A 113,300-nucleotide genomic window follows, 5' to 3' on the forward strand; every position below is an offset into this window, starting at 1 on the left:
AATATTGAATGTATGCGTAAAAAAGGGGCTAATAAAAGACACAAAAAGTGCGTTCAAAAAAGGGTCATCGCCATCCACTAACAAGCTGAAAGGGTAAAGGATCATTTTGTAACCACATACGAACGATAGGAAGGACAGTGTGAAAGCAACACGAAGAAAAGTATCGCCCTCGAATGGTCACCTGTCCCAGGACCCTTAAGAAAACTTTTGGTTCCCATACCATCGCCACACCGCACGATTATCCTTGCTTTTTTATATGAAACAAAAGAATTCATCACTTTTTTACAAAGTTACCAAAGTTTGTAGCCCTGAACGGGAGTTTGCTTCATGGTGGATATCTTAAGGAATGTAAAATAAAAACTTCCGTTGCGCGAAATACAGGATTATTCAACGAAGCATAGAAAATTGAATGAATTTTGAACTATTGTTGAACCGTTTAACAAATTGCGCTTCCAGGTGCTTGAGTTAAACGGATATTTGGGATTATCTTTGGGCAGTTAATTCATGAGATTTGAGGTTCAAAATCTTACCAACTGAAAAAATCATCTGCAATAGTCCCAAGGTAAACAAGTTTGGGATCGGTTTAAAAGCTGCGCATTAGGAATCATTTATTTATTTTTCTTTAAATCAATTCGGATGCCCAGACCACCCTTTAGGGAATTTTGAACCTCATACCACTAAACAAATTTAATGAGGTTAAAGTGACCAAAACAAAATCGCAGTGAAAGAATATCAAACAAACGGTCTTTATCCGTACAAATGTGTTGACATTAAATTAATTTGTTTTGAAGATAAGCTAGGAATCATCGTTTAGGTCATTATGGCAGTTTATTTGCCTTATTAGTACTACTGCTATTAACTGTTAGAAATTGTTCTTTTAATGTTTTGAAATCCACTTGTTCATCCACGAAATACGTAACGAAATTTACGGATTATCTATAGAAAAGTTGAAACAAAATTGTTTATTGTATTATGTTTGTTATTTTTTACATTAATATTTCGTCTACTTATGCAGCTTTTATGAATCAAGACAACAAATAAATGATACGAATTATACATAACACATAACTACAAATACGATTGACCTTCATAACATAAAACATAACATAAAACATTGACGATAACATAAAAATTGAATTCAATTCATGTGTCAAATCTTTGAATATCTTTAGTATGTGAATAACTCTTGCAAGTTATTGCAATAACGTTATCTTTGTACTTCTTCTTTTTGGCATAATGATATTTCTGATATATTTCTGATCTGAATATTTCTGATTTACTAGACTTATTTTCCCACGTAGCTGAAAAGTCAGTACCGGCGATTGGTCTGGATGGGATTTTGGAACGGTCCTGTCGTGTGAAGACTGGTCCAAAACCGGCCGCTACCGATACACCACCGGGCCGCCCCCAACTTTGTACTTATTTGCGTTGAAGTTGTTTGACAAGCAACATGTAGCTTTCTGGCAACAAAAAAACTCTCCTATGCAACAGTTTCTGTTAGTGTTTGCTGAAAGAGGTGATGACACAGTTGTCGCTCTGAACTGTGTGAGCTTTCATTTGAACCCGAAGCGTACTGGTTCCGTTTTGCGAGAAAACATCGTGAGCGCCTGGAAGAAAAATATTTAACCCTCGGCGAGAACAGCACAGACACTCACTGGAATTTCCAGAACAAATTTTACCCTGAGTGGTATTTATTTTGTTCCGTTCGGTACCAGCCTCTTACCCATGACACGAGCGGAAATTGGAAGAGAACTCATTTTATGTACGGTTTTTGCTTGCGTGGGAGAGGTGTAGTAGGTTGTGGGTACCCCCAGAGCTCCTTCCACCGGACGCTTCAACGGAGCATCGTACGTGCACCTTCCGTTTGGGCGAAGGTTTTGGCTGCCAACAACTGGTAACCTACTAGCTGCTCAGTAAGGACCGAGTTGTTCAATGGTTTAGATCGTAACGCCCGTATCCGAGCAAGCACCCTGTCGCAGAAGTGGTCGAAGCAACCGTAGTAGCACCTACCAGCAGCGGCTGCACCCGATCGAATTTGATCAAGGGCATTCGTTATCGTTGCATACGACTTTCAAACACATCGAACCTGCTCCTGGTTTGGGGACAGGTCCCCTCCCCTACCAGCTAATCCCATCCTGCACCAGATCATCGGCAAAGTGAGTGTGCAGCATATCTGAACATGCAGAAATAATCGAGCTGCATGCGAGCTCGTGCAAAAGATTAAATCAAGCTAGTTTTGGGCTTTCTTAAAAGCCTTAGTGGATAGCCAGTGTGATAAAATACAACAATTTGCGCGTGTTTGTGTGTATTTCCAACGTTCGGTTACTATCTATTCCAAACCTGGTGATCGTATAGGTTCCACAAGTGATATACGACGCAAAGAAACGAAGTTCAAGTCGTCCATCAAATAGGTCGACGATCATCACCAACTTTCGGAATGTTCTTACATTTATGTTTTTTTTCGCAATATTTAAAACAGTTATCATTTATAATTTTCCCTTTTTAAGTGCATTTTAAGTGAAATAGTTAAAACTACAGTCAAAAACCACTGCTGGGTATTGGATAGTTTGGTGTTTTATTCATATCAGTTGTCGACACGGCCAGGCCGTTCTTACGAAAAAAAAATTCACATCAGTGATGTGAAGAACAACTTCAACATTTGTAATTTATTTAATTATTTTGTTTGTAACCACTTTACTTGGCCACCAATCTATGTAATACGTAGAAAGCATGAATTAGTTCTTTTTATTTTTTGTGCTTTCCTTACTTCAATGTGTTTAGCTGGTTATGCATAGTTCTACATGTACTTACAAAACACTTACATACAAAAAAAACAATGCACAGTAGTTTTTATAATTAGTAGTAGCTATAATTAAAGTTGCCATAGTAACGATCGTCAGTTTCGACACTTGCAAGTGTTATTCCAATGCAAGTGCTATAATATAAAGTTAGTAAACTTTGCAAAATTGAATTGTTACGCATTTACTAGTTTCACAACCGAGTTTAAAATCGAAAATGTCGATCCAAGCTTCACCAGTTTCGAAAGTTTCAAGGCATGGTATAACTAAAAGTTAGCCATAAACAGTCAGCGGTATTTTGCCCAAGCGGAGGAAAAAACTTCTTAAATACTTTGAGTAGCAGGAAAAAAATCAAGAGCAGCATACACGCAAGTGTAGAAGCATTATGACGTGGCACCATTGATGGACGTAGTGTACGCGAACTATTCGCTTAATGGCTCCGCATGGAACAGTGTGCTAAAGATTGTTTTTAAGGCAAGAGGTCGTTGGGGCAATTTCACAAAAAAACATTCTCATTTGGCCTTTAATTATCAGAACCGTCCAAAAACCAAGCCATCATAACCTTACCTTGGCCTCGGCCAAGAACTAAAACAGGACGTGGTTCAAAGAAAACGTTTAACATTGCATGAGAGAAGCATGGGCACGGTTCGGAACGTTCATTACTAAGACTCAAGAAAATTTCTGAAGGAATCTAACGATTGCGCTTACACGATTACACTTTACATTTGCTGTGATGTGTAATAGGATGTCAAGATAGAAAAATCCTTTACAACAGCTAGCGTTTCTCAAACTAGATGTAGAATTTTTAGCATGAAAGATTTTTTTTGTTTTAAATTCATTCAATTGTGTTCTGCCACTTACACGCGTCTTTCAATCTTTCTGGTACAACAGTTGCTGCTGCACCAGCTGATAACAAATGTCCATTTTGAATAGTGTATCAACGACTGTACATTTTTTTCTGGTGACAAATCAATACATGAGTTAAAACTTTTTTGTTTGCATTAATGTACCGTTTTGAGTGAAAATCCGTTAAAAAAGTGAATAGTAGTGTAAAAGTGCGTGAGTGCATGTGTGTGTAACAAGCAAGTGTCTGTTCGGAAGTGTGCTTTGCATCGAGATCTGCCAAGATGCTATGTTCCCTGGACAATTGATCATCTTGTCGCAGAAACCTTAGTGTGATTTTAAGTTGCGCTACATTGTGTTGCCGCTGTCACTTCTACCTAAGACACAAGATACAAGGAACAGGCACAATCATCCTCAACTAACTCTTCTATCAAACGTCCAACTATCATACAGATATTGTGTTACTGAGTCGGTGAGATAAGTTTCTCTGCGCTAGAATAATTTTGTACCAATGCTAAGGGTAGGATGGTCTTCATGCATCAATTGTTTGTGTCAAAACCCCTAACGTTCACACTTGTTGTCGTCAATCAGTAGGATCAGTTTTTTCCCTTCCGAATTACAGTGAAACATTTGTGTAAAAAGTGCATGTGTACGCGCGCGTGTGTGTGTGTGTGTTTGTGTAAGTGCAAAATCTCCTACGGTATTTAAGTAGCAACCTTGCTGTGTAGTTCCTTTTGGAAGTACATCTACCAAAAGGGATCGAGAAAGGGTAACGCTTGCAGGTAGCAGCGTAACCGAGTACGTAACGCTTGCTAACTACCAACATTCAGGTCGCATAATAATGGATAGAATTTGGATAACATTTTTGCTATTGATTATCGCCATCATTTACGGGCAAACGAGTAAGTACATCAGCAAAACAAAAAATAAAATAAAGAGATCTGCGTTGAGCAAAAGCACACCGCTTATCCGTTATGTGTTTTCCCAACGTGCTGCCCTGTCCGCTCACCACCAGTCCGGTCCACCCTGGACATCCAAGAATAAAATGGAGGATGGGGAAATAAATAACCGAAGATGGAGGTTTCGGGACCGGGTGCAAAGTTTACCTTTCCCCAAAAGTCCCTCGAGGTTATTTCGATTCTGTGGTGAGCGGTCAGCATGCCAGTGGTGAGACTCATCACACATACAAAACACACACACACACATACATACACATTCTAACAAATACATACACGAACATACGTGAGAATAGCATCCTTCTGTGTGTTATCTTTCTTTCGCTCGCGCCTTCGTCCCGAACGGGTCCCTGCAATCATTTTACCCGTTTTCAACAGTTGAACTCACAGCAAAGAGTCTTTTCTTGAGTGGTGTCCTGACGATACAGTGGTACGTCTTATCGTTCTTCCGTTTTTTCCCTCGGTCGCTACGGTCGCTAGCTTGCATTTTTTCTTTTGTTTGCTCCCCCACCTCTTGGAAACCCGTAGGAGTCAACTTTCATTTTCTCTTCCTCAATAGCAACATAGAAGCTTCTGGTTTTTGCGCTTCACGGTGAGTTGTGAGTGTGTATGTATTTTTTTGTTATTTTCTTCTTGTTTTTCTTTGGTCGACTTCTAAACGAGTGATAAAAATGCCTTCAACCTGGAGACAGCAACACCGTACGGCACCGTGTACGCATATGGTAAGGGTAAAGACAACCGTAAACCGATGATCGCTTGAAGGGTTAGAGTATGATAAGCGCGGAGCGGTGGGCAGAACAGAGTGACGCGGGTGACGTATGTGAGTGTCTGACTGACGTTGCCCCTTCGTTAGACAATCGATTGTACCTTGTATAATATAATGGTGGTTAAGGCGTCGCGCTACAGTTCATGTCCTTATCAGCGGTTCGTCGTACTTATCTTAGCTTCGTTTTCTTTGGCACTGTCGAACCGATGGATTCTCCCATTGCCATATCCACCGCGCACAGGACAGCTGAGAGGTGCGACGTGTTTTCTTCCATTAGTTTATCTTGCGGTTCAGGTGTTCCGCAAGTTCCGCAAGTCGTTCCCTGCCAGCGCGAAGGTGTGTTCGCTAGTTCCACTAGAGCCCAGCAGGCGTAGGCTCAAGCACAATGAAGGAAGCGGTTAGGTGCTTCCCGTATCCCACTGCTCGTTAGACATGCCATTGTTACCTTTGACGGGGTGGAATATTTTGTTGATCATCAGTCCGTTCGTTCGTGCAGTTGGTGAGAGTACGGGTAGTTTAGTGACGTGCACCTACACTCGACAACGCTTCTCCCACTGAAATCCACCCAAGAAGAATGTCAATACTGTTAACATAATTTTTATCCTTTTCTAATGGTTGCCTCAACCAACGCACCAACGCCGAGGGTGGTGATGCTTCAACTGCAAACAGCCGCTCGAGTGTTACCTGGAAGAGGATTAAGATTAGCGTTTGTAAATTAAATATTGTATCGCTTAGTGCAATTGTTTGCTTTCGAAAATTTGCTTTCAACAGCTAAACAAGTTACCCCAAAAAAAGAAACAAATGCGCGTCATTTTCTTGAGAACAGGAAACTTTTGAGCTAGAAATCACTGTAATCAACTAGCTGATGCTGTTTCCAAACGCTAGCTTTAATGTCGCGGCAGATTGAACCGTGGCCGTGACAGGATTTCCCGGATTTTCCAAAAAAAAAAAAGCTTTACATGGCACAAACAAAGCAAACAAACCAAACAAAAAAAAAGAAAAAACAGAAACTCGTCACGGTTGGAATTCGTATTTACTTGTGCCGTGTTGATGCCACTGTCCTCTGGGGATGATCGTTATCACCACCACCATTTTGCTAACGATTGTCACTACTGGACCACCGTACCCACCCCATCCCGCTCGTCTACGTACTGTCAAGCACCACATTGTTGTCAACATTGATGGTTGCTGCAGGAGGTTTATTTTAAAACTGAAGCTACAAACGCAGCAATGTCGTTCGGCTCGATGCTGTACTCGCCGGTAAAGGTGGTAGGTTGAAGGTGAATACGGTGTACGGAACGGCAAGAAAGTTTGCTTGTTAATCATACTCATTTTTCATCCAGTGCCTATCAATCAGTGGTGCTTGTCGCGCAGACTGTTATGATTATCGCGATTTTAGTAATGAGGAACAAACAGTCGGTATGAGGGGAAGGAGGAGTTGAAGTTAAGCTGCGGAACGGGTTTAACGAAGGTATCGTAAATGAGATGATGTGATAACCGGAGCAAGAAACGGCAGAAGCAAGGATGGTGCTCCGGAACAGTGGAAGACGTTGCTTTTGCATTCTTCCACAATTTCCACAATTTCCACAGTTGTTCTTAGCCCACATTCTTGGAGTCGATGTGCTGAGTAATGTAGTGATGGCAGAAGCGAACGATTGTAACTTTTCCGATTCCGGCAAAGCAACATTTTCCCTTCCCTACACCCTTTCCCCCCGCTCCATGATTTCCGCCTTGCTGCCTGCAACAACGCTCCTGGGCACAGTACTGTTGTCGAGATGTCCTACGAGCAACAGTGGGAGTTATTTTTTTGTTGGTGCTCATCCTCCAAGTGGAAAATGGAATTGTTACGCGTAGCACACACACACACACACACACACACACACACACACACTCATATACCGACACACAAACATACGCGCGCGCACGCGCTTCAAATATGGTTTGCGAAAAAAAAAATTTACCAACGTTACCCAATTTCTATCATATTGTTCTCCGTGCCAGAAAGAATCGGTTTCTTTCCATTTGCTGTAACAATTCCATCGTCCGATTTTTGTCTTTTTTTGCTGTTGCAGCTGTCTGCGAAAATCATGGAGCATATCGCTACCTCTAATGGTGGTGATAATGGTAAGGAAAGAAGAATTTTTCCCCACAAATATCAGATTTTCTTTTTCTACGCTGTTTTTCTCGCTTCTCGTTTATCCCGCTTCATCACGTGTTAGCGTTACGAGGAAGCTTTTACATTTATTCTTCTACGGGTGTTTGATCATACCACACATTTGTTTCGCTGGTTCAATCTCGTTGCCCTACATCAAATGTTTTCTACATCGGTTATGATATATGTTGCTGTAGAAAATATGTAACACATATACTGCGTTCAATGAGCTATTGATTCTCAAATGAGTTCGAACGCTTATTCGTTTTGTGCTGGTGGTGTTGTACCTTGTCGCCTAAACATGTTATTTATATATTATACATATTTTAACACTTTGAACTACCTAAAAACGCATAAAAAAGTAACACATACAATATTCCTCATAATATGTTGAACCATATATGAATAGGAACGATGTGAATTAATAGCAATAATCAATGTTTGCTCACGACATCTATTACTAATACTGCGAATGTCAAACTTAAAAGTCATTGTATGGATGTTTTTAAAATGTATTATTATGATTTGATCAACTAATATTGGGTAATGTTGTTATATTTTGGACAGTGTATCGAATTGACCAGGTAAGTGTTTCACTATGCTTCAAATCATATGGAAGTTAGCAAAAAAGCTCATCAAAGCAAAGTACAAAGCACATTTGTTTACAGGTTCAGTTGAACGCATCAACATTATTCTGATTATCAACTTGCACTGTGATCATGTCTATCCGACACTAAACATCAATCAACTACTTCAATCAAGAATAAACGAGTCTTGTGACAATCAATGTGAACAATGTGAAATTATGAGTGTCGTTCGTTTACCTAAATTTTTAAAAGATCATTTGTTTACGTTTTCTAGAGCTGTTTAGTGAATGATATGTGTTTTAAATAGTATTCTGGCCTAAATTAAGTGAAATATTAGTGCGATCGTGTCAAGTTGTGTGTTTATTGAAAAATGGTGTATTAGTGTGTTATGTGTTAAATAACACGTTATATTTCAGGACAAATTTTCAATGATTCTAGTATTTACTGATATCTGAAATTGTTCTACATTCGTTTGAATACCAAATTAATTGATAAATTATAAGCACCGAAAAATCTAAAAATTGTTTACCCTTCATTACTCCTCCATTCATTAATGCAGCTACTATTTGTAGCTTCAATTTAAAGTACGGAGAATAGTGCAATACCTTGTGCATTGATGGAACTGTCAGTGCTAAAAGGCATTGAAATTTCATTTAAACTTTTGCTCAATTGTCAATGTGATTCAGACCGGTGAACGTTGATACCCTGATTAATAAGGAAAAGAAAAAAGATTATAATAGGGCGAAAATTCCTGCCATTTGCAGCGTAAATCGTGCAGAACGGTGCATTATGCGAATGCGAGATGAGCAAGTATACATAAGCTTTTCCGGGTGCAAAAAAATTGTTGCTCGTTGATTGTTGGCTGCTGTTTACGGTGTGGAAATATATATATACACTTTTTCATACCATCGGTGTACGGCATTTGTGAGTGACGGTAAATGCTTGCACGGGTATAGTACTGGATGCTTTTGAAAAGTTGGACCATAGCCCAGTCAGGTCATTCGCTAGACGATACGGGTTGGTACGACAGCTCTAACCTGTTGCGAGAGTAAGTGCAGGATTGGTCCTAACAAACTGAACGAGCTACAGCGCGTTAACGACAATTGCAAAGCGAGAGTGCTGTCCATTTGCGGCATAAAAACCAGCAAGAGTTGAATGAAACAAAGTGACGATAAAATTATCTATTTGACTTGATAAGCTCTCTCTCCTAGAAGTGTTTTTTAGCGTGAGTATAACACCGAGACTGGTTGGAGACTTGTCAGTTGCCATGACACATAGTTGATGGTGGCTCAAAGGTAATAACGGAAAAATAAGATCGTATTTCCCGAAGCAATACATATGAACTGTATTAATGTTGAGGTAATAAAGTTGTTTAAAAGGGATTTTTTCATATAGTATTATATTGGCACGAAATGATGCAATTGATATAGTATCGTATAGTTATGGAAATAAAATTAGGCAATAATTTAGTATGCTAATTTGCGTCGTTTAGCATATTTCGATTTAGTTAAAAAACGTGTGAAACGAAACGGATTTATAAATTGCAATTTTGCATTATCCCATAAAGATTACTTAAATGTTATGACTTTCTCTACGTTGCATTCGATATGCATGTAGACACATTTATTTAATTTGTTCTGATTTATTCTGAAAAATGGTTGAACTTCTCAGACATATTATAATACGACTAGATCGGTACCATATCATAACTATTTCGTATCCCTGTACTCGCAATTGACTGTCCAACAGTCAATAAAGGTCAAAGAAGGCCAGAAAATGCAGAAAACGTCCTGTGAGGGTACAGTGCCGTGCAGAAAAAGAAGTTCCAGTAATCGCCAGGTGATCCAATTCATGTTAAATGGCAAGATAATTAATCCTTCCATTTACATTAGCAGACGCACTCTGTGAGGAAGGTTCGTTTGCACAGTTGAAACGATTATTGAAGGGCTTTTGAAGCGATTCTTGAAAGGCTGCTGTATAGCTGTCTCTGTAGTCCCCATGAGAAGAAAAATAAAGCAACCATAACATTCCTTCATCATTACCGTACATTATCTGATTTTACACTTTTCCGTATATGGAATAGTTATCGTTCTGTTTCTTCTTTTTTATCAGCACCAACAACGTTAAGCGATATAAACTTGCCCACCGAGTCGATATCGTTCATAACTAGGTTATTGACGAAATTTACGCTCCAAAACTATAACTTATCACTTATATATCGCCTTGGGTTTTTGGTATATAATTCAACGCTTCTGAACCTGCACATTAAGCTTTGCACTTTGCAAGAACGAATTACCAATTGCTGACCTGTTAGTCCTACGCGAAGAGAATTGTACCGTAGTTCTGCTGAGTTAGAATTGAACTCAGACCAAATGGTTTATAAAGCTCTGTTTTTAATTTTCTTTACTTCATGGAAACCAAAACCTAAACCGTAACCGTTACTTTACTGGTAAAAATAAAAAAAATCAGCACTCCTGGACAACAAAACAAAATGGTTATCAGCAAAGCGAATGGTCAAGAATAAAAAGTGCATCTAAATTGTTTTATAAGGAACGGCCTGGCCGTGACACAGGTATATCAATTGCCCAAATAGACATTTTGAAGACCAAGAGTTCAAATAGACAAATAGACATTTCGTGACCAAGAGTCACGGTAGAGTTTTCATTAAGCATATTATTAAGTTATGCACGTTATCGTTTTGCATTTAGTTAGCATTTAGTGCGCATTTTCGATCGCGTATATAGAATTTTTAGTCGACAAAAACATATTACATTAAGGAAATTGTCCGCAACGCAATGTCAGGAGTTTCCATGTTGGAAGTTTCATAATATTGGAAAAACCACTACGAACGTTAGTATTTTTTTAACACCCAATATGTTACATAGTGATCAACTAGTAGTCATTAAAATAAAAAAAAGTATTACTTTTGAATCATGTTGAAAAAATTGTGACTATTCCATGTTAATAAAACTGAAATGTAAAAAACCGTATGACATTTCGAATATATTTTTAAATAGATGCCTCAACTTTTATGTTTCCTGAGTGGTGCGTGTAATTGGCCGGGTTAAGTGTTATGCAAGAAAACGTCCGGAGAAAGCACGGTGCACAAAATGCTTGGAAAATATTACTTTCTTTCTGTGAAGAAAGCAGTAATGGCTGACTAAAAAGTTTTACGATAGGGATGTGTGCGAGGGATTTTTCGATCGCAAATCGACCGTTTCTGGGCTGAAAGCAATTCACCAATGCTTTAGGTGAACCCTTTTCTCCGTCAATGCTTGCAACGATGACAAACTGTTGGGCAAACCCCTTTCCTTCTCACCTACAACGTTACCCCCCGCCCATCGTCTACTTCCCCAGTAGCTTCCAAATTTTGAAAGTGTCAGAAATTTAATTAAAAGAATTTTTTTACCCCTTAGCGAATCTTCCCCTTTCCCCAAGCGTACTTACTTGACTTAAGTCAACCCACAACTCTGTCATTGGGTGAAAGATTTTTCCCTTGTGGATCGGATGTTTATTCCAGGCTGACACCCTTTATGGTTCGGCATACGTATGTCGAGAAACGGTCTTAATCTTTAATAGCATCCAAAAGCATCTTTAACATCGTTAAACAACTGATACAACATGCGCACCAATGAGAACGATGGGAGTTGCGATAATAATTCATTATAGGAAAATTAATTTCCGTGTTGGTTTTGTTCTTCACCTGCTACGACAGGTGGGTCCATGTAAGGCTCATAAATTTATTGAAGAAATTTATTGAAAATGTTACTAACGGAAAATGAGCCTGAAGCTAACATCATTAATCACACAATTTATTTTAAATTATGATTTGATTTTTTAAAATAGTTAACGTTCTTGATAAATACGTTTGAAAACAGAAAATGTTTTTAAAGTTGTTCAGATTTCGTCAGTTAAAAAACAAACTTACATATCAAATTTTGCGAATGCTTTCCGTACAAATGTATGTTATGAAGATAAAGGTGCTTTAATTAAGACATTCCGAAGCAATACTCAATTTTATCTTTGGTTTTAGAATTATTCATACTTATCGTGTCAAAACATTAGCTTAAGTGCTAAACCACCAGACATCAATTGTGCGAGCACTGGGCGCAATGCAGAATTTTTCGATGATCGTTATCATCTAGACAGAGCACAGGGCGGTGAATAGAAGGGGCCAATAAAATGAAGTAATTCGCAGAAACCTGCAAAACTGGCCCAAATATTTTCTTTCCCACCGCCTACCACCCAACAACTCTCAGCTGCTAGATTTCAAAGAATCCGCAGAATCGAAAATTTCCCCTACTGAGAGTTCATGTTTGGCTACCAAAACAGGTAACCTTTTTTTGTTGGTGGTGTTTGGCACGCATTTCGTCGGACACGTCCGGTGTAGGATAGCAGTAATTAGAACAGCACGCGCGACTCGAGAAGCCGCACAAAAACCAACCAGCTCAAGTGCGGGCTTGCCAAAAAATACTCCAGATTGAAGAACCGTTCGAAGAGCCGTTCGAAGGCAGGCGGAAAATGGGGATCTGACTGGTTGGATGTGTTTCCAACCACTTCGGTGTATGTTGTTTCCGTTTGCACAGGGTAAAGCCTTACACTGTTGGTAGCCGGATTTGGGTTAATCCATGGGATTCGGGCAGCCTAAAAGTAAGACCGTACAGCGATGCAATACATTCCTATCCATCTTCATACCCCGATCGGAACGCAATCCCGGGTTTCGCTTCACATTCTGCTGCGGAATGAAAACGAAGGCATGGAACACATCAAAGCAGATCTGGACGGGGGTTAGTAAAATGACTATCAAAACGTTGAATAGCTGCGACTTAGCGATTGTGATGTTGGATAACCTCACGGCTTTTGCTGACCAAATGACCGTTGGAGTTTGACTCTTTTAGATACATTGCTTCTAAAATTCAATTCAAACCTGTCTGCCGTCGTTTGACGACTCGCTGGGACAGTTCTGATTCTTCTTATCGTTTATTTGCGTAAATGTTAGCAACAGGAAGATCCTATACAATAATAGGCGACACTAAAGTGGCTGCCATTAGTTTAAATGCGTACAGAAAACCGTTGTCCGATGATTCAAGTTTATGCCTCCCTGGGACTATTTTTCGGTTCACTTGGTTTGTTATTTCTTTGCCGAGGCCGGAGCGTGATTTTATGTATACATAAACATATACACAGCAGCAGAACGAAAGCAAAAATTCAAAATTTCGGTAGCAAACGGAACTATAACCACTGGACCGGTGCGGTCTTTATCGGTCACGTTCGGTTGAATTAGATTACGCATCGGGTGAACTGCACGGGCATGTTGCGAGATGCCGTTAGATCAACCGTCCGCCCGTGTGGGGGTTGAAAAGTTTGCAAAGCCTAGAGGATCAACCATCGGTTGGAAAACGGAGCTTAAAGAACGACTTAAGCCTGGAAGAAGTTTGCGAGCACAGGGGCGAAGCAAAGCGAAAGCTCGGTAGAAATGTTATTCGACTCACGGCGGGCACGTTCCAATGCGTTCATGCGTCAGTGCGTGCCTTCTCCGGCATTGTTATTGCATTCAAGCAGTACCCATCACGATGGTAGCCTTACCCATTGGCCACTAGTATCAATGCGGGCGCGTGTCAGCGTTTTACTCCAGTTTCGTTTAGATTCCATTTGCCGGTGTTTTTCTATTTGTTCCCATCACACGTTTGGTGTATTTTTATTCCTTTTTTGCGTAGTCCCAAAGATGCTCCGGTCCTGTAATGAACAGATGTGAAACTCATAAAAATGTACGAAAAATTTGTCTCAAAAGTAATAGTAAATGTATGTGGTATTTTTACCAGCTGTTGAAACACTCAATCTCTTATATTGAAAGCAAAGGCAGTGTGGTACAGTTATGTACAAATTAAACTCGTTATTTTTTAACGATATTGTTCGTATATACTCCAACATATTCTATTCAATGGTATTTGAATAAAAGTGAATCATTTTCATTCTATTTTATTCTATTTTATTCTATTCTATTCTATTCTACTCTATTCTACTCTATTCTATTCTATTCTATTCTATTCTATTCTATTCTATTCTATTCTATTCTATTCTATTCTATTCTATTCTATTCTATTCTATTCTATTCTATTCTATTCTATTCTATTCTATTCTATTCTATTCTATTCTATTCTATTCTATTCTATTCTATTCTATTCTATTCTATTCTATTCTATTCTATTCTATTCTATTCTATTCTATTCTATTCTATTCTATTCTATTCTATTCTATTCTATTCTATTCTATTCTATTCTATTCTATTCTATTCTATTCTATTCTATTCTATTCTATTCTATTCTATTCTATTCTATTCTATTCTATTCTATTCTATTCTATTCTATTCTATTCTATTCTATTCTATTCTATTCTATTCTATTCTATTCTATTCTATTCTATTCTATTCTATTCTATTCTATTCTATTCTATTCTATTCCATTCTATTCTTTCTATTCTATTCTATTCTATTCTATCCTATTCTTTTCCACTGTATTCTATTCTATTATTTTCTATTTTATTCTTTTCCATTCTATTCTATTCTATCCTATTCTTTTCCATTGTATTTTATTCTATTATTTTCTATTTTATTTTTTATTTTATTTAACTTTCAAAAAGAAACGCTTCCTATCCAACATACTAGGTAGTTTTTTTTTAAATTCCTGAGTTTAGAATTTTTGAGTGCCTATTCACCTTTAATTCGATAAAGTCAAAAAATAAAGCTTTGCATAAAGTATAAGAGCCTCATGTGCAATGACATATATCTGATACATGATATCGTAATTATTTAAATATTATAAATAATTAGAACATATCGTTAGATTATTGAAGTATTTTAAAAGTACTTTAATTAAAATTATCGTATTACACAAATATTATAACAAGTGTTGAATTGTTAGGCGAAGCCTCATAAGCATTTAATGACAAAACAAAACGCACATGAAAAGTACATAATTTTCCCCTACTGGTTGCAGCAACAGCGAAAAATCTCTCCCACGGCTAGAAAAAACTCCATTGGCCAACCTTTTTTTTCGTTAGATCGTGAGTTCCAAGAGCGCTGGTTAAAAAAAACGGCACGAATAAAAACAATTACAACTTTTACACTGATTGTTCATTCCTTCCTCGCGCCATATCCACTTCGTTTTCAGGCAGCAAACGCAGGGCATTGTTTGCTGATGCTGCAAAAATTTGTACGCATCGAAACTTACGTGTGAAAATAAGTTGGCAATGTTTGTTCGTTTTCGTTTGTCCGTTGTTACTTTTTTTGTTGTTTCATTCACCATTGGGAATATTCATGGTTATACTGTCACGGAAATTGTTTCAACTTGTTGGTCTTGTTTTTGTTTCAGTTCGAGTTAATTTTAATTTTACACTCTTGTGCTTTTTATCAATAGGACTAACTGTTGCTGTCTCGCCACATATGAGCAGCCTTTGTTGCATTAAGAATAGCAGAAACACACTCTAGCAATAAGTAAATGGAAATCCCCTTCAGCATGAAATACGAAAAAGCAATCATCAAACACGGTTAGTAATAGTAATTGGGATATTTAATCGATGATTGGTTTTATAGGAAGTAAAAACCGTACGCATACGTCCGGAAACCCGAAAAGGCAGGCGTGTAAAAACAAGCGCTAAAGGAGCGTTAGACAAATCAATATAAATCATTGTCAATAAGAACCTACGGCAAGCAACAAGTATCCATTTTGGAAGTTGATGTTTTAATTCACTTATTGATTTAATTCTATTACGAACCGAATGTATCGGAATCACACCATCTATCTGTGTGGGACTTGGATGGAATTTAGATGGGTCCGTTTTTTGTTTGTTTTGGTTTTTTTTGTGTGTTCGAATCTTCCTTTAGACATGGCAAGGGTTTGGTATCGTTACGCGCACAATAGCCGTTCCGATTGTTACTATTTTAAGCGATTTCATCGCCTTTCGTGTTCGTGGATCATTTATTGCCGTATTTCGTAAACGATGTTACTCGAACCGTACCATATTGAATGGTTCTCCATTTGGTGCGATGATGGGGTTGTTTGCGTATGCCAGCACATGACGGGACGAACGAATCCAAGTTGATTAACAGTGCCGATGAATAAATAAAAACAATAAAAATCGAAAAGGGTTAATCGTCGCGATGTACAACGGGAGCAGTGTAGGCACATACGCTTGAGAGTTTGTTAGGCTCGTGCCTGCTCACGAAAAGTTGGAAGGTGAGCTTGTTTGAAACAAAACAAAAAATAAAGAAAAAAAGAAATACACAAGCAGCGTAATGCATAAAAGTATAAACCGATTTTTAAATCAAACAAAAAAAAGGTTTCATTTCGACGGCAAAAGCGCCTACGGGTATATGTGTATGAGTGTGTAAAAGAATTTTTAACGGCTCGTTTCCCATTGTTCATGTGCCATTCGTATCCTGTGTGAGTGATTCCAGATGAAACAAATCAAATAACATTAAGTTTCGTATTTATGAAAAATTTGCACATGATTGGCAGTGGTTTTTTGAAATGTGTTTAAAATTTGCTATGGAAATATGTTACGAATATGATTTTGCTCTGTGCTTGATTTCTTCTCCACTTAATAAAATTGCTTATCTTGTCCATAATACCAGGGGCGGATCTATCTATAAACGAAATGTGCGGCCGCGGGAGGCCCCAACCTTCAGGGGGCCCCGAGGTGTAGGTGAAACACTTGCTTCCAAAAAGCATTACATTTCGATTTTTCGTTTTCGAAAAGTAATTTTTATGTTTTGTTTCTGTACCTACTAATAGTGCACAAAAATATCAACTTATTTGAGGGAAATTTAGAAGAGTATGGGTAATACAAAGAGTCAATAAAATACAGCCTGCGATGAGACGTGGCTGGAGAAATGTGGATCTTACAAAAACGAATGATATTTTCATATGTATTTGTTGTGAATTAATATGGACACGAAATGTGTTCTATACATTATTGGTGGCCCGTTTAGTAACATCCGTTAATTGAGGCTTTTGCAAAAAAGAATATTTAAACGCACTCCAGACCTAACCCATAACCAGGCTGCACATCGAATATTCTTTTCATATGCCGCAAACATTCTAGTGGTTTAAATGGGAAGCAATTACGCGCAGTTTGTACAACCACAACTGAGATGTGGGATAACATAATTTCATATAGCTATATTAAAACATTATTAGTATTATACGTTAGTATTGGACCTAATGCAAAATTATGCCGATGCTGCTGGGAGTATGAGTGTTTAGACAATAGGTCTATAATATCTTCTATATCGGCACAACAACCTCAACAGGTATAGGCCTGCTATTGCTGGCTATCTTCAATTTTATTTAACCCGTAGCTGAATAGTCAGTCCTTGGTGAAGACCGGCTCAAGTCCTTTGGATATGTCATAATCGGCTAACAATTTTTGTTAGCATAACATATTGACAAATTGAGAGAGCTTTTTTGCACACCTAATATAATGTTTGTAACCATACTCCAGAATCCAAAAAATTTGATGAGATTGTAAAACAGTGCTAATACACTTTTTTTTCTTACTCGTTATTTCATTTTGTAATATAACACATCTATTCAACAATCGCTTATTTAACAAGAATACTTGGAATCTGGATAAATATTTAAAAGATTTCCTGAGTGGAAAGAGCATTCAAATGCGGTATAATCAACAAAGTTTTATGTACCAAAGCCATAGGATTGTGCACAAAAACGAAGTATAATTTGGAAACATTTACCGTTGTGCTTACACATATGACTTGCGTAAAGGCGTAGGCGTATTTTAAAAGCAATCTGTTGTTTGATGTTTCATTAAAAATAAAATGTGCATTTTAACCGCGAGAAACAAAGGAGAAGCAATCAGACAGCTAACTCATGAACAGTTGATGTATTTTGAATAGGCTTCGAAATGACGGAAAACCTATAGGGACTCCCTGTATTTTCTTTTTACCGAAGACAAATAATTCCCTATTTGTACCGGGGCAAGAAATTTAATCGTCCTGCAACTGCTTGGCGTCCAACTGTTGAGGATGCTCCGCGGGGTTGGCGCGGAAAGTGGCGACGAAGTTAAAGGGCTAGAAGGGGTTAAATAAAAGCCGCAATTGATTAAGTTCGCGGAGTGTGAGTAAACATTATACCATTCCTTCCACTTTCTCGATTTAAGAAGCACTTTTCGCTGTTTTTCGTTTTCCTTATGCTGTTTGAGTGGCTGCGGCGTTGCTCTTTGTGGCCCCTTGACATGGTTGAGAGGGCTCATGAAGGCTTCTGGAATCGTGTTGGTTGGTTGGTTTATTCTTTTTACATTATCATTTCAACCAAGCGTTCGCAGTGTTTGTGAACGTCATACGGAACTAGCGTGAAAGATCTAGCTTGGAAAGTAAAAACATAAGTAAGCTTTTAACTCAGAAGATTGTTGCTCTCTTTTGTTGTTTCTGCATAGGGAAATCAATTATCCTATGCATGCTAAATTGATTTGTAAAGCATAAGCTTATTTCTGTAATATTTAAAATATTCAAAATATACCTCGTAGAAGGTATAGCCATAGCCGAAAATGCTGTAAATATATCCAAGGAAAACAAACTACCAATTATTACACACAATAAAAATGAGGCCTTTAAACACCCCAAATCAACGTAACTGATTCATCATTTAACGCATGTTGTGGGTGTTTTAATCAAATTGTTTATCTAGTCACACTTGCGAAAGCGAACAGCAAGCGTTTATGTTTCGCATTACCCATACCCTTGTCGTTTTCTGGCGCCGTTCATAGTCTGCGGTTTTATGGGCAATAATATGTACGTACGGCTTCTCTAGCATCAGTGAATGTGAAAGATAAAAATTGAAACGAAAAATACATTCAATGTTCACGTTGTCGTAAAAAAAGATGAAACACAAAATGGTTCCACAAAATGGCTAACGAAATCAAGGATATTAAAATTTTAAGCACCGTTAAGCACCATTTTCAAAAGAACCGTTCAAAAAATATTCTGTTTTTGTATAAAGTAAAAAAACTTTATTGATTGTATTGTAATGTGTGAAGCTTAAGTGCTCCAAGATGTATCCAACATATATAATAAAAAATAATCTTAGGGCAGCTGATTGCTTCAATCACCAGTGATAAAGAATGAATTAGTAATAGCTTCATAACTTTATAAAATAACTTTATTACTATAATACTTACTTAAAAATACTAAAATACAGTCATATTTTATGGTAACATTTTAAAAATATATTCATTTGTAATGAATTTGGTGTTTGAAATCAAGTTATTTTATCACATTTTCACAAAAATATGGAACTTATTATCTTGTGAATTCTTGGTGCAGGTTGTAGTTGTTTACGAAGCGAAAGGCAATGGTGTTGTTTGTTGTGTAAAAATATTTATAAAACAAAGTATTAGCTTTGAAAACAAATCGAAACCTGATCGTTCCCTTGACAGTGGAACCCGTAAGCATTCCTTCAAATGGGTTATAAAAATTGTACGCTGTTAAATCAGCTTTTTGAAATGATACAATCGTTTATTCGTTTGAAACGAAGAGCAGACAATTTCATTTGTAGCACGATCTTTATTGATTTTGCATAGTAAGAGGGAAAACAAAAAGGGATAATGATGCTAGGAAGATTATGTGGGATCCAGAGCCTGTTTCCCATCCAGAAATCCCCTTGTCGACCGTATTTTGCTGCCCCTGAGCTTCACAAACCATAAGAAGCTAGGCCTCTGTTTTGTTTTTGAACGTTATTCTTTTCAGAATAGTATGAGGTTTATCATTACGCAGTACCAATAACGTTGAAATGCAAAAGAAATATCGTTGTATGTATTTTTTTTTTCTTCCAGCAGTATCATGACGGAGTATCGGGTTGTCTACGTTCCGGAAAATGCTCACCGTTGCCCTAAAATACTCGCTTAATATTTTTTTTTTCACTTAGAACTTGATGAGCTTGGGTGTTGTTGTTTCTCCATTCCAAACAAGTTTCATTACTGCGTATTTGTTCGAGAATCAACAGCAACAATCCATCTTCGTGATAGCTGTTGCAACTTCATTTATCCGCTATTCATTTACGCGATCGCCGCTCAACTTGCCATAATGTTTGCTCACGAGCTTCACGAGCTCACGAGCATATCTCGCACCATTCGAACTTCGTTGTGTATGTGTGTATATCTTTTAAGGAGTGTACGTGTGAAGACTACCATTTTTGACATGTGCTGGGCGAAACAACACCGCTACGCGTTTTCGCTAGCTCTTTAGTTCGCTAGAAAATTGAATCTGGTTGAAATTATTTATAAAATCTGCTCAAATGTATGAATTTTCACCCTGATGGAACGGATATGGATCGTAGCAATTGGGTGGGATGTTTGAAAATTGGCTTTAGCAATGGTTTTCACAGAACGACATCGAGACCGGTGTTTATATGAACATTTTTTTACCGTCCAATTTGATATTTGGAAATGGCTGAGATGGGGAAGACAAATGGCGTAAATTCAAGGCATAATATAACTAAATTAAAGTGACGTTTGAACGGTGTTTTATTTTAACACATAAAAAAAATCCAGCAATATGTTTCTCAAATATTTCAACGCATTTCAGCTGTGTCAGCAGTTGGTAGATAAGAGTAAAATACTTTTGAAAATCGCTTAGATAAAGTTTTCTGCTGGTTAAAGGGGGCTGCAGACGTTTCTTTTCATGCAATGTTAAATAACAATAAGACAATAAAGCGAAGCAATAAATGGGAAGGCGTTGCTACGAATTTTGCAACGGCAACGGGGTTTGTTAAATTTTATAAACTTGATTGAAAATGTTCAACCACCCGGCTGGTTGCGCTTAACCTGCACGTTCAGATACATCTTAAAAGAAAGTATTTTCAACTTCCTCGATTCACTTTACATCTTTTGTTTTTTTTTTGTTTACATTGGTAAGGTAAGGTAAGGTAAGAGTTTTTTTCTAAGAGCTGATTCATGCTCTTTAACAAGATATCGCGAGCGTATAATCTAATTATTTTAAATAAAAACAGAAAATCTTGTAACAAATATTGCGCTTTCCACACAAATTAAATAGCATATAATGTCAAGTGAAAAAAATCATTTCACAATGGAACTGAATTAAAATAAATTAAATATTCGTTCATAGTTTAAAAACATTGACATTATTGATCCAAAATAAGATCTAGCACTTTCGATTAACTCTTAAAGCCAATGGTGAAGTTCAATTTCATCTCATTTATTTTATTTATTTATTATTCATTTATTTATATTTCTTTTATTTTTATTTTTATATCTTAATTTATAAAATTATTACACAAATACTTGAAAGAATATAAAAAAATCATAGCTTTAATGTTTTAAGTTAATTACATCCAATGATTACATAAGTGAATTTCCTACGAAACAACAAACTGCTTTTACCTTTAAATTATTTAAGTCTCAAAAACTGGATTAAATTTATTGTTTCATCTTCATGCTGTACACAAGACTTCACGCAACAAATTAAAGCTGCTCATTTTATTGGTGGTGTACATGATGATTCAACAAGTTTAAACTTTTACGGTGTTCCAAAGCGTGAAGAAATTCGCTTTTCGCTCTATAAAGAATCACATATATATGGGTTTCCATCCTTACCTGCACTGGTGCACAACGATGCATCGAGTTCATTCGAGCGCTTGGAACATACGAGGTAATTAATAATTCTGCCGAGTTGAGGCCCGGATCTTTTGGGCCTTGCAGTTTTCCGCTTTCTACTACTCTCTCCAAAAGACATGAGCGTATCCGATTTAGGCATTTCGTTATAACCGCAATCTCACAATCGTTCCCCAAATCCTCGTTCCTATCCGTATCCGGAAGAGAAGGGACAGTGAAGCAGAGAAAGTCCATTAGGCTCAAACGATGCTTCTTGAACCTCCCCATCGTTATGCCGAGTGTATGTTGGTTGCTTAATTTAGCTTACAAATGTCTACAAATGGCGCTTAATGCCTGCCGAGTGTTTGGAATGTTTTCAGTAGAATAGTACAGGAAAGGAAAGAGAAACGAGCGTGAAGGTGTGAGAGGTACAGACATACGCAGGAATTAGATGGATAAATTTAAAGTTTGCTGGAGCGCTTTGACCTTCTTGTAGGGTATTTCAGTTGAAATTCTTCCACTCTACACAAGGTGAACAGTTCTCGTGGGAATCTATTTCCCAGCACCCCGCACATCTATTAAAACGGTGGGATAAATCGGTAATGGTAATATTCACTCAGCCTAGTTCATTCCATCCTGAAACCGTGCAATACAGCCAGCACCACACATCACGTACCATAAATTAAAGTCAGAAAGTGAACACAGGTTTCTGGTCGTAATTCTTTATCAGCTCGCATTGACCAGTTTTTCCATGTTTGTTGCTAATGCTTCTAGCCACAATGCTACAAGATGGCAGTTTTGGTTGTAAGTTGCGAGTTGAAATGACAGCAGTAAAATCCGTGCGTGCGACCATGCAATCAAGATTGAGTTCAAACAGAAAATACTTAATATTCTGCACGGTTCTGGAGCAATGGGAGACAATCGATGGGAATTTGACATTGAGCCGAGAATGAGAACGAATTGTTTTCCACTTGGTAATAATGATATTACGAAAGAAAAACAAAACAAAACAATGAATGACGAAATGAAGTATTTGTTTCGTTATATTTATCATCCATTTTTATATATGATGTTTTGACAGACTAAGTTGCAATTATTGGTTGAAACTTAAAGAAGCATATGCTATTTTAATACTAAGAAATGCGTAAACTATTTTATAATGAGTCGTAACATATACCAAATATGAAACACGTTTATTCTCAAACGTCAAATTAAAGCGCAGTTTGTTTGTCTAAAATATTGCTATTGATAAAATTATTTATCTATAAAATGTTCACAAAAACTTTAGTGCACGTTAATGTCAGCAAAAGGTTTTCAAGCTAATGATTATCTCTACGATTTTGGTCACTTCCTCCCCATTCCCATAAATCAAAATCACTCCTGGTATCACCCGACGACTAGATAAAACACTGGTTTACCCTTGATTAGGACGCCAGGATGGGATGCGCAATTAGACTGGCAGGCTTACGGCAATTTTTATCACCTTCTCCTCACCAGATTGAATGAATGAAGGAATGAAACCAGGAATGAATGAAGTTTTTACGACCGCACCCGAAACCCGATGGTTGGTCAAGATTGTGTCTAGAAATGATAGCGTTTCCGAGGGTTTTGACGCTGAGTTGAAGAAGAAGTGAGTTGAAGAAGGGTTGTAAACCGGATGTGATGGTATTAATCCAAATCGCTGGCAAAAAAGTGAGCGAATTACCCAACCACTGGATAGTGCCAGAACTGGCGTGATTGCTAAAGAATATTTTGCTCATCAACAACAAAGAACATTGAGAAATCAGCTATATTTTCAGGAGTATTTTTGAACGCTTCCTGGCAATGTTCTTCTTAAGGTCGATTATCTGAACCAAATCGTTTTGATAAGTTATCAAAAACGGAATTTTCGTATTATGATTTCTGTTTGAAATGTCTCTTTGAATTGGCTTTTGTTCCTTTTGCTTTTACTGGCGGATACTTTGGCTAAATTTCTTTGCACTGCATCTGCTACAACTTACTTTCTCTATCGGTCCTTTTCTTTTATTTGATGAGTTTTTAATTTAAAATTCAATTCACTTAAGTCGCAATGTTTCAATTAATATCGCAAGAATCTTATGTGGAATAAATACATGGTCAGAATCAGTGCAACCCACGGCTATGCAATTAAACATTCTATGCAGTGGTTTTACTATTGCCCCATGGGAATGTTCGAGTTTTCCTTTGCTAGAAAAATCTTTGCTGTAATGTAGAAAAAAATATCAACAAATACCATTCTAAAACATATAAACATGAAATAAATTGAATAACATTCAGTGTTGTTTACAGTGGCGCAACGGTCTTATTTTTAAAATAAAGCGCTAATCTTTTAAGCAAAATAAGCTTTTAATAATAATAGCTATTAAGCTTAAGCTATTAATTAGCTTTTTTAATAAGCTAATCTTTTACACATAAAGCCCTTAAAGTTTTGTCTAAAGTCAACGAAGCCAAAAACTTGACGACTCAAACATAATATCATAATAGCAATCTTTCCATTTGTCTTGTAAAATTTTCTCTTAAACTATCTTGTTTGTAATAGATAATTGGCCTTAAAGATGGATGGAGGTGACCAATTAGAAGGTGTTGGGTAAAATTAAAAAATCAGCAACAATTTAAACATTTTCGGTGAACCTATGAGTGTTTTCTCAGCCTGATTCTCCTTCTGGTGTTAATGTGGTCATCATTAACAATGTTTTCGTAACTAAAACAAAATAAAAATGAAAAATGAAATTGTTGTGGAAACAATGGGTAGAGTAAAGAAAAGTAACTTCTCAATGAGAATGGTTCGAAAAATCACGAACAATCAAAATGTTTTTATTGCTGATTCGTAGATTTTAGAAATTTGCCATTGATGGATAAGAACGACGTTTTTGGTTTGTGTACTTTGACGTCAACGAGCGTAACGTTTGATGAATGGTTGTCGTGTTTGTGGTCTTATAGTGTGGAAAAAGGCTTAAATCGAATTTCCAAGCAAACCAACGGTTTGAGCTACGTTTTTGCTCTACGCTTTTGTTTCTTCATCTCTACACCTTGTGAATTGGCTTCAGAACGAATCAGAACTTATCTTAGCGCTGGCAACTTCTAACTATTTATTACTTAATGAGTTACATAAATTCCAACCGTTTACTCAAGCTCTTGAGTTATCGAGAATTATAAATATAGGTATTGTGAGGCTCAAACCATTGAATTGTACCGCTTCGTTTTCCGGAAGGTTATTTAAATGCCTATATAGTCGTCAGCACTGTCATCGATCCAAACTGTCATGTCAAATAGATCGCTGAAAAATCACTGCAACGTCAATCGTTGCTTGCCATATTGCATACTTAACCGAATTGTCAAACATCAATCAAAAACATATTGAAAAGGATGCGAATGAATGGAACCGAAAGAAACGTATAGTTCACCAATGACACTCACCTCAATCAAATGGATGAGGGTGGAAAGTTGAAATTGACGATAACGGTTTCCTTGCAATATTTAAATAAGGCAGAGTAGCACCTTGTGAAAAAACATATACATCGTAGCCATAAACTTTCGCCAACATTAGCTTGATGCGTTATTTTGATTTAACATTTCAAAACTGGTAACGACCGTTTCGCTTTCTTGATTTAGGTAATGACATAGCTAATCATTTACAGTCGTGATACAAAGCAGTTGGTGGTTCGTTACATGTTTATGATAACAAAAAAACAAATAAAAAGGTTACTGTTAAAATATGGCTTTAGCGTCTCTTATGTATTCAAAGCAAAGAGAAGTAATTGAATGTTGTGAGAAATATTATCCCCCAATTGATGTCTTGGTCGCCGAATCATGAAAAAAATATGATAAGCTCTTTTTTTTTTAGGTCATACAACATTGCAACTAGGATCATTTGTATGGAATCAGGGGGAACCAGTGGAGGATCAATCCCCTTGGAGGCCCAGGGTGGAATTATAGTTGGGGCCTCTAATTTAAAAAAACGATGCAGGAGGGAAGGGGAACATTGAGGGGACTTGAAATGAGACAAGGCGAAAAGCGCAGTAAGAAAGGGCCTACTCCGCCTACCGTTTTATTCGCCGCTGGGCCACCCCTAATCATCTTCTTCAAATGGTCCGCCAAGGCCATCACCATCTTCGAATACAATAACGGAACCGGCTATAATACCACCAACACCAGTTACCACTATATCTGTACTCTTCTAAATGGAGCTACAATCATACGTGCGCCAATTTCGAGAAGCAGCACGTGGTGGAATTTACAACTACAGCATCCAAGGAGCACTTTGCCATCGAATTGGTTCGCTCGCTGTTCTTCCGGGATATTCGCCATGCAATACTCAGTTATACTTCTTCGATCGTAACTTAACTTTACAAAACATTCAAGCACCAGTAGTTGGTGGTGGACATAATCGATATTGTCTGTCCTGCAGCGAGTATTTATCACTCGCAATCTCCTAACTCGGATGTTCAGTCATACATATGAACGCATGTCTTTTCGCGATGAGCTGCGCCTTTGTCTCCTTTCACGTATACCAGGTATTGACCAGTGCCGGAACAACGCACCGACTGCAGGTGAGATAGGTCATGTGCAGTGGAGGATCAATCCCCTTAGAGGCCCAGGGCGGAATTTTTCAAGGGGGGTCCATAATTTTGCTACGGCATTATCGGTGTTAGGGAGATGTACTTCAAACATGATGTAACAATACCAGCAAAGTCTCGGAAAGAAAGCTCCCTTGCGTACATCTCAGAGTTCTGTTGCGTAGCCCTGTAAACGGGCCTAGTAAGCTAGTCTCTATATATAAACGTTTGTATGCGCTAAGGAGAACGATAACGCCACTACTTGGATCGCCATTAGCTGGTACGAAATTCCATACAAAACCAGCTGTTTTCAGATTGCCGATACCAGGAGAGCATCCACGGAAGAGCTTTGAAACAAATGATTTTCTGTTAAATAATATGGTCCATAAGCTTTATTTAATAGCTTTAAATATAATAATAGCTTTATTTATAAGTATTTTATTGAGCACAAAGTAGAGATGTATTGATGTATACCACAGAAACTTAAATCTACACATCGATTCCGTTTATTAGTAGATGTTCGTCAGCCTCGATAAAGTTGCCACTGACACACTCACAAATCAAGCGATTAGACGATTTCGCTTTGGATGGTATAGTTGAAAATATCAGTTTTAAGAAATGGGAATGAGAATCGGAATGAGCGAATCTATTTTGCAATGTTGGATGACATAATAATCGAAAGGTATATTTCGAACCGCACCGAAATGCGTAAAAATCAAACATAGTAATGTAAAAAGAAACAAAAAAATCCCCCTCTCGATTTCAATTCCAAATGAAAATCATCATTACAGCTGCCATTCCATTCTTGCTACTTGAAGATTGTATGTTCGTCGCACACAATCTAGACGTCTTGGGCAGTGTTGGTAATCACATCACCTTTCACAAATCGACACATCGATTTAAAAGGGTTGATTTGAAATTGGCATTGTGGAATTGAGCACCAGCAGTAGCAAAATGGTGGAATGACAAAAAAGGATCGAGGACGAACGACCGACTATCGTAATTCTTTCGACGTTTAGAAAAACATTTCTCACTCAAAGACGAGTGAATCAAGCGGTAACCGGAAGTGTCGGAAAGGATAAAAACGACAACCGTGTAACGACCGTGCGACCGTTGAGGACTGATTCGATAGACCACAAATTTCCCTTCCTTTTTTTAAATCCGGAGTCCAGAGCACTGGTGCGAAAGGAAGTCAATTTGCTCGAAGAACCGAAACTGACCTCGTTGTTACCTATCTCCCAAAGGGTTACCAGTCACCAGTTTACTTTCACTGACCTGGATCGGTGGGATAGAATGAACAAGTTCGATGCTTTTTGCACAGGAAATCTAAATCCTGGATCGGTCCATTTTATTTTTGAGTGGACAAGTGTATAGGAAAAGTCTCTCCGGTGACTGCTAATGCCAAAACCCTGTTCGGATAAAACCTTTTGTTGCTGTTACTGTTTTCCATTAGGCTGTAAAAAACCAGTCGCTGTTTTCCTCATAGGTTTTGTTTTTCGTTGGAATGGTTCCTTTTTTATTGATAGATAAACAGACAGAAGTTGATATTCAGAAAGGACATGTGAGAATATAGCACATGAAGAGACGGATATCCAGCGCCTTCAAGGACTAATTGTACAGCATTGTTAAATAATTATCAACTTTTTAATGCTTTGAAGTATACATAAAATCATTTTTAAATAACAAGAAAATACAATTGACAAATAACAATAACAATCAAATCTGGTTAATGTGTAAAATATAAAGGAGCATGAAAGAGCACATTCAACACAAAGACTGGCAGCAGCAATCAAGAGCTCAAGTGAAAATCTAAAATCAATACCTTTAGATAAAATGGCCTTTTCCAAATGTTGGTTGTCTAATCATCTGATTCAAGAAAGCTTCGACTTTCGTGAGGTAGGATTCAGTACAGGTAGAAATGCAAAGGACTAGGGCTCTGGGCTCACTGTCACAAGCAATCTCTTTTCAAATTGTGTGTTGAATCATGATTGTCCTTTCCTAGGCCTGGCATCGAAGAATTAATGCGGATGACGAGAGGAGAGTAGAATGTGGATGGAAAGCGTGAAAAGAGATAGAATGAAATTTTCCGATAGGTTGCCGTGCCGGGCAAAACAGTAGCAAATCCTTAATTTTTTATCAACCATCCACTTACCACCACCATCATCCATACGTGAGTCATGTTTCTCCGGAACTGGCGAAACCATTCCATTGGTTTTTCCTTTCCAGAAACATTTTCTTCCACAATTCTTCACTTGCAACCACCTGTGTCATGGTCAATTTGCTCCGCAACCAAACCCACGGGTTCCCTTGTTACGCCACCTGCTCTTTTTTCCGATATGGTACACATACATGCATGCATACATACATGCCGTCCTTTTGTAAGCCTCGGTTACCAGTTTCCTTTCTTCTTCTCCGATATATCTGTGTATTTCTTTTCAACCTTCTGACCAAATTCTATTCAATCCATCCGGTGGATTTTGTTGGGGAACTCTGTCGGACCTTTCCCTAATTTCGCCAATGTATTCCTGGTATATACGAATTTCAGAATTTGTTTCTGAGGTGGAAACGAAGATCAAATCGAGGGGTTTTCCGCTCAAACAACTTTCTCAGATTCCTACTACCGAACCAAGAAGCATTTTGTCGTGGTTGAATAATTTTTCATATTCTTTTTTTTTCCATTCGTGATACTTTTTTTCTATTCGTGATAATTGTCTTACAAACTATTTTCTTCATCGTACATATCTATACAGACAGAATAGTTCGTTCGTTTTTGTAAACGTTTGTTAAATGCCTTATTATTTCGGTGTAGCCTCATGAGACGGTGATGCTTGGTAGTAAATTGTTCTGATTAAAAGCGGGTTTTTATTAAGGAATTATATTAAATAGGGCATAGTACTCAACATTCAGCAAGATATGCTTAGATATGCTAAATGCTTTAGAATAAACAAAGTAAATGCTTAGATACTGATCGGGGTATGGTATAAAAAAGCACATGCTACAAATTGAAATATGTTTTTACTTTGTTCAAAACTTGCAAAACGACGTGCAACAAACTTCAACATATTTGTAAAGGCATCGGCTATTAGTTCAGCACGCTAAACGATGCACTATATTAATTAATCAATAAATCATAACCATAAAAATATTAAAGTGTTTCCTGTTGGGCAACATTCTTGTTTATAGCTACTCTATAAAAAAAAGATGAATAAGTACAAAACAAAATTTACAGCCACACGCATAGATGGCTTACCGTGACAGAAAGAAATAGAGTTACGCCACTAGAAAACAGTTTAATTAATGGAGTTCACTAGAGAATGCGTTAATACTAAGAGCCCCCAAAGGACCTACTGTTGGGTTCAATGCGCACGCCTCTCTTGGTAAACTAAAAGAGAGTGATAAACTATGTAGAGAAAGAGAAACATTTCTAGCATCCGATTGCTCCATGGAACATGAAGCCACTCGCTGAACGTGAAGCGTGGAAGACGTTCTAGCGGAGGTCTTTAGTTTGTCAGGTTTGTGCTGAAACTGAACGCACTCAGGCCAGTTTTACGACTTGCTCACGTGATTGCCAGACGCTTTGAGTGTACCTTTTTGCGAACGCTGGGTTTTGCAAGTCTTTTTTATTGTTGATTCGTCTTGCGCAGTGCCGTCCGCCACATAATTTTAATCTAAAACCAAAATTTTATTGCTGATCGTAAAAAACGTCGCACGGCGGTGATACGGAACATGCTGCTAAGATCATAGAATTACTAGTATTTTTCCGAGAAATCTCTAGCGTGGATACAATGAAATAAAACGAAGCACTAAACGTCCAGGAGTATTGTGGTGTTTTCTACCCTACACTCACTCACCTCAAGAGCCGTACACTCATACAAACTCTTCTAGTCCAAGAGCTTTCAAGTGGCTCAATACCCTTTCATCTAGGTACTCCATAAAGGCATCTATCATCGAGGGTTCTTCAACAGGTAGGAAGCGCCGGTAGGAAGAAAATTCATTTTCCCTCACCAGATGCACTCCAGGCAGCTTCCATCGATCAATCAACTTGATGGCCTATGTAGGGACTGAAGATGTCATCTTGCCCCAGGGGGAACAGCTCGTTCGTCCTGGTGGACACACACAGTGACTCTATCAATTAGTGTCAAATAACTGACCATTTAGTGCTGTTTAAGAAAGCTCCCATTTTAGGGCACACACTGGAAACCTTAACCCGCATTGTGGTAAATGAGTGGGTGGGTAACGAATCGAGCAACAAGAGCCTTTACTTTCTGTCATCATTTCGGTATTATTTATCCGATGTCAGACACCAGCGGTACAGGCGACCAGCAGCACCGATGTTTCTGACAGCAGTGACTCACATTCTTTGCAAATCTGTGTTTATGCGAGGTATTTTTGGAGGAAAATGCGGAAAAAAGCTGATAGAATCGGACAACAGGCTTTCACCCTCCGGAGCTTCTCGCATCTCGTACGTCACACGTCATGAAAAGTAATTCGGACGCTTGTCAAGAGCTCGACATAGGATAAGTTCGTCTGCAACCCAAAAACATACGAACAAATTGAATCGACCATCCATTAATGGTTCAGCGTGTTGCTTAATGAGCACATCCGCCAGCCATTTTTTTTTTTGTAGCTGAGCATGTCAACATATCAACGCCTGATTTGTACGTACGTGATGAGGCTAGTTACTTATCTTTCAAGACACGCATCTAGAAAGCGTTTTGAAAACAGACTGTTAACGTGCATATCAAAGTACCTGAAATTAAGGGGGAAAACCTTGTTCCAGCCCTAGCTGTGCTAGCTGTGAATAACTTTTATTATTTTATATTAAGAACATTTTTGTTGATTATCACTTCAATCAAACAGTCTTCTAAACACTTTCCGAAATATTGCAATGAACTGAGAGTTGAGCCGTGGAACATTATCACTTAATCTGGGAACTAGCAATATGTCGAACAGCATATTAGTAATCAACTGGTTCAGGGTCGACGAGTAATCAACGAGGGTCGCGGAACGGGAATTGATTATCGTGCCACCGGCAAATCGATTACGTCAGTGTATTTGTGAAGCGGAATCAGGAATTATCTGAAAATTACACAGCATTCCTCTAAGCAACAACGCGCGTAGGGAAAATTCTTCGCAATATGTAGTGAAGATAGGACGCCTTGCCGCACATCATCTTTATTAACATACCGCAATTAGGCTTATGAAGGTAGAGCTACAGCCACAGGGCAGGAAGTCAGTAGTATCGTAGGGAGGAAGAGCACAAACAGGCGGGCAATTACGACCGCTTACAGGCATCGGCCTACTCGCCGGTCCGATTGATCCCAGGGCAGTTAATTTAGCTAAATTTAAATTTATTTCTCAGCCCATTTCGTGTCCGTTAACTAAATTCAGCAGGTAAATGCGAAAGAGGACGTAAAGAAGGAAAGGCGAGTTAAGCTCTTTCACCTTCATGGTTTCCGTTCTCTCCTCTGCATTAGCGCGAATGGTCATTTGGACCAGAGAGCACTCACTTACGCACACATGCTACCCGGCGAAGCTGCACCGTGCACCGTAAATAACTGCAATAAATAACGGCTACACCGTTCGCTACATTCCGGGAGTTTGGTGGAATCTCCACTTTTCGGTGGTTATACTAAAGCGGTTAAAGTGAGGAGGGCGTAAGTACTGTAGTAAAAGGATATGCATAAACTAACCGCACATTCGCATGGACCTTCGAACGAAAAAGCACGTTGATTGTAAAGCTGACCTTGGAGTGCGGAATGATGTCCATAAGTTGAAATATGTTACCGGTACCCAGCAATGGTTAGAAAGCCCTCATGTAATCTTCCGATCCACTTCAAACCACCAAGTATGCGCATTGTTCAAACTCCCGTAGTGCATACCGTGAGTGGTTTAAATTTAATTTGCAACTCGTGTCTATGCTAGCTACAAAACCTCAACTAAGGACGATTGATTCAGGTGGAATCGCGAATCGCGAGTTTGGTGAAATTGTATTATTAGAATTATTATTATTATTGAAGCAACTGTGGAAGAATGGTTTGGTTCAAGTATGCTTTATACAACAATTGTTCTGATTTGATGAGCATCATGCAAAGAGATATCTAAAAAAGCTCTCCAGTGATTTAGAAAAACAATTAATATTTTATCCCTTATGAGGATGAATACCATGTTATTATAAATATAGCGGTTTCATGAGTGTAATAATTGCGTGTAACCGTATTGGCTTACAAAACAATACAAAAACAAAAATTAGAAAACTACAGTTAATTGTAAATGCGAAGTTGCTGGAACAGTTTAGCAAGAAGCGATATTATTTATAGCAACATTGGTGATTCTATTTTCTGCATACGCCATATTGATATTTCATTTACCAATCGAGATTATTGTATATTAAACGCGCTTCGGAATCGTGCTCAACTATAACCATCATTCCAATGGGTTGTCACCAATGATTACGGCGTACCTACTTGTATTCTGCTGGTAACTGTTCCGGTCTAGTCTGAGGGCACTGTTGCAGAATTATTTTGTTTTCCTTAGAGACCACTGTTAATTACCTCGAACAACCTAACACCCACGTCCAATGGGACACTTTCTGTACGTGTTACGCTCGGTTATTTATCGCATCCCAGCCACCAGCATGGTCGATGCCCGCCTCTAGTCCGGATTAGATAATTATTTTATTTGCTAACATTTTCGGGAAATTAACCTCCCACTCAAAAACACGGACGCGTTTCGTCTTACCAGTAAGTCGGTGCCTAGATCCTGTTTTGAGATGGAGTAGAGATGGTCCCGTAGAGCACTTGGGAATAGTAGTATTTATGGTTCTTTTTACTTGCTTTTATCCTACTTCCGCTCGCATGCGGCAGACGAAATTGTTTCTTTTCAAGGAATTAGTGTCTGATCCCCCAAATATTCGGGAACAACATTAGCCTTGGCAATTTCCAACTTTATAAATTGCGTTACATCGCATGCCGTAAGTGGCAAGTCAGGCAGTTGTTTTCGCGCAATGGATTCGCGCGATGGCTTTTTGAAAAACTAGACAATCTAACTTCTACAATACTTATGCGATCTTAGATCTTGGATCATCTTAGATGCGATATTAGATCTTGCATTTCTGTGATAATTTGCAATAGGATAATAACACACAAAGATACAGATAATTCATCTGTTGAATGAATATTCAAACACAAATTAGTCTGCAATTCTTTTACAGCTTAATTTATTATAGTACAGTTGTCATACTGAATTTGCATCTTGAAATAACGACTTTAGGCTGGTTCACCGTGTACAAGTTACATACAGGAAGCCGCAACTTAGCGAAGGAAATGTTTAAAAATTACCTATTGTTGTAACTAGCTATAAGATCCTTTCTTTCTTTTCAATGGTCTTGTCAATTGTCAATGATTTGTCAATTTCTCTCTTTTTACTTTCAAAACAACGAGTCTTTCTTGAATTTCCCTAATTTCCATACGTTTCTGCACGTATGCTGCTGTCAAGAGGTGTGTTTTTTTTTACAAAGATATAAAAAAACTTCAAGATATTCTGAAAAATATTTGCTTACTGCAATGAGTTCCAGAAACAACTACAAATTACTGGCAATCTAATTAGCGGTAAATTAACGAGGCATGATATCAGCTTCGCAATGAGACTTCAAGACGTGCAAAGATAATTTCCTTTTTTTTTTGGAAACGTGTGACAACGGCTGACAACATCAAAGGCAGCTTCGGTTTACGGTTCCCCCCGAAAAAGCACTCATTCAGCCCATTCACGTACATGCCGGTTTACCAGTTATTATCAGCGACCTCGCCTCTACATACGATCTTCGTGGACATTAATTTCATTCTTGTCTTGGTTATGATATTTTTCACCTCGCCAAACTTCAGAAGAACGGGTACTGCAAGGCTACAAGCGTAAAAGACAAAATAAAAGAAAAACACTGGTAAGTGTGGCTGGAATCTTAGCGTAGAGCATTCGCACTTGTATGAACTTGTCGTTGAGCTAAACATATTAAGAAAACCACTTCCTTCCGTGACTTGACGCCGAAATGGCCTAATGAATAAACCAATATGTCGTGGGAAATTGTGAATGGCACCAGGTTCAGTTTGAAAAATTCCAAAAGACTCTACAAGTTTGAGTCGAAAAATAGGACGTTAGGTAGTATTTAAGTGGCACGTGCACAGACTCGTGCACAGACACCTGAGGAAGTACTCTTGGGGAACACAACGCAGCGTTCATTATGCTTCATGGCAAACATAGCCGTACATTAACGTTCAAGTATGCTGTACACTCATTTTTCTCATTAGCTCAAGAAAATTGTACTTGGCTGAATCCGAACGAAGTGTTTCCACATAGAATTTTGCAACATTATGGTTTGTTGAATAATCATAAAAGTATACAAAAAAAATGTTTCGATCCTTTGTTTTGTGTGTGATTTTTCATTTATTTATTTCTTCCAGTATGACGGCTTTTGCTGTATTATATGTTGTGTGGTTTTCTTGGTTATACACGTTTAACTTCTTAAAGGAAATAGAATTATCGTACAGCGGAATTAAAAAAGCAGTACGGATAACCTGTTCGCATTGAAATGAAGGTAGTTTAAAATATAATTATCATTTGTATATACCATTTATATGTACCTACCAGATCATTCAACAGATAAAATATAATATGTGTTAAGTAAATGTTGAATATTTATATATGCAAGATGCGATGAACTACAACAATATTTCCTCATTTTATATCGCAAAACATAACTTTGTTTGCATAGTTAGGCTTTTCAAAAAAACTGTTTACTTTTTTTCAAAAACGCAGTACTTTCGACCTTTTCAAAGAACCGCACAAAGATCACGATTCTTTTTGTTTTGTATAACTCTACCTTCAAAATTATTGTAACAGAAACGCATTAAAAGACAATCCGCCCGGTGAAAGTTTTTCGAAACCAGAAGGCTTTATACAGCCCGGTGTCTTGAAAATCCGACTAGTTTTTATGATACGTTCACTGTCATATCATGGTGATACCATATCGTGCGTAGTGTCGATCGCTCCACTCGCCTGCCTTGTGCAAAATTTCGTTCTTCAATATTTCCTTGCTCTTGCGGTCCATCTGCCCTGCCGTAGTGCCGACACAGGACAATCGGAATCAACCTCGCCCTCGTGAAGGAGGTGCAAACATGCGGTCGATCCCCGAATCGTCACATACCCCAGCATGCTTGTTCGGACGCATTGGTTTCGACGGATTCGAATAGGATATTTGCGTGGGAGGGTAGGAAAGGAGCATAAGGAAGGCAAAATTAATTTTCATCAAAATGAAATCACATTACCGGACGCTGTTGAATCGTGGGAGACATACGAACGTGTGCGTGCATGTATTGGAAAATCTACCCAAAGCAGCAGCTTGTACGGTTCAGCTCGGCAGGCCATGCGTTCCAATGGTTCCCGGCTGTGCTTTCGGAGGCGATGGCAGAAACACGAACAGAATGCAAACAAACAAACAAAAAGACGCCAGAAACACGAACACAGCCACAGCTAACACGGGTGAGCAGACATGAATGGGAAAATCATATCTAGTTCCTGGAGCGTTGCGAACTACACAAAAAAATGTATATGAAAGCGAAAAACATACCCCGTACTAAAACAACCGCGCTGCGGCCATGTATCACCTTCGGTTTTGAACGATGTTATGTTTTTTTTTTTACTTGGGGGATTCAGGATTGTAGGTCCCGGCAATCGTAATCGAAAAATCGATGGCACGTTTTGGTTGTTTTTTTTTTCTTTCCTGAGCAAAAGAGTGAGAGTAATTTCGCAGCAAGCTGGCACTAGAACTGATTGAATTTCAATATTTATACCTTGGAGGAATCGAAACCCCTGGAAGCCGTTCGAACGGAGGATGAAATCGACGAGTGAACAATATTGGTACCAGTGCGTCAAATATGAAGATGCATGCGATTGACGAGCTTCGGAGCTACTCACCAATCCCTTGCATAACGCATGCATTCCGAGTTAGCAAATACGATACTATATCCAGAGGTGGAAGAAGACGTTACTTCTCTTTCTGAACAAAATATTTTGAAACTTGCAAAGTAGTTCGTTAACTGGTAGAGAAACTGCTTACAACAGGCAATGCAGAAAGAGTTCGTTTTAGAATGTGATACCAAACCTACCTACCTACGGTAAAATTGTAAAAAAATATATGCGAAAATTTATTGTGTTCATTATTGGAAAATATATACCCACATGCATGTCCTTAACATATTAAAAACATGGTTGAACACCAACTCACCGTATGGCAAATATCAGTTGTTACTAGTAACCTTTAATTCCACAACCACGTCGCTTCGTTCACTTTTCAGGGCAATTATACTATCAGATACAGGCGGCGTCGTGTACTACGTATTCTGAGTAATTGCTACAAATAACACGATTAAATAACTGCACCAAGCCTGACAGCTTTGTGTCGGACGCCGATATAGCTCGGACGCCGATAACAAATGAAGCCATTCCAATGCCATGGTAGGTAATGGTCCATTTAACCGTGCAATCTTAACCGTGTGCTGCAGTTTACCTTTCCGTGGCGGTCTCAAGTGGGTCAAAGATTCAGATTTCAGCAAAACTCAGAGTAACTGCTTCTGTCACTTCAATGTGCTTTTATTTTTTTTCATTTATTTCTTGTTTTTTTTTTGCAGCCATCTTACCCGATGTTGGCAAGCTTACGTTTATCGAAACGATCGTAAAAATATGATGACGTACCTTTTGGAGGGTGATTTGGTGGCAAAAGCCATAGCAGTCGGGCATATGTCCTCCATCCAGAACCGACTACAAACCTTAGGTTATGACATCTTGGGCAGTTGTGAGCAGAGACTGGTTAAACGATACCATTTGATACGCTCACTCTGACACCCGGAACATGATCCATTACGAAAATTATGGACACGGCCATCACGCAGGAAACGGTTTTATAACCGCAGGCAAATTGTTGAATCGTCCAACAAGTATATTGGAACGACATCTTCTTGCGCGATTTAATGACGTGATCTATCAAATGATTTCCAACACGTTTGTCATTAGATGCGCCGTATATTTTTATCGATAAGTTTATAGTTTACTTTTGTTTGTAGAACTGTTGAGAAAAGGTAAGTCATTGCAATAACTGCCTTCCATGGCAACGTATTCTCGGTGGTTATATTTTAACTCGTTTTACGATAGCGAAAATATGAAGACGCTGGGCAGTCAATCATATCCCTTTTTTGCCTTGACTGATTGAAAATTCAGAAAAATATGTTACTGACCAAGGCAAAAGCATCACACATTTTTACCGTACAGTTGATTGGAAACCGACATCTCGACCGCTAAAATGTGGGCTTCAAATGACACTAGAATGCTCACGGCAACCAAACACCGGGAAGCATCAAACGCTACCTCTTCAGCATCGTTCATCATCGTTTCTCGCTTGATAGCTTTTGCGAAACCTTTTCAACCACCGTTCCGGGGCCTATTTATTTGCCATGTTTATGCTCAATCACCTCATCCATCATTTTTATGCGCTCACTAGGCACTAAAAGCACGCTTGGAAAACAGGTCACCTGTGTGGTAAAGGTGCCTTTTGCTGTTATCGTTCATTGTGTCTAGTGTGCAACTGACAATGAAAACAATTACGATGTGTGACCTTCATCGGACCGCTGAGATTATTTTTCGTGATAAGTCGAATTTTTGCATCTTCAGGTCAATCATTCTATTTTGGTCATGCATAGCGGAATTTGGGACAAGTGGTCCACAGGGACACGTGAGCCACCTAACATTTTTTCAGTATAAATTAATTAAACCATCAAATGAGCGGTCTAAAATTAAAAAACCATAAAATTAATCAGGTGAACATAGGGTGATAACTGAATACAATGCAATTAAAAAAAAGCTATTTCTTCAAACAGTAAATCATTAATATGTAATACGCACTTGATGCCTGTTCTAATTAATTTACTCTTAGTGATGCTAAACCAAACATAGGTAAACGTAAAAACTGCACACCTGTTCATTTCTTCAAGATCTGTTTCGGCACCACATCCCGATAAACGTGATTTAACTTGAAGTATCGAAAAACGTAATCAGTACCCAGCATAAAGGATTATTTATTTTCATATTGCAAGTCACGGACACCTTCCCGACCTACCCATTTGGGAGATTTGAAAAGTTGCTATCAGGCAGTGATATTCGGTTGTCATTTGCGAGACAATGAGTTTTACATAACAACGACCGTGTTGCTCACAGTGTGCGCATCCATTTTGGTTTAACAATGTTGTAGTTTGTTGTTGGGTTTTGTAAAAGAATCCCAGTAGTCACTACTACTGTCATTTCTTTCGCTATATTTCATCGTCATCATCGCTTGTGCATGGCTGGGAACTAACTGCTGTGGGTTTTTCCACAACCATTATGCCACTGAGGAATGTGAGAAAAGAAAAGAAATGACGGCAAGAAAGGGCTTAAAAAGAAAGGGCCAACAAGTTTTGGGAGTGGTTAAGGTAGTAAGGATGGAAACGCGTTACGGTGAAAGGTTGCGAAGAAAAAGTTTTTCTTTTTATGGACGAAAACATTTTTCCAGGCGACGTTTAGAGGTTGTTGAGGTTTAGCTGAGCTCTCAAGTTGCCACCTTGCGCCTGGGTTTCTATTTACCATTTATTCAACGCTCTCTCGCATCCCAGCGGGTTGCTTCTACCGGGTTCGACGTTCAACAGTCAGGGCTCGGGCGGCTGCGTTGTGCAAACGTTGTTTTACAAGGCACCTTCCGGTCAGCTTTTAAATGCTCGGGCCTGAGCACTCCCATGCCCCAATAAATTACCCTTCTTTGAATGTATCTTATTCGCACGCGCTGGTGTTAGTGCTGGCAGTAGTGGTGGGTGTAGCCGTTCGTGTATGTGGGTGCACGAATATTTGCTCAAGTTTCTCCAGAAGTTGGCGAGTAATTTCCAGACCAAAGTTTTCCTAGCGCTTGTTTGAGTCTTGCGGGATAGGAAACGTTCTCTGTTTTTGTACCGTATAGCGTTTCTTTGCATTTTCATTTGTGCTGGCTTCTAGTGCCTTTCCCCCTTAAACACGCTGCTATAGCACATTAGCTTTACTATCATAGAAAGTGGTCGAATATTTGCTCAACTGATCTTAACCCTTCGCCTTTCACTTTGCAAATCCTACGCGATACACCCATCCGGTTTGTCCACACATACAGCGTTCTTGTACGATTTCTACTATGATTTTTTTTCCATAGAGTTGCACAATCTAGCCCCTCGTCCGGCAACTTTCGCTCGTCTGGGGTCGAGAAATTTTCTCAAACCTAACTTTTATCACAAATATTCGCTTCTGCTTTGGATTGAAAAACATCCCTGCCCGGTACCGCATTCCTTTTTTCCTGTGGTTGTTTTTACTTAAGCCAAGTACTTTGCTCGCCGCGCGATAGAGGAAGCGATTCACGCGGAGTTAGGCATTGGGGGCACTGTGATGTTTTGATGTGAAATTCGAAGAAAGTTCAGAAAAGTTGAAAAGTAAGACACCATAGTCCATTCCGATTTTTATCCTTCTGATTCCATTGGGTTTTATTCTATTTTTCTCCCGCTATCTGGCCCGTACTATCTGTTCTTGGTATATTTTCCGTTAACGCAGCTCTCAATTGTATCAGTCTGACCTTGTCTTGTAGTGAAGACTTACGCGAAGAACCCACGGCACAGGACATCGAGCGAACAGGTCAAGGATTTAGATAGAGTTAAAAGTATTTTACATGCCATACCACGTCAGTCTCATTTCGCCTTTCTTCTAGATCCCTGTCCGAACCATTACAGCGTTTCCAGGAGCTTTACCCACCGCATGATTGTAACATAAAATAGGAAAGCAACGATAGCAATAGTGGATGGTTGCTTGGGTCGAAAGTGATTCGCAATTTTCCGAAAAGCTCTATCCAATATAATAAACCCTATCTGGGCGAAACTTGGAGCAGCGCGGCAAAGCGGTTTGTGAAAGGATTTTGCAACCGAAATCTTTTTCAAACAGTCAGCATCTTCAACTTTTGTCGGGGTTGTTAGGAAAACTAGTGTGTCCATATTCAAAATTTCCACCACATTGGTTGCGAATCAGAAAGTAAATGTGACAGAAAATTTGTACCTTCAAACACCGTAGAACTTAAATTTTCTATGCACAAAACGACTTTCTCTTATATGCTTAAAATTTATTATTTTATATGAAAACTGGATAGTGTTGTGAAAATGGAAGTAACGCAAATGCAAAAACTGCTGAAACACTGCTGTTTCAAGTAATGTAATGAAATACGATACGAAACAGCCACTTCTATACGTTTTCTTCTCGGCTGCTCACCGCATCGATGTGTGTGGCGTGAAAAACAATTAGCCGCTCCCTGTAAAAGAATACCCTCCAATACACGGTCGACATGGTGTCGTCAGCATTGAAGATCGGTTTCAACTGTTGCATTGTTGGCATACTGAAGCAAGCAACACAGTGAGAATCTATTTTTAGCCCAACTCAATATGAGGGCTTAGCACAACAAGAGCGCTATGGTGGCAAACGAGTTGTAAGGACATTGTTCTGTTGCTACCTCGATCGATGCCGGACGAATTTTGCTTTTGGTCAACAAATACATCGTTATGGTAGGCAACAGTTACGGCAGGGGAAGCTAACCCTTAGATGACGCGGCAATGGTTAGACACATTAAGGCGTATTACGAGCTGAACGGTTTCATGGTTTCCGCAAAACCATAATCCTGCGGCTATGCAGCTGGATAGATAAATCCACCAGGCGCCTCCACCAACAGCACCAGGCGCCCTGGTTACCAGGAAATGTTTGATTATTGTCACCTTCGGGTTCGGGTGTGGTTAGCAGCACAACAGAAAAACAAACATGGAAATGAAAAGACGCCACATTAAAGCAGTTATGCATGAAGGTGCATTTGCGTTGGTAGATTGTAAAACGCGAGAAATTGCGCTTCGTTCAAGGTACATTATTTTATTTTTTTTTTGTTGAACATTTTTATTATGATCATCAAGATTTGTTCAAGGTATTAAAACAACCTTAGAATTTGCGTTATAAAATAATTACAATATTTTTGGAATCATCCATTTGGTAACATTTAAAGAAACATTTAGGTGGAGATCCGTACACACTACCACACGGACAAACCACCTTAAAGCCCAAATTATTCAGACAACACTGTCAACCATTTCTCTGCCCACGCTTCTTACTTTCATCTAGCATTCACTAGCAGTGAAATTATATTTCTATTCTTGTATAAGCATCGGTGACAACAACCAATTTGTAATATATGGGAAATCAAATTAGTAGTTTCTAATTTCAGCCAACAATCGGCGACCCACGCTCGATGCAAATCATTCTTGTTGCCCTTACCATACTCCGCCCTAATGAGCAAAGTCAACGGTTGACATTAGCAAAAATGCCAAAAGAAACCCACGTCACTCTACTGACGTGATCTTAACTACGGTTTCTCACCCATTGCTGGTACAACTAGCTGGCAGTTTGTCGAATAAACATGGGGCTGCGAAATGTTGAAACATCATCGCACGATGCTTTACCATTTGCTATGTTCGCTACACCTTTGTTGTTCGGCGGCCAGGAAATTCGAGACTGAGATCAATTTGACTTAATTACTGCTCGAAAGTTTTTCCTTTGGCACAGTAAATCTTTCCATTCCGTGCCAGTACAATCAAACCCTTTTTCTGTCACGGGTCTGTCGTCTTTACCTACCTATTTCAGTCCTATTTACCTATGTTTTCAAAGAGTTGTACCCTTAACTTTTGGTGCCAAATGAGATTTTACGTTTTTTTACGCTTTGAAACACCTGGAACGGACCATTGACAGGAACAGGACCAGAGCCATTCCAATGAACGAGGGGTGGTGAAATAAAATCAGATTTTCGAATGTCATAAAGTATTATTTCATGGACCAAACAAAAACGCGTAAAGTTGAATAATACGTCCAAGCCTGTAAAACTATATTTACAGCAGGATTAAACGGCCCTAAAATTGAACTGGACAATGCTATCGCCATGTTTAAAACGAACTATTCAGAGGCGGAGGGAGCTGTCCGATGTTGTATTTGATAGCGGCGCCGGTTTTTACTTGACAGGACTGGGACAAAATCCCATCCCGACCAATCCGTCGTACGCAGGACCGATTATTTTGCTTCGGGTAAATTAAGTCATAGAAAGCCATAAATGGCAGACCTCGACCGCTTGAGACAAGACAAGTACCAATAACAACAAGAAGAATTCAGGTTTGGGTTAATTTTTCGTCACTGAAGACCAACCAATGAGCAAGGTAGGGCAAGATACATGATGAATGTTTAAATTTCCTTAAATTCAATGCAAGGTTTTCTCTGCTTAGGAGTTCGCTCTTATATTAATGGCTTACCTATCGGTGACTGTTAATTTAATTTGACAATATTTTCTCTTTTTTCAACTTCTCATTTAAATTGTTTTATGTCGTATTTTGTTCTGATGGGAGTTCTTTATTGCTTCAAATTAGCCTTTCACAAACGGCTATTGCCCAATATTTCTTCTTGACAATGAAATTTGTCACAGCAACTGGAAAATTTTCAGCTCACCGAGCCAAAGGTTAATCACCGCTAAAACATCTCTGTTTCTGCTCGTAAATTCGGCCGCCATTATTTCCCTACCAAGGTATTGCGTTTATTGTACGGATCAGTCCATTTTCCGGCAGTCCATAATCTGCGGCAGTGGAGAGCTGCTTAAGCAAACACAAACCAATTTCGCTTAATTTACGCACGCGTTCCTTGTTTACTTCTCTGGACACTTTGAACCAATTTGGTTTATCATAACTCACAGTTTACGATTTCGGTTAATTCTGAATTGTTATGAATTAAAGAGAGATAGATTGCAAAGGAATAAGCTTTTATTTAATTTCTGGCAGATTTTCTTTTCCGAGAAGCAATCAACTCATCAGCTTCTCTCTCAAAAAATCTACTCTTGTGAAGTTTCATATCCTTAGCTAATTTTGTGTTTAGGTTTGGGTCAATTTAATGTTCGCGATGAACAAACAGATACCTAATAGCCATTTATATCGTTTTATGTCGATGTTTGAAGTCATGGATGTATTAAAAGCACTTATACAAATGGGGCACTCATCTCAATGGTATATGATGTCCGGTCGAAAATACTAAGATGCTTCTGGTAAATTTGATGCTCAATTTAAAGCCTAGAATACTTAAGAATATTTATAGAGTTTAATTATTCATAAATTTCAATAACAATTACACTTCACAAGTCATCCATTCTTCGCCGAAAGACGAACAAACATCATTCTACTTTCAAATTAGAAGTAGGGGTTAGTTAGGAAGTTAGAATACCCTTAGGAGTATTCAGTTTCAGTTAACGCAGTTCAGATTCTGCGTTAATGGAAAAGTTTTAGTTTTATTCAAACATTATGTAAGTATTTAGTGCACACTGTAAGAACCCATATATGTTATACTCGCATATTAAAACCAAACATTTGCCTGTTTCAACTGTGCCTTTTTTTCAAAATTGTTCAAAAATTCAAGAACTTTCAAAATATGTTCTTTCTGAATATCATTGGCCATCAGGTGAATTTCATGGAAGCAGCGTAAACTGGAATACAAATTTCCGGATAAAACCGTAGATGAAGATGTTATGATGATGTTATGAAGTATTTTGATTAGTTATGATATATATAATGGTTTACTTTCTAAAAGAGTATAGATCATAGCACTATGCACGAAGAGGGAGCATAGATTACTGTTAATAAGTTTAACAAATTTAAAAAGACTATAATGCTAATCTGTTTTTTTTCTTCGGGATGTATTGATAGCAGTGTTGGTCTTCATAAAAGCACAGGTGCAAAATCCCATTAGAAACAATACCCCGTAAGCAGGACTTACTATCCAGTTACGGATAAAACAAATAAAGTAGCAGAGTATTTGTGAGACAAGATTCTGATTTGTTATTAGTTACAGGTAAAATCAGTCACGTTTCACGTTTAAAATTATATACATAAGCTTGTATTGCTTGAAAAACATTATGGTATACCAAGGTAATGTTTTAAGAGAGTTACTAACGGTCGGTTGGATTACATCAATTCATTAAAAATAAGAAATAAGAAACATTTTTTGTTGCTATGGCAATTAAATTCTACGTAAGTATGCGATTTCAAGATACAATTGTTAAAATTGGTCAATATAAAAGCAAATTTTTAAATACAGTATTACTACGAGTACCGATATCTGAGGAAGAAAAAGTTAACCTCCGTTTACGGCCATTGTGCAACGACGTAACGATCGGCGATCAAGTACAAAATCGCTCATGCACAGCCACAAACACGTATTAGAAGTATTGCATCTATACAAACATAACAATATAAAATGCTCTACGACTAACTCTACTTATACTATTTGGCCATGTGCTTTGTTTACAACGAAGAGTGTTAACATTGAAGTACTGATTAACTCGAACGCAGAGAAATATCCATGAAAGCTTCCTTTTATCATAAAATACTAATTAACTTTTTTCACCTAATGCCCTTATTATCGATCAAATCTTCCGCTACCGTTCGTTCCAATTTTGCGGTTTTCTCAACAAACTGAAAGCCAACAAAATTGGCTTAAGTCGAGAAGTGGTTTTGCATTGAGTATGGGAGGAACTTTTTTTTTTGTTTTTGTTCATCAAAGATTGTCACCTCCTTCTCTCTCTCTCCAGTGATCCGTGTTTTCTGACTTCTTTGCGTTCTTTCGCTTTTTTATCAATGAGGTTCAGTTTTTCCTCTTATCTTCTTACTATTCAGACACGTGTTTTATCTCCGAATGACAGCCGAAGCGCGCCCACTTGCTCTTTGAATATAAATTGCTTTTTTTATTTTTACCTATTGCGTGGTTCCGAACAGTCTACACTTCATCTTCATCCACTTTTGGATAGCATTTTTTTTAGCTTAGCACGTAAGATCAATGCTCGCCATTTTGCTTCGACTGGGAAACTACGCGCTTGCTGCCACCGAGACGAATTGGTTGTCTGTTTTCTTTAATGTCGATTTTTTTTTCTCTTGCCGCTCTGATCGCTGAATTTATCTTCGTTAAGCGGCTAAAGACCAAGTATACACATTCAGGTTTTCGAGAGATTTATGATGCGTCTTTCATCAAGGAACGCCATAAACTAAATGGAAAAATTAAAGTTCTTCCAATTTTGAACGTAGTGGTGAAATCAACATCAAATCCGTCAAAATGACGAACCCTGATGGTTTTAGGATTGTGAAACCCAATGACAAAATCGGAAAAATGTGTTTTTTTTGCGAAGGATAAATGATCACCCATGAAGATTGAACTCAAATATTGAAGTGGTTCATTAACGGAAAGCAATTTAATGGCATTATTTTTCATTGTGATTTACTAAGTTACCTATAATACATAGTGATTTGCGATTCAGAAGCAGGTATAAATAGCATGACGATTTCGTTTATGATTATCCAATCCAATCCAATGGTTATCCAATTGAAATATTATGCAAATTTCATAACTGTTGCAATAACGATTTTTGATCCTGGAGCAAATCGAAGCACAAATCGCATTGGAGGCTTCAATAAAACTTTATTAATAGCAGCACACACTGAGCTAAGATTGCATGAATAAAGATGACAAGTGAACCTCTCACCCGTCATGTGTACACATCTTCATAAAAGCAGAAACAAACAACATCCATGCATAAATCACTAAACTATTAAGAGCCTTGAACAATGGTCTACCGCAGGTTTCATTCGCATCGAGTGTCGCAATCGTTTTCCTCATGGTCCGGGCGCGGGGAAAACGTTCGACGCAACAGTGTGCAGTTTAGTTTCGGCATTACGTTCAGTCGCGCAGTTTCGCCATCATAACAGGCGCAAGTAGCAACACCGACTCGCTTAGTAAGCACGATGTAAATTTATGGCAGCTTTTTACGGCTTGACGTGTGCGGTAAAAGGCTTTGTTATTACCAACTTCACATCGCCGATGGTGGTGTGGGCAATCGTTTTGTCGCTGTAACGTTATGCATATTTACCTTTAAGGGAATCGGCCTCCGTTCGTTTCGTGAATAATTCGCGCTAGCAAAAATATTGACCTTTCGCCTCTCGTTCAACCCAACTCCACCCCGCAACAATGATTGTTTTCCAATAGTTCCTTTTTTAGATGGAAATGCGCAAGTAATGAACACAGCTGCTCCTGAATTTAGGACGCGATGTTCTCCAAACGTGCTCTCTGGCGTTTGAAAAGCGAAACTGAAACTGTTTTTCCGCAATATTTCCACAATATTTCATTCAATTGCTCATATGGTGACGACGCATGATGGAAATAAGTATAACATTTTTTTTTATTCGTCTTGAGAGAGAGTGAGAAAGAGAGTGAGAGAGAGATAGCGAGAAAGAGAGAAAAAGAGGGAGTGAGAGTCATGCGGCCAAAAGAGTGATAGAGTATAGGCACAAAAACGGAACGAAAATTACAGATTTCATTTCGTCAGATGGCAACCCACATTTGCTTATTATATATAACACGCTCGATGCTAAAAATAGAAGTTGTGCGAAATATCAAACAGCAGGGGATGCTGACATTCGTTTACCTTGCAGGCTGCCAGCCGCGTGATTGGTTTATGGGGTACTAATTCTTTGAACACTCTGTAGTGGACGCATATTACAGTTACGCATACACAACTTGAAACCAGGCAACTCTTGCGTTTTATACTATTGCTCTACGATTCTTTTTATGAATTCTCCAAGCATATTAAAGTACTTTGATGCACATTTTAGGTTTGAGGAAAAATGCATTATTTTTACGTAAAATTCATATAAAATTTCCGGATTACTCGGTTTGCATTAAATAATTAATTGTAATGTCAGAAACAGGTGATAATCACTTGGTAGTTTGGAGTATATGCTGGATGCATTAGAGCTGGAAAAGTTTCTGCCGAGTGACTATGGTCTATTAGATGCTGATGGAAATAGACAAAAACAAATATTGAAATAATAAGCTCAACAAAAAAAGAGATCGTCCAACAAAGAAAATTCCACACATATTTACATTACTATTAACGCATGTTTTGTTCCTACTCATAGTTGGGGAATACGTGTGCCATAATAAAACTTGCCTGTTGAGTCTAAAGCTAGTCTTTGGCTCCCAGCGTGGTAGATGTATTGATTTAGAGGAGTAAAATGATGTACAGTATATATGAAGAGAAAGAGAATGACATTAACGGCCGAGAAATCATTCGACCGCTCTATTCAACGCCGACCCAATTCTAGAACATTGGTTTGGCGTCATCAGTGATGACGACAATTGGGCGTATAATCGACAGCGTAAACTATCTTACCAATGAAACAAAAAAACACGAGAACACACTATCGATGGCTGTCACTGCTGGTCAACTGGACGGTATTTTAAGAGCGCGTGTGGATCGGTTTGCCCTGTTTGAGTTCTACGCTTGACAGATTACGTTCCGGCTTATACAACATATCTTTTGGGAGTAATAGCGTTCGAACCTGTTCACCGTTGCCTAGTCGAATTTTGTGTTCGGGTTGCTGTACGTGCGTTAGTTTTTGGCCTTTTGCTCTTTGGGCATTTGGAGCATATAATTTTCATTACATCATTCTCCGAATCCAACCACCGAGGTTAGATCAGGTCTGCCTCGCCCTGAGCGTGGGTGTAAGGAAAATGAATCCTAGGAAAAACAACAATTGTCATCATCATCATCATCATCATCATCATCTTCACCATTTCTATCCTACGGCGCAGTCTACAACGGGTAGTATCATATTGGTTTTGTGTGTCCGTTGCTATGCCTACTTAACGTAAACTGTTGCTTGCACATACCATCTCGCCCACACGTGTAACTACGCACAAAATGCTATTATATTTAGCTTGCAAAGAAAAAAAATCAAGGAACCATGCACAATAGCAATGGAGCATGCAACGATGCGCACGATCGCAGGAAACAAGCAATTTCTGGAACAACCAAAGAAAAAAAGAAAAGTTTGAAACAGAGCATTTCCACATGGCTTCACTTATAGAAAGCTTTTCGTATATTTTTCAAATCATATATGAATTTACTATCCATCATCTGGAAGAAAAGTTCTTGTTATAGTGTGTCTTGTGGATATATATATATTATATACTCATATACATCATATACATACTGATACACAAAACGCTATTCATTGTAACATCATCGTAAATGACAATTCAAAGCATTTTTCGATCGGCTGGATGCCATGAGTTCAACATAAACTTAGCAATAACAAGTTTCGCAATACTTGTTATTACTTACCTTGTTTAACTTTACAAATACTACTTACCCAAAATAATGCATTGTAGTAGCAGAATTACATTATTTTTAATATTCCATCAAATGCAAAGTTAGTTTTTTCTCCTTGTATTGTAAAGAGACAAGCTTTGTAATGCTTGAATTCCTAATACTGCTAATTATCGACAGCATGTACGATACATTTCTTCACTGTATCCATCTCAGCTAATTGTTTGTTGTTGCAAGGAAGCCTGGAAGGGGCAGCAGAAAAGCCGATATGAGCTCACAATGGATATGTTTTTGGTGTGCGGCTTCCATAAAACCCACTAAGCCACAAGGTGGAAAACGGAGACATACATTAACATTGATCCAGAAGGCGGAGGGCTCCGTCCTAGCACTCCTGGCGGGATCATCAAATATTTACCTAGCCAAGTTAGTAATTTATTAATCAGAAAATTTGATACTAATAAAAGCACTAATAATCCGATCGACGGGCCACGGGTGGGTGTCGTTCGTTTTGCGCAAGCATCCTAGGCACAGTGTTTCCACTTGCTACCCTACAATAAATCGCACTGGAAAAGGTATCCTGTCATCGTTCACGGAAGGGTTCAGTCGTGCATTCATCAGAGCAATGGTGTGAGCTTTACTTTACCGTTTTGACTTGCTGGGAGCAATGTGCCTTATGCTGATCGACCCAGAACGTGAAGGGAAAAGAAGAGAACAATTTTCAGCGGAAGTTTGCGTTTGCTCTATCATCTGTGGTAGCTGTTACTGACTGTGCCACAACACTTATGACGCAGGCACGGCAGTGTTTGTTTTTCTTCGAGCTTCTGCGATGGTATGAGCTCATTTCCTGCAGGGTGGAAACAGTGGTCACCGATCGCAATTTGCTAATGGAACCGGACAGGGCCGTTGAGACAACATGCGAGCGAGTAGACTTTTGGACAAGCGCTGTTTCCCCAGAATGTTTCGTTGTTTTGTGACACCCTCTGGTATTGTGATGATGCGAACGTTCTAGCCAGAAAAAAGTTCAAGAAAGAGTTCAAGAACTAGAGTTCACAAAAATATCAACCAGCAACTAAGGTCAAAGATGTCTCAAGACTGTTTTTTATATGGCAGAAACGTGAATCTGTCAAATTGGAACTTTATTGATTTGTTATTGAAGCTCATGTGATTGCGATGCGTTATTATTTTCACAGTGTTGCCAGAACTATTTTAAATGGTATACTACTATTACTTGATAGTAGTTGATAAATAGTATCAACTTCAGCTTTATTTGCAGCGACATGCCCATAGAAGATAAATTCTTCTTGTATTTTTGTCCTTGCATTGGACATTCGAATAAACAGAGAATAGTAAAAATTTAAAAAGATGTACAGACAGTCCCTGAGATACGCGGTATCTCCTTTACGCAGATTTGGAGATATGCGGTTTTTGGGAAATTTAACATATGAGTAAGTTTATAGCACAAAATCTAAGCAAAAAAGGTGAAAATTGGTCTCAAATCCATTTTTTGTCACTTAAAACATTTCTTTCTAACTTACTTCGAATCGCTATAAATTCGCTAATTCGCTGAATAAATAAAGTTCAGAGAAGGAAGTCGACTCTGTGACTTTGAAGTATAAACGAAATTGCACCAGGATTCGACTCGCGCGGAAATTCAAGATACGCGGATTTTTCCCGGGTTATAGCGGTCCGTTATAATAGCGCATCTCGGGGACTGCTGGCATTAAATTTCTTGCAAAAACTACCTCCTCCAATCATTACCTCATTTTCATTACCCTATTGTCTACGACCGCCATACCTATGCATCCCGTATGGCGAATCTTCGAACTTTATTAATTTATTATTAACTACCAGGTATAGTTAACGTCACAAGATAATACGGCAAAAGCCGTCATACTGGAGTAATAAATAAAATTGAATGCGAAAAAGGTAACATTAACATACAAATTAACAGATTACAACATTATTTGAATAGTTATTTTTTATAATTCTTATTATGGGAGTATTAGCAAACATATTTTTTTCGTTAGCACGGCCTGGCCGTATCGACTTATTTGACCACGTAGCTAGATAGTCAGTCAGATGGGATTTTGGTCCAATCCATTCGTGTAAAGACCGGCTCCGCTACCATCATGCCACCGAGACGCCCCAAGTGTAAGCAATATATTTAAAAGAAAATTTCAAGATCAATATCAGCTCATGTTACACAAAACAGCATAAGAAAACAAATAAAAAATAACAAATGAAATTTTAAATTATAACTTCAACTCGATTAGAAACAAAACTAATATCCGCTATTATGATTTAAAATTCAAATTTATTCCCCAGTACAACCGAAGCTATGAAAATTTTAAGTTGATACAGTGTTCCTTTTACCAAATTGTAAGATAGTCGTGTATACCAGTCGTAGAGATGAAGATGTATGTTTGGTTTGGTGGCTTAATAGGTCAACTCCTTCATTTTATATTAAAAAGGAATACATATTTCTGCTAAACTTACGCATTGTTTTCTTGCTTTGGTATACTACATTAAATCTTTAATACATACAGTATCACACTAATACAGTAACTTAAATTTAAGTTAAAATGAACAAATTTTCAAGAAAATTACTTTCAATATGACGATGATTTACATAAATATATATGTATATAAATATGATTTTAATAGATGATTGCGCGATAAGAAATTAGAATAAGTTGTGCCACATTCACGAAACATGTTGCACTTGTTTGCTGCTCCTAATAGCAAAAGTTGTCCTGTCATGAATGGTTGAGTATGCTGAAAGTATTATTTTTATTCTCATGTTTTCAGCCTTCTTTTGCTTCCGGCCACTTTCCGTCTTAGATTGAACGGCTTTACGACGCATATAATTCAGCGTGTAAAACATCGACAGTCGCGCTGGTACTTTGGTTTAATTTTGTCGAAAAGCGCTACGCTCAAGAAAGATTTAAAGCAACCCAAGGGTAAAAATACTTATTTGTGTGGTGGGACAGAAAAAAAGGCGAGTAGAAGTTACATTGAACACCCAGGCATTTAGGACAACATCATGCATGGGATAGTGAACCGGACTGGGCGCACAGCGCGTTTTACTTGTTGGATTTTTATTTCTCCAAAGTCACCAAAGCATGGTGCCGTTCATTTTCTCCTCCCCGCAATAAACGCTCCCTTTTTGCCATTTTGCACCAAAAACCGTAGCCAAAACAGTAGCACCATTAATCAAAAGGACCAACCGCACACAAGCGTCAAAGACATCGTTGTCTTTGCCTGGTTCACGCTCCACGGCGAAGCTAATTTCCCGTTCCCAGCATCATGATGAGATTTGAGTTTATTCTTTCGCCTGTGTGTTTTGCGTTCCTGGCTATGCCTTCCTGTTTCCTTTATATTTCGTTTTATTTCGCCAAACTGGTTTATTATGCCACTTTTTCCAAGTTCAAACATACCCTCTCAACGAACGTGAGCGGCGCTGAAATGAAGGCTGTCCAGCACACGCCGCATACTGAGTAGGGCACAAAACAAAACTCTAAATAAGCTAGCCGGAAATCAAACCAACAAATACAAGGGCAGAGCGGCACACCATATCTTGTCGAGTTTGAGTAGAAAGAAAAAAGTTTCCTGCCGGTCGGCCCGCTTTTGCTGCCGATGCGAATCGCGTGATCGCAGCTGAATAGAATTATACAGCTACTCAAGCTTTAGATGCCCGAATATCCGTGCCATGCTGACGCTTTACGATGACATTATCAAATACAGGCATGTGTCTAGAGAGTGTGTAAAAGATGAATCCTGAATAAACTCGCCGTAAGCTAAGGAGGTGACGGAACGTAGCGATGGCAGATTTAGGCGATAGGAAAATAATGTAAGAGTGAGATATAAGCAACGGCGACATATATCAAGCCGTTTTGCTCGAGAGCTTAGCAAACCAGGAGGCAGGAGCACACAACATGATGGAGGCAACCGGTGCTGGAAAAACTCAGGCATTCGTGAAAATCGTGATACTTCGATCAAGAAACATGATGCAGAGGCGGCACTCTCTAACTCTACTATGCTACTGACGGTGGCGAAACGGCGGCCGGTGGTGTGTGAAGGATAAAATCGATTTCCTTGGCGTCAACTTGTTTGACAGATAATATTAGCATTATTTATTACACATCTTGTTCCATGGTCTCCGAGCTGGCACTCTCCCGTGGGCATAAGGTTGGTTTTTCCCAAAGAATAGCACCTCTTGATCTCTCGCTCCTCTGCTGTTGAAGGAAATGCTATCGGATTACGAAGTGTATCAATCTAAGCCTAATGAAAAGGCAGCTAAATTACATTTCCCACGAGAAGAACTGCGTCTCCCTTTTCATACCAAACTTCCATACATCGAACTATGCTGTACGGCACTAAATCTTACTTTCTCTTTGTCGTTAAAGGATGGTCTCAACAGGCGGATTATTCCATGTTAGGAACATTTAGTAAAAACAACAAACCATAGTACATGGTATTATCAACCATTTCCTTTTGCTTGCAAGCTTTCCTATATATGGAAAGCTTGTTGTGTTTATTTTATGCAAATCAGCTTTTCAGCTCACATTTTTTTAATTGTCTTCTGTCAATACAACAGTTTTGTATATTTCGGTATTTTCCATATACGCACCATGTAGCTTAAATAAATCTGCCTTTCAATTCATAATATTATTTATTACATACTTGCATTTTTTCCTGTTCCTTAAAATGTTTAAGGAAAGTTTTACACTTAGAACCTCAAATATAAGTGATTTATGGAATTACTATGCGTTTATGAAAAAAACTAACTGACATGTCGAAAAACTAACTGAATGTTGAATTCCCATGCTCAAACTTTAAAGAAAAATTTGTCTACATATGTTTCAACAGCCCGAAATCAAAGATATAACCTACTTATAGTCTGTTGAACTCGATTGTGTACATTTGCTTAATCACTCTTCCAAGCTGGTATGAACTAGGAATCAACGAGTAAAGCAACATGTTGTACAACCCACCGCAACGGAATCATCAAGGTGATCATACTTAAACCAAGTGTGCGTTCCATAGATGTCCCACAGCCAGCACTCACTCGGTGACTTTAAATCTAATTTTAATTCACCCCAAACCACCTCCTTACTGCCGAAAACACGTTTCTTCTACGTGGCCTTGCGCCAACCGTACCAGACTGTGCTTGGGTCCTTTATTTTTCTACCATTTTCGTACCCCACTACATGGTTTTTCGAAGCAAAAGGCACCACTAGCAACAAAACACACGAAATACGGTGCCGTGACAAATGTGTTCTTTTTGTACGAGGTGTTCGCCATCGTCGGGTACTACGTCGGTACAGGAGCGTCTGACTGGACGGCTGTTTCCAACGAGTGAAGAAAAGCTAGCTATCCGCACAGCGACAAGACAAATGCAGTCGGCTGATAACCAGACGGGTGAACCCTTCCATGGTAAAGTCACTGCTGGCATAGAATACAAAGATATCTATATTTGTGTTCAGCTACTGTTCCAGCTGACGGTGTGATGGTTTACCATTTTATTTCGTTGAGCAATCAAGATCCTAGCTTCATTCGATCTATTACACAAACAATGATACTCCATTTGAATAACTTGTAGCAACCAAACAGGTTGCCAATATCTATTGCAGGTGCTAGAATGTTGTTTCTTTTCTATCGCAACCGAACACAGCTTCGCTCAGTAGCAACACAAGCAGGGGTTTTCTAATAATTTCAAAAGGTCAAAGATGAATCTAAGATAGTTCTGCCTAGAAACGTACAGTATGTTCTTCCAGCATTTCTCTTTCATATGCATCTTGGAAGCTATTTTCCAAACTCGCTAAGACTTACAACGAACTCAAGCTTATACATTTTTGAACATCAGTATGTTTGATACCGTAAGCGACTTCGCCCAATTGATTGTCATTGTCATGCGCTGTTCTTGTACTGAAGAAATTGTACTTTCAGTTTCACTCGTTCATTCGCTATTTCTCTCTCGCGCTCTTGTTCATTTTTTCCTTTTTTCCCCTATTCTTCCCTCTCACTCTCTCACACTTTCTTTCTCTCTCACTCTTTGACGCTATGAACAACTATTTGGAGTTTCTTAAAGTATGCGGTACGGTGTCTATGTCCGTTTTGTTACTCACCAACGAATCCGCCGAGAGGTTTTTCAGCACATTACTGTGGACAGCAATTCATGCTTTTCCGTACACATGCTATGGCCGTTTGTTACTTCCATTTTCCTTTTACTAAACCCCCTGATATCCGAATAGCATTAGCATACCGAAACTTGTGTACTTTTGCGTCCACTAGTGGCACGTTTTCAAACGCAACAGGCGGATGCACATAGGACACGACGATAACATCGTACGAAAAAAGGTTGTTTACCCATACGACGTTCGACCAGGTGTACAACGCTTTTTCATTTAAAAAATAATTGCGATGGTGAGTTGAGATTGTTGCTTCGATCGCATGTTTGCTTAAAGCCATTACATAAAATAGTGATATACTTGACATGGGATAATCGTCCATCTACCACAGATGTTTTAAGTGGTTTATCTCTATAAATTATTGGAAAAAGTTATCTAGTAAAAATCCAGTTCAATTACAATTCCTTACACTATTTCGAAGAAGGAGTAAACATTGAAATTGTTGCAAATGCTGCGGACAGAACGGTACATCAAAACCGCATGATTGTGTTGTTGGACACCCCGGGCGTACTGTTAATCTCGGTTGTTTTCATTGCTGTCGACAAACCTAATCCGGTTGGGATTAGGAAAACTTACACCGTAGTGCCGCTGTGTCGCATTGGTGGGTAAGAACAGAATGTTATCCTTAGCTGCCAAACCAAATGCTTCGTTCGTTACGAATCTCAATGTGCAGGGTTTGGCAGAAAGGTAGGAGTTTGAAAACAACAACTTCTTTTGACTATATCTCATACATCTAAAGTTCGAGAATCAAACACTTTTATCAATTTGTACTGTTTTGGCAGTTGCAATTACCAGTCTTAGCAACCTAAAATTTGTTCGAAACATATATTTTACATGGGAACGTTTCGTGGTGAATAATTAATACCTTATGTAGGTCGATGTCTTTGCGCAGAGCGCAACAATCGACAAGCTCATCATCTTCATTATGAACCCTGTGGGTCCACTGAACTGAAGAATGATGAGTTATGACCCGCGCTGGTTGCAGCACATCCAGCCACTCTCTACCAGTTTGACATCGTTGAGCTGCTGCTTGCGAAGGTTGGCAGCATAATGTAACTGGTCAATTTAAATGGTATGCTTCAAAATTTTGATCAGCAAACCTGCTGGGATATCGTTCTGGCGTTACTGGTTGACCAGAACTGAAATACGACCCAATCATCGTCAGTCGGCTCAACACGTTAGAATCAACGTAACTAGCAGCCTGTGTTCTGGATGCGGGGACAAAATTTTCCAAATCTAATTAGCGATCTGTTTTGGGATCGCATCGGTTACTTCGGAGGCACCTCGTCAAACGAACTCTCCGGTGTGTTACTGGTTCTTTGGCAGCACTGGAACAATCGGTACAATTTTGTGCTGGTGCCATGATGCCTTTTTTGGGTTGCTGATTTGCCGTATCCCGAAGAGGCAAGCCTAACTCTTGTCTCGTGGGACATTTCGGGATGTCTAATATATCAGCGAGTTCGTGAATGCGCGCACCAACCTTGGCTGCTATAAGCAGAACAAGTTCCATCATACATAAGCCGAAGGAAGAATGGAGTGAGTCCCCATGAGCTATCAAGTCAATGGAGATATCTGCCAACTGTGCCCTAGAAGTTGTCCAATGCTTGGTGATAATAAAGATTTACTTCGTACCACTGGTCTCCAGTGGGAGCGATTTTCCCTTTTAACAGAACGCAGCATCCTGATGACGTTGGGCGTAATAGTTGATGTACTCTGATTGTACACAGAGAAAATAATCATTCTGAAGGGTTTAAAATAATAAAGGGTCAAATAATAGCTTGTCTGTGTGACGAAGCGGACGGGCGAAACCCTCTGTCAGAAATATAAAGCTACCCTTCCTTTGACGCTCTTCAATCTCCTGATGAAAATATAAAAGATTCAAAGGACTGGAACTAATTCTACTGCCAAAAGTTAACAGCTTGCAGCTGTTGAACGATAAGATCTAAATAGACGGGGGACAATATAAAATAATGATGCTAGTTTGACTGAAAGACCGTTCCCATGATATTTTCATTAACGTGCCATAACAGAGCATAAATCCCTGCCGGACTCTCCAATACGCGAATGTAATTAACTGTTTGTAGGTAAACACAACGAACAATGATATCTGCCAAGCAAGCCAATTCATATATGCAGCTGTTTAATTAAACAACCCAAAGTTAGCTTAAAATTTCTGCCATTGATTGTATAAAACTAACAAATTATTATAGATGGAAAGATGACAATGAGAAACCAAGGAAAAGCGTAGTTTTTTCATGCAATTTATAACCATACATCTCTTCCTGCTCATAAAACGTTTAACATATCTTCCTGTTTAAAAAGCTAACAATAATGATGTAATAATGTTTCATGCATCCTGCAAAATACACCGATGACTACAAGCATAAAGGGTTGTCAATTAAGAACATGGATACCTATGTGGGCAACGTAACGTTTGCTAATCGAAGTAGCCAGCCAGAATATTTAACCATATTACAACCGACAGCAACGGATAGTCAGTCAAGAAGATTATGACCTTTTTTTTTGGAGAAATCCAATACACTTTTATCCTTCGGTGCAAAGTAATTACGCACACCGATGGTGTCAGTATAAGTGGCATCCTTCGTCATCCTGCTTACTATCGAATGTCACGAACTAGGGAAGGATTTCGTTCAGTCCGAGCCGGTTCAACCCTCTGAGATCGTCCATGAACTGTTGCTGACCTGGTTTGGCTGCTCGATGTGAGCAATAATTGCTTAATTATAAGCCGTTTATTGAACACTATTCTGCACAAACAACTTACCCTGCTCTGCTTCGTACCATAGTCACTGGTAGAAGTTCATATGTAAGGTCGTTCTCCTGGTCCTTTACCAACCTATTATAGCCTGCTACATCCTGCAGCAGCTTTTTAGCTTTTTGCCAATAACCAACACAGGTTACCATAGTAGGAAGTGGTGCGTGAAAATCGCCACCTGGAAAGTAATCAACAAGAATCTGAGCAAAACGGTGCAGATGGTGGATACTCCCACCAGCTAATGGAAATCCATTAACATGGAAAAACTATCAATTTTAAATTGAATCCCATGTGTAAATTATTAGAATATATATTTTTTTCAAAATGTAAACGATGTAAGCAAAGCTTGATTCAACGTTTACTGTTACTGCTTCAATTCTGGTTGGGAAATTATTCCAAATTGCTTCATAAAAATCTTACATCCTTAAACTGATCAAATAAAATAGTAACAAAACCCGAAAGTAACAGCAACTAAATAATAACTTGATTAGGTATCTTTTTAAAAAATTCGTATGTCGTAGTTTGATGTCTTAATAACATAAAAAACGGCAACGCAGAGTAATATGCACGTGTTTAATTATTCAGTTCATGTAGTACTGTTACCAACGTTAGTGTTGATTGATAAATACATAATTGATGCATTTTATCTACTATATCATTTTTACTATGATAACAAATTTAAGGATTTTGAGGTAACAACACTGCAATGACGGGAAGTAACCGCTCGTACGATGTGTCTTACGAGTATCACAATCAAAAGGCAATGTTTTAAGTTAATTTAATACAACTTTTTCAAAGTTTACTAATCGCCGTAGAGTATCAAGTAGTTTTGTGTTTGTCTTTGCCAGAATGAACCTTTTCGGTTTAATGAAAATAAAATAAAATTATTATGGAGACGCCTGGTAGTTTATGAACAAGGGTGAATTAAAGTTTTAACTCGGTTAAACACATTTGTGAAAGCATTTACGAACAATCCTATGAATATATGCTGTTCACAACAAACCAACTGCATCAACAATACTCCAACGGCGGAACACATCCTACAAAGTACCCGGAATATCACACAAGTACCCATTTTACAATCCCACCATGGGTATCTATCGCACATAGGTATAAGAAACGGACATAAAATTTTAAAACTAAGAAAAGGCAATAATACAGATTCTAAATGTCAACATAATTTGTAGACATCTCTTTCTCGTGGTGTGGTTGGATTTTGTATGTCAATCGGTAATACCTCATCTACTTCGGTACGGTACATTCCGACAAATGTACTAAAAAGTTAAGGCGATGTACTCTTAGAGCCACTTCGTTGTCCCTTCGATAGCATACCGAGAACTGGTAAATTACAAGCTAAATGCTTTTGTGCATAAGCTGATAGTGTACTACATCTGCGATCGATTAGCACCATTAGCCACTGGTGTTCTGCTTTAAGTTTTATTTCTTCTGCTTTTATTTTTTCTGCTTTAAGTTTTTAAGTTAGGTATTTTTCCGAGGTTGTCTGGTATCACTTAAATCAAAACAAACCTCTTGCTAATCCTTTTTTTCTTAATTGAGATCCTATTTACTCAATATAAAGTACTTCTTAGGACTAATTAGACTAATGACACCCGTTCCAGCGTATTTCAAAGCTGTAGTTTATGGCCATTTCTATTCTAGATGTATATTAATGATGTCTTGTCTGTCTAGTTCCATGTCACGTATGTTTAATTTATTGTGACGATATTACGATTTTTAATGCTCATGATTTAATTTAACAAGCTCGGAGAATGTTAAGGTGTCTAAACGTCATTCAGCTACAATAACTGACCTCCATTGTTTAAAGCTACTCGATTTGTTTTCTCGTACACGTTTCTTATTACTAGAATGAAACATCGACATGAAAACATTATTACTTGAAACATCGACAAATGGCGATTAAAAAATATTTGTACTAAAAATCCTACTAAAATATTGAAAGTTTAACTATTCTTTTATGTATTTTGAGTGAAAGGCTCGCCGGTGTCCAATGAAATCAAAACAAGGGGTTCAGTCAAATTTAGAGGGTCGTTATGCACTCTTAACATCTTTTCGATCATGGCACTTCATGCACATAGTGATGACGAGGATGACATCATTGCCGATTGCATTATTAAAAATGTGTTTGAAGACAGCAGCGAGTGCGTAATGGAACAATACTTTGAATGTAATGTTATTTGTGACATTCATAACAATAACCTTGTTAAAATTTTAGACAATAGAAATAAAATATCTTTATTTTGCAAAAACCACATTGAGTTATTCATCACGGGAAGTCATTATACACGCGAAAATACAGTACTTTACCGCATAGGCTTTCCTTCGCATGTACGTTTTTACACTGCATATCCTAAAAATTTAAATTATATATTTTAACCTTATGCATTATTAACCTTTCAACAGACATGCCGACAAAAACGAATTGTCCACTCGTATATTCTTCGCTGTCCTATTGTGCTTTTGTTCGAGCATGTGCTGTTTAAACCACTCGGAAAACTGCCCGATTTTATGCGCTGAGAGAGTTTATGGAAGATTTTCATCGATTGTAGATATTCGCGTTCCGTTCATGAGCCCATATCCGAACCTGCGCTACACTGTGGCCTGTTGCGCTTTCTGTATGCAAATAAACGTTATCAACACTCTGGTTCAGACGATGACGCCACACACATACACACACAAAATTCAACCCATTTTCACCATTCACCAAAACAGCAAACGTAGGCTCCCAATTTCATTGCAGCATGATTTTCTTCTCGCTCGGGGAAATCGAAAAATCGTGAAAATCGCGGATGTGTTTTATGTTTTATTGGCATCGAACTTTTTTTTTCCTTTGCGGCTGTTTTACTAATGCTGTTTGGCTTCTATTTCGTTTCGCGAAACTGCGGGTGCTTATTGAATGTCAGAGGGTGCTTGTTATTTCAGGGCGAAAATTACATCTCTGCCGACCGTCTAATGGGATTATAAAGTAAGAGAGCAACACTGGCACCAGTGTACGGATGGAAGTAAAAAAAACAGGATATCAAAAGCAGCCAAGCAAGGGACCCCGGTTTTTGGAAGCGGTTAAATTGGAATGGTTTTCGCGTGTGATTTTTTCCGCTTCATAGCAAACATGCGAAGTGTGGTTGTAAACCCAAATGGTGACATTACATTGTGTTCAGTGTGTAATCAGTATTTCGTCGGTATGGTTTCAGATAATTTCAATAAAAAATAAATATTATTGAACGTTTAACTGACGAAAAGTCGTGGATTCATCTAATGGTTTGGGCACCGATTAAGAGGAGTAAAGGTTCAAAAGAAAACATCTATTTTTGCTAGTTTGAATATGATGTTCTTCTGGGGGCGGTCTGGAGGTGTATTTTTAGCGGCACCGGTCTTCGCACAACAGGACTTCAACAAAATCCTAACTGGACCATTCCTCCGGAACTAGGACTGACTATCTGGCTACGTGGTAAAACAAAGTTTACACGGCCTGGCAATTCTAACGGAAACATATACTTATACCTAAGATATATCTGGTGTGATATTACTGGATAATGTTGTGCCAGTTTATACAATAGAGTATTTTTACTCGGTCAGTCACTCCAGCTAAAGCAAAGACTGAACAACGCCACCCGAGCTCGTTATCTTTTGCTTGAACCATCGAACGAGACACACCGCAGAATAAAGCATAACTTATGTATTTATGTTTATGTCATTCTCACAATTAGCACTGGTACGATTAACCCATTTAGCCCAGTTTTGTTGGGAACCTCAAGGTTGTTAAAGTTTTAATTTTTTTAGATGGACTTTGAGTCTCACGAAACTTTTGCGGGTTCCTCTTATGTATTGACAGCAACGTTGATCTCACACGATAGTCCCGAGCTCCGGCTATGTGGTTCATTTACAGTTAGATAGCGTTCGTATCAATATGGTTATGATGAGATTAGCCATCTTTACACTAATAGTGTGAGTTTAAGCTTGAAATTTAAAAATGTAATGTGACAAACCCATGACGCAATATTCGAACAAGCAGTAACAAGTTTTAAAATTTAGCAAAGAAAAACATGTACGTTAAGTAGAAAAGTTGTTTTCCCACACATTCTTAACAGCAGAAAGTAAAAAAAAACCAACCCTGATTGTTTAAAGCATAGTGTGTTCTAAATGGGAGTGAAGTGGTGAAAGATTGGCAGAGATACCCGTTCGTCATGCTCAGTATTTTTACATCATTGCCGCAAGGCTCACTGATTCCACGATTCTCTCCCAGACTAATCTTCATGACTAAACTCGTTTCCCCTATCTATCTTACACAGCGCCTTGTTTTGTTGTTTCGGTTGCCACCCGCTTACCATGGGTTTGCCTTTCTACCAAAGGAAACACATTTTAGTGTTCTTTCATTCCATCATGCCGCCACTAGCACGGATCCGTCCCAAAACCCCAAAAAGCCGTTTTCTTCACAATCCCAAACCCACTCCCCCCTTAAACTCCTTGTTTAACTTGATCTTCTTTGATGCTTTTGCATCCTTATCATAAAACCTGGTGGTGCTGGAAGGTGCCAACAAAATCTCAAATAATAAAACTACAGCAATAACCGACAGCTGAGGCTTTTCACTCCGTCTCTGGGACTTGCGTTTGGTCGTTGTGCAGCCGGGTTTTTGCGATACTTGTGTTCTTGTATTTCTTTCTTTCTTTTTTCTTTTGCCACTGCCTGAACGCCCCATATTCTTCCAATATATGATATCACAAACATCCCGAGCAAAAGATCATGTGCCACAGAGTGTCTTGAACTGGGGTCTTTTTAGCGGATTTTCTTAAAACAAGAGCTCTGGATGTACATGGCTGGCTTGCGTAAAAGGAAAGTTTCACATTTTGGTAGACTCCATCGCAGCGCCGCACGGCGCAAGAAGCAAAAGTTACGAGACATTGAGCTTACAAAAACACACATTTTCGCTATATGTGAAAAGTTCGTTCAAAAAGCCAAATGCCTTTCCCACACGGAAATCCTTTCACATGAGGTTGAATGATGAACAGCAGACCTACTGCCCAGAAGAAAACCCTTGCGTTATTTGCCCCGCTTTGACACGGTCGTCTGTGTGATTGCACGTGTTGAGCACAAACATTTCCCGGAAGAGCTTCCGGATCAATACTGTACCGCATAGCATATTGATAAAACATTCTGCAACTGTTAAACTTCGAAAGTGCATCTAAAAATCAATTTTAGGTGCTCAAACAGAACGCAACTGAACTGTAACTGCTTGTCGACACTTGCTTCGGAAATATTAGAATATTAAATGTACATGTAGAGCCTTAGTTTAAGTTGTTGATCACACTAGATTTGCTACTCTTCCAACAATTCAACTGAGCTGTTTTGTTGGATTTTGTTTTGTTTTGTTCTTTGAGCTCTTTCAAAGATAGAAAGATTTGAAATATTTGAAATATATTTGAATTACAATGGATATTTACATAAGTTTGTATTACAATTATTTATATGTTTCACGAAAAATCTATCTTGAAGTTGAGTATTTCACTGTCGAGTCCTATTTCCGAAACGTTTCGTACTGGAAATTACCGGTCCTGCAGGTGCAACTGATACCACCAGGTAACAGTCTCGTCATCAACATCATTTCGGAAATCATTCCCTCGATAAGATCGTCCATCAAGGATTTAGACGAACCACAAGGTATTCAGTCATATCTTCGAAGGTACCAACCCATGTTACTGGGCATTCAGGTAGTAATGCAAAATCGATCATTGATTTCAGCTCGGTTTGCCTTTAAGGTGATTGCGTTACGTTAAAGTCGAAGCCAACTTCAATGCAAAATTATCTTTACAAAAATATCAACTGTTAAATTCATAGAACAATCTACACTATTAAAGCAAAATTTAGTGACAAATGTAACATTTCTATATTACACACAAAACAGATTTTCTATCTAATATTACTTTCTATCTTATTCCATTCGTTGAAATTGTTTCTCATCCGTTTTCCGTTACCAACATGTACTTGTGGTAAGATATCACCTTAGCAGCCAATGTACATTTGTGCATTAAAACATGTATATCTTTGTTTTGAAAATATTCTTCAAATGATCGTTGATTTGATAATTAGTTGTGTAAAACCATTGGTACATGATGTAACAATAAATGTAACCCACTCTAATTTGCATGCATCAACCCTTGTTCGCATCGTACCTACATCGTAGACGCGAATAGTCGCTTCATGTAACGTGCCTCTAGGTGCCCTTCAATTACCAGTCATTGCGATTATCATGGACCAAAGTTTCCTTGGTGGTTGATGAGACTGTAACTTTTATATTTTATGTCAATGGTCAATACTTGTTATGAAACGTTGAAAACAAACTATAAACGACAGAACTAATACAGTGCTATCGTAACGTAATTTTTATCTGTTCGTATTTTCCGTCACTTAGACACCATTTCTTTCACTGGTGTGAGATAAAATTCGTGCACTGTAGTCTGTCGTTTACATTTGCCACACTATCCTCTGTGCTGGATGGAAGATTTACGAACATGTAAACAATTACAAGAGGGCGGTTCAACTGAGACCGATTTACGACTAGGGTGCGATGGGACGTGGAGTATGGAACACTTGGATTCTCACATTCTGTTTCGACACTCGTGTGTGCACAGTGGTGCTGCTGATACGTAAGAACAACCGAAAGCCGCCGGCTTGCACATCCATAAACCGTAAATGAATAATAGATAGATATGTAAATGATTGACGCTGGTATAGACGGAGCAGACCGGCGAAGTCCAACCGTCAGCATTGCCATACATCCCATGTACTGACATTACGATTCAGAATCGGTCAGCCCTTCCGCTGTACACATACACCAACTTGCGTTTATCCTTTTCGGTCAAATCGATGACGACCGACAAGCTCTCCGTCTTACTCTGTTGCCATTTCTTCGCACACTTTCGCTCTCTGTTTAACACCTCGAAACAAATTCCCATGTCCGTGCAGCGCCTGGTGACAAGGGTAATGACAAGCGGGGCGTACACGCTACATCTATTCACCATCGACACAACGCTGGTCGGATCGGAAGAATTATACCATTTGAATTGAATTTAATTCCCTCCCTCGTTACTAGCAAAACGGTAGCGGGGGATACGGATTGCAGCAAACTAGCGTGTCCTTACGTCCTTACACGCACTGACCCAGGAAGGCGTACATATTTAGATTATGTAAAGCGGGCAGCTGTGCGTAAAGCCTGTGCAGGCAAATTTGGCTTTGAGCGGTGAACGACAACCCCAGATCTCCGAGAGATGGCCATCTGAAATTCAAATTGGCTTCCCCCTAAGGTTATCGGAGCGTTGTTGGTTAGTGCTTTATGTGTACTTAAGGCAATGCGTGTGAGGCACGGCACGGTTGATGCACGAGAATGAATTGTCTTATCAGTTAAGACGTATTTGTTTGACGTTTTGAAATTTCCCTACGAACCCATGTTCCTTATGTGTTCATCTGTAATGCTTCGAGACCTTTCGGAACATAACTTTATCATCCAAACAATCTTCCGTTCAAGCAGAAATCGAATTAAATGAAGCATAAGTTCGCGCAACGGCCTCATTGAAAAACAACTGGAAAATCAGGCGAGCAAGTTTTTTTTTACGTACACAGAACACGTTGAAAACGAGATACCGACCATCCACAATCAATAATATCCACGTACCGTTTTTCACGTTGTCTTAGCAGCAGCATTGCAAACGATTGCAATTGACACTGTACTCCGTCTACCCAGTTGCGACAAGTTTCTGTCCAATCTCTCCAAAATCCAAAATGTCCATTTACCAAGACAGGTCCTTCTTTCTGTCAGTTATGTGTATGCTTTGCTGCGAGCACGATGTGAATGTATTCAGTGTTCGTATTTCCTCAGCATTCGTTGATTTCAATCGTATTACATCCGTAGTTCATAGAAACCTGAAAATTTCACTCTAAAATGTATTCCACACTACCACAGTGACAGCAATACTCTTACACTACCATGCAACGCAAACATTGATGGACACTGTTGTGCAGACCGTGTATACTTATTTTTCCACCTGTGTTATTCTTCTTCATCTTTTCAGAGGGACAATCAACAGTGAATGTACAGCTCGTGGTCAAAAAATACATCGAGCGAGGAAGTGCAGTGGCACTTTATTGCGAAAATGATGTTTTACCAGATATCCTTTACAAGGTAAGATACTCCGACATTCTGGTGCGATCGAACTTCTTAACTGTAAAACTGATGAAATAAAATTTCGAGGATATTAAAAAAAAGGCTCATTACATCAATATTTTAAAAAGCCTTAAATAATCATTACATAAATTTTAAAAGGCCATTAACGTTGATGACGTTTTTTCGATTGGTAAATTCAGATACTAAGATACTCATGTTATTTAAAACTTGTTTTATGGTATTATCCTACTGTGTTGTTTATTTTCCTAGGTGACCTTTCTCAAAGAAGAGAGCAAAATTTTTGAATATATTAAAGGACGAAGCCCACCGTATCGAAACTACAGTATACCTGGAGCCGAAATTGATGTAAGTTTTATAAAGCTGGTTGTAATTGTTACTGTCTATAAATGCGTTTATGTTTGTCTTCTCAAAAATTGAAATGCATGGATTTATACATTCAATATTTTCAGTTAATGGTTTAAAAGAATAAATAATGCAAAAACAAAACAAACATATAGAAATGGTTTGAATTTCTATATTCTTTTTCTTGGAGTAACCAACTAGACATATTTTTTTCAAGTAACCGGATAGTGAATCCCTGCTACGGAGGAACAGTCCAGATGGGGTTTTGTCTAGGCTCTGTCTTGTGAGGCCGCTACCAAATACAGGGTAGTCCTGAAAAAGTTTGATTTGGTCAAATGAATTACTGATAATTTTTTGAGTACTGAATATTGCAAATTCTGAAAAGCACTTTATCCCTTCAAAATTCTGCCGATTTTCTTTGTAACTCATTTTATTTTGCTTTTCTTGTGCTGAAATAAATCGACAAAGCACAAAACGCTCTTTAATGAGTCACAATGCGGCTTTTATGCACTTCCTTATTTTCAGTGGCAGAGAATTTTCCACGAGGAAAAAGAAGGAAATTTCAATAAACACCTATATTTAACGTCTACTTTTTAAGACCTTTTAGCGCCGGCGATCTCTGCACGGCGATCGCCCATTGGCTGGCGAGCCATTACCGGGTGCCATTAAAAATCGCATTCCCATGTCCAGGTGTCTTACCTACCGAGACATTACGGTGGGTCACTCGCAATCTTGGCTGGTTTGTTAAAGAAAGAAACGAACGTCAATACGTTTACGGAGTGTCGTGGGTGCCCAAATTGCCAAAATATATTTTATTACCACGTTCTAGGGTGTGGTAGTAGGAATGTCTGCATCTATCGGCTACCTTCTTAGCGCCTAAAACCATTAACTCCTTGCTTACCGCTTAGCCACCGAAATCATAAACCATTCGCATCGTAAAACATAAAGCATTAGCATGAACTTCCTTCTAACCGCATTCCTGGTGTTGCCGGCATGTAATTAAACGCATTCGCAACTCCTCGCGCATTTCTTGCCTTTCATCGCTCTCGCTTTCTTTTACTTGGCTACTGGCAGTGGAAAAAGGTGACTCCTTCTACACTAACGTTAAAGAATGTGGACTATGATGCATCCGGTTCGTACTATTGTGAGGTTTCGACCGATACGCCCATCTTCACCAAAGCATCAAACGATGAAATGCTGCACGTGATGTGTAAGTAACACACCCATCCGTTAGGTTATGTGTATCCTGTCAGCTACTGATATGATATTTTTTTCATGTTCGCACAACTTGTAGTGCCACAGAAGGGACCACCAACCATCGAGTTTGCCAAAAAACAACTTTACTACGGTGATATGCTCATTGCAAACTGTACCACTTCAAGAGCCCGGCCATCACCGCACATTACGTGGCTGATCAATGGCAAACAGGTAAGAAGGATCTTGTGCTCACAGTGTTCTTGTAATACCAAGTTTAATTAAAAGAATCTGTAAGTGATTATCTCACGCTTACTCAAGCTGAACACAGTTTATCAATTGTTCAGGTCTGGGTTTTGATAAAGGGATACGGGTGAACCATGGGATCACCATAACATTATTCATCATGTTCGTTTGGTTCTTTGTTTTATTTCTCATGCATAAATTCAAACATGCAACAAACTCACAGGTGGATGACGCTCACGTTCGGCAATTACATCATACTTCAAAAAACAGTCATCGCTCGAAGGTACAGCAAACCATCGGACAACAAACGACACTATTCCACGGGAAGGTAATCGGTTCTGGTACGAGTTCATCTGGCAGTGGCAGCTTAAAGGAGCTAAAGCAACGAACAAAAGGTAACTTCAAGAGAGAGAAAGAGTGATTAAAATTAAATGCCGTGAGACAAGTCATAATTTCGTTTATTTAAAACCACAGTTGTTGAATAATGTTTAGCGAATCCACAAAAATGTCATGTCAAACTAATATAAATAAATTCTTGTCTGCACCCGACCTACGCTGAGATACGGCTGTGCGATAAAAATAGTAAACCATTATATGGCTTAGTGAGTCACCATAAACCATTCGTGGGTGTAACACCGCCATAATTATATTGTTGTAAATTTAAAGGTCAATTAATTTAATAATTCTGTATATTATAATACGTTCCAGTCCAGACTAAGTACCAAAAAGGATACAAAACTGATTAAAACAGTTCAATTAAACTATACGAAATTATTATCACCACATACTAGATAACAGGTGGGCTGATAATTGTTTGGCCTAAGACAGTAAAACACTTTTTCTTTTTGTAAAATTATTTTTTTTATTCAACATACATCCCTTCAAGGATGTTATGCCGATTATAGCCGGTTTTCAATTTATGGTTACTATTTTTGTAGTAGCATTTGTCAAAAAAGGCCTCAGTTTCGGCGATCACCTCTTCATCCGAGGAAAATTTCTTCTCAGAGTGATTTGATGTTTATCTTCTTCTTCTTCCTTTTCGATTTTCTCAAAAACAAAAACTGGTGTAGCGGTTGAAAATGACTTCCAGGACAAACTGACTAAATCTACCAGCTCCATGGGTCTGGGTGGTGGGCTCGGCGGGGGTAACGGTGGTTACTCGGGTAGCTTCGAGATTCAACCTAACATCGGCTATAACAGTTTCGAGAGTGGCTACAACTATGGTATCAAGATGCACCATCCCGGTCGAGAACGAAGTGGCGGTAGTACGATCGGATTATTGAACGGAGCGTTTGGTGGGTCCGCTTATGGCAGTTTCGGCGGTATGGCCGGGCTGGGTTCGCTCGGTACCGGGCCAGGCCTTGGCACGCCTGATATCATCGTGGAGGAGAGTGATAAAAAGACTTGGCAGCGAAATGACTACAACTATAACTATAACCAGTACTACGACAATAAGCAGCTACAACAGCAACAACAGCACTATGATAATGGCTACCGAAAGCATCGGTGAGTGAACGGAAGAAAAAAAAATCATTAAACAATTTCGCAACAATTTCCGAGTGTCGATTCTAACGCCCATCGACAGAGACACAACATGTACCTTAGTGAGCCATATGCCCAAACTTTTCTGTTACCAAGTAAGCTGATTATAGCCTCTCAATAGTAGCTAAACACGACACAATAACTTTCACTATGCTTTACCGGACGACGACGTCTCCCACCTTCGAAAAGTTGCTGAGTAATCGTAGAGGAACCGTAGTCGAAAAAAAAACCATGTTAATTAATTATCAGTCAAGGCTTCGCACGACGGTTGCGTGTTCGATGATGGTAAACGATTATATTTCTAACTAGAATATCCCAGAGCACATTCTGCTTGATAGATGTCAGTGAGAAGCTACGAGGGCATCAATATATTGAACCAATTAATATGTCCGGAAGGAGTAAAAAAAAGGAAAAAAAAAACGTATGCTAGTAGCATCTACCAGATAGCTTGTTATGTATCTTAATTTATCTTATCTTGATTGGTAGGCTGAAGCCTATATGCGTACATTCTTAGCTAGGATGACTATAATAAGTTTTTGAAATAACATTATTTACTATTTATTTTCGCTAAATTACAGTCCCTCGTTCGAACACAAATACCGGCGGCACGTCAATGAGGGTGAACAGCGTAAGAGTCATCGTGTGTTTGCCTCCTACAGTCAGCTGTCAATCCGCATTACCGAGGCTTTAACGAACAACTTGGGCCGAATAGAGATCACCTGCCTAGCAACAATTCCAGCGCACGTAGAGCCGGGCGAACAGTACGCCGACTATAAGACTTCGTTGATCAAACGTAAGAAACAAATTTTTACCTAAATTTATCAAAAACCCTATACAGAACTTATGCTTAACTATACACAACAACAGCTCTTAAACCGCCATTTAATGTAGGCGATACGTAACAACGAGAACCACACATATTAACCCACCGCGCGATGCGAATACCAGCTACTTCCTAATGCATCTAACTCAACTTCATTGCTGGTTGCTTATTAAATGAAATCTACTGTTGACAATCGCCCGCTGTTAGCTTCAACACATCCAAGCAGAACCGCTTGTAAAGCACTTTTCCTGTACTGTTACTTTTTTTTCGTTAGCACCGCTCCTACACGCTTGAGCGAGGGCGGAATTTCGGTTTTTTATGCTTCGGTCGCTCCTGCAACCTTAAAGCATCGCTATTTCCAGCTCAATAAACACCTGAACAAAAGCAAGCGCTCGCAGCCAAAGTTGGCAGTGCAGATAGCGGTTAGGCTGAAGGGGAAATAAACAAAAGATTGCTATCTTCTAAAAGCAAACCGCAATCTTTACCAGCATCAGTGAAAAGATCCAGCGAGGACGACCAGCGACGCTTTTTTTATTGCCGCTCTCAACCGTACCGAGTGATTATTTGGTGCTGAGTGGTAATGCATGGTTTGGAGTGTGGAATGCATACCTTTTCTGTCACTTTCTGTTGAGAAATGTTTACCGTTCACGAACCTGCATTAATTTCAATGTCTCGAATTCTTTTCGGCGTAAAACACGCCTTTAGAACTGCTGGATGCTGTGGAATATTTGTTCAGTACCCGTAACATTTAATTGGTTTTTTTTGCTGATAGTAATTTTTTCTACTGCTCCCTTTTTTCCCTGTATCGTTTTTTTTTCTTTTAGGAAGTGCTAGCTAATTCGTGATCAAACTATAAAGAGTTCACTTTTCATTAACATTGGATTACTTTTACGCGCATATGTTAATAACCCAACATTAGCTTGCATCATACTGTATGCTAGTTGTTTGTATGAGTTCTAACGCTTCAAGGCTTATTCACTACTGGCTTTCCACAAACACGAATTTTGACAAACTGGCAAACCAGATATGCACGGGTATCGAAGGATGATTATTTTCACAATAAAATTGCTCCACAACAACTCCGAAGGTTACCCAACCTTCGAGGTTATCCAACGAGGTTACCCAACACTCAACCTTTTAATTTTTGTTTAATGTAAAAAAATAAAACAAATTTTATTTGCGTTGGATATTCGTATTCACGTTTCCTTAACCCTTTTAACGCGGTGTCGAAATCGTTCAATGCGATTTCCATAGAGCATCACGCAAATTTGGGTTTGTGCGGCGCTGCATGTGTTAAACACTGCATAAAATAAAGCAAATCATTTTTATATTCATAATAAATAATAATAATAATTAATATTCTTGTCTTGTCTTGAGTCTTGATGTGCATGTATCAGTGATTGCTCGATCGAGTATTATTTCGTTCGTTTGAGCATTGAGCATTGTTTTCTCTTCTTCGTCTAGCATTATATCGTTTGAATTGTTTCATCCGTGTTGTTCTAGAAGATAATCTTTAACAAAACTCAAAGGAATGCGTCAGTCTCTTCGTTTTTACACCTGGTAACAGATGATGAAATTTACATATGATTGATCGGACAGGTTTGTTTACAAAAAACATTTAACTATTTAGCTTTTACCAACAGTAATAAAAGAGCTTAAGGCCGCTTAAGAAAGTAACGATGTTGTAACCATAGGATAATGGTTTATTGCATTTAATTATTAACTTCATTGAATTTAACTTTCGCCTACGGCTGCTTAACTACCGATTATTATTGTGCGTGTGTCGACCATACTACGACTATTTAACTCTCCTAATCCTTGCATCTTTTCTTTTTTCCCGCATAGTCCCTAATGCGAATAAAATGACTCAAATTGTATCTTCCTAGTGGTTCTACTCTAATATGAATCTTCAAGAAAATTAGACCAACGGATAAAAGGTGGTTTTTCACAGAAACTTTATTTGTTAGCTATGGCATGGTTTAATAGCACCGTTTATCGATAGCATTTTCTTTAAGCATAAAAATCAATAAAACTTTTATTCTATTTCACCACAATCTGAATCTCTGTAAAAGACAATATTGCGCCACATTTCCCCGAACATTTGATATCTAAATCATTCTTACAATTGACGACGAAGCGAAAAAACCCTTGGACTGGCTGACCTTCTTAGGGAACCTTCCGGTATACTATTTAATCACCAGTCTTTAGATGCTTTGTGTTCTTACAGCATAATCATAAGGAAACAATAAACCCGTAGAAGCAATATAAACGCTGGAACGAATAACGACCATAATACGTCCTACCGAACCCGAAAGGGCAAATATGACAATTGGTCGGGCCATCCTTTGCAGCGCCCGGAGCTTACAAAATGTAATAAATTTATTTCATTCTGGTAATGTCAGCTGAGCAACCTATGGCAGCATCTGGAACTGCTCATCTGTCCCTAACCTCCATCTCGTTGTGGTACAACTATCGAGGGTGTGCAAAAACAGTAAAACACACTATGGGCCCAACTAGGACAAACCATGCGGTCAAATCTCGTCGGTGTACAAGCAAGTTATCTTTTCATAATTAGTCAGTCAGTTCTTTTTATGAAAAAATGGCCCGGATAAGTTTTGACACCGTTAACATTGTGTGAAAGACCGGCGTCTCTATTATCTCCACCATCGGTAAAATTATGAGACTTCCTCCCTCCCACTCCCTATAAAACCTGTATCATTGATTAAATAGTCTCTGACAGTGCATTTTAAAGGCAGAGAAATAAATTATTATTAGAGTGCGAATTATTTAAATGGATGGTCTAAATTGAGACCCTTTAACACTTTTCTGGTATTGATATTGTTTTGATATTTGACAACATACATCTTCATATACTTTATGTACAAAACCAGATATTACAATTGTTTGAAAATACACAGTGGGTTTAAATATAATGGTATATTTTTCAGAACAGTCTCACAAGCTCTAAAACTGTGCATTAAAATGCCTAGATCTTCGCTAGTAATTGAATTGGTTTTACTGTGGAAATCTACATTATAACAGATTTTTCGACGCTTGCCATTCCATAGTGCAATTTATCCGTTTCAAAGTTAGGTCAAACTTTGTGCACACTCTGCGCAGGACACGAGTTGGAAAAGCTAAAAAAGAATAGAGAATGAGCGACCATGTGGATGGTCAGAACGATAGCCATCATCATCAGACTTGGTGACATTATTTCCGGATTTACTTAGGTGCTCAGTACAACACTCACTAACTTTTCACTAGATCCAATTTCTACACGCAGCTTCCCAACCGCTATACGATTCATCCCAACTAGTGGATGTCACTCTCTTAAATAGTTTCAATTCTCACAAACACACGCACCCGGAATCTGTCAAGCGTGATAAAATGAGGTTAAACAGGATGCTCGCGGATGCAACCAAGTGACCTGCAAGCACTGCCGTTGCTAACCACTCCCCAGTTTAGTCTCAAACTTGGAAAAATGAAAACAAAATCCGTTCCACTGGCAACACAAGGCGAACGAAATTATGATCTCGGTGAACTCTGCGCGTTAATTTGTCGGAGTTGCCTTAGGGTCGTCGAGCAATAAAAACACACAAAATCTACCACATCCAACCAACCAATGCCATTTAGGATAAAATTGTGTACGCAACAGACTCAGTAAAAAAACAAAACCTCGAATTTAGGCTTGAATTAAAACTGGACAGTGCTTTTGTTGTGATTTTTTTAACCCGAAATGTCATCGCTTTTGAAACACGATTCACTCGTAGTGGAACAATTATGTTGCTCAGCACATGTTTCCCTTTTGGTAAGAACTGAAATTTTCACATTTTATCTTTCTATTTGTTTTTTTTTTCAACTCATATGAAATCTATGCCTAAAGGGTGTGGTCCAACCAACCACACCAACCGCTCTAGCTTCAATAACGAACACTATTTTTTTTTACTTTTCTTTTGTTTCACAAATATGTGAATTGAAAAACGAAATTGTACAGTTGACTCCAAAGACTCGTTAATAATACGTTAATAATAACTCGTTGAGTTAATTACCTCTCACCTTGTTTGTAATTTTTATCGCCGTTTTTCTCTTTTTCTTTCAGTGAAAATAGTTTTTTTATATTATATATAGTATATTTTATTTTATAATAGAGTAGATAGAAGTGTTGCGCTAGGGATATATGTTATGTTAGGGATGAGGTGTGTTATGTTATGTTGTATGTTATGTACTATTGTAATTTGAACTCATGCGGCATACAGGCTGAACAGCTGACAGACTCCTGCTCTAAACAACAGTTCCTTAGTGGTCGCCAAAACTGAGGTCTAAATCCAGGCTAATCCATTAATTACTTAGTTTGCTGACAACTAAACCCGCCACTGACAAAGACCATCGATTAAGTGTGATTATCCAAAGAAGAAGTAGAGTTCATATTTTAGAGCGTAGAGCACTATTGGTTCAATTTTGACATTTATCATAATGAGTTGTGATGTGAGAATCATTGTGAATGATTGAGAATGTGAGATAGTCATTGTAATTGTATTCCATGTGCATTCACTAATCTGTGGCAAGAAATAGTACATTTTTGATAGAATATTTCTCTTGCCAATGGGTTTCTAACGACCATTCCCCAGCTGTAGTCAAAATACCCCATGGGAGAAAATTGAAACGAAAAGTTGATGTCATAAGTAGGAAAAAAGTTCTTATCCAAGTTAGCATTTCCTCTCCATTCCTTTTCAAGGGAATTTTTTAGCAGCAAAAGCTAGAACAAAAGAAACATCATTAACAAGAAAAGGTTCGCGGAAGGTGCGCGGAAAATGGCCGTGCGCCAGTCATGGTGCAGCTCGGCAAGGAAAGAAATGAAGTATCCTCTTTTGTAGTTGACAACGAAGGCATTCAACATTGTTTATTTATCTTTACTTCGCCTTACGTTGGTGCATGGTCTTCGGTGTGTTGTCGTTTTTTTTTGCACCGTTGATTTTACCCTTTCTCAGTCCAATCCCTCGAGCTGTTTCAACACAGAACCAGGGGTTTACAGAAGCACCTGTTTCATGAGGACAACGGTTTATAATTTGCTTTAGAAGCGCAACAGGATTTCCTACATAAAAAACGAGGTTCGGCCGATTCCGTGCGCTGTGGAAATATTATTCTTCGTCACAGTTATTATAAAACGAACTGAAATTATATTTTTAGCGGCATTTGTTTTAAATCTGTCGTATTCTAAAAGCTATTCCTGTCTGCTATGTCCTTGTAATTTAGATATGTATATTTTATGGACTAAGTTGCCCAGTGTAATTCTAAGGTAGCATGCTAGACCAATGACAAGATCTGCAACACACTACCGTTGGTGAGAATCATAATACCGACCATTACGAAAGGATCCACAGCCGCTATAAAAATCCCCAACGATACTATCTGACATGATGATGCTTCGATATCTTGCTATTCACTAGTAGACAGTTACCCAAGTCTAAGCTCCTTGAGTACGCATACGTAACATTACTGTTGTCAGATAAACAACAGAAAAGATTTATTTGGCAATAAACTTCATATATGATATGTTTCTTTCGTAGTTTGAGCCGTATTCATTTATTTGTACTGTGCATTTTACTACATGTGACACTAGACCTGCGGATCGCAAAAGGAATCATTAGAAACAGAAACTTTATTAATCTCAGTTATTGAAAACTTCATCTTGTATGCACTAAACTGAACCTGCAAAACACAGTTTGTTTTCTTTGAAACTTAAACCGTTTAATGAGTACCATCTATAAACAGTTTTGTTACGTGTTTGGCCAACAACAGGAACATGAAACTCTACTAATCACTTCTTGTAGTTCAGCTTTTCTACACAACAACTGAAAACGAAAAACACATTTTCTTCGCCTGCTTTCACCCTTATTTGTCGCGCTTCCGGAGGGCCGTGAAGCAAATAATCAACCCCTAATAGCTTCCATTTGTCAAAGCTCTTTTACTTCCTACGTAATTTACCTCTTCCTTTTTCTATCATATTCTGTGCGCTGGAAACCATTGATGCCCTTGGCGGAAAAAAAGTTACTACCCCTAAAACCGTGCCTTATCCCTAATGGTTCGGTGGTCATTTTGAAAAGTAGCTCATTTCGAAAACCGGCTCCCCGTCTGTGAAAATTCAATTAGAAAACATTGGGTACAACAATATTGCGTCAGAAGAACAGCGCGGCAGACCGTGCTGTATAAACTGCCACGGACCCGAAGCATACCCTCTATGTTATCTACTTTATCATCTTTATGTTTCTCTTTTTTATTTTTATAATGCTTTCGAGCTTTTGCACAACTCACAAGAATACCAATTAAACTAAAAAAAATATTTACTTAGCTGTTATCGTATGGAAGAAGAGCAAAATAAAACGTACAGTGTAAAATAATCAATATAAAAGATGGATTCATGATGCGAACATTTCTGTAATAATACATCGGTCAGTAATAGTTCTTCAATATTTTGCGAGAGCAATGAAACAAGCGCGATAAGGTTTTTTTAATGCTAATTAACAATTGGAAATAACATCGTAAATGTGAACTTCTTTTTAGTTCAAACCTTTAAGAGAATTGTCTTAATGGCCGATGTAAAGATATTGATAGTGAGTTATTGCAGAACTTCCTGAAAAAATGTGATTTTTTGTCTTTCTGTTGTTGGCGTTGATAAACTATTAGGAATTTCTTGTTGAATTAGGAGGTCTTGTCGTGTGAATACCGACGCCGCTATCAATACACCACCACCCCAAATATTATAATCATACTAAAAGTTTAAAATATATATCTCGCTTGTATTACATTTACTTGAATCAGAAAATTATGTAGGTACCCAAATGACAGTAAGCAAGGCTAATGTACTTAATACCTTATCTTAGCTATCGTTATTTGGTTTGTGAGTGAAAACGGTGAACAACAACATGGTGAGGGTGGCAAAGGGTGTTAGGACAGGATCTTACTTACTGTAGAATCGTTTTGGTGTGCGATGATGCGAGCTTTTCCATTCGAATCAATTGAATAGCATTTAATCGAGGGCATGTGGAAGAGTTAAGATGGTACGGAAAGAACTAAAAGAGATAACATCATACTTATCAGGGCAAAATGTGAGGAAATTACTAGACATCAAGAGGGAAACTAATCCAGATCTATGAGTCATTACTGGCATTACCGTAGTTGTGGTATGGTTTACAGCTAGTCATACTAAATGTGACATTAATAAGTGATTGATATGCTTCAAATTCCACCTATTCGTTGCTTTGATTTGCATTCTACCATGAAACTTCAAAAGCGTTTTCCACAAACTATATAAAAATGTATAGTGAATAAATTTGATAAGTACTCTAATTAATGCTCCGGATGGAATTGCCCATAGATGTTTAATTTCGGCGAATCATGTCGACCATGAAAATAAATAAAACAAACAAAAAATGATAAATAATTTATCAACTATTTTCCACTTCATCTTCCTCTTTGCTTAACAATCTACTTGGCGATGTCTGTCATTTCTGTAGTACTAGGCTTTATTTTCTTCATGTTTGCCGTACTGCGAGTCGTTGACCTAAACTATCATGATACTTTTACTTTTAATTCTACTTACAGTCGATATTGAGCAGAATGATCAAACATCACCACAGCCGTCAATGAGCGGAATGGCCGCATTCGGAAATTCCGGCGCCGCGCAAAACAGCTTCCATTCGGTGCCCGTGCGCAGTCGTTCGGCCGTAGCTCTAACCGGTGCTTTGTTGGCCCTGAGCATCGTTTACCGCCGCTTCCGACCACAGTTTGTGTAATTCGCATCCTTTCTATATCCCTTAGGATACGTCTGTAAGAGATCATTTAGCTCCAGTTTTCCTACGCGCCCCGATGCCGTTTGCCGTTTGCTTTCGCGAGTGTGTTTTTGTGTGGGAATCGATGTATGCAATTGTGTATGTAAACTGTAACAAGCGTATGTATAAAGTATTTTTCGTGTTTTCCATTATACATTGTTCAACCAGAAAGAATTGAACAGTAGTACTAAAAGCGTATATGTTTTTTTCCCTGAAGTTTATATACAAACAGTGTGCATGTGCGCTAGCACCAATTTGGTCCAGAAAGCAAGACAGATTGCAGTCGTCAAACGATACGCACAAAGAATACGCAACGTTCGCTATGAAACAAGTGTGGCTGTGAAAAGCTCCCGAAATATAAAGAAAAATGGTGTTCCAGTGCGTGAGTGGAATAGTGTTCGACCGCATGAAGCATACAAAAGTGAAAGAAATTTGTAATACCATCACCATCCAACAATCAACAACCCTTTCATGAAGCATGCTTCCTATCACCAACACACACACGTGTCAATCACGGATGCAGAACTGCATTCATGGTGCATGACCATGGAAGTTTTCAACAACAAATTTAAAGAAAGGTAAGCAAAAAATAACATCTTATTTGACCTTATTTGAAAAATAACATCTTATTACATCTTATTAACCTACTATATACAAAAGAACATCCTAGACATCATTTTGACATACAACAAAATATCAAGAAAACTACTATGTTTTATGTATAACCGCAATTACTCAATTACCGGCTTTTATATAGTTCTAGGCTAGAACTCTTTAAAGTTATATCAAATTTACTAAACTGTTATTAAGAATACTAACATGCATTAGTTGGGCGGCCCGGTGGCATGATGGTAGCGGCTCCGTACTCTTTACTAAAATCAAAATAAAGTCACAGAAATAGCAGATTTAGACTTATATACCTCTTGAAGTTATTGTGCTGATAAAGAAGAACAACAATGCATTAGTTACTCATTTTTATTAATGCTGATTGAACGGTAACAATTAGTCGATATTTCAATTTTACATCGCTTAAGACGCATTGTGTTCAATTTAAAACTATCACTTAAGTGTTTAAATCCTTTTAACAGTAAGCATAAATGATTAATGACTGTTAACAATTTGAATGGGAGTGAATGAGAAATCGTCGTTATAAATGTATATGCTCGAGACAAATGTAACGATGAATGAAACCCCTGGGATGTTCTTTACTAAAAGTGTTTGCATTTTCTGCACCTGCCGTCTGAAGGTCTACGGTGAAATTGAGGAAAGGAAAGCGTAATTCTCAATTCAAACATTCAATTATATCGAACTAGCTACGGGCAAACAATACCAATCGGTGTCAACATAAACCGAGTTTCTCTACCATCAGTTCGGAAACCGTAGTGTTCACCAGAATCGGCTTACGACAAGAGTGCCGTAACAACTTCTGATGCGGTCTTTGCGGTAACCTAGTTCAATTTTATTGCTTTTGATTGCAACTAATGATGGGATCGATCATGGCTGAAGGTAATCTGCACCACCAATTAGCTGCATCGCACCCGGCTTGAAAGAAGGGAATTGTTCTTCTGAATAGTACTAGCATCGAAACGTCTGCTCAGTTCACTGGCAGGTGATGAAGAGAAATAATAATCAATATTGTACTCAATTATTTTCTATTGCTGCTTCGTATTGGTTGAAAGATCGAGGGACACGGTAGGGAATAATAAATAATAATAAAGAATAAACTAATTAACTACCTTTAATACTATCGTTTTGTATTATGTTCATACTAGGTATAATCTGATTAGTGTTATCATTACAATCTACGTATTATTGTCATCTTCTTGTCATACGTTTAATTCACGTGCTATTAAGCAAAACCAATTAAGTTATATTATTTCAATGCCTTCCTAACAACTGTCGTATATTAAAGAATTTCTGCAAAAAGTATGTTCCATACAGTCCTATCGATACACGTATGTAAAGGGGAAGGAGTGAATATTCTAATAAAAGCTAACACGATGATAAAAAATACAAACAAACCCATTCATTCCATTTGCATCATCACCATGGTCAATCATGATTATCATGTTTTCTATAGTTCTATCCAGTTACTTGTTTATACCTACAGTCCCGCCAAACCTGCACCGTTAAAAAGTTCATTATCGCTGATTTTTTGTTTGTCCTTCTATCTCAAATGAATAAATGGAGCCGAAACATTAAGAAATCAACACCAAACCCCCATGGCATGAATTCAATTTATTTATTCAGAGCTTGTTTTCTTCACTGTGCTTACCAGCCAGTGTTTCAGACAAGAAAAAGTCAATAGGAAAGCACAAGGATAGTTTGTTTGTTTTTTTTTGTACATGACCAGGATTTTCGTACCTGGTTTGCTGGCTTTTTATCTAAATATTAAACAGTCCGGTCAGACTGACGAAGAAGTCAATAGGTGCTGCTTTAACCATGTTTGTGTTTTTCATCGGATTTACACTTACACATTAAATTGAGCATCATCTTCGCTTAAAGCATCGAATTTAAATTCTCATTACTTTTACATAAGTAACAACATAAGATGAATAAACAGTAACAAAAACTAACACATTCCGAACTATGCATTAAATTCTATGTACATACTATCACTACCATTTCCTTCCCAAACTTTCAAACTCTTCAAGTCCTACCGGTTCTGCATAATCGGCTTGGTAGGTTCCGAGATTTCAAGGCTTTAAATCTGCCAACCTACAAAACATTCAAGAGACCTATATTGTTGCTTGTTGGAAAACTATTTGAAACAATCTGTTGCACGGTTGTCAGACCATGGGGCACCGCACCCTTCATTTCCCTGCACAGTCGTTATACTGTAGAAACCGTCTCGAAAGCCACTGTGGGTCCAAAAATTCAGCTTTTAGATTCTGAAAATTAATTTTCCACGGTTCAACACGAATCCTTAACACACCAAAAACCGCCGGCAGGCAATTCGCTTAATGTGGTTGGAGTCCACAGCCTACAGCAAAATATGAAGCGATCAATACAACAAAAAAAAAACAGCTGGATGAAAACAACCGGAATCCCAGATGTTGGAAAAAGGTTTCATATCCGCTCTACCAGTCGTTCGCCTCTCCAACATTCCTTGAGTGCCCTACATTCTTTTTCAGACTATCACCCACCCTTTCAGATTTCACACATATGCATAGCAAGGAGTCCTTTTCTCCCTACTTTCACATAATACGCAGAACTTTACTCCAATTCGCGACTCATTATGTGCGGTTATCCTATTTCCCAATTTTCCAATGTCACTTCCGGTCCAGCGGAAGGTACTGTCGCTTAAGCCCTTACATGTTTGTCACACCCATGGGAAACAAAAGTGGATAAGACCCAAGCAATGATTCGTCCGTACGTTCGTAGAATGTATTTCAGGGTATATGAAAATGACCTCGTTCCAACTATCTTGCCATTTCTTTCAAACCCTTTCAAACCTTTTTTTTCATACCCCGTATTGTTTAAAGCCATTGACCGAAGAGTGGAAAGTGTTGGTTTAATGTGATTACAAAAACTGTCCAACCATTTTCCAACCGTCTATGCTTATTTCAATTTTCGGGTCCACAAACCCTTAAACTCAGTCGAAACAAACAGCAGGAAAAAGGTAGTTATAACAAAATGATAATGTACATACAACCCTGTAAAAGTATACAAACAACCCACGCCTTCAACTTATGCCAGGCGAAGTAACCCTCTTCGAAGAGGAAAAACGATTGTAATGAATGAAAATCATGTAGCCTTGAAACGATCAAGAACATTGCCAACTGAATTTCCAACCCATGGCTCTGTTTACATTGAAATGCTTTCTCTCGGATGATTAGATGACAATTCGGTAATGATTTAACAGTCGCGAAATGATAAGATACGTTCCCATATTTTTTTGTGTTATTAATTGATGTTTTAATGCACCATCAAGACGTTTAATGACAGTAGTAGGTAAAAACAATTCACTAAACTTTAGTATAAAACTCTGGTTCTTCTTATAAATCAGGAACTATTTCATTCCATTGTTGAAATGTGATTTAAATTACTATGAGGCTATCGTCGTGAACTTCGTTCTTTTTTTATTACCGGATTTGTATTACAGGGTATCCCACAATTCTTTGACAGTTTCCCAAGGTTTTTTGAATGCGTCCCGCAAAAAAAAAAAAAATCCAATTGATGGAAAAATTGGAAATTCTGTCAAAGAATTGCGGGATACCCTGTATCTATTATACAACTACAGCATAATTGCGCGATATGTATAATGGAACGAAAAAAGCACGATCTTTTTCCAACCAGCTATTCCTATTCGTGCAAATATGTGCTCGGTGTATTTAAAAACAACGGATGATAATGTTTACTTTTCGCTTGAGTAGCTCTCGGCGTACGGTCGCAAAAAAGAAACAAAGTTTACGAACTTCTCTCACCGCGCATATACCCCTTCATGTACAATAATGCGTCTCCCTTTCCATAAATGGTACCAGTGACAACCGTTCTACACCTAATGGCTGCAAAGTCGTTCCCATGAGGACAATTGTTCTCGTTACAGACGGCATGCAACGTGACGACCCATAAGGTGCTATTTAAAAAGATTGCATAACAAAGTCCGTGTCAAACAGCTTGCCAGTTTTTGATGTATTATGTAGGGCTGGAGAATTCCTTGCCAAATGCGTACCGCTGAAGGCTTTTCTTGATAAGCTCTTGTTACAATCTGGATAGTTGGAACACATGTTTAACTCAGGGAAGGTTAAATATAATCAACAAATTATGCACGTAGCATAGTTTAGTTTATTCTGTTCTAATAAAATATGTCAGATATAACTCTATAATTCCTTAAAGATCTTAATGAATTCTTTTTAAATTTTGCTTAATCTTTAACCAATAATTATTCTTTATTTACAAATTTTAACATGTTCAAGAGCATTCTGTACTCTATAACAGTGGTTTTTTTCTCTACATCTAATGTACAAAAATCACTCCAGAAAAACTCTTCACCTGCTGTTTGAAACATGGATAATTTGAAAATTGCTGCAAGCAATCGATGGCCGATATGGAGCGCTGAATAAATTTCCATCTACTAAAACGGAATCGAAAACCGCAGCGAATACTGGGGGTAATTAAATTGATTACGGGTGCTTGAAACGGTATCACCGTCACGCCGTCTTTCGCGCCTCTTATGCCAGGCCAATCGCAACACGTGTCCTTAGGGGTGGCAGCTCTCTCAAGCACCTACCGACCGAACTTACGAGCCGGTACCGTTTTTCCTATTCCCCTATTGCTCCTATTTTCTCGGCATCTACCGTACCAATATAGTGCTGGGAAAACGCGTAGCATTTATAGCAATACCATCACACGCGCTATCCAGTCGATTTAATTCTAATTTCGTGAAAATGAGTTTTCCTTTCATACCTATCCGCTCGCCCTTACTGCTAATATAACGCGAGCAATCCATCGCGTGTCGTTGATTATCCGTTGAACCATCGGCAAAACCAAAGTAGATGGGAAGTACAATTAAAGGAAGATAGAAGGAAAAAAAGCACTGTCAAAGAAGTATGCGCCAAAATAATGACCGAATCGAAACGTTTTACCGGCTGTTGGTAGTGGCAGTATCACTACCATCACTATCCGAATTTTGCAGCAAAGCCAGGAAACGAGTTCGTAGACATACAAATTCCGAAACACCTTAACATCGCTCTAAGTTAACTGAAACGGTAAAAATTCCATATCTCGCTCAAGGGTTGCAAACATCAGTTTCCTTTTTTAATACAGATGACGCCTTCATGTTTGCAGAATGTTATATACGAGTAAAATTAGAACACCTGGTGCTACCATATGGTATGGTTTTAGTTGGCGAACATATCAACATTTACGTGAAATAAATTAACAAACAAAATCAGATGACGCGCAATGCACGTACGACGCTCACAGTGTGAGCGCACACTTTTGCTGAATGTCAAATAGAGCCTTTATAATCGTTTTGAACAACACATTGTTGTGCTTAACTATCCCTTAGTATTATTATTATTCTGCCTTATTTTTCTTTATCGGCACAACAACCTCAAAAGGTCTAAGCCGGATAATCTGCCCAGCGTACGGAGGAGATTGGTCCGGATTTTGGACCGGTCCTGTCGCGTGAAGACCAGCGCCGCTACCAATACACTACCGACCGACCGTTTTCTATGACATTACTTGCCCATAACTGGATAGTCAGTGTTGCGTACGGGGTATTGGTCCACATGGGATGGGTCTGGGATTGTCTTTGCTAAAAAATATCCATTTCAATGCCATCCTTCTTTACTTACCAAAAAGAAACAGTAAAAATTAAATACATCATTAATAACACTCCGTTTCGACTATTAGTTTCTCATCTTTCAAGGAAGTAGTGAGCGAGAAAAACACACTGCACACCAACTCACTTAACCGATTGCGAACAATCGATCATCCGAATTGATGGCAAAAAAATATACATGATGATCTATTAGCTGGTAACAGTTTATCTGACGTGGTTGTGATTCATAGAGGTGTGATTTAATAAAACTTGCTAATTGGGATGTATTAGTCATCCATAAAACGTTCGTTCCTATCCTAGCAATCAAGGACACCAAATTTAATTACACTACCTACGAAGCTGTGAGTTCTAGCATTAGAATCGTCAAAATATCCATGTGTCAAAACACATAGACATAACATAGACGTTGATACTGCTTGATGTTACTGCTGACACAATCAGAGATATCCAATAGAAGCCGAATGTTTAGTTTTTTTACTCTCATTTGTTTTACTTGTATTACGTTCATTAGCTGTATCAATTTTAACCCTTCGAGTTTGTGACGATATATTTGCTGAAAAGTGCTGGTTAAACCGTGGAGACGAGTCAACAACAGCCACGGGCTGGGTTTAAAGCTCGTGTAATTCAAACCATATCAAATCCTTCTCGGTGGGCATTGAAAATCTATGAGTGGCATAGGTTGTAACGCCAAATATCGTTTTTCTTCGTCCGTTGACGATTACCTTATGTCAGATTCGTACAAGGTTGTTAAGCATCCTAGGTGGTTCTGGTCTGCCAAGGCATACTGTATCAAAGTATCGAAATACAGTCTTTTCCCGAGTTACACGAATTCGAGTTACGCCTATCTCTAAATTTTGACAATTCGTGTAATTTTGTATGTGGAATTGAATTTTTTATGTGTCAAATTTCAAATTTTCCAAAATTACGTCACATTATAACACTAAAAACTTTAATTTTTATTAACAAATTACTCTAATTGACGAAACAAACGTAAAAATATCAATTATTAATGTGTTAACGTTAAAAGAAGAAATCGACCCCTGAATACTCAATATAAAAGATGTTTTAAATATTATTAGACTTACGCGAATTTCTCTATCACGCATTTTCCGCGTAACTCGAGAAAAATTCAATTCAAATTCAATAGTTAAAAAAATGTTTAATATGCACGGTCTGATGATGTATTGGTAGCGGCACCGGTCGTCTTGTTAAATAAAAGCCTACAATACAAAACAAACGTTTCTTTATTCATCGCCGTAAGTATAAACTGCGAAAAGCACAAATCAAAAGAGACTTCAAAAACTTTTGATCGATATTGGTGATTTTAGACCAAAAACACCAAATAATTATGGTCCAGTAAGTCCATTTTTTATACTAACCTGCTACCAGGGTGGGATTGTGCACTTAGGAAGTGAAAAACGCACGACCCCATCGCGTATGAAATCCGGTCCGGCGTCCGGTAGTTTATTGGTAACCCGGCTACGTGTTAAAAATAAACCTGGTTGTTTCTTATGAAAGTAAGAAGAAAAGTTTAGCCTAACTCTTTCATTACAACAGTCTCTTGCCTTTAAAATGTGGCAACGTTAATGAAATGCTAAATGTCGTTCGTCGCGTTAGAACGTACTAAACCATGACTACAAATACCTGTCTACTGGTATATTTGAAGAATCGACTTTTCGACAAGATATAAGCGGGGCATGTTGCTCTAAAAATTTAGTTTTTGTTTTGTTTTCGGGCTTATTTTTAATCTGCATGCTAACCATGCTGCTTCGCCAACAAATATAATTCAAATACACACATTTGACCCGTGTGCCTGGTAACCCTAATTGGAATACACATTCTGTTTATTTATTTGAATAAATATATTTACCGAAGTTCACTCGAATAACTGAATTTATGATGCTGCCCCTGTTGTGCGTTGTATTTTAGTGTCGCACCTTGGGAACGCAAAATCACGCCGGAACCTTCTCGCAGTGATACCGAAATAGCACCAACATTAACAGCTATTGGCTGTTGAGATCCTGAAGCAGTCATGCCATCATCGTTGAGAGTACTAGAAACGGTCATCCCAACAAGGGCCGTGCCATTTTTCTCGTTCGATTAGTTTTCACTACCTTTCCTTGCTCCATTCCAATCTTTCTATACCGGTGCTTGTTTGTGAGCTTAAGCACCTGCTTAGTTGAGCTGTGTTAAAAGAACGCCAGAAAAAAACAAAACGTCTGCTTGAATAAATAGTGGCAACAGCCGCAGCCCTTAGCATCGACGGTACAGCATTAAAGTCCTTATGACAAAAATTTTTGTCGTTCGACGCAAAGCTCATTTTTTGGGCACTCGTTGCACTCAAGTCGTTTTTCTTTTTTCAGTTCAACACAGGATTGCCAGATCTAGCCATCGTCGGCAAGCTTATCTTATTTCTCTTGAGAGTAAAACCTCATTTACACTGTGTAATGGATTCCATTTCTAGGCCCCACGTCCACTCCGCACCGAATCTCCAGCTCCAACCGAAAGCATTCCGAGGTCATGGAAACGTTAACGAAACTGATGGGTTGGAAGGTTCTCTGCGTCGCAATTAGGTTCGCATACCCAGTCGAATATCCTTTTGTGGAGCATTGACATTTTTTGGCGTCAAGGTACAATATTGTTTTTTTTTTATATTGTTGGAAATATTTAATCCTTCTTGCAACACGTTGGCATGTTGATTTGCTTAACACAATTTTATTAAAAACGTGGTGTCTTTCATAGACAATCAAACATCGATATTTCATGAAGCGTTTAAGCAAAAAATATTAAATTCAAAAGTCTCTTCAAAAGTCTTCAAGAATTTTATTTATTTCTTTATTATTACATTTTGACGGCTCTTTGCCGTATCATCAACAATATATTGGCTGAGGAGAATACAAGTTTATCAAGACATATCCTCGTTGTCTTTTACCTATACAAACATATTGTCAAACCTGTTGAATCGACAGCCTGTTTGTACAGTAAAGCATCTAAATCACATATCAAAGCAAACATACAGTCACATCCATTTCTTGGAGAGCTTTTTGTGCCACTTTTTCTATGCAACAATTCTTCCAACTAATACACAGTCACGTTCCTCGAGTGGCCAAATCATACTACGTGTTGAAGACATTCTAGGGTTTCAATCCTACCGCAAAGGTACAGTCTGATCACAAAACAATGATGGCCAAAATCAAAATCATGCGCAAATATTGACCATCAACGGTCATTGCTGAAATCATTTAATAGTTCCGCAGGCCCTCAGAATTGTTTTATTGTAACATGAAGCCAAATTTGATCCATGCTTCAATATTGTAATTGTTAGTTCATTATAGTAAACATGGGAGCAAATGGGACTGGGAATTCCTCAAGAAATATTTCCAAATTATTTAAACACCGTAACGGTAGAATTTGTTTCAATACCTGTACTTCTACATCATAAAATACATAGAACTGTACATTAAACCGTTATGTTATTTTTCAATTCGCTCGCCACGCGCCAGATGCAGCACGTTGCATTTTGACATGTTAAGCGTTTGGAAAAGGTAACCACATCAATCATTGTTAATAAATACAGCAAACTATATCGATCTGACATCGCGAGTACTGTTTTCCGCACCTGTTTTGAACTTAAATGCGATGAAACGAGCGATAAAATACTCACCGGAAACAGCCGGAAACAAAAGAGGGAAATATTACAAACACTCCCATGCATCAGCGCAGCCCCAAAAGTTACGGTGCTAGCGGTGAACACAAAATGACATAAAATAAAATAAACACAATCAGCCATAACTGACCGCAACAGTTGTTCCTCTGAATGACATTTCGACAAATAGTATACTGTTGGCGAAGAGAATGAAAGAGAGAGAGAGATAGAGAAAAAAAGACGACTAAACTGATGGACCGACTAAAAGGAGTCGACCCCTGTGGAGGGAAAAAGCACAAAGTGAAATACTTATCGCTCTCATAAATCCTGTCCAACCCTCGGGGATTGGGAACAGCGCGCAGGGGGATAACGGAGGGTAATAGGGTGATGATGGGAATGAATGGTAGTATGGTCTAAGTGAACTTTTTGATCCAGCTTGAAAGTTCGGTCAACGCAAACAGCCCCAGGGTCTGTCACAATATTAATTACCTGTGTTTGAAACTTTGCTACATGTGGTTTTCTCCACGCCCGGGAGAGGCAAAGGCGTAACAAAATTAATTTTCCGCAAAAACCATTCTATTCTATACAGGACCTTCCGCAACAAGACGTGCGCGTTTGCTGCTCTTATTTTATAAATACGAATATAAATAACTAGCCTTAAAACGTAGTTGTCCAAAGTCAAATTGTTTAACTAATTATGTCTTCTTCTGCTTTCTAAATTATCCTGCTAATTAAAATGTACAAACATAAGCTGCTTGTTTCGTTATGAATAATGCAAACGAATCTTTTTTTTATATCTTGAAGAACAAGCTTGGTATGTTGTTACAAATCGATATACTAAACAGCAAATGCATTTATTTTAATTCCATATTGGAGCAGTATTTGATGATAAACTATACGCATCTGTTTAGCAGTTTGACAAAGAAAACATAAGTTTGTTTTTTAATTTTGTTAATTAATTTGCCAAATAGTATTATTAAAAATAAATAGCTCGCCTCCAAGATCCAGCAATATTTGTTTGATTTAAAACACTTTATAAGAATCATGTATTAAGTTTCAAAGGGTCGCAAGGCCCATGATGACCATCAACTACAACAAACATTATTTTCTTACTCGATGAGTTTTGCTTTTATTCCAGTTGTGTTGTTAATAACCTACAGCAATTGGAACCGTAAATCTATATGCACGCCTGTTCAGGTCATCGTGTTGTATTCTGAACTGTTACTATAAGTTCTTTATTCGAAATTACATTTACTTAATTCAACGCATAGGAAATCAAACGAAAGGGTGTGTGGCGACTTCTGTTCACTTCTTTGGCCAAAACTGAACAACCACTGACAGCAGGCTGGACCGTCATGTTAAGCATGACGTGAACCTTGTGATGTATCAACCTCTGCTCGCTACCTGTAGTAACTATCAGGTCTACTAAAGGTCTACTATCACAAACCTGATAGAGTTCGTAAGCTATTGTACTCTTCAAATTACACTTCTATTTACACGGATATGAAGGCTGCCTAATTAGTCAAGCTAGGTCTTCCTTGTAACCTTCTACCAGCAGGCTGTTCTGTATTTTTTCATTATCTGAATATACAACCATATCACAACTGGCAAATCATCATGCACAAAAGAATGGACAAAACGATTGCAAAAATAAGAAATCAATAAAATTATGCTCACTGGTACTGCTCACAATGTGGAAGCATTTTCAAACGGCAACACAATGGTTTAGATACGCATTTATGTAAATGTATTCCAGCTCACACCCTTTCCCTCATGTCATCAAATCTTTTTTCCAACAATCGATTACAGATCGAAAATGTAAAATAAAAACTACCACAGTAAGCGATCCCAAGCGAACGATGGAGTCGCGATATTTCAGAATTGAAAAATTTAAAACTCAAACACTTGTACAAGCTAGCAAGAAGGAACAAACGAATGAAATGCGTAAAAGTTCGAATCAAAAATGTATTTTAAAAGTTTCTGCACACGTGGACCAAAGTTCAACAACTTCCATATACACAGAAAGCAAAAGTTTCATTTCATCAGTATACATTCGTTTTACACTAAATCGAAATTGGTAGCTCTCATAAATGATACGAAATGAAAAGGTTGTAAGCTGTGCTGATGCGATTTGATTTCAAAGTACCCTCAGCACATGTGTTTGTGCGAACAAGGAATTGATATTTTGTTCACGAAATGCAAAAAATTGAAAAATAAACTTTCTGGCTTTTCTTTGATTTGCTTTAAGCAAGAAAAAGCATAGCTTACTTACTTATCCGGAATATGAATATGTAAAAATCATATCATATCTGGAAGTAGGTTCAACGAACCTATTAATTTCCTTCTGTTCCATTAAGAAAAAAACCTGGTTCCGTTCCGTTCCAACAAAAAAAATGGAACTTTCCCATCCCTACTTTCGATCTGCCCGTTTTGGCCAATATGGCAATGCAGCAAGCTATACTTTGTCTTACTGAAAATTGCACACAAATTTCAAACATCCAATTGCATTCACAAACTTGTGCAGCTCAATTTCCCTGCATTTCGTACAATCATGCTCTTTTTTTGAGTGCTTGATCTCTACATTTGCTATATTCATTTCGTATCTATGATAACATTTCTTCATAAAATTTTGTTTTCTTCTTTTGCATTACGAGGTTTTATCTAGAGCAAACCAACCAACCCGAAGATAATGCATGCACTGTAGTTGTATTAAATTAATTAAATTCCCATCTTCCTTACCAGAGCATACTACACCGACGCACATTATTGTCCCTACTCACACTCTCTCCCATTCGTCTGCGCATTTTAAAAAACGTGTCCTTTTCCAGTAGACTGACGCTCGGTTGAAAGTACAAACGTGTTTTAACATGTTTGTGTGAACTTTCGTATGTGTGTCACTTTTACCTTTTTTTATGTGCTAACAACATACCAGAGTTGCTTCCTGCTTGCCTGTATACTTCGGGCCATACTTTAGCAAATATCTTTATATAAAGGTCACGTCTGGTTTGCGCTCCTTCGCAGCATTGACTTTATCCGCCGTTCGCAAACGCATCTGCTGTATTTAGAGACTTGTATTCTATTTTACATGCATCCCTGTTTCTTATCACCCATTGTTTGGGTGTTTGAAATAGTTTGTTTCATTGTAGTGTTTTGCAAACTACTTCAAAAGAGCAGCAAAAAATGATTTGAACTTTAAACTGATTCGATCCTTTCTTTAATGTACCTAAGGCAAATTCTTCTTCATGATCGTTGAACACGTCTTGGCCATCGTCAGGGCCATTTCAGAAGTCATTTTCCTAATTTTGACTACCTAAATTACTTTTTTAAAGCTTATTTAGACAGTAATACCTGTCTATCTGCAACACCACAGTTCTGTTTTTTCATAATGTTTAACGAAAATGATTTACATTTTTCATAAATTTAATTCTTGAATTGAAGATGTTGTACATAGACCAACAGCAACAACAGGCATGACAAGAGATCATACTTTCCAATAGTTTAAATGATTAAACTCTTTTTTAATAACTTACTGAACCTTATCGCACATGTAAAGTTGTATTTATAGTGATAATATCGTTTTTAACGTCAATATAAAAAGGAAACTAAGCTTCAAGTGCATGTTACAGAATCTTAAGTTTAATGTTATCCTTCAATCTAAAGCTGCCCGTAGAACTATATTTTCCTGAAACTATCAACCGTATTGCAAGCATATATACATTTTACCAAATTTATTAAAGATTGTAACACTTATGCAGAAAAACAGATTTTGTATATTTAACCTTTTAGGTTTCAGTAGCAGAATACTTTTTAATTAAATTGTTTGCGCATACTATGTTTCACTTGTAGAACCCACCGTTCGGTGTGTCATTTTCCTCAGTACAATTATCTTGCATGCATAAAATTTTCGTAACCCTGTCGTAACAAATCGTTGGCAATAAACACAAGTCCATGCCTGCATCCACGTCAATCCTTGTGGCGTTTATGATGGCTTTCGATGAACGTACGTGCAAGCAAATATTTCGAAATATACGCGTTCAACGCTTCATTTAAATGCAAACTAGCATCAATCCGATGCCTGCTAGCGAGAACCACGGGTTATTAATATAAATAAGTCTCATGAATAAATGTTATTAACTGCGCTTTTAGTACCCTGCTTCAACATCAAACCGGCCAGCAGCTAGTCAAGAGTGGAAAATTTGCAGTTCTGTGCATTCGAGACATACTACAACCGATAACGACGCAATCATCTAGCAATCCTCTAGCCGCTCTAACAAAGAAGGGAACCTCGCAGAGTATGGCATACGAAAGGGAAAGAAACCCAATGAGCGGGAAATCGTATATTAAAAGGTTTCGGAAGATGTCAGGCTATTTCGTGCCTGTGTGGAATTAACGTCACACCTCAATCCTTGGTGCGGCGCTTTGAACACGGTGTGGCTACCATTGATTAAATGTGGCGATATGATATTGAACGAATGCAACCACCCGAAACCATAAATTACTTATTTCCTTTATAATTTACCCTTAACAGTTGCAAACCACGGTTTCTCAATAGAAAGGGAAACGTTCTGCTTATGAGAGCCAAATTACTGCAACTGAAAGTTTAGCTGAGAAGTAGTCAAAAACGCAAATAATACCATTCCTGCTGGCTCGCAGGTATGTTCTATTTAAGAGATGTTATCACTTGTTGCTGACGAAAGAGCTTGCATGCTAATAAATATCACATAAATCAACTAAGCAATTTTGTTTATAGCCGTCAGTATGCTTCTGACCTTATTTATGATTTAAAACCACTCCTTCATTTTGCATAAGTGGATCTGATAAATGTGCACAATGATTCAAAATGACTAAATGGGATTGAGTTGATTGAAATCTTCAAGAAGAGTAATTAAAACTCTTTGCGATTTAACATTCAAAATGATTTAATTCTTTACGTAGACCTTCAACTCTAGATTTAAATCATACTTTTCGAATTTTCCATGCACCATCACCTGGCATGTGACGTTGATCATTGTTATTCGTACTAGTCTGGTAAGTTTGACCGGGATTCCAAAAGAGCTCATTGCGTTGTAAAGTTTTACCCCGACTATGCTATCGTATGCGGCCTTGAAGTCGATAAAGGGATGGAAGAAGTTTAGCTGCTGCTCCACCATCTTCTCCAAGATCTGCCGCATGATGAAGATCTGATCAGTGGTTGATTTTCCGTTTCAGAATAAATAGTCCCTCAGATAGTCCAACTACCTTTACAACGATAGGTACATGACTATCTTGTAATACAATGGAGTATATTTGTAGGCGGTATTCAACACCGTAATACTTCTGTAATTGTTACTTTAAAGGCTAAGGGCTAACTTTATCCTGTCTTGTATATGGGGTAGATGATACCAAGATTAGATGATGATGGGGTAGATGATAACCACACCTCAGTAATAATTAGATGAATTTCGTTTTCTAGTGCTGCACCTCCATTTTTTATTAATTCGTCTACTATTCCGTCGGTACATGATGCCTTATTATTCTTGAGTCGACGGATGGCCTTTCGGGCTTCATCAATGATAGGTGGTAGCAGTATGATATCGTGTGGGATTGGTACAGTTGATAATATTCGTTTTATAGCTTTCCTTCTTATTTCAACTCCGGATTCTACTTCAATTTTTACTCCGGATTTCACTCCAAAGTGAACCCCGGTGTCCAAGCCGGTGTCACCGCAGGATTCACCTGAAAAAACATTATCATTAGCACATTAGTTCACATCAGTATTACACTACACAATCCCCTTTTTCTTCACTACATTTCCTCCCAGACAATTTAGTTTCTACTGCACTGGTTAAGAAAACATCCTTTCGCTGTGAACATTCAGCAATGGGTCTTCATTTATCTTAGCCACTTAAGACATGGACAATTGCACAACAGTAACAAGAATAGATAACATTATTTTTAGATACAAACAAACAAAAGGCGATTATACAAAAAATTTCCAAAATAAACTATCAAAATCCACCCGTTTCAAACACAGATTGATAATTCGAGTGGCGCGACCAAAAAAAAGGTGTTTACACGTATGTTGAACGATTCGAGGCGCGACCGGCCCGTTTCACAGCGTTCGAGTTTCGGCCGCGCTTGTTTCTACGTACGTCTGAATGGCGTACGTCTGAAAATCTTTTATCCATTTTTTACATACTAACCAACCTAGCCAAACTCCCATTCATTGGATAACAGCTCTCGGTCGGTTTAGCCTACACGATATCGTTTTAAGAAGCAATCAATTTGATCTGCCCAATGTAAAACCCCCGTTTACCACGCCTGAATCTAGCAGGTGCTGCAGTAAATTCTTCCTTTTACCTTTTTAACGTAAGCTTGGGCAATGAGGCCTATAATTTGTGGTTTTAAAGCCTTTTTTACCACAGTAGCCAATTCTTGCATCACCTGTTGAAGGGCTTGTATTGTCCAGTACACAGTACAAAAAAAGTCGCTTGGTACAGTATTATATCATAGCTGGTTCTTTCATTTTTACATGCAACTGCTCTCAATTATTACGATAGCAACCCGTAACATCGGGTTAAGGTCTGCTAGATGAGAAGGGAGCGAGCTGGATTAGAAGGAAAAGGCACCTTCAACACGAAAGAATGCAAAAATATAAACGAAAGAGATAGACGGTAATGATCGAGGCAAACAAGATCACGAAAACGTAAAGAACGTTTATGACGTTGGTTCCGGCAATCATCAGCAGGCCTTATAAGGATGATAAATGGCATTCCCTTCACAGTAGGGGGGCGCTAAAAGCATTAAATCGGGGTATTTTGAACGAGTGACTCACATGTTGATTATGACGACGTACGTTAACGTTCGCATGGTGTGAGTAGGAGGTATGTACGAAGTGGAGAAAGATTATCGATTTTAAATCGGCTTCCTAAGGCTCTATAGAAATTCTATCGGAGTTAGCGTACATGAGCGTTGATGATATATAATCTAAATAGCAACACTACATACGAGACATCATCGGAAGGATTAGAAACATTGTGATGTTGACGAAAATATTAATGGTACTAAAAATCTGGTTGTAATTTAGAATTAATAAATACTAATCTACCAAGTCTACTGATATGAAGCCGCTTATCAAACAAAAATGTCGCCAATTTTGGGCGTAAACGTTTGATGCTGGAAAAAATGCGCCATCAAAAAAGATTAAAGACTTCAATGTGTATTACCTTTATATTGCAAAAGCTGTGTTTCTACAGCTAAATGCATTGTTAAGAGTGATTGGTTCGGATGGGATTTTAAACCGATCCTCTCGTGTGCGGCTACCAATACACCATCAGATCTCCCCAAACTTACCGCGTCAAACCGCGTTATATGCTTCTATCACAAATTGGTCCGATTTGTTCTTGAGCTCAAACGACTTCAAATCTGCTCAATCTTGCTCTCTGGTACAAATTTTGCCAGAATGTTGAGAAAAAATTGAAAAATCTTACTTACGTAGCGGCACCGGTCTTCACACAACAGCACTGTTAAAGGAAAACCTCCATCTGCACCTCTCCCTAGCAAGGACTGACTATCCGGCTATGAGGTGAAAATAAGTCAATACCTAACCTAGCAGAGCCGTTCTAATGAAACAAAAAAAATTTCAAGGTTTGGCAGAAATTTCGTTACGCTTGACAAGTCGTTACGCTTGACAGCTGACAATGAGCAGTAATCAAAGTGACGTTTTTTTTAATAAAACTACAATCATATTCATTAATCTTTAGACATACACAATCTATTAGAGATATATAGACATACAAAAAATCAAAAAATCATATCCTTAATACTCCATCTCATATCCATCAATGGAACGACCACACCTGATATGTATCAGTACAGTAAACAATAAATTATTCTGCAACAAAAACTAATTCTAACGCTATATTTTCTGTTTTTTTCTTTTCACAGATTATTACTGCTGCTGTCGTGTGCTTCACGAATTCACCTACGATTTCTTCTAAGTTCAAATATTATTGAACCTTCTTGTAACACAACATCAGAAGTATATTACTTTAACACAAGAACAAAATCATAGATATATTGTTGGATAATCGGTAGGAGAAAAGCTTAAAGAAAAATTTTTATTTCCACAAACTGTCCCTCCAAGTTTATAATTGCAAAATAACATTATTAAATTTTACAACCACGTCTTCATGATTCGATCCGCAGAAACAAACCAGAGGTAAATGTAATCCATAACACAACATATAGTGAGTTTTTTTTCTTCAGCCTCTGTGCTGGAATACTTCAAGCGAATATTAAAAACAAAAAAATACACAACCGCATACCCCACACATAAACATTATCGTTACAGACAGTGAAACAGAAGAAGTTAATTTACTAATGGTTAAGAGATAGTAAATATTTATTCTATAATATAGGGGTCCTGTTTGGGGCCTGAAGAAAAGGTAACTGTAAAGTTTAGTATGCATATTTGAAATCCTGCTTGTGAGATATAATACTGCAGCAAAAACGAAATTTGTGCAGAGCGCGAAAAAAAAGTATGACAAAAACCAGTATATTATACAGATATACATACATTATACTTATTATACATTGCAAGCAAAACATAAGACTTTCACTCGAATTTTACATCGATCAGTTGCATATGAAAAGAAGCGGTGTACATCGGAGGCAACTGCGCAAGACTCCACATAATCATGGAAACGTCGCGCCCGAGGCTCGAGTGAATGCGTAATTGATGACAATTCATTTTATATATTATGAGATACATTTTGCGAATAAATCAAATGGTCAATGGCGCATTGCAAATAAAGAAAAACAAAAAAACCAAAACATGAGAAAATCGTAAACCCCATGAATAAATAAGCATAGAAGTACAGAGATGGAAAAACGATGATCACGTTAAATGAATAAGTTAAAGAAAAGCTGCTTGATGGAATAGTTTGAAATAGTATGATTGGAAACAGCGGAAAGCCATTTTGACACTTAAGAAAATACCCAGGTTTGATTGTACTGTCATTTTCAAAGTGCATACATAACCGAACAGAAAAACAAATATTACACACATAAACCAAATTCTTACAATTGCTTACAAAAATTGCTTAAGTAAAATTATTAATATGATTACTATTATTATTGTTACAACCACAATGTTGCATCTTTGATCAAGAAACTTGTAGAAACAATTCAAACGCACATGTAACGGTGCCGAATTACTTGTCCCTGTATGTTTCTGTGTGTATGCCGCAATACCTGTTGAGCAAAAAATGATGTGTATGTGTTGCAATCTGTAGAAGCAGCTGACATGTATTTTTTTTATTTAATTTCATAATACGGAGACCTTCTCAGTATTACAAATCGTTAAACATTTTCCAAACACTATTTTGATGCAAAACCAGCTCGTTTGCAATCCACGTTCAGAGCATCCAGACTCGGTGGTAAGATGTGTAATGTGAAATGTAATAGCAATGCGGATAGGAATCGATGTATAAATGTGTACTGTTGTGTGATCTCAGATATGATATAATCAGGAAACCAGCTATTTCTAGCGCTAACCTATTACGAGAATCATGTTTGTTTCTATTTTCGCTTCTGTTATCAACGGTGTCATATATGAATGAAGTTGCACAAACTGTTGAGTTGAGTACGGTCTTTAAGAGAAACTATTATTAGCTAGGCATGAATGTTACGCGAGTGTTACGCGAGATGAATGGATGCATTTAAAATCAACGTCCCAGAGAGGGGGTTTTCAAAAGGTTTAATTACTCTAAGCGAAAGGCACTGGAATGGCATGTAACAAGAGCTTTGCCTGATCAAACTCGGTTCAATAGGTTGTACATCCATAGGATGAAGAATAGTTGCTATTTTTAGTAAAACAAACAAACAGAAAACACAAAAGAAAACAACAAACGAAAACGTCTTTGTAACGCTAATGTCAAACTGCAATCGTTAGTGCGTATGTGTAACCAACAAATAGCAGAACACTTCAAAGCTATTGGATATAAGGAGATACAAACCGTTAACGGTAACTTTATCAGCAGCATAAACACAAAGAGATCTTGCTATCTTTCCTACATGTAACTATCGTAACTGTGTGTATCTAGTGTAAAAGAAAAATGTTCCGGTCTCATCGTTCATGTCTTTTTATCGTTATTCTGGAGCCTGCTGCTGACGATCTATTTTTGATTAGAGTAACATTTAAGAAATAATACAACGAGGCTCATAACAGCACCAGTTTATTGCCACATCAAAACTGTGCTAAATGTGAAGTGGATAGATTGTTTGTGCCTCTGCACCTGTGGTATTAAATCAAGCGTGGGTGTGGGTGGTTTTGTTTTTTTTAGTTTTACTGTATTTCGTTGTATTTATGAGCGATCGATTTGAAGTGAATTAAATACTCGATAGTTTGAAGGAAACAATTTTGAGTGAAAAAAGCATAGCACCTCTATATTTTTTGACAATGTTACTTTGTCAATTGTCCTAATTTCCAAATTAGGATTCTATTACAATTTTTTTTTACAACTGTTTAGTTCATTAAGTACTTTTGTTTAATCTTTAAATCTTAGACGTGAAAATCGTATAAAACTGAGCAAAATAAAAATAGCACCACTTAAACTTTTGATCAATTTGTGATTAAACTGCAATAAAAAGCAAACACAAATGCATTAAAAAGATGTTAGTGGGAAGCATGGAAGCCGTTCATTTGAATTACTGCATGCGATGTTATTGTTCATCGCGATTTGTCCAGGAGTAACAATTTGCCGCATGTTAAAGTTGTATCAAAGCAAAGATCTCTAAGGCCAGGCTTTAGCCAGGTTATAGTTGTGAATCGCCCAAATAACCTGCTGGAAAGCGATGCCTAAGCTGATCAAGGGTACGATATGATGCATAAAGCATTTTTCTAATTTCTATTTTTATATTTTTTATTTCCATTTTTAAGACCAACTCCAATAGAAACTTTCTTTGAAGTGAAAAAGCTCCCATCATAATCATACGTGTACTACCGTTAAAAATTTCGGCTGATGTTAACATTCGCATTCTTTCCCAGATTGTGACAATTTTAGTGCCATCCATCTGTACTATTTTTTCCTCGTCATAAAAAGTCATTCAGTCAGTCAAAAGTCAAGTCAAAAACAAGACTTTATGATTTTCCATTCGTTCCACTATAATACATATTTTTCCACTAAATTTTGCGTCACTTGAAGTATTCGTTGTATGATATAATTTACTTCACACGTCTTGTTATCTGCGTAAATTGCAATTTTGTATAAGTTTATGGTGCTGTTCTTCCTTAATTATTATCTACCGTAAGCATATTTTATACTCACGTTTGTCTGTTTGGCCTTTTATTCAATAGATTCTATTCTTCTTGGCTCACTCACAGTTGAGCCCATTGTGCTGACATGGTCCGGTCCCAAACCGTTTCCAGGAAGGGCAGCTACACCCTATCTCCGACAGGTCCTTGTCCACTTGATCCTGCTAACGGAATCTTTGAGTTCCTTTGCGCCTCATGCCGAATGGGACACTTGAGAGCACCTTCCTGGTGGGGCATGAGTCCGGCGTCCTCATCACGTGCCCCAGCCATGATATCCTTCAGGCCTTCACCACCGTCACAATGTCTGTTCCGCCAAAGTTCATTCCGCCTAGCTCGTGGTTCATTATACTTCTCCACACGCGCTGCTCACAAATACCGCCAAAGATAGTTCGTAACACCCACCGCTCGAAAATGGCTATAGCATATCGTCCAAGACTCATGACCATAGAGAACTGGATGCTATCGGACGTATCGGTGTGCGATACAATGTGCATTTCGTGTGTTGCTTTAGTCTTCTGAATCGCATCAGTTTGTGGAGTCCGTAGTAGCCACGATTTCCCTGAACAGTGCGCCTTCGGAGTTCGCTGCTTTGGTTGTTGTTCGAAGTTACGATTGTACCTAGGTAGCAGAACTCCTCTACCACCTCGAAATCGTTACCGTCAACTGATACTCTGCTTCCGAGCCGGGCTCTATCACGATCAGAGCCTCCGGCAGGCAGTATGTACGTACGGAGATAATATCCGAGAAGTGCCTTCCATCAATGAGAACGTGATCGATCTGGGAATATGTCTGCTGTAGTAATCTCCAAGTGTAGCTGAAATGAGGTGCGTGCTGGAAGAATGCGAATGGCCGTGTGCTTGGAGCAGCCAAAGTTAACAAGATGAAGCCCATTGTCGTTTGTCAGCTGGTGGGCGTTGAAGCTTCCTATTGTGGGCTTAAACGTTGAAGTTTCCAATGACAGTCTTGACGGCGCGTTGTGGGCAGCTTAAGCTTCGTATAAAAGTTGTCGTTATGATCATCGGTGCTTCCAAGATACGGACTATGCACGTTGGTAATGCTCAAAATGAAAACATCCTACGGATCCTTAACCTGTACATCAACACTTGCTTTCGAGTCTCACCTATGACAGGGTGAGAGGGATCTGCAGTTCGATGTTCCGAGTTTCCAATCTTTGTCCCTTTTTCGAAGCGTGGGTTGATTTCCGTTCTTCTGATTCGAAATTATTGTGCGACTTTCCGTTGCAGTGATATTGGAGGTGGCTTGCAAGGCCTCTCCCCCAACCCCCTGCCACGCTTTCCAGTTGTTTAAAGTCCCGTGTGAAGCCAGGACCGAACAGTGAGCCAGCCGCCCTAGACACCTCTCGAACCCCTCAATTTCACCCATGCTCCCTGGATTTCCCCGTATACCCAAGCTCAGTTATTTGGAGAGACATGTTACCATTGAGAGACATGTAGGAGTAGGAAATGGTCGCTGACGTAAATGTCCTAACGGGCCATCCGGCATAGGTTCTGAGGCTTGAGACTTCCTGGTTATTTGGAGAGACATGTTACCATTGAGAGACATGTAGGAGTAGGAAATGGTCGCTGACGTAAATGTCCTAACGGGTCATCCGGCATAGGTTCTGAGGCTTGAGGAGTTGTTAGTCCGTAGGCGCTCCGGCGAATCGGGCAGTTCCCTGACTATGGTGGTTCCTGTTTTAACAGGCATTCTTGGCTAGGATGTGGGTTCTCTATGAAGATTCTCTCCTCTGACAATCCAAAAGGAGTAGGAAATGGAGTGCCTATGTTGTCTTTCTAGAAGCTTCGGATCCATTCCCGTATCAGTGGGGTATCACTACCAAACTACCTACAGAGCGTACAATATTTTAACGGCAGATTAAAAACTCCTTTAAAGTCCTATGAGAAGGTCAAGGCTATTCCTTAAATATTGTCAAAAAATTTAGTTGTGCTAATCTTATTTTGCGCACTTGCAATTATCTTATGATTTATAACCCAACTGTAAGTTAAGTTTCTTTTCATTTGTTATACAGCGCAGTACATTGTACGAGCAGGTTACATTTATATCTATAAAAAACTATTTCAGAACATAAATTAAATACCATATCGATATACCGAACATTACGCAGAGGATACTGAAACAATCTGCTATTAAAAAACTCAAGTTAAAAATCCATAATAAATGGTAGCGAAAACGGAACCATGAGTGTCACTATGCATTTTGTCAAATTCCATTTGCCCCAGACAATATGCTTAGACGCATGAAGTAACCAATACAGCAAACAGCGTAACGTATTCATTTCAATAGTCAATTAAGTGTGAACCCCGAAACGATAGACAGCATTTTTGCAAATTAACAAAATAAAAGCATACACTAATAAACGCACACACTCACCGACACACACACACACACACTACCACCACCACAACCACCCACCACCAAACGCCACCTAACGAGGAGATTACATCCCTAAAACAAACTAACAGTTTGTGCTAGTGCTACTAATAAATATTCCTACTACTATCACTACTGCTGCTGAAATTAAAAATTACCACTCTGCATATTAACCAGTATTCACACCATGTGAGCATCAACAATCGTAAGCGAAATTTCTGTCAATTTCTGCTCTGAAACAAACAAAACGTTGCAGCCGAATCGGACGGTTTGATATATGGTGTACATGACTGAGCTGCCGCAGTCATTTTTGAACGGGAATCCCGTGCAAAATGTGTGGCAAACTATTTTCGCTAGCCAAAAATTACAACATCGAGACAGGATGACAAGAAAACCCGAAAGACAGTGAACTACAATCATTTCACCTTAGTAAAGCGTGAATATGAATATAACGAAAAAAGGAAAGAAAACAACCCTGAAATATAAATCATAGGTACAAAAATCAGGGTATCGTGCAGAAGACGTTTTCCAACCAGGTTCCAACATCGTACGACAGGAAAAAATATCATCCTGAGTGCTATTTAGCAATGGCATAGGAACAACGGAGAGACATTGCCATCAATTCCAATGGTCAATCATGCTTGATACGGCCGTACTCCATAGTTTATAGAGATGTGTATGCATTTTGACACGATTGACTACTATTTTTCTTAGTATTTTTCTAGACAGAATTATGAAATATTATACGAAAACAAGATACAAGGGCCATACTGAATGGGAAGTAGGAGAAGCGTGTAGGAAATATGAAACATACAAAGTTACAACGTAAGTTATAAACCCGTAGTCGTAACGAGTCATTCGCAGCGCAATTACAATATACACAAGCAAAACTAACACCGATTCCGAAATTACATACACAATACAAACCTATAAAACCACTCAAAATCTCGTTTTTTTACCAGGCTTAAATGGCACTGAAAGTTTTCAGCACGGTGCCATACAGGATGTAGGTAGGGCTATAAACTTGATTGGTTTTACATTTTCATTAGTTCAACAAAGCTCAGCTCTTTGATTTTGTATAATTTAAACAATTTTTAAACAGTTTATACTTATAAACAGTTTCACTTCGTTTGAAGTATTGTTTAGTCCCGCTCTATTTTGTTTCGCCCAAAAAGAATAATCTTTGCATTTACGGCCATTAGTAATAGGGCCTGGCCATTCGTCGTGAATAAAAAAAACATTTGAGAGCCACAGTGAAATGTCTCGATCTAGCACAATCTTTCCTCATAAAACTTTCTCGTTATCCTCATTAGGAATGACCAGGTGAATACGATTTTGTTATGTAAAACAAATAAAAAACAAACAGGTGGGTTTAGAAATTCAGTTTTGTTACCATACCTCAGCTAATTTGCAGCAAATCGGTCAGATGACACCCTGTGTAGAACAGATTCATACCACAACTCAGCTGGTACTCTCTAAAGCAACAGATAACATATCTGATAAACAACCAAAACATGACTCAAACCAAATATGTCAAGCCGAGACAGTAACACTCGTATCGATAAAACCGGAAACAAATATGATGTAAACTATATGAAACACAACTAAAAGCTTTAAATGTTGTTCGAACGTAAATAATTTACCAACTAACAGAAAAAGTGAATACAGAGGTCAGGAAGGACCTCGCAATACGGGGAAGGAAATCATTATGCAAAACCAAACAGTGAAACAGGCATGAATGATTTTTCCATAAAGAAAACAAAGTGCAAAATCTAACAGATTACGGCAAGGGAGAAAACTCTGTGAGGAACGCTTCGCTTGTCTCCTTGGATGGAAGGAAAATTCGGTACCATGCTCTGTAGTATTTAGTGACATAACAAACAGATCAGTCAAACAAAAACACATTTACATCTGCCACCGTCTTTGCAAGTTGTTACCGATTGGCTGGTACCCCAAATTCACTGTTCGCAACCAACTTGGAAGATTTAAACTTTGAAATGTTCCAACAATTCTCCAAATTTCATTACTGGCAGCGCTTGAAATATATAGCAAACATTTAATTCAGCTAGGCAAAATAATTCAAATTTTATAAAAAAATTAACTTGGTTCATACAAAAAAGGTGGTTGGTTTTGGTTATAAAAAAAATATTTTGAGGACTTGTATTTTTTTTATTTTATGATTTTAGGACTTTATGAACAATAATTATGACTATATGAATACAATAATTTTAAAAATCATTAGATTAGAATGTTATTCGATCGTACCCATTTCGAATAAGGCATTCACTATTTTAATTTATAAACGTACCACAACATGATACCATTATATTTCATTCATTAAGTGATGGTTTCACTTTTTCATTGAGCCATACTCAACAGAAAAAAGTAATGTGAAGGATTCGAAAATCTATCGTAGGGTTTTCCAATCGAACAAAAAAGAATTCACAGAACCGTAATCGCAACGTAATACACAAATGCAATAGATACTCAAAAGGCATAGAAATCCAACATATGCATAATAAATGGCGCTAAAACAATTAATAACTGTGGCAAGTGCTTAGGATAGAATACAAATGAAGAAAAAAACTAAAGAGAAACCAAATCTATAGCATCAGCTGGTAGGAAATAAAAGGAAAGTAAAGAAAAAAAAACAAAATAAAACTAAACATGCGAGACAAAACCACACAGAACAAAAATCTTTTTCAATGTTTCATATCTATAGGTGGAAGAATTCATATATACATATATACATATATTAAACTAAAAAATAAAACATAGCAAACAACTGAAACATACAAATGAACGATGAAACTAAACTAGGATCGATGTGAAGACCAATTTGAGAACGACTGCAAATCTAGATCTCATGCAAAGGTGTCGAACTGTTCGAAATCTTATACTGAAACACATACACACAAAAAAACACATGCATTTATACAGACCAACATGCTGGTAGTCATGCCTATCCACAATAAAACAATTAACGAAATCTAACTGAAGACAACGCGAAACCGAATTACAGCGACACAACGATATAGAGTAGCGTATACTGGACAGGAACGAACTAACTTGAAACATGCAACCATCTCGCAAAGCGTACATACAAAACAAAATCAACGAAAGCATACAAACAAGTTTTTAAAGATCGATGGAACAGATCATTAAAACAACAAAACCAACAAAACCCATAGACGAATGCTTCATCGGAAATTTAATGAAATAACACTACAAATCTACCAACTATCGCTCGAGTGGATAATACGCAACACGTGTGGATTATACGAATAGACCTACGCAGAAATTAAACAGACACTGGAGCAACGGAAACACAAAACAAGTGTGGAATAACAGAGAGTTAAAACCAATTTGCAGCTTTTTCCTTCGCCATAGCGAAGAACGATAAGCTGGGTACACGGATGAATCTGAGCACAAAATCTCGACATATCACTTCAGAAGCAATATTCTGCCACCAAGTGCTTACCTCGAGCCGTGCGTTTAAGTCTCGAGCAGAAGCTCTCTAACTACCGGACACGCGTCAGTACTGGGAGATAAAAAGAAAAAAGTGCGTAAAACATGTGAAGCATATCATTTCAGCCGCTGACTCGCACTAGAACTAGGAGGACATTTCCGCTCTAGTTTCGTTGAAACGCTTGCTTCTGGTCAATTAAAATCTTCCCAAACAGCTACAATACAGATGTTGCAATGTTTCACGTAAGCGGCATAACTAATGGATATCTGTAAATTTACATGCTTAATATGATATTCAACTACTGCTTATCATGTTGAAATCATGAACCAGCAGAATGTAGTACTGTCCGTCAAGTATCTCAAATTACTTTTTATTTTCATACCTTGAAGAAAAGCTTTCGCATCAATACGGCCTGGACGTTATTCTTGAATAAAAAAGAGGTCATTCACTAAGCGCAATGACTAATACAGTACCTTTACGGTTTGTTTCACCAATTTCTAAATCGTTATCATAGTGGCAGCAGCCTCTGATGAAATCACAGTAACATTACTTATTTCGCAATGTTGCATTGTTGTACATGCTACAGCCGGAATTTTGGTACGACGATAACGTGTTACCCAACTGTCATATAACTGATAGCATAGTGAGGTTACTTCGATTCCGATTTCTGCCATAACGACAAAGTTTAAAACCTTGATGAATTGGACTGAAAATCCCTGAATAACATAACAATAACAATTATTGTTCGGAATAATTATAACATTTACTACCGCGAGCAGACAAAAAAATTTTACAAGACAGGTTAGTCATTTATGATAAAATGAATGTTAAGCCGATTCAAGTACGAACACAAGCAAAAAATCATTCATTTGCCTACCTTGTTGCAGTGACAAAAGTTTTATATTGTGCGTTTTGTTATTCGCTGAAATATATTTTATGCAACGATTTGTGTTGAAACCTCGTGAGAACCGGCTACACGCTGTACATGTGACAGATAATTAATAATGAAAAACTATCGCACGATTTCCTCTGGTGGTCCCATTTTCGAGCATGTTGTATTTTATTTATGCTGCTTAACATTTGAAAATGGTACTTAAAAAGAAACCGTACCATATAAAACACCATTATCAGAAAGCCTAAATGGAGTACTGACTTACATGAAAAATTTATTCTTTTCCAACATGTTTCCCTCTTTGCACTACCTGTAAACGTTATTTATTGTTCGTTTGTTACCTTATCCAATTACACCGCGACAAAAAATGGATTCTGAAGGGGCGAACAAAAAATTCTTCATTTGTACATTATGCCACCAAAACGATAGAACGTTATGATCATTACTGAAGTCTGCCCGACTTGTTCCACTAGCCGAATTTCCCCAGGCTAGTTAGCACTGTACAACGGCAATGAAACCCCCCTGACATAATATTTTTAAGTACCATTTCCATTTCATCGAATGAATAGGAAAGTTAATAGTTTCCAGAAAATGTTTTCTAATTATTATGGGAGGTTCAATGTCTGACCTCGTCATGAATAGCTGATGTATTTTCTTATCACATGTTGACACGAAAAGAGTATTGGAATCAGGTGAACCAATTTATTAACCACAAGAAACACCCTGGGCATGGAACATTTAATGGTTATTTGAATGAGAATTTCCTCGCTCCCCACTACAAAGCATTAAACTTAACAATCGTACAACTGTGTCTACAGTTCTTCCAATAAATAAATTGATACATTGCAGCACTAATGCTTTGTGTTGGTTTGAAATACTCTTTGATGAATTCCCCGTATTTCGTAAAACTGATTGCATATTTAAAACCTTCCTATACAGGGCGTTGGTCGATGAACGGCGTAACGACTGAAGCATGTGTAAACTAACTCACAATGCTAGGCAAGGCAAATAGGTCAGCTCTAGGTGCTAGCAAATGTATTTATCAACTCAGACTATTCGAGAGTTGAAGGACCTCTTGTCTACCCGTTCCAGTGGATATCTAACAGTCTGAATTATCATCGGTTACTGCTAGTTAAACGGGTCTCTTCTTTCAAATCTACATCAGTTGCGCACATAAAAACATCAACCATAACTATCGGAAGTGATGCTATTCATAGACAAAAGGTTATTGTTTTACGCACGCTTTTCACTTTTCACGCGTCACTTTTTGTCAGCAAGTTGAATTACTGTTACCTAGTTAAGTGTTTATCTTTTAGACCAGTAGGAGAAACGTACCAAATTTAGGACTATCAAAAATTAAATGCATTTTGCGTAAACAATGCGCGTGGTAAATCAAGCTGATTCTACTTTGTTATTTAATATAGTGCAATTAGGATAGAAATATATTGTCTGCATATTTCCCTCCAATTTCCCTTTGTAATTTTGCGAACGATAAACGCGAATTTTATTAATAATCCGAGGTAAATTATACCTTCCAATCATTTTGCTACCAAACGTACTAGGCAAAACATTTTATTTTCATTTGTTTGCATATATTTATTTCATTTCAGAACTAGACTTAATCCTACCTGTCTCCCTGAATTACCCTCAGCACACATAAAACAAAATTGATCCATTCATCCGATACACTACACCTGCAAAAGCCAGGTCCATGGATCATCAATATGATTACGAGATTTCAACTCGGAAGTTGGTGTACCATTCAGAACGGAATTAGTGCGAAAAAGAAATAGATAACAACCATTTAAAACGGATCAAGTGTCATTGACGGATCAAGTGATCAATATTTGTCATTGACAAAATAACTGACGGCGAAACAAACCTTTAAACTAAAAGACTAAAGACTAGATGTAAAGCAGTTGAAGAGTTGAACGGGACAACACCCTAGATACGGGGTGCTCATAACAAATATACACAGATACATTCAGAAACTAAATGAAAAATGACATGAATATAAATTTATATTTTTCTACAAAGCATTTTCCTTCACTGGAAAATGATAATCCGGCGAATTGCATAGTAAACATCTCGGCAAAACAGAAAGATGAACATCAGCATAATAACCTCCGCACACATTAAACTGACTAAGCAGAGAAACTGAACAAGCAAGACACTGACATTCGACGAAAAGCCAAGTAATTGATAAGCAACCGGAGCATTACTCGTAACGAGTAGCATTCATACAGTTTCCTTCCCAACCATTGTGTTAAGTTAACTATTTTCAGTTTTTTTTCTACTGAAATTTACTAATCATCACAATGATTTTGGTTTATAGGACATACATATTGTAGTACAATTATAACAAACAATTATTACAATTGAGAGGGATAAGATTTATACAGCACTGTACATAAAGTGTAAGTCAACGAAGCTAAATATTAACAATAACAGCACTCAGATCCAGGATCTAGTTTCAACCACTAGAACATTCTGTGCCTAAACGTTTATGCGAGTGTATGTTACTATTTAAAATATTACTTCAGGAAAATCCCCATTTTCATACTTTGCGAAAATTTAAAAAAAAATAAATCCATTCATGTTCATCCATTTGCATATTCAATTTCATTTTAAATAGTTGAACTCCTTCTATATTTGCTAAATTCTATCCTTTCCTATTTTACTAACTTTAACTTTGTATGCTGTATGCTATGCTTTCCTCCTTCTTCAGCCATGTTCCTTTCCAAATTTTGTGCAAGTCAACGCGAGCAACATTTTGAAACTTTTTTAGCAAGGATACGATAGTTCCTTGCTCGGAAAAAAGTTGGTGTTGATAAAATAATATTTAAAAATTGTTTGAGAAGCAAGATTACTGTAGCTCGATTAGAAAAAGCGCAGAACGTAAAGAAGGTGTTTGCCTTCCTTCCGAATATCTAAACCTAACTCGGTATAATGAGTTTTCCTACCTTATGTGCTTCGATTAAGAAGACCCAAACGATGTATAAGGTCGTCAAATTCGGCGAATCAGCGATACAAAATTGCGCTCTCAGGTGAATGATAAATAAAGTAAGTGTTGGTACTCGCTACTCCATGTACGATGGCACATCTCAATTGATAGCAAAATCTCACAAGAAGCGCATTTACGTGACAATGTTCGCACATCACAAATATGCTAACATTAAAGTATCTTTATTTTGTTTGCATTCTAAAAAACACACTCCAATTCTTACATACCTGAAGCTAATAATTTTAATGTTTTTTTATTATTATTGTAATTATAAGCTAAGCTCATTTTAATTATCAATCCATATTTGAGGTCAAATATAGTGATTAGATGTTAGCAATAGTTTCAACCTTTTTAGTAAAGTTATATTCTTAATATTCAAAGTATCCAATTTAACAACATTTATGACTGTACATCCTTTTTCATTTTACACACTATTACTGTACACATTGCCTTACTTTAGCAAAGCCCATCGCACTGCACCAAACTTGAAGCAACAATATCCAATCTTCGGTTGCATTATTATATGCCTCGATGGGGCATAAGTAGAATTTTGAGCCATGTACAGCTTATCGCTTGCGCACGTCGCCGCCAAGGCACTGCGGAAGCAGGACAATCTGATAAGGATACATCGTACCGCAACCTTGCTCGAAAAACGAATCATGCATCCACCGAACCGAGACTGAACCTTATCATGCACTGGCAACGAAGGCCACCCGAAACCAGGTGTCTCTTACTCTGAAGCATTTGCTCCTTTTATGCGCTCTTTCTCTACCAAGAAGTCTGCTAGGCAACGTGCCAAAGCGACGCCCATGATTTAAAGGTTATTTTATATAACGTGACTCCCTTCCGTTTGCAACATGCTCTATAAAAAAAAAAACAAAAAAAGTATTCCATGGAACACATATTGGACACACCAAAATCAGCATTAGAGAAGAGTAACATGGGCTCATTATTATTCCATTCGAGAATATGCAATCTGATGTACTGAATTTTATAATGGACTTTAAAATTACAATCACACCCATATCAAATGCACGAGTGTGGCAAACGAATAAGAGGAGCTATTTCACCACGCCATCAGTTAGCCCATAACACTTTTTGATGGAGTGTAACACATAGAAACCGGCGAACGATTTATTTGGTCGGATCTTTGCATGGCAGAGCATGCGATAAGGATGTTAGAATTTTCCAAATCCACTTCTGCTTCATACTGCTCTTTGCCATAATTCTTCTTCGCTACTGGTGTGCTCGTTGTTTTAACTGTGCGGAAATTCCTTCGGGAATTCACATTCTGCTAGAATAAGTCATAGCCAACCTATTCCAAGGGCACTATGGAAATTAAAAATCGTGGAATATAACATGAACAACATAAGACGAACTGACACATTGAAAAAGTTTTACTGGTTTTCAAAAAAACAAATCTTGCTAAAATATTAAAAGAATGCTAAACAAAGATACATCACCGAGGACATGGACAAAATAAAAATACCCTATAACAAATAATTTTGAAAGTACAGGACGAAACTACTTCAACCGCTTATGGAATGCTGATTTAAGTAAAATCGACTAGGAAACAGAACCCAGAAAAAAATCAGAAAAAACGTAAAAACAAGAAATTTTGAATAAAAGAAGCCTACATTAAACGTGGCAAATGTGAAATGACGAAACAAAACATACCGACAGAAACAAAAGACGAAACACTATTCACAATACGCATCACAACACACTACAAACAAACATGGAAAAGCAAACAAACAACAACACAAAAGAGGAGTCCTAGAAAAGAGAGAAAAACACTTTGCAGAAAACAATCGGAATCTCTTGTGAGAAAATATAATTTTGTACATCATGTCTAATGCAGGTATTAACGTCTTCCTATGCTATGCTGTCTATTATTACGATAAACATAAAAATGAAAGATAGTAAAACCATAAACTGTGGGATAAAAGTAAGAAAAAAAATACAAAACTTGAGATATTAAAATTAATGAAATTATTAATAATGATAAACATGTTTCGTGGGTGGAAGGTGTATGGGCGCAGGAATCCATATTGAAGAAGACCACCCGTTAAATTAGATAACAAAAAAAGGGAAAATGGTTTAAACAAAAGGAGAATAGAAGGAAAAAGGGAAATAGAAAGAGAAAGAGAAAGAGAGAGAAAGAGAGATAAACAGTCACGAAACAACAAATATGCGCGAGGAACTATTATATAAAAATATACATTTCAACAGGCAAGCGATGTGAAGAGTTGCACCGTTAGGATGCTTCTAGGGCAGGAATATTACATGGTAAAGTAGTGTATAAAACAAAAACAAAACGATACAACCAACAGAAAAGAAACCTAGCTACAAGCCAACACTCAATAATGGTGATTCTGCAATGAATGAAATACATGGCGGAGATATTGAAGGAAGAAAGGCACATTAAACACTGATTATTACTCCCAGGAAAGTAACTAACCCAGAACGGTGCTGTGGCAGAAACATGGCTGCGCAACAAAACAATTGTTTGTATGGTGCGTTTGAGCCGATGGCAGTAAGCTCCGCAATTCGGGATTTCAGTGTTCCATGTTTTGGCCCCAGAAGTTTTGGTCACTCGAAACAAACATTAACACGCTGGATGTAGAACACAAATGGCATGCACAAAACAAGACAAAACAAAACCCATACGTAAACACACGTGTACGTACTGCAATAGTACAGAATCTCTCGCGCACTCACACATAAACGCCGGCCATCTCACTTTTCTGACGAACTAGGTGTAACAGTGGCCGAAGTTGACGTATGAAAGGAAACATATTTATAGAAAAGGTATATATTTATGGTAGATGGATGATAGAAAACGGAAAAAATAGGATCGTGGAAAAAACGTGTGTGTGCGAGTGTACGGCCGTGACAAAGAAAAACCATCCACCGCCGGAGAGAACTTTCTGAACACGGTGACGATACGAAACGCGAAATATATGCGGTACGTGCGGCCACGCGTTGCACCCGTGTGGCCTAAAGTTGGAACGTTTGGTGTCATATAGTCTGTCATCCGGTTTCCGGTCGCTACACCAACACGAAGAAAAAATACAAACGTTGACATACGGCAAGTTACAATTATGCATACTTGCAATGCTACAGACTATTTTGGGATAAGGCTAAAGGCGATCGCAAAGTTCTTATCGAGCAAGCTTGGCGAGTAAAACCAAAAACCCGAAACGAATAGAAACACACATACACACACTCAAACCAAACCTATTCGAAGTGGGGAGAAACTATTGTTGTAACTGTAAAGATGTCAGAATAAAAACAAAACAAGAACAAAAACAGACAACAGCTTTTTTACATATATTACATATATTCAATAAATTATAACACATTTTGATTGAAAGAAACTTGAACATGATTCGTGTGACTGCAGGCAAGTATCAAAACAAAACGTTGTACAATATAATCACATTTCTAGACTCCATGAAATGTTTAATTCTTTAAGCGGAAGATTTCCCTCATAATGTTATTGATTGGTAATTTGTTCGGACTAGTGTTGGCATCCTTGGGATTCAAAAGGTTTAAAGATCCGATCACATGACTCAGTCGAATAGGATCAGATTTGAGAGGGATTCTTTTTATTATTTACCCATTTAATTTTTTATTTATTTTAAATTTTTAATTGTCAATTTATTTTTTTTGTCAAATCTCATTTTTTTTGCCAAAAAGACGTTACATTTTAATATTATAAACATTGATTGAACAAAAATTTGCTTTAATTGTCGAAATAAATGTAAAAATATTAATTATTAATGTGCTTCGTAATGTGAAAAGAAGAAATCGATCCCTGAAAACTAAACAAAAACGATATTATAACGGTTACGCGAATTTCTCGCACGCGGGTTTTGCAAAACCCTTGTACAGATACAACGCTCTTTGTCCTCCGTTCTGGTTTGTGCCGCGCTCTTACTAGTACAATGATAGTGTGCAACTGTCATTGAGAGTGACTGTGTGTTGTAACACAGAGTGGTGAAATGAGAGATCGGGTAACTCAGAAAGATTTATATTATTTGTTGTATTGTTATTTGCTCACTCCATCAAAGGAGGCGCCCAGTAGCTGACAATGTGGGTGGGATGTAAGTACAAAGTCTTACGCGGCTCAAGTACGTATAAATTATAATCATAAACCGAAGAATTCCATAGGAACTCTTATAATACGGAAGTCCACTCGTATTTTTTCGTCTCATGGCCGTTGCTAGGGCTGTACAAATATTTAAGTTATAGACTAATTCGGTAAAGAAAGAAAGGGGAGTATAATTTTTACTGGCGGTGATCGTTTTTAAAATTACTGATCTTCTATTAAACTCAAAGTAATGACTAACGTTTGGCTTTCTCTTGATCACTATTTACGATTATCTTCGCTTATCCAGTTTAGCTATTGTTCATTTATTGTTCATTTAAGTTAATATTAAAGGGTGTCCCCGAAAGTATAAGCACGATTTAAAAGTTAGACAAAAAATAAAATCTTTTCTAGAAACTGAATGTTTATTTGATAAATAGAATTGGTGGAGTCCGATTTTTTGGGGAAAAATAGATTTTCCGG

The 113,300-nt window shown here is 38.1% G+C and overlaps 1 protein-coding gene across 1 annotated transcript; it reads left to right on the forward strand.

Annotated features, from left to right (window-relative positions):
- Positions 1 to 4,482: 4,482 nt before the first annotated feature.
- LOC128307265 (uncharacterized) lies at positions 4,483 to 77,701 on the forward strand. The gene is made up of 9 exons (XM_053045026.1): positions 4,483 to 4,543; positions 65,649 to 65,758; positions 66,011 to 66,106; positions 67,178 to 67,313; positions 67,398 to 67,531; positions 67,767 to 67,938; positions 68,614 to 69,049; positions 69,664 to 69,878; positions 77,511 to 77,701. Exons 1-9 carry the CDS (start codon positions 4,483 to 4,485, stop codon positions 77,699 to 77,701), a joined length of 1,551 nt encoding a protein of 516 aa, XP_052900986.1.
- Positions 77,702 to 113,300: the final 35,599 nt, after the last annotated feature.

This window comes from Anopheles moucheti, chromosome X (assembly GCF_943734755.1).
Source record: "Anopheles moucheti chromosome X, idAnoMoucSN_F20_07, whole genome shotgun sequence".
Lineage (NCBI taxonomy): Eukaryota > Metazoa > Arthropoda > Insecta > Diptera > Culicidae > Anopheles > Anopheles moucheti.

Excerpts from the sequence above, each read along its gene's own strand:
- LOC128307265 (XM_053045026.1), top strand. The coding sequence starts at position 4,483 with ATGGATAGAATTTGGATAACATTTTTGCTATTGATTATCGCCATCATT. Across the intron at positions 66,107-67,177 it reads TACCTGGAGCCGAAATTGAT|TGGAAAAAGGTGACTCCTTC; the intron begins GTAAGTTTTATA and ends GGCTACTGGCAG. Across the intron at positions 67,939-68,613 it reads GCTAAAGCAACGAACAAAAG|CGGTTGAAAATGACTTCCAG; the intron begins GTAACTTCAAGA and ends AAACTGGTGTAG.